Source organism: Mustela nivalis (genome assembly GCF_964662115.1).
Source record: "Mustela nivalis genome assembly, chromosome: X".
In the NCBI taxonomy this organism is placed as follows: Eukaryota; Metazoa; Chordata; class Mammalia; order Carnivora; family Mustelidae; genus Mustela; species Mustela nivalis.
Genome location: NC_139040.1, coordinates 114577960 through 114722138, shown reverse-complemented (window position 1 = coordinate 114722138; position 144179 = coordinate 114577960). Strand labels below are relative to the sequence as shown.

General features: G+C 41.1%; 2 protein-coding genes and 1 pseudogene across 6 annotated transcripts; 1 reads left to right on the top strand and 2 right to left on the bottom strand.

Annotated features, from left to right (window-relative positions):
* Positions 1–4403: 4403 nt before the first annotated feature.
* LOC309856167 (calmodulin-2 pseudogene) lies at positions 4404–4742 on the bottom strand (annotated as a pseudogene). Its single transcript has one exon. The product of its transcript is annotated as a calmodulin-2 pseudogene (transcript).
* Positions 4743–82225: 77483 nt separating this feature from the next.
* Positions 82226–102438, top strand: PRDX4 (peroxiredoxin 4). 3 transcript variants are annotated; one of them, XM_082718271.1, is made up of 8 exons: positions 84810–85236; positions 88813–88930; positions 91917–92033; positions 94070–94192; positions 96412–96542; positions 97539–97573; positions 101444–101490; positions 102326–102438. In XM_082718271.1, exons 1-8 carry the CDS (start codon positions 84993–84995, stop codon positions 102327–102329), a joined length of 819 nt encoding a protein of 272 aa, XP_082574397.1. In that variant the 5' UTR covers positions 84810–84992; the 3' UTR covers positions 102330–102438. The 3 variants fall into 3 exon arrangements, with proteins under 3 accessions (XP_082574398.1, XP_082574396.1, XP_082574397.1); XM_082718272.1 differs by lacking the exons at positions 84810–85236; positions 101444–101490 and adding an exon at positions 82226–82701; XM_082718270.1 differs by lacking the exon at positions 101444–101490 and having other exon boundaries at positions 84759–85236.
* Positions 102439–114938: 12500 nt separating this feature from the next.
* ACOT9 (acyl-CoA thioesterase 9) lies at positions 114939–141120 on the bottom strand. Of its 2 annotated transcripts, XM_082718263.1 has the most exons (16): positions 140491–141120; positions 137286–137383; positions 135521–135547; positions 134847–134892; positions 132267–132437; positions 131967–132004; positions 127857–127940; positions 127343–127446; positions 121170–121243; positions 117595–117662; positions 116980–117091; positions 116721–116811; positions 116464–116549; positions 115967–116054; positions 115667–115817; positions 114939–115245 (listed from the first exon to the last, which is right to left on the bottom strand). In XM_082718263.1, the coding sequence occupies exons 1-16, from the start codon at positions 140508–140510 to the stop codon at positions 115157–115159; spliced, it is 1347 nt and encodes a 448-aa protein (XP_082574389.1). In that variant the 5' UTR covers positions 140511–141120; the 3' UTR covers positions 114939–115156. The 2 variants fall into 2 exon arrangements, with proteins under 2 accessions (XP_082574389.1, XP_082574390.1); XM_082718264.1 differs by lacking the exon at positions 135521–135547.
* Between the last annotated feature and the right edge of the window lie 3059 nt (positions 141121–144179).

Here is a 144179-nt window from a genome sequence, read left to right as displayed (position 1 = left end):
ACCACCCATCTTAGGTCATGAAAACTGGGAATTTAGCCCAGTGTGAAATACTATTGGGACAGAAATACAGTGGCACGGTGGCCTCTGCTTTGCACAGTATATATAACCTATTTGCCATGATGTACCCAGTAAAAGTTAGTCTAAACTGCAGAGTGACAGAGTACTAAAAACAAGAAATATAAATCCTCAAACTTTACATATGAATCACTACAGTACTTGTTAAAGATGTAGATTGTTGAGCTGCAGTTCAGGAAATTCTGATCCAGCTTATCTGGAACTTGTCCTGGATTCTGTAACAAGTTGCCTCAGTAAGTGAGGTCCAGGTGGTCAAAGGGGCACACTTTGAGAAACACTGAATTAGAGTTTTGTGTTTAAAAAAAATTAATATCCAAGTAGCCATTCAGTCTTCTTTACCTGGGCAGGAGAATGTTAACCTCCAGCTAAATTCCGTAATTCCTGCCGGTTGTCTTTTACAGCTACAGGAGAGTTTCCCAAACTGTCATATGCATACAAATAATCTAGAGGGGGGTGAATCTTGTTAATCACAGCCTCATGTAATCACAAGATTCAAGAAGCATTTGCTAAAGACGAATGAAATCAAATTCTGCAACTCTTGAAAATTAAAATGATTACAAGAATATGTAACTGAAACTGGTGTTGATATAAATTGCTAACTGTAACAACATAAGAGAAGCAATTTCTGAACTGCAAATATAGTTATATTGTTAATTGAAACATAGGTAAAATGAAATCTCTTAGCTAATGTTAAGTCATTAACTGACTTAAAATATTTGTTTTGCTCTGTAATTTTCTGTTAATTTGATATTCACCACTCAATTTACATTACACTTAAGCAGAGACATTTAATTCAGCTTGATTATTTTATTATGCTTGTGAGGAAATACAGCATTCAATAAAATACATAAATATTTTAAAATAAATTTTAATTATTTGATAAGTCTTCTTCCATGCATTAACAAATTTTATAGACATTTGTTCTTTATTCATGTTCAAAGATTTCTTAACCTGTAACTGCATAAACTATATTTTTTTAATGGCCTTGATATAACCAGCAAATGAAAGAATTTTGTACTAGATAACAGTGTGCATCAATAAAATTATACTTTCTTTTGAATGTCTGGTTTAAAATAATCAGAATTTTTCATACATTTCCGTTCACATCACATGGTATCTATTCATACACTCAAGCCCTATAATCTGAAATTATGAAGCTGAAATATGAAATTATGGAGCTGATAATTGCAATAGTTACCATTTATACACACTCTAATAAGTGTCAAGCAGCTTACTGAATGCCTTACACATGTGATCTCATTTGAACTCCATGACAAGATCATTGATACTATTATCCAAAATGTTAGGTAATGAAATTGAAGCCCAAAGAAGTGAAATAACTGACACAATTTTTTCACTGCAGAGAAGGGGACAAAGCCAGAATTTTAACTAAATATTCCAAACTGTACCTCTTAATACCCTGCCATGATGCTTTGATGGAATATTAAAATATATTTGTTGAACATTTGTTCTGTATGAGAATCTATACTCAAATTTAAAGAGGATTCAAGAAGAAAGAACACAATTCTTAGCTTCAAATAATTTTCAATCTAATTGAGGTAGACGAGAGGAATTAAAGATGTACATAAGTAGTTTTATTACTAACAAGAATATAGGTAAATTGGTCTTTTTATTAAAGTATCTAGTCCAGAATGGAACAAGCTCATTATAAATTATAATATATTACAGTGGAGCTCAAATAATTGTCTTATTATGTGTTCCTTCACAACCTGAATCTCCGATAAGAAATCTAGTAAAAGAATCTATCTGGTAAAATGAGCTTCATCAAAATTAAAAACTTTTCCTCTGTGAAAAACCTGTTAAGAAAACAAAAAGAAGCTGCAGACTGTGGTAAAGTAATTCGAAGCAACATGTCTGACAAAGGACTGGTATATATAATACACAAAGAGCACTAAAAACTCAACAGTGAAAAAATAAAGAGTTCAATTAGAAAATGGGCAAAAAAAGTATGAACAGACATTTCAGTAAAGAAGATATAGAGATGATAAACAAACACATAAAAATATGTTCAATATCATTATCCATCAGGGAAATGCAAATTAAACCTATAATGAAACCACTTTATACCTATCAGAATGGCTAAATATAAAATAATGGCAAAATATAAAATAATGACAACACTAAATGCTGACAAGCATGTTGAGAAACTTGATCACCAACATGTTGATGGTGGAAATGTAAAAGAGTACAGCCACTACAGAAAAATTAGATGGATTATTTTAAAACTATACATGTAATCATCATATGACTCAGTGATTGAAAACCTGTGTGTTTATCTATCCCAGAGGAATGAAAATGACATTCACGCAAAAACCTATAAATGAGTATTCAGAGCAGCTTTCTTTGTAAAACCCAAAACCTGGAAACACCCCAAATGTCTTCCATGGGTTAATCTTTAAACAAACTACATACATATGTAATACCACTCATTTGTTTGCTTCAATCCTATCCCTCTTTTGAAATGTCTATTTTCAATTAGGTTATCCTTAGTTAAACCATGAACCATTAGCAGACTAGCAATATGAAATTCTGCTTGGCAAAACTAATGAAAAGTTTATAAAATCAAGGTCAAAAGCAGATAAAAGCTTATTATTTTCTTTTTTTGTAATTTTATTTTTTTTTTAGTGTTTCAAGGTTCATTGTTTATGCACCACACCCAGTACTCCATGCGATATGTGCCCTCCTTAATACCCACCACCAGGATCACCCAACCTCCCATCCCTCTTCCCTCTAAAACCCTCAGTTAGTTCCTCAGAGTCCATAGTCTTTCATGGTTCATCTCCCTGTTCAATTTCCCTCAACTCCCTTCTCCTCTCCATCTCCCCATGTCCTCCCATGTTATTCCTTATGCTCCACAAATAAGTGAAACCATATGCGAATTGACTCTCTCTGCTTGACTTATTTCACTCAGCATAATCTCTTCCAGTCCCATCCATGTTGATACAAAAGTTGGGTATTCATCCTTTCTGATGGAGGCATAATACTCCATTGTATATATGGACCACATCTTCTTTATCCATTTATCCGTTGAAGGGCATCTTGGCTCTTTCCACAGTTTGGCGACTGTGGCCATTGCTGCTATGAACATAGGGGTACAGATGGCCCTTCTTTTCACTACATCTGTATCTTTGGGGTAAATACCCAGTAGTGCAATTGCAGGGACATAGGGTAGCTCGTTTTTAATTTCTTAAGAAATCTCCACACTGTTTTCCAAAGTGGCTGCACCAACTTGCATTCCCACCAACAGTGTAAGAGGGTTCTACTTTATACACATCATCTCCAACACAAAGCTTATTTTAAAATGCTTATGCTATTATTCCATTGTCAAATTTAACTCCTTCAAGTGTTCTCTTCATTCATATTTTATTTCAACACAACCAACTTCATGACCCACCATGGGAATCCAAGGAAAATTTATTTTATTTTTTTTTAAGTTAATGGTCTTTTTATTGAAAAAAAAAAAAGACGAGTATCTATAACTTGACATGGACGTAAATTGCAATTTCTTGAACAACTATGTTGATGGTTGTGCTGAGGTCCACAGCCACAGCCTACTCTGCTGGCACCAAATCATAGTTTGGAGGGTTTTAAAAACAGAGAGTCCCAAGATGCTCTCTTGTTAAAGTTTTCTTTTTAAAAATTTTGTGTGAATGGTGACAGCCTGACACACATTTCACTCTGGTAAAAAGACAATGCTAAACCAACACATGCAGGATGCCACCTGAATGTGTGTCACCATCACCAGGTGTCAGGACATACAGAAGTACAAGAGGGCTGGCCTGCTAAGTGGGGCTACATCTAGACAGTTTATCCTTCACCCATCTTTCTGTACAGCATCCTGAGGTAAACCAATTTTAAATGTTTATTTTCAGTAAACCAGCTATGACAATACATACTAACAAACTGAACTAGACCCCTTTTGAATAGGTTTCAAATTTGGTTTTTTCATTTTTCATTTTTGAGACAAATGCCTGACTATGCTCAATTGTCAAGCTGCATGCATGAGAAACTGGCAAGGCCAAATAGTGTATTAATCATTAGCAAACGGAACTGCAAGGAGTACACTAAGTGCTTCCTTATCATTAAGGTAGTATAAATGTTTGTATCATAAACTGATATGTAGCTTGGTCTTTAGGGCACAGGACCACCAACCAATCACTGGAAATTTTGCATGTAGACAGAAGGCACTTTTGACATTCAGTTTTGTTTTGTAGAAAGAGAATGGGTAAATGAACTTTTTTGCAAGATGTTAGTAAAAGATTCCACATGATTCTTCTGGGAGAGGCAAAGGAGTTGAAAGTAGGTCTTCATTTTACAGTCATCATCTGTATAAATTCTTCAGAGCTGACTTGTCCATCTCTATCAATATCTGCTTCTCTGATCATTTCATCTACCTCTTCATCTGTTTGTGTTTCTCCTGTTTGTCATGACATGACAGAGTTCTGCTACACTGATACAACCATTCCCATCCTTGCCAAGACTCAGAATACTTCACGGATTTCCTCTTCACTGTCTGTATCTTTCATTTTTCTAGCCCCCATAGTCAAAAATTCTGAAAATTCAATGGTGCCATTACCATCACCATCCACCTCATTGATCATATCCTGCAATTAGGCTTCTGCTGGCTTCTGACTCAGTGATCTCATAACAGTTCCAAGTTCCTCTGTTGCGCCATTGCCATCTTTGTCAGAGAGGGAAAAGTTGCCTTGAACTCAGCAATGTGTTCTTTGGTCAGCTGATCAGCCACGATGCTAGCAAAGAGAGGAAGAGCAGAGGGAGCAATTGTGGCTACACCAGCACAGAGGCTGTGATGGCCGGGGTGCCTCCCCGGCCACTGCTGCTTGTAAAGCACAGTGTGTGCTCAGCACCATACCACTGCTATTGCCCAGCTCCAGGGAAAGGTCATTTTAAAGACTATACATCGCATAACATTAAAAGAACTACTCAATATAGGATCCATGAATTTCTGCAAAATTTTATCAAATCCAGGTCAAAAGTCATCAGAAACCAGGCCCAGAATTGGTGTTTTCTTGCCATTTGAAGAGACTACTTTATTAGGGGGAAAAGGGGCTTTTTTGTTTGTTTGTTTGTTTTTTAAGATTTTATTTATTTGATAGACAAAGCAAGAGAGGGAACACAAGGCAGGGGGAGTGAGAGAGGGAGAAGCAGACTTACCACTGAGCATGTGCCTGATGCCAGGCTTGACCCCAGAACCCTGGGATCATTACCTGAGCCACCCAGGCACCCTAGGAAAAGAAGTTTTATATGCATTTTCTTTTACAGATTTTGCACTCAACTGTGTTTTACCTTCTCCAAAGGAAGCAGTATTTCAGATATAATTTTCACTTTTCCAGAACTGTTTTTTCTAGTTTTAGAAAAGTGAGCATTTTGCGGTGGCAGGCTGGCTCAGTCAGTACAGCATGCAACTCTTGCTCTCAGGGCTGTGAGCTCTGGCCCCACATTGAGTACAGAGTTTACTTTAAAAAGCAAATAAATAAAATCTTAAAAAGAAAGAAAAGTGAGCATTTTATAAATAATACAGTCACTGTAAAGGTATAAAACATAACCATTTGCTACCATCTAGTGGAACTACTAAGTTCTGCACAGAAACATTTTGGCTTTAATAGAATCATTCTATTTCATTACCTTTATTTGATGCTTCTTGGTTATATGAATTTTGGTTGTAAAAGTAAAATTTCTTAATATCTGATCCAAAATTGTTAAAACAGCAGGATAAAGCGTAAGGGGAAACAGAAAAAGAGGAAAAATCTGAAGACACGTCATTGCACTTTTTCTCATTTAAAACAAAGCAAAAACTGTTTTGATAGTCAACTATAAACTGCTCCGAAGAAAGAGTCATGAGCCATACTTCACCTAAATTCACACTGAGAACACCTGGTTTTCATGCAAACTGGCACTATACCCTCATTCTCAGCTTGCTCCTAGTCTACACACAATGTCATTTTATTGCCAGGCTTTTTCTCTAGTGTTCTTATGTCATGCAAAGTATGTCAAACATGTATGGCCATATTAATTACATTCTTCTTAAATGTGGTAAATAAGTCTTGGTGGAATATGAAAACTGAGAAACCAAATTACAAATGCACCATGCGGTCACTGATGGGAAGATAATGTGTAGGAAACACTATGTCCCACAACACTGATTATGATGCTTTGCCTACATTACAGCATTCCAGAGTAAAAGAGAGCTTTATCAGTATCCCTTCCTATGCTCTCAGTAGTATAATTACACAGATGAGTTTCCTACCTAAAGCACGTATGGTTCTCTGAGATCTTTCTTAGCTAAGGATTCTTTCAGCAAGTCTGCATTCTACAAGAATATTATCTTGGAGAAGTGTACGTGCTGTGAAGTGAGCATGTAGTCATATTTCTGGCACCAGGATTTATTAACCCAATCATCATGGTGCCCTTGAGTCAGGGTACAGACTACTATGTGGCATCTACCATACCATGAAGTCAGGCAAATGTTCATACTGACAAGACAGAATCCCAAGGACATTTACACAAGGATTATTCATATTTAAATCATACAAAAATCATCTGGGGGCTCCTCCTCTATGTCAATCCTCCCATCCCTAGAAAACACACCAAAAAATTGCAAGAGATGTCCGGTGCCATTTTCACCAGAGCTATATCCCCTTTGGTGTTCTATAATGAACACTACCTCCAAACAGCTTTGAACTGATCTCACAATATCCCAAGTAAGATAAGGTTTAAATTTCCACTAAAAGGATATTTAAAGTTATAAGTCAAGGACAAGAGAAAGAAGAAAAAATACAAGGACACCACTACTGTAATGAGACTGACCCTTCACACTACTCTGTCCTTGAGGACTTGATGTCAACTAATAGAGAGGGAACAACTCCAATAATTCTCTAATACACTCCAAATTTGGTTAGAATACTATTGGGGAAGTAGCCTCTGTATGACCAATAGTCCCCCATCCCAGGACTGTCCAAGAATTATCCTGGCTCTGGAACATTCCCCTAAATGGAAGGTGAATGCTGAGCTATCACTTAACCCCAGATTATTCCCAGAAGGAAACCTTTCCCATGAAGGATTCTCCCTTGCCCTGAGTAAATCATAAACTTCTTCGTATTATTTAAGCATGTGTGTCATATGGCATCTGGCCTGCCCTATCAGTATATCTGCTCCTTCCACACCCACCAGAAGAGAGGGAATGGGGTCTTCACCTGCAGCACAAGAGGGATGTGGTACAGTCCATCACCCTGCATTAGTTATCAGGAGGGACCCACTGGCCATCAGAGACTGGCACACATTACAGATGATGATTCTGTGTCTCTTCTCCTTTTCATGAGTAAAGTATTGTTCTAACCAGTGCCTTGTGTGTTAAGTCCTTGGTAACTCACAACCCACTGAAGATGCAGTGGGCCAAGGTCTGTGGGCTCCTTCTCCTGGTTGTTGACACTGTTATGATCTTTGCCATCCTTCACACAATGGCACTTCTTAGCTGGAACTGGTAGTTGGACCTTCCTACTCAACAAATACTAAGCCTCTACATGAGGAAAACTAAAGCTAACTGAGCAAGAGAAGCTTAGTTATTTATCAACACCCATACCTCCCTTCTTATACAGAATTGGAAGTTTTACGTGAGCAAATAGCCAGGGCCCCTGCTACAGACCTCAGCCCCTTCCCCTTATCCCTCCACCTAGGGGCCTAAGATGGTGGTGAGCAATTCCTGCATGCAAAGGAAGGAAATGCTCTTCAGACGGCAAAGTAATGAGACAGCAGCCCAGTAACCAGCCCAAAAACTAACCAAAATTCCCACCCAGAATTCTACATAATACTGAAATGAATAAGAGATGTTAGAGGACAACAGCCAAATTATAGAAAGAGACCACATGTCCACCATCTGATAAACAGATCAGAAAGATATCATATATATACACAATGGAATATTACTCAGCCATAAAAATTAATGAAATCTTGTCATTTACAATGACATGGATGGAGCTAGACAGTATAATGCTAAATGAAATAAATCAGAGAAAGACAAATACCATATAATTTCACTCGTATGTGGAATTTAAGAAACAAAATAAATTAACATGTTGTGGGGGAGAAAGAGAAAAGCCAAGAAACAGACTCTTAACTATAGAGAACTGAGGGTTACTGGAGGGGAGGTGGAGACATGGGTGAAACAGGTGAAGGGGATTAAGGAGGGCACTTGTCCTGATGAGCACCATGTACTGTATGTAAGAGCTGATTCACTAAATTCTACACCTGAAATTTAAATTCTACACTAAATTCTACACTGTATATTAACTAACTGGAATTTAAATAAAAACTTGGAAGAAAAAAGGAGATGTTTGAGCAGAGAGCCAAAAGCAAAGTAAAAGCTCAAGAGAGAAAATATGTGTGGAGATATCATCTACACTCTGGTAAGATTTGACAAAGAAGGAACCAGAGACAAAAAGGAGTTTAAAGACAGGTCCTTGGAAAACATTAAAATTTAGAGAGTGGCAAGAGAAACACAAGTCAAAGAAGGGAAGTCAGAGAAACAGGATGAAAAACTGGAGCCCAAAAATCCTCAACTCAACAAAAACAACAAAACTCAACAACAACAACAACAACAAAAGTTGAAAATGGACAAAGGACTTGAACAGGCATTTATCCCAAGAATATATGCAAATGACAAAAAAAATAAGCACACAAAACATACTCAACATCACTAATCATTTAAGAGATGCAAATCAAAAATACAGTAAGATACCATCTCATACTTATTAAGATGGCTACTATTAAAAAAAAAACAGAAAATAACAAGTGTTGGCAAGGAGGTAGAGAAATTGGAACCCTTGTGCACTATTAGTGGGAATATAAAATGGTACAATTTCTGTGAAAAACAGGATGGCATTTCTTCAAAAAATTTTTAAAAAAGAAATGCCACATGATCCAGCAATTCCACCTGAGTATACACACCCAAAATAACTGAAAGCAGGGTCTCAAAGAGATATTTGTATACCCATGTTCATAGCAGCATTATTCACAATAACTAAGATGTAAAAGCAACCTAAGTATCCACGGACAGATGAATAAATACGCAAAATGTGGTGTGTGTGTGTGTGTGTGTGTGTGTGTGTGTGTGTGTGTAATGGAATATTACTCAGCCTTAACAAGGAAGGAAACTGATTTATGCTTAAGAATGACTCTTGAAGACATGATGTTAAGTGAAATAAGCCAGTCATGAAAAGACAAATATTGTCTGATTCCCATTTATATTAGTTACTTAGACTAGTCAAAATCACAAAAATACAAAGTAGAATGGTGGTTTCCAGGGGCTAGGAGGAACAAGAAATGAGGAGTTCTTGTTTAATGGGTATAGAGTTTCAATTTTAATAAGATTAAAGTATCCTGGAGATGGATGATGGTATTGGTAGCATAAAAATGTGAATATACTGCATAGTATACTTAAAAGCTATTAAGATGGTTAAGTTTTAGGGGCACCTGGGTGGCTCAGTCAGTTAAGCATCTGTCTTTGGCTCAGGTCATGACCCCAGGGTTCTGAGATTGAGCCCCATGTTGAGCTGCCTGCTCAGTAGGGAGCCTGCTTCTCCCTCTCCCTCCACCTGCCGCTTACCCTGCTTGTGTGCTCCTTCCCTCCCTCCTTCTCTCCCTCTCTATAATAAATAAAATCTTTTTTTAAAAAAAGATGGTAATTTTTACATTGTGTGTTTTACCACAATTAAAAAAATGAGGAAAAAAAAAAAACACAGGGTGGAGGGCCCATCAGTTATAATGAAGAAGAGGAGGCACGAGAAAGGACTCACAGATCTGTCCAATTTTGAGATGTTGGTATAACCATTCCCTACAGCACTTGCCTTTTTTCAATGCTCCCATTATCTTACACACACGTTTGCCCAGATTGTTCTTACATGGTACATCAATTCCATCCTTATACCTTGGAACACCCTAGAACATCTGTCCCCAGCCATGTTGGCCACACCAGGAACACATTAGAAGTTATCATTTCAAACTCTTGATCATTATTATTATCATCTTCCCAGACATGGAAAGAATATTATTAACATCTTCCCAGTCAGTTTTCATATATAAAGAGAAAAAAATTACTTTTTCCTTACCCCCATGAAGGCAAGCTAAACAATAACACAACTGTGGACATAGTGAACAGATTGCCATCTCAATATGCTCCAAAGGATTTGGACAGCCAAGTAGGCATAATGAAGATTACAAGAGAACACTCCTCTCTCATTTGAGAGCTCCTGGTGGAGATAATGATACACAGTGACTTCTCAGTATATAAAAGAATGGTCTTGAAGTCCCAAAAAATCACATCCTGTTAAATGACTATCTACATATAAGGCCTGTTCCACAAGTCAAATATCAGCCTGTATCATCTTGATTTTTTCAGTATCAGCAAAGAAAAAAACATGCACTTGGCTAGGAGGACTACAAGATAGAAGCTTCCCAGAAAGGACACTCTCTCTTCCTTTTCCTTCAAAATATAAATTAGGATGAAAACTCTCTTTGAAATTTCTACTTCCCCTATACAATGTTCACTACATGTACAAATGATAAACTACTAAGTTTATTCATATCTCCTTAGGGGCTACATTCAAAGTTCAAATGTCCAAGTACCCAGGCTAGAACAACCCTTTGTGACTTTCCCTTGATAAACCTGAGTTCACACTTCCTTCTGTTGGACTCATACTTTTAATACTCAATCTGACATTTGATTGATATAATAAATGAAAAGTTTACAATATTAAGTATTAGGAGCTGTACTATGGCTTTATTTAATTACCTCATTTCAGCTTCAGTACACAGGGAGGGTCATGAAATACCTACAGTGTACAAGTGAAGAAATCTAGGCTCAAAGAGATTAAACGCCTCTCCCAAGGCTACAGTTTTGAGAAGTCACAGAGCTCAGACTAGAACCTACAGTGCATCACTCCAAAACTCATGCTCTTCTACTCATGCTTCACACCATATTTAACTGCCACCCCCACATCCTTGTGAGTTAGTAAATGTCTGAGGGTAATCCCGAGGCCACAGCATGACCACTATCACTTGATGGGATTATAGAGCCCTCCAAGAGGAGTGTTTGAAATACGTCAAGTGGTTAAAGAAATACACTTGCAGTGCCCACAATTAAAGGTTTGGTGCATGAGGATGCTGGGGGTCAGACACATCTCTGAAAGGCTGCACTGAAAGGACATCAAAAGCAGCATGTCGGGGCGCCTGGGTGGCTCAGCGGGTTAAAGCCTCTGCCTTCGGCTCAGGTCGTGATCCCGGAGTTCTGGGATCGAGCCCCACATCGGGCTCTCTGCTCAGCGGGGAGCCTGCTTCCTGCTCTCTCTCTCTCTCTCTGCCTGCCTCTCCGCCTACTTGTGATTTCTGTCAAATAAATAAATAAAATCTTAAAAAGAAAAAAAAAGCAGCATGTCTTACCAGGTTAAGAGATCTGGGAGACATTATTACACAGAGCAAAACACTATGCCCAGTACAGCCCATCCTATCACAGGAATAGAAAGTAAGTTGGAGGACCGAATTTTTAGCAAGAATTGTCAGTATGCTAGGTACTTTCTACCCCCCACCTTATGAGAGTAGGCCTATGTATTCATTCCAAAAAAGACACAGCTAAACATTCTACTTAAATGGGAGGTAATCTTCTGGGGAACTGTCACATTTAAAGCCCACACTGGCTTTCTTAAACATGCGCTGCATTGGGAGCTAAGCATCAGTTGTCCTTTTCAGTTTCTTTATGGATCAAAGCCATCTTTAAATGGCACCTGTCACAAGACAAAAATATGGGGCATGAATTGTCCACAGAAGATCCCAAATATCTGCCCACTGATGGGTGGTTTTGGTTATGACAGTAGCACCATTATGTCACTGAAGTGCTCAGTGAATCCAAATATAAAACACAGTTCATGGGCGCCTGGGTGGCTCAGGTGGTTGGACGACTGCCTTCGGCTCAGGTCATGATCCTGGAGTCCCGGGATTGAGTCCCACATCAGGCTCCCAGATCCATGGGGAGTCTGCTTCTCCCTCTGACCTTCTCCTCGCTCATGTTCTCTCTCACTGTCTCTCTCTCAAATAAATAAATAAAATCTTTAAAAAAACACACACACACACAGTTCAAATAAGAGTCCTTAACCATTGCTCCTATTGGCTACGTGGAGAAGCTTGGCAAAGCCACACTCAGAAAAAGGATCCACTGTAGTGGGTACCCAGTGGTAACCTTGAGGAGAGGGTAGAGCACCACATCTGGCACTTTAGACTTTGGAAACCAAACATCCCCTCTATATTCAACTGTGCAACTGGCACTCTGCACACATTTCCAAGATCCTTGGCCTGATATGCTGGAGTCAATAGGTCTTGTTTGGGGACCAGGTCCCAAATTACAGATGAATAACCATGCCTTGATGCATAGTCTATCTAGGTGACCATGAAGTATGAACAATTCGTTGGTTTCACTGATTTTCATCTGCAAATGACCCCTATATCCATGGGTATGCCATGGGACACATAAAGAAGCTGTGTCTTTTGCAATCTGCTGATATTTTTGTCTCCACAGAGGCTGAGTCAGAATCATCCAGTCATTCCATTCATTCACCTAATAGAAGCTATCAACCCGAGGGTCCCTGTGTAGGAGTCAATAAAATGTAACAAGGTGCACTTAGGGTTTTTTTTCCCCCAGGAAAAGAAGTACAATCCATTTCTCCACTCATTGAGCAGAATGCCTTGCCCATTCACTAATTTTATTTTTATTGGGGCAGTAACCACAGCCCACTGGAAAACATGTGCCTTTAACTTAGCTGAACCAGTCCCAGGCATCCTCATAAATTTGGGTGTAATAAAGCTACAAGAGATGCCGGCACATTCCATACACATCAGACAACCAAATCCGGAGGGTAACAGGACACAGTTTCCTGTACCTCTGAAACACTATTAATGCTTTATTTTTTTCCCTGGATTTATCATTCCCACTTCAAAATGGATGTTTCTTGGGAAATATCCAGTTTGTTCATGCTTTCATTTGGGAACCATCCCATAATAATAAAAAAAAAAAAAGTAAGTTACAACACCTGTTCTTGTTTTGTTACTCTCATCATGTCCACTAATACCACTAATAAAACAGAAATAGTCTCGGAAATGGGGTATATCAAGTGGTTTTTTTCAGGTTAGCATCAAAACAAGGCTCAAAGGGTGGCACTGGCTAGTGGATACAGTGTTTTAACACTGGTTCCATTTTGCAAAAATGTCAGTTGATAACAATTTCACTCCAAAGATGCTTCATGGGTAATTTGCACAAGAGAATATGTGGTCTACACAGCTTGTTGGAATATTTATAAGTCATGTTCCTGGTCATGTGGATGTCTTTTTAATAATCTTATGTAATAAGATGAATAGGATCCACATGTTACATATAAGAGCATCCAAACTGAGCAAGTGGAAGAGAGGGCTTCTTTCCAGAACAGGTCATAACCAACACTTTGAGGAGCTTCCTTTGAAAAGAGTAAAGAGACCTTCTTCTCTTAACTTTCTTCTCCCTCTTACACTGAAAACTGGCTTGGGAGATCTGTTCTTACCAAGTCTGGCAGGAAATCTCAGAAAGTGGCTGTAACTCTGTGGTTACTCTTTAGTAATCAAACATTCTGTGGTCCCTCACAAAGTCATAAAAGCCAAGTGTAGTATAATAATTAAAATTCTACACTTCTGAATACTGGGAAATTTCTGCCTACTCTAAGCTGGTATCTTTTAAGAGAATCTGAGTACACATGCTTTAATAGGGGTTCTCATGTCAACCATGGAAAATACAGCCCTTTCTTCTGCATGTGGTGGAAGTACAGTTTAATTTCAAGTCAACTTACTCATTGTGTATTCTGGCCAGTCATTTTCAACCTTAGATTCTTGATTTAATTTGCTGAGTCGGACATTACTTCCTGTGTCCCATTAACTGCAGGGGATACCAGTTGAGCTTAAGTCAGTCTTAGAAAGCATACTCCTTGCTTCTGCAAGACAAGTGCCTCCCCAACTTCTCTCTCCATTTGAGTGGATTTTTTCTATAAAGAAAACCCAAAGACTTGACAAAAATGCTTCTAGAACTAACTAGAGATTATAATAAGATTTAAGATTATAACAAAGTTAGAGATCTGACATAACCCTAACTTTAACACTTACTACAAAGCTATAGTAATCAAGACAGTGAGATACTGGCAAAAGAACAGGCAAATAGGTCAGTGGAACCAAACACAGAATTCAGAAATACACTCACAAAATAGACTGAACTAATTTTTGACATTTTTACAAACTTTCTCCAGCTTTCTATCATTGACATGAAGAAAGAAAGAAGTAATCACTCAGCCCCACCCCCATCAAGGTGTAGAAAAATCCCATCCCGAATCATAGGGTCCACATGGAGAATACAAACTTTTCTTCTTCAGGAAGTGGTAGCGCAAGTTGCTTCCCAGTCAGCCTCCTTTTGTGCTTCCTGGAAGGAGTATCTCTAGCCCCAGTTTCTCTTCCTTTCTGGGTAAGATGTTAATCCCTTCACTCATCTAATTCTAAGGTCATGAGTAAAACTTACTGAAGCTGCTGTATTTGCATTGGCCATCCCCTCATCATCTCCCATCCTGGGTCTTCAGTTATTCAAGTCTGAGTTCTAAGGAAAAACATATACTCAGTGATGGACAGTAGCATCTCTCTCAAGAAGGAGGCTATGTTATGACTGGTGCCCCAGGAGTTGTAACCCCTGGTAATATGCATGTGTATGGTGTTGGGACTGTATTTCTTTGCTGGTCACCTTGCACATGTCCATGTAGGCCACAGGGAAAAGCTTGAAGCACAGCTTGTTTGTGGCTGAATATCTTATGGTTTTCCCAGAATGCAAGATGGGAGGCCTGTGATGCTTTGCTCTGAGGCCATGTACCACTTGCTTCCTTTCTTCTATGAAAGGCTATCATAAGGCCATTTCTGCAAGGGGCAGACATGTTCTCTTGCTACATGAGTCAGACACTATGCCTTGCTCCTCTGGAACTCCAGTGAATATCGCTACAGTCTTCTGAAGGTCTTTGTCAGTTGCTTGAAGCAAGAGTCAACTAATCTTTGTTTCTCCCTAAAGGTGGAACAAATCCCATCATGCTCCTGTTCTGTGAGTCAACATGTCCCCATGGAGAACAAGCCCCTTATTTCTCCTGCAGGTGGTACAATTGCATTTCACGCCCAAGTGAGCACCTTTGAACATTCTATACTGGCAGACTCACACCTAATCTCTCTTCCTAAATGAGCCAGACACTAGTACCCTTAACGTTCTTATTCTAGAGGACCTGAAATTCCAGGGGCTGAAATTCAACCAAATCTCCTGCCCTTTTCATTATTAAGTGCTCCTCTGTCAGCTGCAAATGCTCAGGATACTCCAGAGCTTTTAAAATAGTTGCATCGGACAATTCTTGCCAGTTCAGTTGTTGTTTTGGCAGATGGACATATTCATAGTGCCTCCCAGTCCACCATTTTTCATGCCTTCTCCTGATAGGTGTTTTGTAGATATTATCTGATTACCTGATATTTTCTGTTTGACAGATAATGGGTTTATTTCACTGCTGTTTTTAGCTCTCATTTGAGCATCATAGCTCTGAATTGGGCATTACCATTTCTTGTATTACAGATAATGCAAGCTTAGAAGTTATTTATCCATTTTTATATAGCCCTTTTCAAAAACAGTGTCGTTTTTGTGATTTTTTCCCCATATTGTCATCCATAACATTTAAATAGAAGTGTTTGGCCAACTTATAAAGGAAAGGACCCAAATGGATTGTGCCAGCATTAGACTATCATCCACCAGAGAGATATAAAGAAGTTGAGGTGGAGAGAAGAATTTTTAGAGAGGGTTGTCAGTGTGGTGGACACAGGACTAAGTCTGTACCCAGAAGATCCATATTTGCAGCCTGTCTCTGATGCCTTCCAGCAGATCCCTTCTCTATGCTCAATTTACTCGTCTCTATATAAAGGTAGGGGGGAAAAATCACATATATTTCTGGATTTCTCCCATGTCGTGGGTTTCACATTACCCTTCACCATATCAAAGTCCCATACTGTGGTTTCCTGGACCTTTAGGTTACACAATCCTGATTCTTAATATTATTGCCATATGTAGGAGAGTTCTAAGTCTCATTACAAACACCTTATCAATAGGTGCTCACTTACTACTCACTTACTCACTCTGATCCCACTCTGGAATAAATCTTGTTTTCTATATGGTATGAGCTCTCATAACATTCTCTGTGTTTTTTCCCACCAGAATACAGATAGCACTTCTTACATTACAATTTTATAGTCATATGACCAAACCCTAAACTACTTATAAAACCTGGAGTGTCTAAGCATGTTAATGGCAGAAACATGTCCCTTTGGTTAGTGCTGCCTCCGAAGTAAGAGTGCCTGGTAACTAATAGGAATCCTGAAAATTAACAATTCATATAAAATCATGTGTGAATTGATAAACAATTTGTATGATGATGATAAAGCATTAAAATATGAATATTTAACATAAAGAATAGACAGATCAATGAGAGACTATTGCATAATGCAACAGGTTAACAGATGAAGACATTCAGAAATGGACTTACAGGGGCTTATGGACTGACATCCCCTAAGTGATTGTCTACATCTGGACAAGGCCCGCTCCACAAGTGAAATATCAACACCATAACCTTAGTATTTTAAAAATATTGTAGAAAGATACATGCACTTGGCCAGTAAGGAATACCAGAGAGAGAAATTCCATGAGTGGATGTTCTCTGTTTTTCTTTCTCCAAAATAAAAATCATTTCAAAGCCTGCCCTTCTCATATTCTTCCATCATACTTAACTTTGACCACATGTACAAAAGTTAGACAATCAAAATTTGTCCATTCTCAACTAGAGTCTACTTCCAAATATTTAATTCAAATAGATCAACATACAAGTCTAAGATTCTCACCTGATGAGCCTTAACACACTAGCCTTGTTTTGAATTCTTACATTTTAATGGAATATAACATGTGATTGTTATGATTAATAAGAATACCTACAATCCTGACTATAAAGTTTCATACTTACCATCTCATTTAAGCTTTGATACATGGGGAGTATCACTGTATGGTGACTAACATAACATAGTAAAAGAATTCTCAGTACAACCATATTCTAAGTTGAGGAGCTAGGTCATCTTGTAAAAAAATGGACCACAAAACTAGTTCTGCTGGAATTATCTCATGTTCCAAAACAAAGATACAAAATAGTTGAAGAAATACAGAATTTTTTAGTCAGAGTGGGCAATATGGAAGTCACATTCTCTACCATCAAGAGTCTGGCCCACCCAATCCCAAAACACAGAAATAAATGATCTATTCAAATGAAAGATATCCTTCTGGGAAACTGCTACATTAAACCCAAGCTAATTTTCTTTTTTTTAATGAACATATAATGCATTATTTGTTTCAGGGGTATAGGTCTGTGATTCATCAGTCTTACACAATTCACATCATTCACCATAGCATACACCCTGCCCAATGTCCATCAACCAGCCACTCCATTCCCCCCATACCCCTCCACGCCAGCAACCCTCAGTTTGTTTCCTGAGATAAAATCACTTATGGTTTGTCTCCCTTTCTGGTTTTGTCTTGTTTCATTTTTCCCTCCCTTCCTCTATGATCCTCTATCTTGTTTCTCAAATTCCTCATACCAGTGGCACACGATAATTGTTTTTCTCTGATTGACTTATTTCACTTAGCATAATACCCTCTAGTTCCATCCACGTCATTGCAAATGGCAAGATTTCTTTTTCTTGGTGGGTGGATAATATTCCATTTTATATATATACCACATCTTCTTAATCCATTCATCTGTTGATGGACATCTAGGCTCTTTCCATAGTTTGGCTATTATGGACATTACTGCTATAAACTTTGGGGTTCATGTGCCCTTTGGATCACTACATTTGTATCTTTGGGATAAATACCCAGTAGTGCAATTGCTGAATCATTGGGTAGCTCTATTTTCTACTTTTTGAGAAACCTCCATACTGTTTTCCAGAGTGGTTGTACCAGTTTGCATTCCCACCAGCAGTGTAGGAGGGTTCCCTTTTCTTCACATCCTTGCCAACATCTGTCATTTCCTGACTTGTTAATTTTAGCCATTCTGAGTGATGTGAGGTGGTATCTCACTGTGGTTTTAATTTGTATTTCCCTGATGCCGAGTGACGTTGAGCACTTTTTCATGTGTCTATTGGCCATTTGGATGTCTTCTTTGGAGAAATGTCTGTTCATGTCTTCTGCTCATTTCCTGACTGGATTATTTGTTCTTTGGGTATTAAGTTTGATAAGTACTTTATAGATTTGAGATACTAGCCCTTTATCTGATACGTCATTTGCAAATATCTTCTCCCATTCTGTTGGTTGTCTTTTGTTTTTGTTGACTGCTTCCTTTGCTGTGTAAAAGCTTTTTATCTTGATGAAGTCCCAATAGTTCATTTTGCCCTTGCTTCCCTTGCCTTTGGTGATGTTTCTAGGAAGAAGTTGTTGCAGCTGAGGTCAAAGAGGTTGCCACCTGTGTTCTCCTCAAGGATTTTGATGGATTCCTATCTCACATTTAGGCCTTTCATCAATTTTGAGTCTATTTTTGTGCATGGGTAAGGAAATGGTCCAGTTTCATTCTTCTGCATGTGGCTGTCTGATATTCCCAACACCATTTGTTGAATAGACTGTCTTTTTTCCACTGGACATTCTTTCCTATTTTTTCGAAGATTAGTTGACCATAGAGTTGAGAGTCCATTTCTGGGCTCGCTATTCTGTTACATTGATCTATGTGTCTGTTTTTGTGCCAGTACCATACTGTCTTGACGTTTACAGCATTGGAATAGAGCTTGAAGTCCAGAATTGTGATGCCACCAGCTTTGGTTTTCTTTTTCAACATTCCTCTGTCTATGTGGGGTTTTTCTGGTTCCATAAAAATTTTCGGATTACTTGTTCCACTTCTGTGAAAAAAGTTGATTGTATTTTGATAGAGATTGCATTAAATGTGTAGATTGCTCTAGGTAGCATAGCCATTTTCACAATATTTGTTCTTCTAATCCATAAACATGGAACATTTTTCCATTTTTGTCTGTTCCTCAATATCTTTCATGAGTACAGATTCTTTGCCTCTTTGGTTAGATTTATTTCTAGATATCTTATGGTTTTGAGTGCAATCGTAAATGAGATCGTCTCCTTAATTTTTCTTTCTTCTGTCTAGTTGTTGGTGTATAGAAATGCAACTGATTTCTGTGCGTTGATTTTATATCCTAACACATTACTGAATTCCTGTATGAGTTCTAGCAATTTTGGAGTGGAGTCTTTCGGGTTTTCCACATAAAGTATCATACCATCCACAAAGAGTGAGAGTTCAACTTTTTTTGCAGATTCAGATGCCTTTTATTTCTTTTTGTTGTCTTATTGCTAAGGCTAGGACTTCTAGTACTATGTTGAATAGCAGTGATGACAGTGAACATCCCTGCCGAGTTCCTGACCTTAGTGGTTTCCCATTGAGAATGATATTCGCTGTGCATTTTTCACAGAGGACTTTTATGATATCGAGATACGTACCCTCTATCCCTACACTGTGAAGAGTTTTGATCAAGAAAGGATGCTGTACTTTGTCAAACGCTTTTCCTGCATCCATTGAGAGTATCATAGGTTCCAGTTCTTTATTAATCTATTGCATCACATTGATTGATTTGCAAATGGTGAACCAACCTTGCAGCCCAGTAAAAAATCCCACTTAGTCATGGTGAATAATCTTTTTAATGTACTGTTGGATCCTACTGACTAGTATTTTGGTGAGAATTTTTGCATCCATATTCATCAGTAATATTGGTCTGTAATTCTCCTTTTTGTTGGGGTCTTTGTCTGGTTTTGGAATTAAAGTAATGTTGGCCTCATAAAATGAGTTTGGAACTTTTTCTTCTACTTCTATTTTTTTTTAACAGTTTCAGGACAATAGGTATTAATTCTTCTTTAACTATTTGGTAGAATTCCCCTGGGAAGCCATCTGGCTCTGGGCTCTTGGTTTGGGGCAGTTTTTGATGACTCCTTCAATTGCCTTACTGGTTATAGGTCTGTTCAGGTTTTCTATTTCTTCCTTATAGAGTTTTGGTAGTTCGTACATCTCTAGGAATGCATACATTTCTTCCAGATTGTCTTATTTGCTGACATACAGTTGCTCATAATATGTTCTTATAACTGATTGTATTTCTTTGTTGTTGGTTGTGATCTCTCCTTTCTCATTCATGATTTTATTAATTTGGGTCCTTTCTCTTTTCTTTTTGTTAAGTCTGGCCAGTGGTTTATCAATCTTATTAATTCTTTCAAAGATCCAGCTCCTACTTTCGTTGATCAGTTGTATTGGTTTTTTGTTTGTTTGTTTGTTTCTATTTCATTGATTTCTGCTCTGATCTTTATTATTTCTCTTCTGCTGGGTTTGGGCCTTATTTGCTGTTCTTTCTCTATCTCCTTCAGGTGTAGATTTAGGTTGTGTATTTGAGAACTTTCTGCTTTCTTGAGAAAGGGTTGTATTGCTTTAGGACCCCCATTGCTTCATCCTAAAGATTTTGAAGAGTTGTGTTTTCATTTTCATTTCTTTCCATGAAATTTTTTTATTTATTCTTTAACTTCCTAGTTGATTCATTCATTCTTTAGTAGGATGCTTTTTAGAGTCCACGCATTTGAGTTCTTTCCAATTTTCCTTTTGTGATTGAGTTCGAGTTTCAAAGCATTGTGGTCAGAAAATGTGCTGGGAATGATCCCAATCTTTTGGTACTGGTTGAGACCTCATTTGTGACCCAGAATGTGATCCATTCTGCAGAATGTTCCATGTGCACTAGAGAAGAATGTGTATTCTGCTGCTTTGGGATGGACTGTTCTGAATATATCTGTGATGTCCATCTGGTCCAGTGTATCATTTACAGCCTTTATTTCTTTGTTGATCTTTTGTTTTAATGATTTGTCCATTTCAGTGAGGGGGAGTGTTAAAGTCCCCTACTATTATTGTATTGTTGTTGTGTTTCTTTGACTTTCTTATTAATTGGCTTATATAATTGGCTGCTCCCATATTAGTGTTTTGTTTTAATGTGTGAGGAACTTTTCTTCTTTACATTCCTCAGTAAAACTTCCTAACTATCCTGAACTGAAATTGTATTTGCTCAGCTTATCTTTGACCTCTGATTTCCCCAACCATGGACTCTTTACAGCACATGTCAGTTGATCCATCTAGGATCCTTAACCCAACCAGCTCTTTTCTCTGTGGAAATTGCTGCCATTGGCTTCCATGACACCATTATTGGGTCCCTGTCCTGGTCGTTCTGGCTACTTTTTTCCAGTATCCTTTAGTCCTTCTTTTTACTTTACTTATTTCTTAATTACTGGTTTTTCCTAGGGTATCATTCTTGACCCTAGTGTTTCTACATACATTCCCTGTGCAACTTCACTAAGCCATGAATCAAAGTATCACGCGGACACTGAAGAATCCAAAATTTCAAACTCCATCTCTGTCTACCTGCCCTGCCTAATGTTTTGCAAACATTTTAAACTTAAAGTGTCCCAAGTACGACATATTTATTACTTTCTTCCCCTATTGCCCTTAGACCTCTCCCTTCCTGTATTTTCTGTCCTACGACATCACCATTGGTCTTGAAACACACTAAAGTCTTTTTTAAGGGAGGCAGTTTTAAAAGGAGTCTTTTTTAAGTATTTTTTAAGGGAGACTACCTTCCCTCCAGGACCTCACCCATGTTCTTTCTCCTACAACATTCTCAGATGTCCCTTCCCTTAGTTACCTCTTAAGGATCCTACACTTTCCATGCTAATTTCTCATATATGTTCTCTTAGCTTTATTTTTTGCTAGCTGTTTCAAAACTGACTTTTCCTTCTTAGTACTTATTACTTAGAACTTATTAATGCCTTATAACCACACGAGTGGTTATTAAATAAATGACAATGTTTTTCACTTCTCCACTGTTTTGCAAGAACACAGCAGCCATATTTACTTTGGCCCAACATTTTATCAAGCACAATCTCTGGCACATGAAATGCTCTTAATAAATCCTCTTAGATATTGAATGAGTAACTTCTAACACCCCTCAACTTCAATCAGTTGCCATATCCTTTTGCTTCTATTAAATCACTTATCTTTCAAATCTGCTCTTTCATTACCGTCTCAAGTCTAGTTCTTAGAGGACATCCTCAGCATCCCTTGCCCACCATCAGCCTCAACTCCATCTACCAAACTACTAGTATTGTTACTTTTTAAACACAAACATGATACTCTTGCTCTGGAATCTTCAGTAACTCCCAGATTTCTCCAGGAACAAATTTAACTCCTAAACCTGGTCTACAAAATTCTTGACAACCTTACTTGAATCTTTAGGAAGCTTGTCCTATCACCCCTAGAATTAGGAAACACATGAAGCAGCGTCTGACTCAGGCAAGCAAATTCCACACCTGGGGCTGGACTTGCTCTCAGAAAGGTACAATGAGGTATATTGCTGGTGAAGTGAACCACATGAATGCACAGGAGTCAGACTTGGCCTCATTAGAACACATGAAATTGGGCACCTGCCCATCCTGGGTCTGAGCCCAGAGCAGCTGAACCCCAATATGTCACATCAAAAGAAGAAAATTCAACAAAATTTGGAAACTTTTATTTGCCAAAAGGAAGGACTGCCCACACTGGCAAGCAGGTAGTGACTAGATGCATGAACTATGGTGCATTTGAAAGCCAACAAATATCAAATCTATAAATACATAAAACAGGCTCCCTGAGAAAACCCATAGGCCTAAATACCCAGGTGTCACTATTAAGGGACTAATCCACACTTGAGATGATAATGCAATATAAAAATTTCTTTTGAAAATCAGAAGACTTCGAGCCAGGAAACAGAAGGGAGGCAATATATGGCAGTGTTTGCATGAGTCCTGACAACTCATAGAATGATGGGATGAGGGGATACTGGTTTCTCTCCAGTAGGAAATATTTAAAGCAGATAAGGAAATACACCCACAGTTCCTACACTAAAGGGTGCAATGAGGGAAGGCACTGTAGGCCAGACACATGCCTGAAAGTCTGCCTTGAAAAGGACTGGGTATTTATCCCAAAGATACAGATGTTGTGAAAAGAAGGGCCATCTGTACCCCAATGTTTATAGCAGCAATGGCCACGGTCGCCAAACTATGGAAAGAACCAAGATGCCCTTCAATGGACGAATGGATAAGGAAGATGTGGTCCATATACACTATGAAGTATTATGCCTCCATCAGAAAGGATGAATACCCAACTTTTGTAGCAACATGTATGGGACTGGAAGAGATTATGCTGAGTGAAATAAGTCAAGCAAAGAGAGTCAATTATCATATGGTCTCACTTATTTGTGGAGCATAACAAATAGCATGGAGGACAAGGGGTATTAGAGAGGAGAATGGAGTTGGGAGAAATTGGAAGGGGAGGTGAACCATGAGAGGCTATGGACTCTGAAAAACAATCTGAGGGGTTTGAAGTGTGGGGGCGTGGGAGGTTGGGGTACTGGGTGGTGGGTATTATGGAGGGCACGGATTGCATGGAGCACTGGGTGTGGTGAAAAAATAATGAATACTGTTTTTCTGAAAATAAATAAATTAATTTATTTTTTAAAAAAAGAAAAGGACTTTGTAAACAAAACCTTGATATAAGTATTTGCAGATGCTTCAAAGACAAAAATGATAAATTTCAGGACCCCATATTCTAAGGTAAAGTACTCTACTGTCTTGCCAAAATCATGAGCAATATTCTTTCAACTGCCATTAGCCCAAATGTCTACTTTGGGACATGAATTTGAGGAATAAAAGGAGGAAATACATTTAAACTGAGTTGAAAAAGTGGTAGCCATTCACCTCCAAGTTTGGGCTTCTCCTTTTAATTTTACATTCTATTTAAACGGAGGGTATCTGCTGAGGAGATTCCACAGTTAGTGCCAAACCTGTCTTTCTTAATGTGCGCTCCACTGGAAGCCATGCATGGCTTGCTCACTTCTCTGCCTGTTTCTTCTTTAAGGAATAGCACAGAGGATGTTAGAAGGAAGGGAAAAATGGGGGAGGAGGAGTCAAAGGGGGAGATGAACGATGAGAGACTATGGTATCTGAGCAACAAATTGAGTGTTTCAGATGGGAGGGGGCAGGGGATAGGTTTGGCTGGTGGTGGGCATTAAGGAGGTACATACTGCATGGAGCACTGGGTGTTACACACAAACAATGAATCATGGAACAGTATATCAAAACTAATGGTGTACTATATGGTGACTAACATGACATAATTTAAAAATTATTAAAAAAAAAAAAAAAGAATCCAAACCATCCTTCAGTGGCACAAGCCGCCTGGAAATGACGTGGGATAGGAATGCTGCATCAAATATCCCATGGATTTCCCACTCCACCTTTTTCCCATAAAGGTGGCACCATTATTCAGTTAGATGTCTCTGGCAAATCCAAGTTAAAAATGCAGTCGTTCGCAGTCCTTGCATCTGATGTTCACAGGGTTGTCAGGTCCATGCTCAGGAAAAAGTTCTAACAAACCCCATGACCACTGGTAACCTCAACAGGAGGATGGAGTACCTGGTCCAGCACATCTGTTATGAAAACTAGAGATCCCCTCTCTGTCCAGCTATGCAGCTGGCACCCTGAGCACATTTGCCATGCTTCCTTGGCTTCATGTGCTAGAATTACAAGGATCTGTTTTTGAGACTAGGGGCAAACTGCAGATGGATTGCCAAGTCTTATGTATATTTATTCAAACAGTATTAACCTGGGTAATGCAAGTGTAAGTGTTTTGACTCTGCTGATTTTCATCCTCAAAAAGTCCATATCTATGTGCACCACACAAAAGCTGTGTGTCTCGTGCAGTTGGCTGATGATGTTTGACACTAGATCATCTGGGTTTCCCACTCCCAAGTAACAGTCCACACTATCACAACATGGGTATGTGTCAAGGAGTTTGTTTAAAAAAAAAAATAACAAAAAAACAATGTGCATTCAGGAAGGGGGGTGATTTCTACTGCAAACCCAATAGCCCAGACTCCACACATTGTGCAGAATTCCCATTTTTCCATGCACAGAAGCAAGGGGTTTTGTCTGGAGTCCTGTAACTTCTTTAGCCCACTACACCACATCTGCCTTTAACATAGAGGATGTGACCACAAAACGACATGTCCGAGCAGGGAGCCCGATACAGGACTCCATCCTGGGACAACAGGCTCATAACCTGAGCCAAAGGCAGTCACTTAACCAATGGAACCACCCAGGCACCTGGGTAGCTCTATTTTTAACTTCTGGAAGAACCTTTATACTGTTTTCCAGAGTGGCTGTACCAGCTTGCATTCCCACCAGCAGAGTAAGAGGATTCCCCTTTCTCTGCATCCTCACCAACATTTGTTGTTTCCTGACTTAATAATTTTAGCCATTCTGACTGGTATGAGGTGGTATCATTTGCATTTCCCGTATGCACTAGCCATAGTATGGCTAGTGATGTTGAACATTTCTTCAGGTGTCTGTTAGTCTTTCTTTGGAGAAGTATCTGTCCATGTCTTTTGCCCATTTGCTGACTGGATTATTTGTTTTTTGGGTGCTGAGTTTGAGAAATTCTTTATACATCTTGGATACCAGCCCTTTCTCTGTTATGTCATCTGTAAATATCTTCTCCCATTAGTTTCAATGACTGTTTCCTTTACTGTGAAAAAGTATTTTATCTTGATGAAGACCCCAAAATTCATTTTTGCTCTTCTTTCCCTTGCCTTTAGAGACATGTCTTGAAAGAAGTCACTGTGACCAATGTCAAAGAGATTATTGCCTGTGTTCTCCTCTAGGATTTTGATTGATTCCTGTCTCGCATTTAGGTCTTTCATCCATTTTGAGTTTATCTTTGTGTATGGTCTTAGAGAATGGTCCAGTTTCATTCTTCTGCATGTGGCTGTCCAATTTTCCCAATACCATTTATGGAAGAGACAGTCTTTTCCACTGGATGTTCTTTCCTAATTTGTCGAAGATTAGTTGACCATAGAGTTGAGGGTACATTTATGCATTCTCTAGTCTGTTCCATTGATCTATATGTCTGTTTTTCTACCAGCACCATGCTGTCTTGATGCCTATAACCTTGTGATGTAGCTTAAAATCCAGAATCGTGATGCTTCCAATTTTGTTTTTCTTTTCCAAAATTTCTTTGGTGTGATCCCAGGGTCCTGGGCTCGAACCCTGCATTGGGCTCCTTGCTCAGCGGGATGCATGCTTCTCCCTCTCCCATTCCCCCTGCTTGTGTTCCCTCTCTTCCCGTCTCTTTCTGTCAAATAAATTTTTTTTAAATCTTTAAAAAAAAAATTGCTTTGGGTATTTGGTCTCTTTTGTGGTTCCATACACATTTTAGGACTGTTTGTTCTAGCTAGAAGCTGATCTTTCTGTCGTCTGAAAGTCTGCAGTCTGGTCTAATTTTAGATCCAGGGTCTAAAATTACCAGAACAACGCATTTATATGTATCTCCTGTTATGCTTGTATCTCTTACATATTTGGACCATAAAAACCATCATTACTTTAAAAAGAAACCCAGTGAGTAAATCTGTCAAAGAAAAACTGGGGCCTTGACAGGCTGGTCTATGTGGGAATGCAGATGTGGAACACACCTTGAGAAGGGATCCAAGCTGCTACCACAAACACAGGTAAAGATGGGATCTCACTTCCTCCCATGGCACCTGGAGTCCTGGCATGTCATGACCCTAATGACAGAAATAGTATAAATGCATGGTACTAGTGCTTGCTAATTTAAAGGGCTACACACAGGGTTGCCTGAATGGCTCTGCCAGTTTAGTGTCCAACTGTCAATCTCTGTTCAGGTCATGATCTCAGGGTTTTGGGACCAAGGCCCACAAGGGGTTCCATGCTGGATAAGGAGCTTACCTGAGATTCTCTATCTCCCTCTCACTCACCCCCTCCTCTGACACTCACACATTCTCTCACATGTACACACGCACTATCTCACTCATGCGTGCACTCTCTCTCAAAAATAAATAAATTTTAAAAATAAAGGGCTACATACACTAGTTAGATGGATTGATTAGATGCCTAAAGCTACAATGATGTCAACAGGTAACAAATACTAAATCTTCTTAGGAAGAGTATGAAAATCTTAAAAGAGGCTCCTGGAAAATACCCAATGGTCACCTCTTGAAAGTTGGGGAATAATTTTGCACTAAACATAATCTTATATAAAAATCTCCCTGAGGATAATAAGGAAGCACTGACTCCAAAAAGAGCAGAAAGAGGTCATATATGTGGCATGGTCTGCACTCACCCTGACACCTCATAAAAGGAAGAAAAAAAAAGATTCTGTCATTCTCCACTTAGACATTAGTAATATGGATAAAAAAAATATGACCCCTGAGTGACTTCACTATTACAAAGACCCATGATTTAAGGGTGGGAGAGAAATTGATATGGGAGATGATCGTCCAAGAACAAGGAGCCTTATCAGCCCACAGAGAACTGAGACAGTCCCATAGGCAGTGAGGTCTGTATGCCATAGACAACTGAGAGAAGGATGGGAAAGTTACTAGGCTATCCAGAACACATCCTGCCTTAGCTTTTTGCATTTTTTTCCAAGTTCACCCACCCCTGCTCACTTCTTTCCCTGTTTTCTTTTTGTTCCTGTGTCTTCTGTGTTCTCATTCATGATACTGAGTGATATCTTCAAAGAATTCAGTGATTCTCCAAAGAAGAACATGACCCAAGTCATTCAAGGAGATTTGTCATGGAGTAGGTGGGCTGGGAGAATCCCATAGAATCCATTTTTACATATTCATCTTCCATTAACTTGTTTCTAAATTAGGTCTCCCCCAAATGTCCATGGAGCAGGTGCAGATTCTCCTCCCTTCCTGTTCAGATTAAATGTGTCCTATATTAGGCTGCAATGTCGCTTGCATTTCTCCAAAAGAGCACTCTCACCTTAGCAGCCCCAAGGATTAAAAAATTAAATGTCCCTGTGAGCAATTTTGGCAAAATATCAGGGTACCTGAATGTCTACTCCTTATATGTCTGAGATCAAGGAGCAACATGGTGACAGGATGCCTCAAGTGACACCACAAACTTACACATATTATGCGATCCTGGTCCATGATCCAAAAGGCAGAAACAGTAAATGTAGTGAATTGGTAACTGCCATCTAGATGGGCTACACAAATCTGTATGCTTGAACTGACAAGACATAAGAGGCTATAGTTAAAAGCAAAAAGAAGTCTTTGAAAATAAAAGTAGGCATCAAGAAAACACCCACTAACTCTCCTTTTCCTCCATGTTATTTGTTATGATCCACAAATAAGTGAAACCATATGGAGCACTGGGCGTGGTGCAAAAACAAGGAATACTGTTATGCTGAAAATTAAAAAAAAAAAAAAGACTAAGAGTACACTTACCTTGATTAGCACGAGAAGTGTACAGATTATGTTGTATACCTGAAACTAATACAACACTAAATACAACACTGTACATTAATTATACCTCATAAAAAATGACTTTTTAAAAGAGAAATTTAAGAAAAAAAAACACCCACTAGTCCAAATACACTCATTTCAAAGTTGGAGGATAAATTCAGACTGGACATAATCCAATATAAAAATTCCCTCTGAGACTAACCAGAAGGCTTCAATCTTAGTGAGAACAGAAGGAAGTCAATACATGGCAAGTCCTGCATGCGCTCTGACATCTCACAGAATGATGGGATGAAGGGACATTGGCTGGCCTCAATTTTGAAATGCATAAAGTAGATAAGCAAATGTATCAGTAGCACCTACAATTAACATCAAAACTTGAATGTGTTAAACCAGAGTCTACTTTCAAAATTCAAATGGCCTAAACACAATTCTAAGACAATCATTTGATTTTCAACTTTTGTGCCATAGGTTAAAGCTCTTGGTTTGAGCTCCTACCTTTTTTTTTTTTAACCAAATCTACCATCTGGTTTCTAAGATTAATAGTAGGATCTATAATACTGAATATTAGGAGCCATATTATGATTATATATTTATACTGTAGCTTCAGTATAATGGCAAGTACTGAAATATTCCCCACTCAGCTCAAGAAACTAAGGCTCAGAGAAATCAAATGCAAATCCCCAAACCACAAGGTCAATAAGCAGAGATGAGATTGGAACATAAAACACTTGATGCCAAAACATGTGCTTATAAGCAAGAGAAAGAAATTTTACACCAGATAAAGGAGCAACCCCATGTCCTTCTGGGCAACCTATTTCATGGGCAACCTATTTCATGGTTAGATGAAGAAAAAGTAGTACAAAACCACTGCTACTTGATGGGACCACTCAGCTGTGTCTTAAGACACACAATTATTTGAAACATGTAAAACACATAAAGAGTGCTCGCTTCAGCAGCACATATACTAAAACACATAAAGAAACTTCATCAAGATCAAAAGCTTCTGCACAGCAAAGGAAACAGTCAACAAAACAAAGAGGCAACCCACGGAAGGGGAGAAGATATTTGCGAATGACAGTACAGATAAAAGGTTGATATCCAGGATCTAAAGGTTGATATCCAGGATCTATAAAGAACTCCTCAAACTCAACACACACAAAACAGACAATCATATCAAAAAATGGGCAGAAGACATGAACAGACACTTCTCCAATGAAGACATACAAATGGCTATCAGACACATGAAAAAATGTTCATCATCAATAGCCATCAGGGAGATTCAAATTAAAACCACATTGAGATACCACCTTACACCAGTTAGAATGGCCAAAATTAGTAAGACAGGAAACAACATGTGTTGGAGAAGATGTGGAAAAAGGGGAACCCTCTTACACTGTTGGTGGGAATGCAAGTTTGTGCAGCCACTTTGGAAAACAGTATGGAGATTCCTAAAGATATTAAAAATAGAGCTTCCTAATGACCCTGCCATTGCACTCCTGGGTATTTACCCTGAAGATACAGATGTAGTGAAAGGAAGAGCCATCTGTACCCCCAATGTTTATAGCAGCAATGGTCACGGTCGCCAAACTGTGGAAAGAACCAAGATGCCCTTCAACGGACGAATGGATGAGGAAGATGTGGTCCATATACACTATGGAGTATTATGCCTCCATCAGAAAGGATGAATACCCAACTTTTGTAGCAACACAGATGGGACTGGAAGAGATTATGCTGAGTGAAATAAGTCAAGCAAAAAGAGTCAATTATCATATGGTTTCACTTATTTGTGGAGCATAACAAATAGCATGGAGGACAAGGAGAGAAGGAGAGGAGAAGGGAGTTGGGGGAAATTGGAAGGGGAGGTGAACCATGAGAGACTATGGACTCTGAAAACCAATCTGAGGGGTTTGAAGGGGCGGGGGGTGGGAGGTTGGGGGAACCAGGTAGTGGGTATTATAGAGGGCACGGATTGCATGGACCACTGGGTGTGGTGCAAAAACAATGAATACTGTTACACTGAAAAGAAATTTTTAAAAAAAGAAATAATTTAAAAAGAAATAGCCCTCAGGTTTAATTAAAGTAAATTAAACTGTAGGGCTGTATTAAAGTTTAATACAGACTTTTACATACATAGACTATATGTATGTAAAATAAACTGTAGGGCTGTATTAAAGTTTAATACAGACTTTTATAGTATAGTATAGTATAGTATAGTATAGTATAGTATAGACTATATGTATGTAAAAGTCTGTATTAAACTGGATGTTGAAAGCAACATGTCCCTCATATAAGAGTTAAAGCAGAGATTGCACAGAACCAACACTGGCCCAGCTGGCATTAAAAATCAAATTTTTTTAAAAATCACATGTTGAAGTCCTAATATCCAGTACCTCAAAACATAAATTTATTTGGGAATGCAGGATTTACACAGGTATTCGATTTTTTAAAAATTCATTATTATGGGTGGCCCTATGCCAATATGACTAGTGTCCAGAAGAGAAATCTGAGAGGACATGTGGACCATCAGAAAAGTACTATGGTGGATTTTTTTCTGTATTACAAGAGGAAATTTGGACACAGACTCATATATAGGGAGAGTTCCATGAGAACATGAACATGAAGACAGCAATCTATAAGCCAAGAAGAGAAGCCTGGGACACATATTATCTCTCCCCAGATATCAGAAGGAACAGACCTTCTCAACACCTTTATTTACTTCAGACATCTAGTCACCAGAACTATTAAAAAAAATTTTTTTTTCATTGTTTAAACAACAACCCAGTTGGTGGTACTTTGTTTTGACAACCCTACCAAATTAATGCAGGCTTCTGAGGCCAGGGCAATATATGTCAAATACTGACATATACTAAAGTGAGGTGCTAGGCCACCCTGCAAACAAATGGACCAAAACAGAATCTGGTGACTTTGGCCCATCACCCAGCACAGAGATAGACACAGTGAAGTGAGGGATAGAAAAAATAATTCATAAAGAGAGTTGATAGTGTGTTGAGCACTTTCTCCATATTCATGAAGGAGGGACAAAAATTGTTTCCACTCTCTTCAAACCACTGACAAAGGGCTTCAGAAATGTTCACTGATTCCCTTGAAAGTGGGTGGGCACAAGAACTAATGCCTGCCTCACATAGCTAAAATCCAGATGCTGAAGCTAGAGTTGCCCTTGAGAAGGGATATTAAGAGTGCACCTTGTATGAATACCCAACTTTTGTAGCAACATGGACAGGACTGGCAGAGATTATGCTGAGTGAAATAAGTCAAGCAGAGAGAGTCAATTATCATATGGTTTCACTTATTTGTGGAGCATAACAAATAGCATGGAGGACATGGGGAGTTAGAGCGGAGAAGGGAGTTGGGGGAAATTGGAAGGGGAGGTGAATCATGAGAGACTATGGTCTCTGAAAAACAATCTGAGGGGTTTGAAGTAGTGGGGAGTGGGAGGTTGGGGTAGCAGGTGGTGGGTATTAGAGAGGGCACAGATTGCATGGAGCACTGGGTGTGGTGAAAAAATAATGAATACTGTTGGGCGCCTGGGTGGCTCAGTGGGTTAAGCTGCTGCCTTCGGCTCAGGTCATGATCTCAGGGTCCTGGGATCGAGTCCCGCATTGGGCTCTCTGCTCGGCAGGGAGCCTGCTTCCCTCTCTCTCTCTGCCTGCCTCTCAGTCTACTTGTGATTTCTCTCTGTCAAATAAATAAATAAAATCTTTAAAAAAAATAACAATGAATACTGTTATGCTGAAAATAAATAAAAAATAATTTTTTTTAAAAAAAGAGTGCACCTTGGGAAAGAATAACAATTCCTCAATTTGTTAAAAAAAGGGGGGGGGCACCTGGGTGGCTCAGTGGGTTAAGCCTCTGCCTTTGGCTCAAGTCATGATCTTAGGGTTCGGAGATTGGACCCTGCATCGGGCTCTCTGCTCAGCAGGGAGCCTGCTTCCCCCTCTCTCTCTACCTGCCTCTCTGTTTGCTTGTGATCTCGATATCTCTTTCTCTCTCTCTCTCTCTCTCTCTCTCTCTCTCTCTCTCTGCCAAATAAATAAATAAAATCTTTTTTTAAAAAAAGAGCCTCCAGTTTCCAGGTTGGACATATAGGCCCTAGGTAAATAAGTAACCTCAGAATTACTTAAAAGGAATGTCAACTAGAGAATGTCCCCAATAAATGGGGACACTGACAGCCCACAGATAAAAGGAGAGTCTACATGGCTGGTTAAAGAAAAGGCCATGCATTGTGGCAGAGATACGAAGACTAAGGTCCTGAAAGGACCTATGAAAATATCCCTATGACAGCATCTGCCTAGGGTTTCCTCCCTATCTGAGTCCCAGATATACACTATAACTTACTTAACTATGCAAGAATGCACTCTTCTCCCTGAGCCCTTCACTCTCTCTGGGAATAGCATCAGAGAATGAGAATGAACAACTGGTCATTTGGAAACAGATGGAGAAAACAAAATAAAAAACTGATTGTCTATTTCAACTCCCCATCAATATACATCCATCATTTGTAGGATCTCCAATATTTATGCAGACCCCAGTTGGAACTGAAAGATATTTCCTAAGATTCAGAAAATGAGGTTTTAATTATTAAACTAGAATAGGCTTCTTCTAGAGATGCCTGGATGCCTCAGTCAGTTAAGCATCTGCCTTTGGCTTGGGGCATGATTCCGGTCCTGGAATCAAGCCCCGCCTCAGGCTCGTCATGCAGCAGGGACCCTACTTCTCCCTCTGCCTGCCACTTTCCCTGCTTGCGTCCCCTCTTGCTCTCTAACAAGTAAATAAATAAAATATTTTAAAAAGAAAATGTTAGAATAAGCTTCTTCTAAAACAAAACTCATCACAGATATTTGGTTGTGTAAGAGTAAGCAGAAAAGGTAGGAGACTTTCTCAAGATTTTCTCCAAGACAGGGAAAGAAGAGGACCCCAACATAGTTATCTTTGAGAAAAAAAAAAGAATAAAGTTGCTCTATTTCATATCCTATTTGCATCAGGTCAATAGGAACTTGAATGAAGTAAAAGTAATCAAACACCAATCTGACAATGCTTCAAAGTTGGAAGACCACATCAACGACCTCGTGAGGATGGCAGGACAGCAATCTATGGTTGCACTGTCCAGTTCTACATTAGGGAAGGTCATGAAATATTGTGACTTCTAGATTATCCACAAATACATTTTTCTAGCATATTTAAAGGAGCTTTTGAAATAACAACAAAAAAAATCTACCTAGAACCCCAACATGTCATGTTAAAGTAGGAAAACAAGTAAAAATACAAAAACTGGCATTCACCAAAAAGAAGGGATGCAGCACTGGCTGGCAGGGATTGACTAGATGCCTAAAGGGGCAGTAAAATCAACAACCAAAAAATACAAGGTCATTTCATCACACAAAGGACCCTTCAACACACAAAAGAGGCTACCTGAGAGGACCCACAAGTCTAAGCATTCAGGACTGAAAGTCTGTAGTGTGATCAATTTCACAGTGGAGATAATCCAACATAAACCTTGTCTCTGAGAATAGCTAGGATGATTCAGGCACAGAGGGACATGAAAATAGTCACACATGTCATGTGGTGTGCATGTCCCCTGACAGTGCAGAAGGTCAGGGTAAAGGGATATTGGGCTATACCCACACTATATTCCACCTTCTATTCCTCGATTTTGCTCTGTTCACCCCTTGTTTATCCCTTCTCTACTCTTTTACCTTTCTCTCTATTCTTTCCCAGGTGTCCTATATTCTCACTCATTATGCTGACTGATATATGTAAAGAAACTAGTGAATCTCTAACAGAAGACAGGCCTACAATCATTATAAGACACTGTCTTTGGAATGGCTCAACAGGGACAAACTAATGGAACCCATCGGTACATACTCATGTTCCGTATATAGGGATTCCTAATCTTGGTTTGTCCAGGAATGACCAGAGAGCACATCTAAGACTTCTTTCCTCCCTTTTAATTATCTACTTGTCCTTTTTTCACCTGCAAGATGTCACCTGCATTTTTCCAAAGGGCATTAATGACTTGATCGGCTTCTAGAAAACGGGGTTAAAAATCACTAGTGGTGGGGCGCCTGGGTGGCTCAGTGGTTAAAGCCTCTGCCTTCGGCTCAGGTCATGATCCCAGGGTCCTGGATCGAGCCCCGCATCGGGCTCTCTGCTCAGCGGGGAGCCTACTTCCCCCTCCTTCTCTCTGCCTGCCTCTCTGCCTACCTGTGATCTCTGTCTGTCAAATAAATAAACTAAACCTTTAAAAAAAAAAATCACTAGTGGTGAATCTGTCAAAAGAAGTTTGGGCCTTGACCACAGTCCGTTGAGAAGCTTCAGCTGGATCCAACATAGGATCCAGGCTCCAAGAAGTGCTCCTACCACCTCTTCTGAAAAGTGGCAATCGTGCTTCCTACCTTGGACTGTGGAGCCCTGATGTGTGCCAGTTCAAATGGAGGAACAAATACAAATGACGAGAAGTAGGTTTTGCTAAGTTACTGGTTGCTGGGACTGAAACAACACCCGAAACTACAGTAAAGTCAACAGCCAACAAATTCCAGGTGTTTTTAAGGGGAGATGAAAAACAAAGGAGGCTTCCAGAGAATACCCACTAGTCAAAACATCCTCACTTGAAAGATGGGAGATAATTTTGCACTGCAGAAAACAAACAAAAAAAAAATTGTCTCTGAGAACAAGAGGAAGCAATAACTGTAGAGAGAGCTGAAGGCAAACACACATATGGAGGGGCTGCGTGCCCTCTGACAACTCCGAGAAGGATGGGATGAAGGGAAAGTGGATTACTGCCACTTTTGAGGTAGGTTGAGTGGATAGGGAGAGGCATGGTACTCCTACAAGGGTGCAGTAAAAACAAAGGTGCTGAGGGTCAGATACACACCTAGAACATTAGCTTAGGATCGGTACTGCTCATTTCATTGCAAAATGCACCCCACCACCTGCAGAAAAAAACAGGATGTGTTCTCTATGGTCTACATATGGATCCATAGACAGGGAAGGTGATCAGTATTTTTTCCAATCTCGTGAGAAAAACATGAAGACTACTCGAGTTTCGTTCCAGACAAATGGCACACAGTTTCAAGAAGCTTGTCTTAGCTCCCCTCGAGCTGGGAAACACATGAAGCAGCATCTGATTCAGGCAAGTGAACTCCACACCTGGGGCTGGAGCTGTTCTGAGAAAGGCACAGTGTGGTCTGTGGCAGGCAAAGTGAACCACACAACCACATAAAAGCCAGACTGGTCAGATGCGGCCTCATTAGAACACACAAACTTGGGGCACCTGCCCTTCCTGGGGCTGATCCCAGAGCAGCTGAACCCCAACATGCCACACCAAAACAAGAAAACAGAGTAAAAATTTGGAAACTTTTCTTTGCAAATTGAAGGGCTGCCCACACTGGCAAGCTGGTAGTGACTAGATGTATGAGCGTCAGTGCATTCAAATGCCAACAAATACCAAACATTTTTAAGGGGCCTAGAAATACACCAAAGTATACCAGAAGACCCATGGGCCTAATCACCCAGGTGTAAATGTTAAAGGATAAATCCACAATGGAGGGGCGCCTGGGTGGCTCAGTGGGTTAAGCCGCTGCCTTCGGCTCAGGTCATGATCTCAGGGTCCTGGGATTGAGTCCCGCATCGGACTCTCTGCTCAGCAGGGAGCCTGCTTCCCTCCCTCTCTCTGTCTCTCCATCTACTTGTGATTTCTCTCTGTCAAATAAATACATAAAATCTAAAAAAAAAAATCCACAATGAAGATGATAATGCAACATAAAAATTCCTTCTTAGAACCATCAGAAGACTTCGAGCCAGGAGACAGAAAGAAGACAATATACAGAAAGGTTGGGGTGCCTGGCTGGCTCAGTCAGTAAAGTGTGCGACCCCTGATCTCAGGGTTGTAGGTGTGAGGCCCACACTGGGTGCAGAGATTACTTTAAAAATAAAATCCTTAAAAATATATATACAACAGGGTTTACATGAACCCTGACAACTCATAGAATGATGGGATGAAAGGATACTGGCTTTCCTTCAATATGAAATATTTAAAGTAGATAAGGAAATGCACCCACAATGCCTACAATTAAGGGAGAGATGCTCTGGGTCAGGCACATCCCTGAAAGCCTGGCTTGGGAACAATTTTGAGAGCAAAATGATCTTGGTATAAATATATGCAGATGCTCCCAACACCAAAATGATAAATACAAAAGACCCCCAGATTCTAAGGTAAGTACTATAATACCAGATACAACTGGTTCTGCTGACATTAACCCACTCACTACCTAAGGATATGAAAACTGAGGTGGAATAAGGAGGAAAGATACTCCAGACAGAGTATCTGAAAGAGTGATAGGCATTTTCTACCTGCTGTAATCTGTGCTTCCATCCTTTTCTACTCAACCCTATCACTGCACTTCCTATTTAAGTGTGTGTGGGGGGGGAGGGTACCTGCTGAGGAAAGGCCGCATTAAGAGCCCAAACTGACTTTCTTTAGTGTGCGCTCTACTGCGAGCCAAACATAGCTTGCGTACTTCTTTTCATGTTTTTACTTTAAGAATCAAACTCTACACCCAAAAAACAAATACTCCAGCTAAGAAATGGGCAGAAGACATGAGTAGACAAATTTCCAAAGGATACATCCACTTGGCTTACAGACACATGAGAAGACACTCAACATCACTCGGCATCAGGGAAGTACAAAGCAAAATCATGATGAGATATCACCTCACACCTGTCAGAATGGCTAAAATGAATAGCACAAGAAACAACAGGTGTTGGTGAGGATGGAGAGAAAGGGGAACCCTCTTACACTGCTGATGGGAAAGCAAACTGGTGCACCCACTCTGGAGAACAGTATGGAGGTCCCTCAAAAAGTTAAAATTAGAACTACCAACAATTGTACTACTAGATATTTACCCAAAAGATACAAAAATACATATTCAAAGGGGTATGTGCACCCTGATGTTGATAGCAGCATTTTCAACAATAGCCAAACTATGGAAAGAGCCCAAATGTCCACTGACAAATGGATAAAGAAGATGTGGGGTGTATGTGTGTGTGTGTGTAACAATATCATACCATATAATGATAGAGAACAAACTGAGGGCTGACGGGGGGCAGATGGGAGATGGGGATTAAGGAAGGCACTTGTTATGATGGTGGTGTGATGAATCACCAGATTCTACTCCAGAAACAAATAATGCACTGTATGTTAACAAGTAAAATTTAAATTAAAAAAAAAAAAAAGGAATCCAAGCCATCCTTCAATGACACTTGCTTGCTGGAAATGACCCTGTATATGAATGGTCCATCAAATGTCCCAAGGGGTACCTCACTGCTGTATATTTTTCCCTAAAGGTGGCACCATTATTTGATGGGTGTCATTGGCAAATGCAAATTTAAAACAGATTAATATTCCTCTCATCTGATGTTCATGGAGGTTGTCAGGGCAATACTCAGAAAAGGGATCTACCACTCTCCATGCCCAGTGGTAATCTTGAGAGGAGCTCAGAGTGTCTGTTCTGGTACATCTGTTCTAGAAACTGGAGACCCCCTCTCTATTAGACTGTCTAGCTAACATACTAGGCATGTTTGCCAGGCTTCCTTGGTCTGATGTGCTGGAATCACTAGGAAATCTTTTTTTTTTTTTTTTTTTTTGCAAATTCTATCCAGGTGAATATGGTCATAAGCTGGGCAGTACAAGTAGTATGAGCTTGTTGATTCCAATGATTTTTATCTTCAAAAACTCCTTAACCATGTGAACCACACAGAGCATGAAAAAGAGGTGTGTATCTTGTACAATCAGTTGATCGTGTTTGCCACCACAAAGGCTGAGACTCGATAATCTGTGCATCCCCTTGCCGGGCATCAGTGAACACTGTGAAACCCAGTGAACACTGGGTTTGTGTTCAAACCCATGACTCAGTCAAAAATTAACAAGGTACAGGGGCGCCAGTGGGGCTCAGTCGGTTAAGCATCTGACACTTGATTTTGGCTCAGGTTATGATCTCAGGGTTATGAGATCAAGCTCTGCATCAGGCACCATGCTCAGCAGGGAATCTGCCTGAGATTCTCTCTCTCTCTCCCTCCTTTTTTGCCCCTCCCCTTACCATGCTTGCTGACTTCCTCTCTCACGTGGTCTCTCTCTCCCTCTAAAATTAATAAATAAATATTTTTTAAAATTTTAAAAGATTAATGTAGGGATCCCCTTTCACATATTCCACATCCCAGTATCCTGCCATGCTTTAATGAAACCTCTTGGCTGGGCTGGGGAAGCCTTGTGGGCTCCCAGTTGTCCACTTGTCTCCCTAGCACTGCTCTAACCATAGCATTTCCCCCACCAAAACATCCCTTATAATTCAAGAGAAGGTATACAAACTTAACAACACTTGCTACAATACATTCAGCAGCTCCAGTTACAACATCTTGTGTAATTGCCCACCTATAAACTTACATCAGTCCACAGCCCAATCTGAGATTTATTTTCACATCCAAAATAAATTTTTGACTGTGCTCATTGGGTTATTCTAGGAATCACAGTGACTATACCTGTTTATTTTTGAAGGAAAGGTCTAGCTAGAATGGTAGTACTGACCTGAGTCCCATGAACATTGGTCCAAATAGCACTGATTTCAGCCAAAGGGTTAGGTCCTCTTGGTCCTTCTACTGCTATTAGCAGTACGGTCACAGCCAGACTGGCTTACAACATGGGGTCAGTCACAGAAAACTGGGTGCTCTCCACTCCTTGTCCTCCAGAAAAACTGGCAGACTCCCTCATTTGCTAGTCAAAAAGAAAGTCTTAATTGTCCCATTGGGCTTTTACCCAAACCCATGCTTAACATCACTTCTTTCTTCCTCATTGTAGGAGTAGATCTTAAACTGGCTGCCTGTAGTCAAACCCTCTATGAGTGAGGTCTGCTACTGCTCCCCAGGTCCTATTCTATACTTGGGTATGCTGGGTCTCACGTATGCTTTTCCAAAAAAGCATTGTAACCTTATCAGCCTCCTGAAGGAGGAAGTTTAAAATCTGTGGAGTCAGTTTGACACAAGAAGATGGTACAAACCCCCATGTAGTGTGGCTTCTTTTAATGAGAAGCAGGCAAATTTTGCAGCAGTTTTAAGGAAGAAACAACTATTCTATCAGGAACAAATACCAAAGTGTGTGAAGAACAGAAGTTTTTTTCACTACACATATAATTCTGAGTGTGAACTCATTTAAATAATTTCAAGTATTATATCTAGAAAGTATGCCCTCAAAATATATTGGGAATTGTAATTCTCCCAAGGCCATCAAGAATGACATGTATAACTTGCCAATCAACAAGACATCATTATATATTGAAAACCTGACGTTGAAGGAACTCTCCTTGGATGCCATAGGAACATCCACAGTTCAGCATATTACACATTCCAATTACATGTTAGTACATGGTGCATACAATGAATTGGCTTGCAGGCTTCTCAAGGACAGAATCACTTTTAATTTTTCATCTCTTCACTAGAAGTTCTACAGCCGCATTCAGACACTTTTCACAAGAATAAAGACCACAGATATTTTTAGGTATCTAACATACCAGCTTATAGGAGACCATCTACTCTCCTTGGATGGAAGCCCAGAAAGTAGGGGTAAGAGAAGCAGGGGGTGTAATTGGCACCAGTAAACATGGGTTTACACCCACCTTCAGCTGTTCCTTGGCCACGGCCAACGTACTTTTAACAGCTATGCACCAAGTGAACAGTTGATTGCAACCTGACACCTTGTTGCCTAAGCCTAACCTTCTGAAGTTTTTTCAACAGGTAACACTTACTACATAGTACCAGAGAAAACAACCTTAACTCTATCCTGGTCCACACTCTGACAAAGTTTAGACAGTGGAAGGACCCTTAAGATCACATGTCACCTACCATGTAGACAAGAAATATGCTACCAGATCCTAGAAGCCACACCTCTTGTAACTTGGCCTATAATGCTCTACTGATGCAGGAAAGACTTGATGTATCCTAACCTGCCCCTGCTGTGCTATTAGATCAGGAAGTCTCATCTCATCCATAGGTTCAGGGAGGATCATCACAAGTACCATCATCCCAGAGGACTTATCCATTCTTACACTTAACAAAACATCTACTATTGGGGCGCCTGGGTGGCTCAGTGGTTAAGCACCTGCCTTCGGCTCAGGTTGTGATCTGAAGGTCCTAGGATCAAACCCTGCATCAGGCTCCCTGTTCAGCGGGAAGCCTGCTTCTCCCTCTCCTACTCCCCCTGCTCTGTTCCCTCTCTTACTGTGTCTCTCTGTCAAATAAATAAATATATTTTTTTTAAAGTTATTATTAGCTTAGGGATCTACTGTGCCTCTCATTACCACGTAAGTGAGAGAACATGATTCCAGATGCTGGGGAATATATCCTAGCCATTAACCTGACCAGGATGGCCTCTTGTCTAATAAAGGAGCATCATAATTTCATCAACCACATGATCAGTACCATTTGGGATTTCATTCACAAAGAAATACAAAACCAAGGAGAATGTAAATTTACTTTCACACTAAAAATATTTTAAAGGCCTTTTCAGTTTTTGACACTTTAATATTTACTAATAAAGCAAAAAAGAATGAGTTAAAATTCCACTTCCCTGTCATCTTTATGTCATGCACCAGAAAAGACACATGATAAGAAAATGGATAGAAATCCAAGTTGTAGATGACCTGCTTATGGAGGAGCCACCTCTAGGCTGTAGCTGAGTGCTTTTCTACCCTGTAGCTCTATGCTCAAATGAGGGCAGTACAGAAATTCCTGTATCTCAACAAACCCCAAGGGATGAGAAAACTGCCTCATGAGGATAAGGGTTGGAATGACTGACCCAAGTGCAAGAGCTTCAGAAAGCTTCACTTGTGTTCTCTGCATTTAGGGTGACACAGGCATGGTGTGTGATTAATGTAGAACGAAAAACTAAGGCTGGAGTTACCTCTGCTAGGAGGGACAAAAGGGAGCTGGCAGGAATGAACTGGAGATGATAACATCCCACTGCACAACTATGAGGTTTGAATGACAGCATTTCACCTAGGCCTAAGAGACTCACCAATATTTTCAATAGAGCATTGTAGCCTTAACAGTCTCCAGGAGAAAAAGATCAAAAATCTCATGGAGTCCTTTAGGCCCCACATGAAGACAGGCCACTCAAGGGGCAGCCACTCAAAACTTCACCAGTGGCCTCAAGTCTCCCAGCTTAGTAGTACATGGGGGCACTGACAAGTCACAACAGAAGGCAGGAGGAGCATAAATGGGAGGAACTGGTATGACTGCTACCCCACACTGGTTTGACAAGATGGGTTCTATCAAGTCCTTTAATACTTTAACCAGTGCATGAACTCTTCAGTTCTTTTTAGTGGTGAAGGGACCTCAACTTCTACCACAGGCTTCTTCCTTCCTGTATGAAGTAAGATTTGGCTTTTTTGAAAATTTTGATCTACAAAAGTCCAAGTAGCCAGGATCTCAGGAGATTTTCATCGGCCACTTTCTGCCTAATGTGATAAACATTTTTCAATAGGCTGCATACACTGTCATATCTGGAAAATCTATCTTCAGGGAATGATGAGGTGATGGCATACTGGATTACATCCACACTGTATGTGCCTTGTCTTCCTGGACATCTTCCAATTCACTCCCTCTTCTCCCTTCCTTTTCTGTTTTTGTCAAAGGTTCCCAAGGTCTCCCTGTCCTCACTTTTTATGTTGACTGAGATCTTTAAAGAATGCAGTGGTTCTAAAACTGAATATTGGACCCCAATCATTTAAGGAGACTCTTAGGTAAGCTGGACAGGGAGAATCCTTTTTAACATACTCATCTGTAGATGTACAGACAGAGAGATTCACAAATTACTTCTGCCAGCAAATGACCATGGAGCAATTCTAGAAGCTCAGCCTTCCCTTTCCAATATCACCTGGTCCCACTATGAAAGGCAAGGTCTCACAAGCATTTTTTTTCCAGAAAGACATCGTAATTTAGCTGATCTCAGAAGAAGGAAGCTAAAATATCATGAAGATAATTTTATAAGCAGGTAGAGCTAGACTGCTCTGTCTAGTGGGGAGGTGAACTCAAGGCCAACAGGGAGATAGGATTCCTGAAGTGCCACCATCACCTTACATGCAAGCTTAGGACGGGGATTCTAGCCTGGTGCTGGGAGCCTCAATATGTCACCACCTAAATGGCAGAAAGAGTACAAGAATAGGAAACGTATTTGCCACACAGAAAGACTACCAAAAAAAAAAAAATGATTATACACACTTGTCACCCCAGTGTGTGACCAGACACCAGAACCTGCAACCAACAACCAACAAACATCAAGTCTTTTTAGGTGACATTGGACAAGACAAAGGAGGCTCTCAGAAAATACCCACTGTAGTCTAAACACCTCCATTTGACGGGATGAGGATAAATTTGGACTGGAGATAAGTCAACATAAAATTCTAAGCACAACCAGAAGACTTCAAGCCAGAAGAGAGCACAAGGGAGTCAATATGAGGAAGGGTCTGCACGCGCCTGACAACTCACAAAATGATGTGGCGAGGAGGTACTGACTTCCCAACATCTGAAAGCAGTAAGGAAATGCATGTGTAGTGGCTACTATTAAGGGTGCCTTGAGGAAAGGTCCTCACAGATGTGACCATAAAGCCTGTCTTGGATAAAATGTTGAAAGCAACACATCCTTGGATACAAGCATTTTTGGCAGAGGCTCCAAAGACCAAAACAATTAATGTCTAGAACCCCATATTCTAAAGTGAAGTAATATATTGCCTTGCCAAAATCCTGAGCAAAACTGGGTCAGTTGGCGTTGGTCCATTTCCCAGCACAGAGATATGAAAAGTTGAGGTAAAAGAAAGAAAGAAAGAAACTCTGGGGGAGTTATCAGGGTCGTAGGCATTTTCTTCCCTGACCAGAATCTGGACCTCCTCCTGACATCTCAAAAATCATGAAATATCCAATTTAAACGGGAGGTACCTGCTGGGGGGAATGCCACATTTAGACCCAAACTGACTTTCTTACACATGGGCTCCACTAGGAGATGAGTGTCAGCTATCCATTTCTCTTTATTCTTCAAGAATTCAAGCCATCTTTCAGTGGTGTCTGCAGCCTGAAGATGACACAGGAAATAAATGGGCCATTGAATGTCACATAAAGTAGCCCACTGCTAAGTACATTTTACTATAAAAGTCACCCCAGTATTTGATTACATGAGGTCAATGAATCCAAATGAAATCACAGGGGTTTGGGGTTTTTTTTAATTATTTATTTATTTGATAGACAGAGATCACAAGTAGGCAGAGAGGCAGGCAGAGAGAGAGGAGGAAGCAGGCTCCCTGCTGAGCAGAGAGCCCAATGTAGGGATGTGGGGCTTGATCCCAGGACCTTGAGATCATGACCTGAGCCGAAGTTAGGCGCCCCTAAATTTAAAAAAGAAGAAGAAGAAGAAGAAGAAGAAGAGAAAGAAAGAAAGAAAGAAAGAAAGAAAGAAAGAAAGAAAGAAAGAAAGAAAGAAAATAAATAAATAAATAAATAAATGCTGTGCAGGCACCATCTCTGCATCTCAATCACTCATGTTTGGAGACTGACTAGACACTTTTGCCTGAACCTCTGAGATACTATTAATGCCTGGTTTACTTCTTCTCTGGATGTGCCACTCTCACTTAAAAATGGGTATTTTGGGGGTAAAACCCACTTTGTTGGAATTCTCATTTGGTGCTCATTTTCTAATAGAAAATTAGGGCATATCAATGCCTGCTTAATATGCTTTCTTACTCTCTCAATATCCATCAGCACCTACTAACAAGCCAGCAATATTGCTTCAAACAGGGTATATCAGGTGATGATGTCAGGCAAGCAACATAAACAAATCACAAAGGGAGTCACTGCCTAGAGGTCACATCTTTTGCCACAGGTTCTGGTCCACATAAATATCCGTCTCTGGTACTTTTTCTCAAAACACACTGCATGAGTGATGTGTGTGAGTAGAAAAGTGGTCTGTATAGCTTGTTTGAGAGTTTCCATAGCACACTCATCAAAAAGGCTACCTTTTGAGTCATCTTTTATAATGGGCTGAACAGGATCCCTGTATATGGGGTATGAAGTTCACCCAATACCGATCAGCATATCACATACTTTGCCAAATTTCATTTTCTGGAGGTTTTTAGGCCATCGGTTTTTCTTGAACAAGGTCAGGGAATGTCATCTGGGGATTAATCTACATGGCTCACCAGAACTATATCTAGGTGGCTAGCTGCTGATTCTTCTCATGGTTAAACTCTCAACATGGGCTCCACAGGTAATGTACTGTCTGCATAACAAACACAGTACAACTGCCCTTAGCCCTTCTTTCACAATAATGTCATCATTTAATGATACCAGGACTCTTCTGGTAAGAATTCAGCCTTTTGTGAGTCTCAACCAATCAACCAGTGAGAAATCATGGAATGCCTCAGGATGCTCTGCAGTAGACAGGAGAACATACATTACAGTATGTGCTCCACAGAAACACATAGCCTCTGATCGTCCAATTGTAATGTGATCTGAAAAAACAAAGCATTAAAATAACCAGTGCCTAACACCATGCTTTTCAGTCAACAAAATGACTCTATGACCATCATAATAACTAGAATTACAGGGGTAAGGAGGGTTACCAGACTGAGTTTGTGGTCATCCACAATTTGATGTGAGGTACCAATGGCTTTTCTCACTGATAACACAGTTATTGTAGGGCGGTGTAGTCTCTTTAAGCACCTCTTTCTCTTTGTTTCTTGATCAGTATAGGAACCTCCTTTTACCTCCTTCCTCCTAAGGCTTTATTGATACCTCATGGCTAAGCTGAGGAAGACAGGAAGACTGATAGGCTCCCAACTGTCCATTCATCCCACTACCAATGCTCTAATTGTGATATTTCCCCATTGGGAACATCCCTTACAACCAAGAGACTAATTATATATATTTGATCTTCCCACAATACATTCAGCAGTAACAGCTATAATATCTTGCACGTGAATTGGTCTGTAAGGGCCCACACATAAACTCGCATCAGTCCATAGTCCAATCTGAGAGTTATTTCCTCAAAGTAAATTTTGACAGTGCTCATGAGAATTTCAGGGCATCACAGTCACTTGTGTCCCTGTGCGCAAAGGACTGGAAAAGTGTGAAAAACATGAGTACAGTTGAGTCTCCCCAATACATTTTCACCAGTGGACAAAGCCTTTTGTCCCATTTAGAGACTGTCTAGGGTCTAGATCTGTTTGTTCTTAAAAGAATAGAGGCCTGAAGTAGAAGTCAGTATTGAATATGTTAAAGAAACATCTATGTGAACAAGAAAAATCTAGCAAATTTTTCTGTCTTCTTGGTACTCTTCCTGTCAATACCCAATATTCATGGTTAGATTGGCTTGGAACATGCCAATTTATGTGATGCTTTTTGGGTAATCTCCACTCCTTTCCTGCCAGCACAACTGAGGGCTTCCTGATCTACTACGTAAAAGAAGCCTCTAAAGTCTCATTAGGTTTTAGCCCAGACCTATTCATACTGCTCTTTCCTTTCTGCTTTCTGTGGGAGCAAAGCTCAGTATAGCTCTACATAACTAACTACACTTGAACAGGAGGGAATATTTTATCTGTAATCATAGCCGTCAGTCATACAGAAGAAGTTTCCATTTCCTGGTGACAGAGATGAGAAACTAAGAAGAAAAGAATGTTTTTCTTAGATTTATGGGGTTCTCTACCCTTTATGTCTTTCTTATCATGTTGTGTTCTACCCTTTATGTCTAACTCCAACTACCTATACAATTCAGCAGGGGTCTCAGGGACAGAGTTGAAGGATCATGTGCCTCCCTGTCACCAAAGCATTTATAATCTGCAACCATATACCAATGTTGTGGACACTGTAGTCTTATCTATTCTGCAAATCCATTTTGAGGGGTAAAGGGTAGGCTGAAAATCCCATATCCCAGAAGACTATGGAGCAAATGAGAATTTGCTTCATGACAACCTTGAAAGGGGGAGAGGAAGGCAAGTACGACATGGCAAGGTGATCTGCCACATTCTGATGGGATGTGTTTCAAGCTTTTCCCTGTGTAACCTATAAGGATAGGTGCAAAGTCACCAAGGCAAAAACATAAAATGAATACCCTATACCTGGATAACACCAGGGAGCTTCTCCATTTGCGACATCTGTAAGTCATAAAATCACCACAATCTTGAGGGAAGATTACACTATCCTTCACCCCTCACATGTTTCTCTGTAATACTCAGGCTTGCATGACTGGAGACCCATGACTGATTTTGAGATGAGATAATTCATAATGTTATGAATTAAATGTTTGTGTCCTACTCTCACCCACCGCCACCAAATTTATATGAAGCCCTAACCCCACTGTGATGGTATCTGGAGATGGAGCCTTCAGGAGGTAATTGGGTTTAGATGAGGTCATGAGGGCAGGGCCATCATGATGGGATTTATGCCCTTATAAGAAAAGGAAGAGACATCAGAGCTCGCTCTCCATAGCACATGTGGACACAGCAAGAAGGCAGCCATCTGCAAGCCAAGAAGAGGGCCTTTACCCAAAACCAAATCTGCTAGGACCTTGATTTTGGACTTCTCAGCCCCCAGAACTAGGAGAAACAAATGTCTTTTGTTTAAGTCAACCATGCTATGGTGTTTTGTTATAGTTGCTAAGCTGAGTAAGACAGATGGGATGAATGACATAAGTGCAACAGCTTTAGGAAGCTTCACCCATGACTCTGGAGTTAGAAGTGCAAAGGGACTAATGTCTGACTCACACAGGAAAAAGCTGGAGCTAGTACTGCCCTTACTAGAAGGTACAATAAGGTCGTTGACTTGGGAGCCCCTGTACCTCCACCACCTGAAGAAGAGAGGTCTTTGTTCTCCGTGGTCAGCATGTGGGCTCTGAGAAAAGAAATGTGGTAGGGATTTTCTCCACCCTGTAAGGAAAGGACAGCATATAACCAAGAGCTTCAGAAAACTCTTCTTATGTCCTGTGGAGTTTTTGAAACACAAGGTACAGTATCTGAGATACACAAATAAAGTCAAGAACCTGGGACTGGAGCAGCCACTGCCAAAGATATCATAAAAGGGTAGTTTGGGAATGAGCTGTGCTTCTGCCATGTGCAAGAGAAAGGACTGCATTTCCAACGTCCACATGCGGATGTTACAATGGTGAGTGGCATAAGATTGTGTTAGAAGGAAAGCATCCAGAGGAGTATGTGGAAAGAACAGAAGGAGCCAAACTGAAGGGTCAGTCACAAAAGGCTGAGGAATTGAGTATGGGTCAAGTGGACAGGCAAGGAAAGGCGTATTTCTGAAAACCTGCACTGAAGAGGATTTTGAATATATATGCTCCAAAGGCCAAGACAACAAGTGCCAAATACTCCCATAATGTAATGTGAGGTACTAGTATGCCTGTTATGGACTGAATTGTGTCCTCCAAAATTCTTGTGTTGAAGTCCTAACCCCCAGTGTGATTTACTTGGATATAGGGCTTTAAGGAGATAATTAAAATTGAATGAGGTCATCACAGTAGGGTCCTAATTCAATAGGACTGGTGCCCATTTAAGAATAGGAAAAGTCAGGACACCTGGGTGGCTCAGTTGGAAGGGCATCTGCCTTTGGCTCAGGTCATGATCTTGAGACTCTAGGACTGAGCCAGAGAAGATTGAGAGTGAGACTCTGGGATTGAGCCAGAGAGAGCCTCCTTCCCCCTCTCCCTCTGCCTCTCCCCTCTACTCATATGCTCTCTCTAATAAATAAATAAAATGTTTTTAAAAAAGAATAGGAAAAATCACCAAATTGCACACTCTCTCTGTACGCATGAATAGAAGAAGCTATGTGAGGACAAACAAGAAGATCGCCATCTGCAAGCCAGGAAGATGGCTCTCATTAGAGATCAATCCTGACACTTAGATCTTGGACACCTACCTTCCAGAACTATGAAAAAATAAATTTCTGTTGCTTAAGCCCCCCAGTCTGTGGTATCTTATTATAGGAACCTGAGCAAACTAACAGAACACGCCACAAAAAAATAGACCTATATGGGTTCTCTTGACATTAGCCCACCACCCACCATAGAGATATAAAAGAACTGAGAAGAAAGGAGAAAAGAATTCAAAGGTATCAGTGTGAAAGGCATTTTGTCCACAGTCATGAAGTACAGAAAAGGACTATTTACCCCTTGCCACAAAATCACTGACAAAGAGCTTTACAACTGACTAAGGTCCCTAAAGATTAAGGAAGATGGGAACTAGTGTCCGACCTACCCAAGTAAAATACAAGAGGCTGAGACTAGTGGTACCCCAAGATAAGGAACAGTAAAAGTGCATCTTGGGAGAGGGCAGCAAACCCACAATTTATAGAGAAGATATCTCTGATTTCCAGGGTTCACATATGGATTCTAGGGGCAAAAGTACCTGAAAATTACTTAAATGCCAAAAGCAGCACATGAAGAGGCAAAATGACCCCCGAAAGAGTTTAAAAACCACAAAAGGCCTATGGACTGAGGGACAGTCTCATAACCAATCAGAGGAAAAAGGCATTGCATTTAACAAGAGCATAAAGTCTTAAGTCCCTAAAAGATGAAATGAAAATGTCTCTAAGAGAGCATCCACTCATGGGGCACCTGGGTGGCTCAGTGGGTTAAAGCCTCTGCCTTCAGCTCAGGTCATGATCCCAGAGTCCTAGGATCGAGTCCCACATCAGGCTCTCTGCTCAGTAGGGAGACTGCTTCCTTCTTTCTCTCTCTCTCTCTCTCTCTCTCTCTCTCTGCCTGCTTCTCTGCCTACTTGCGATTGCTGTCTGTCAAATAAATAAATAAAATATTTTAAAAAAGAGAGAGAGAGAGAGAGAGAGAGAGCATCCACTCAGAATTTCCTCCATATCTCAGATATGAGACCCACGCTACAATTTAGTCAACTAGTCAAGGATGGGCTCTTCTCTCTAAGCCTTTTTCTCTCTGGTAACCACACCAAGAGGGATAAGAATGAGCAACTGTACAACTAGGGAGAAGTTATACAATTTCTCACTGATCAATAAAATCAAGGCAAAACATGACTGCCTATTTTGAACTCCATTTCTATATACACACCATTTGCAAGACTCCAATCTTTAAAGAGTACTTAGCTGGAAGTAGAAGATAATTCTCAATGTTCAAAAGTGGAAGGGTTTTTTTTTTAAGATTTTTAAAAATTTACTTGACAGAGAGAAAGAAAGCACAAGCACAGGGAACAACAGAGGCGGAGGGAGAAACAGGCTCCCAGTTGAGCAGGGAGTCTGATGGAGGACTTGATCCCAAGACCCCGGGATCATGACCCGAGCCGAAATCAGATGCCCAACCAACTGAGCCACCCAGGCACCCCCAGAAATTGAAGTTTTTATTACTTTTCTATAATAAGCTTCTTAGAGATTGGAAGTAACAACAGAATATTTGGCTATCTAAGGGTAACCAGAAAAACTATGAGACCCTCCTGGGCTTTCCTCCCAGACATGGGGGAAACAGATCCCCAACATAGCTTTCTTAAGAAAGAGAAAAAGAATAAATGTGTTGTCTTTTTTACCTCACTCACATAAGCTCCATAGGATCTCAAGTGAAGACACTGATCGAATTCCAATATGACTATACTCCAAAGTTCTTTGAAAACACAAAAGCAGGGATCCAGTCACGTTTCCACTATTTGATACTACAAGGTGGGAGACAATGACACACTGTGACTGGTCAGCTCTCCGTAAATATATTTTTCTAGTGTTTTTAAAAGGCCTATAAAATAATGAAAGCAAAGACCTTAAATCCCAACAGGTCACATCATGACACGTGAAAGCAGAATAAATATGCAGAAACTGGTATTAGACAAAATGAAGGGCTTCCCACATGAGCAGGCCCAAATTGACTAGATCCCTGAAGCTGTGATAAAATCAGCAACCAATAAAGACCAAGTCTCTATAAGGGGCCTTTATATGTCACAGACGTGAGGCATTTGGATGCAACCTGAAAACTCACAGAACAATGGGATGAAAGGGTACTGCCTTACCCAGTGTTTGAAATATGAAAAGTGCATAAAGAATTTACCCATAGAACCTACAATAAAGAACAGAGTGAGGGAATATGCTATGCATCAGACAGATCCCTGGAAGTCTGTCTAGAACAGGATGTTGAACCTTGGATAGGCGTTTGGCAGAGGCTTCAAAAGTCAAAACAACAAATGCCAAGGACCCCATATTCTAAGGTAAAGTACCATATTAACTTGCTAAACATCAAACCAAAACTGGGCAACAACAATAACCCACTGCCCCCTGCTGATAGATGAAAAATTGAGGTGGACGAAGAAAACATTGGAGGAAGTTATCAGCATGGTAGCTGCTGTTGGGTCACATCCCTTTTACTTAACCTTGTAATTAAGGAATCTACTTAAATGGGAGGCACCTGCTGTAGAAATGTCACAATTAAAGTCCAGACTGACTTTCATAAAGTATATGCTCCAGTGAGAGTTGAGCACTGGTTGACTGATTGGTTGTCCTTGTTCTTCATCATCATCATCATCTTTTTTTTTAATTAATTAATTATTTTTAGGATCTAAGCAATCTTCCAATAGCATTTGCCTTCCTGGGATGAAACAAGAATGAGTGGTCCACTGAATGCCTCTTGAAGTTCCCCACTGCTGCATACTTTTTGCTGTAAAGTTGGCACTATTGTCTGATTAGATGTGGTCACCAAATACAAATAGAAAACTTAATCTGACTAAACAATCCTTACAACAATCCTAACAGTCCTTAAAAACAATTTTCCATCTGCTGTGCTCACAGGATTGCTAGTGCCAACGTCAGAAAAGGAATCAACTGCAATTCATACCCATCATAACCTTAACAGGATAATATAGCACCAGGTCTGGCACATCAGTTTATAGAACCAAGAATCCCTTCCATAGCTAACTGTAGAGCTAGCATTCTAATAAGCACTTTTCTTAGGCTTCCTTGGCCCCATGTGTTAAATCTTGTTTTCAGGCCAGATCTTGAATAGAATACAGATCATCATGTCCTATGCAATAGTCAATCCACTTGACCATGGTCCTTTCCTGGGCAGTTCAGATTGATGAGCTTCTTGATTCAACCGATTTTCATCCTAAGAGTCCCTATTCATGAGCAAGCACATGGAACACAAATAGGAATTGTGTTTCTTGTGCAGTTGGCTCATCATATTCAGCTAAACAGAGATTGGGCCAAGCACCAGTTCACAATGTCAGCCTAAAGGCAACTACCAAGGAGTCAGTCAAAATATAACAAGATGCATTTGCAGAAGGGGAGGGTGGTTTCCAGTGAAAACACCACAGACTGAATCTTCACCCACTGAGAATTCCTTTTCCATGCAGAATTGGTTTTATTTGGGTTTTCACAGTCTTTCAATTTTCTGCATCTCGATATACTCCTTCTACATTTGTTAACAGATTTATCCACTAAGATCCAATCAGATCCAGGCATCTTCAATAATTTAGGTATATATAAACCTTTTTTCTTGTATCTTTGAGTCTTTAACACTTGGTTTATTTCTTGTATGTGTACACTACTCTGCCTTAAAAACAGATGTTTCTTGGGGAATAACCACATTTTGGGGATTCTCATTTTTAACCCATCTCATGATAGGGAAAACAAGGTTTAACAACCCTTGATCTTGCTTTGTCACTCTGCTAATGTCCATCAGCACCCACCAATAAGCCAGCAAGAGCTTTTTAAATGGGGTACATTGGGTAGTAGTTTCAGGCAAGCACCATGAACAAACCCCAGGGGTGCTATTGCCTAATGGCCATACCTTTTTGCCACAAGTCCCACGCTGCATAAATGTCAGTCATTGACACTTTGGTCAAAACACAATGAAAAGGTAATTGTCCCTAAAAGAAAGGTAATCTGTACAACTTTTGTATATTTTCTAAGGCAGGTTGTTGGTGAACGCTATGCCTTTAAAATAATTTTATGTAATGGTCTGGGTAGGATACCTATATGATGCACAAAGTCTGTCCAGTACTGAATGAGTCTATCATATGCTCTGCCAAATTTAGTTTTCTGGAGGGTTAAGGACACCAATACTATTGAATAAGCTTGGGGTTTTTATCTGGGCATCAGCCTCCATGGTTCAACAGAATTTATCTGGGTTGTTGAATACTAATTCTTGGCAGAGTTAATCTTCTGGCTTGATTCCTTAGGTAATACGCAGTTTGTCTAACAAGGACAATCCACTGTCCTTAGCTCTTCCAATCAGAATAATGTCATTACCTAATAGTACCATAAATTGTCTGGTGAGAATTTCCATTTTGTGGATCTCAGCCTATCAACTGGTGAGGTGTCATGGAAAAGTTTAGGTTGCCTTGTATTACAAGGTAAGCTCCATGAAGGCAAATTGGTTCCCATGACGTGGATGCAGATAAGGGAAGAAAACACAAACAGGTCCACCAATGCCACTTCATTAGGTGCCATGACCTCCATAATCTGGAAGTGGAGGGCTGAGTAATATAGCTGCACTGAGCTTGCATTCCAGCATAGAGACACTTGGAGTACCAGAGGGTTTTTTCACTACCCACACAAAGCTATTGTGCAGCACAGTATAGTGTTCTTTGCTTTTTTAAAAAAATAAAGATTTTATTTATTTGACAGAAAAACAGCAAGAGAGGGAACACAGGAGGGGGAGTGGGAGAGGGAGAAGCAGGCTTCCCGCTGAGCAGGGAGCCTGAGGTGGGGCTTGATCCCAGGACCCTGGGATCATGACCTGAGCCAAAGGCAGATGCTTAACAACTGAACCACCCAAGTGCCCCACGGTACAGTGTTCTTAAACATCTCTGCAACTATCAATTTCTTGATCGGTGTAGGGACCTCCTTTCACTCCCCTGCCCCATATTCCCGTATCCAACACTATCTACTGATAACTCGTGACTGTGCTGAGGAAACCTGGTGGGCTTCCATTTGCCCCCTCCCCCCACTATCATCATTCTATTGTGGCATCTCCCCATTGGGAAGAGCCCTTACAATCAAAAGAAGTACACCTAAAACTCCTCTTCCCACAATATAATCAGCAGTGTAAGTGATAACATCTTCTATGTGTATTAGCTCAAAAGTACCGACACTTCAGAACACATCAGTCCACAGTCCAATCTGAGAGTTACAGTCACATGTAAGGTGAATTTTTTTACCACAGCTATGGAAGTTTCTACGAACCATGGTGACCCTTGCCCATAACAGCTGAAAGGCTAGACAACTTTGAGTGCCATGAATTCTCCAATACACCTCGACCAGTGGATATGGCCTCTTGTTCCAGTAAAAGAGGGTTGGCTCTCAATCTCTACCCTAGACCTCTTTGTTCTTAAAAGAAGAAAGCTCTGGGTAGAAAGGTGGCATAGAATAAATTAGATAAACAACAGTCTAATTAGCACAAATCTGAGCAAAGGGTCTAGGTCTCTTGCTCTCTTCCTATCATTAGAAATTCTCCCTCCTGGGCACCTAGGTGGCTCAGTGGATGACCTGCCTTCAGCTCAGGTCATGATCCCAGGGTCCTGGGATTGAGTCCTACATCAGACTCTCTACTCAGCGAGGAGCCTGCTTCCCACCCCACCCCTCCACCTGCCTCTCTGCATACTTGTGATCTCTCCCTGTCAAATAAATAAATAAAATCTTTTAAAAAGAAGGAAAAAAAGAAATTCTTCCTCCTACAGAAGGAGGGTGTGTGTTCTTCATGGAGGACATGTGATCCTGAGAGACTGTGGTGAGCTTTTGCTCCATCTTAAGCAAATAAAACCCACCACATTTTCAGGTGTTCGAACATCACATCCTCAGGAAAACCTTTCCTGACCACTCACTCACCCACCCCAACATTGCACTGGGCAAAGTACTGTGTGCAGTGATAGAAAATATTGACCACGTGTCATTTCACAGTTGCATATTTATATGAGCATTCCCTCAACTCCTGATAATACAACTAAAATTTTAGCTCTTAAAAGGCAAAAATACGTCTTTTTGGTTAATGAAGTCTCCCAAATAACAGTGCCTCAGACACAACAGGCACTCAAAAGTATTCCAGAAATTAAGTAGTTGATATAATATGCACTTCCAAGGTCTTAATTTCTATTGTTATGAATAAGATACAGCATGGAAACATAAAAATATAATAAATAAATGTGATAGTGACAAAGTTCTGAACCATGGCCAGGAGATAGCAGAAGACACTCAGGGATGTACAGACCTTCCTGGGGCTCAAGGAATTACATCCCCCTAAGTGACTGTCTACATAGGGATGAGCTCTATTCCATCAGTCAAAAACCAATCCACTCCACCCCGAAGAAGGTTTCGCACCAAATGGAGGTGGAAGCCCCATGAATACCTGCTGATTTTCAGCAGTACACAGGCTCCACTACTAGGAAAGACAATCAAGTATTTGATTTCAGATCAGGGGGACTGTTTCAAATATGTAAAGAACATATGGATATGCACCCACAGTGCAAAAATTAAGGTTGCAATGAATGCAGGTGCTGTGGACACATTTCTGAAAGCCTGCATTGAATGAGAAGTTGAACAAACACCCTCCAAGGTAAGACAATGGCAGAGGCTCCAAAGGCCAAGACAAAATAAATAAAGGTAACACTGTGTGTCAACTCTACTCAAATTTTAAAATTTGATAAACAAATAAATAATAAAGTGATAGGCCACCCTGCAAAGAAATGGATCCAAATGAATTAGCCCATCACTCAACCCAGGTATAGAAAAATCTTTAGCGGGAAGGAGAAAAGAGTTTTCAGAGGGAGCTGTTACCATGCTCGGAATTTTCTCCACCCTCATGAGGGAGGGATGGGGATTGTCTCCCAGTTGCTACAAAATCACTGATAAAGCACTTCAGAAATACTGACTCATATCCATGAAGGTTGAAAGAGAAAGGAAGAACTGGTAGGAACAAAGGATCTGGCTCTGATATTTTCTAGCACAGTACCCTTCCCTAAACTGAATTTCCAGATCTCTAAATTAAGGAGGGCAATTCATATTACACATTTCCTGGGTCTCTCTGGGTCCTGGGGTTTACATTACCCTTCCAGTATCAAGGTCTTCCATAATGTTGTTTTGTGGACCACTACGATGTTCATTCATGATCCTTAACTTTGTCTTATACTCAGGGGATTTCTTCAGCTAATGACAACCACATAATCAGTGCCTCAAAATTACACTCTTAGGAACGTATTCCCTGATGACTCAATCAGCCACTCTGACCCCACTATAGAGTATACCCTGTGTCCTTGCTATAGACCCTCATTACAGTCTGAATTTTTCTTTCAGAAAAAGCATCTTACAGTTTTATAAGTATACAATATTTATTAGTAAATTACGGATAGTGCCCTTAAAATTGCTCTTTAAAAGCAGAAACACATCCCTGTGCTTAGTGCTTCCTCCCAAATAATAGTGTCTGGTACTGAGTGCATAATAAGTACTCAAAAGTATTCTGGAAATGACATTCTTAATATAAGATCAAATACTAACTGATCAATTTCTATGAGTGTGACCAGGATGGAGCATTAGAAGGTGAAACACATCCAAAGAATAAATGGGTCTATGACAGAACTGCCCATCATGGAACGGGTAATGGAGAAAGACATTTGGAGAAGGATGAATTTCAGGGCTTTGAAGAATCACATATGGAACACCTGGGTGGCTCAGTGGGTGGAGCCTCTGCCTATGGCTCAGGTCATGATCTCGGGGACCTGGGACCGAGCACCTCGGCTGTTTCTCTGCACAGTGGGGAGTCTGCTTCCCGGTCACTCTCTCTGCCTGCCTCTCTACCTACTTGTCATCTCTGTCTGTCAAATAAAATCTTAAAAAAAAAAATCACATCCCCTGAGTGTCTCTTCATATTGATAAGGCGTGTTCCACAAGCCATAAACCAACTCGCACAACCTTGAATTTTTAAGACAATCATAACATATGCCTGGTCAATGAGGAACACTAGAGAGAAAATACATATACGTTGGAATTGTCACTCAAGCTCTTTCCCCCAAATATAAATAACAATGTTTAGCATCTTCCCTCCTCTCATTCTTGACTCATTCTCTCATCCTCATTCCCTTCTCTCATTCACCCAACCTTGACCACATGGACAAGTGACAGACCATCAAAACTTGTCCATATTCAACCAGAGGCTACTTTCAGAGTACAAATGGCTCCAAAACACACGGGTGTGGGAGACATATTTGTGAATTCCAGCTGGATAAGCCTTACCACACATCTTTTACCTTGAACTCTTACATTTTTTACTGAATCTAACATTTTATTTCTATGGTTAATTAGATGTAAATTTTAAGTCTCGGAACTTGTATTAAGATTTTATATTCATCATTTGTTTCAGCTTCAATCCATAGGGAAGGTATTGACATATATCTCAGATAAAGGTGAAGCAACTTAGGTCTTTCCCAAAGCCACCAGGACAATAAGCAGAACCTAAAACACTGGTCCCAAAATATATGCTCTTCAGCAAGAGGAAGAGGAGGTTTCACACCTTATGAAAGCATTATTTCATGTCCTAAGCAGATAAACCTCCCCTTTCAGGGTTACTCTGAGAATACAGCAGTACCTAGGCATGATCACTTCACTTAAAATAAGCACAGTACAAAAGAAAATGCACCCACAGTGCCTACAATTAAGGATGCAGTGAGTGAAGCTTCTGTGAGACAGACTTGACCCTAAAAGTATGTACCGAACAAGACGTTGAAAGCAGCCACTCTTCTCTTGTAAGAGATATGGCAGAGACTCAAAAAATAAAGAAACAAATACCTAGTACAACCATATTCTAAAGGGAGGTGCTGGGCTATGTTGAAAAAAGAACCAAAACTTGTTCTGCTGACATTATCTTATGGCCCCTCCTAAGTTCAGTTAGAAGGAATATAGATGTGGTATATATACACAATGGAATACTATGCAGCCATCAAAAGAAATGAAATCTTGCCATTTGCGACAACATGGATGGAACTAGAGCGTATCATGCTTAGCGAAATAAGTCAAGCAGAGAAAGACAACTATCATATGATCTCCCTGATATGAGGAAGTGGTGATGCAACATGGGGGCTTAAGTGGGTAGGAGAAGAATCAATGAAACAAGATGGGATTGGGAGGGAGACAAACCATAAGTGACTCTTAATCTCACAAAACAAACTGAGGGTTGCTGGGGGGAGGGGGTTTGGGAGAAGGGGGTGGGATTATGGACATTGGGGAGGGTATGTGCTTTGGTGAGTGCTGTGAAGTGTGTAAACCTGGTGATTCACAGACCTGTACCCCTGGGGATAAAAATATATGTTTATAAAAAATAAATTTTTTTTTAAAAAATTAAAATTAAAAAAAAAGAAGGAATATAGAATTTCTGTTGAGAGTTGTTGTGGTAGGTATATATTCAATCGTCATGACTCTGGGTCTCTTCCTCCCATTCCCAAAGACATAATTAAACACTCTATGTAAATGAGAACCTCCCTTCTGGGGAACTGTTACATTTAGAACAGAAAGTGACATGTGTTCTACTGAGAACTGAGCAGCAGTCACCCCTTTCTCTTTTTCAGTTTCTTCTATGAGAATCCAAGCCATTCTCCAGTGAGCAGTACATGCTACCTGGCTATTCTACAGAGCATGAATAGCCCAGAAAACATCCAGGGAGCTCAAAATGCTGGGCACGTCTTTCTACATACCAGGCAATGTGGCCTGACTGGAAGCAGTCAATCAACGCAAATATAAAGCAAAGTCCAATTCTGTTGCAAAAATTCCCCTGACTCCTCCAAAATGGATATGGCAATACCATAGTCAGAAAAGGTATCTACTATAGTCCATGACCAATGGTACACTTGAAACAAAAACAGAATACCAGCTCTAGTGTTTCTGGCTATAGGACACAGGGATTCACTTTACTTGACTGCAGCCAGCGCTCTGCACATTTCCAAAATTCCATGGCCTCGGGCAATGGAATCTCCAATGGGTCTTGTTTTGAGTCAAGTCCCAAATTATAAATTAACATGCCTTGTTGCACAGAGTCTCTGTTTAGCACTGGTCCTAATCTGGGCATGACACAGTTGGTGAGCTTCTTGGTTCTACAGAATTTCCCTCAAAGGGTTCTCATCTATGGTCATATAACACATGAATAGATGGTATGCATTTTTAGTGTTCTGCTGATAATGTTCTTTCCAACAAAGGCTAAAAATTGATCATCTAGCCTTTCAGCTGCCAGCCACCAGCCCACACTACCAGAACATTACCAGCTGCACCTAAGTCAGTAAAAATGTAGCAAGATTCCTTTGGGTGCTTATTCTCCAAGACAAGTCTCCTATCCTAAACTCCACTAACTGAGCAGAATTCCCATTCCAGGCACAATTGTAAATAGTTTTCGTTGGTGTTATGCAGCTACACTGGCCCACATCCCTCACTGGATTTTAATTTAATTGATAAATCCACAAACCAGGCCTAGGCATCCACAAGAAACTTGGTGTACCAAAGACACCAAGAAGCCTGACCTGATGTCCCAGCCCCTGCATCTAAGACAACCATATCTGGAGAGTGACTGGGTACATTTTCCTGGGCTGTGAGACACAATTAATGCCTAGTTAACTTCTTTCCTTGATATAGTGCTTCCATGTAAACATGGAGACTGACTGGGCCATAACCACTTCATGGGATTCTCATTTTACCAATTATTTGATAGAGATGTGAGGGTGTAAAAACTGCTGCTCTTGGGGCACCTGGGGGGTTCAATCATCAAGCGTCTGCCTTTGGCTCAGGTCATGATCCTGGAGTCCTGGGATCAAGTCCTGCATCCAGCTTCCTGCTCAGCAGGAAGCCTGTTTCTCCCTCTCCCACTCCCCCTGAATACTGTCAGAACTGATAAATGAGTGCTTCAGCAGCACATATACTAAAATTGGAACAATACAGAGAATATTAGCATGGACCTTGGACAAGAATGACATGCAAATTCATGAAAAATTCCGTACTTTTGAGGCTTGACACCTCTAGACAGACTTAGGTACTCTCTGGTGATAAACTCTTAAATGCTTTGTATATTTTCTCAATTAGATCTCTTTTCAGAAGTGTCTGTAGAACAATAAAAATATTTGGCTTGTGAAAAAAAAGAACTGATAAATGAATTCAGTAAAATAACAGGATACAAAGTAAATGTACAGAAATCTGTTGCATTTCTATGTGCCAATAATGAAGCAGCAGAAATCGGCTGTAGCAAATTCAGGATACAGACCTGGCTGTATCCCAAGATACAGACCTGGCTGTATCCCAAGATATATTATATATATATATATATATATATATATATATATATATATATATATGAGAATGATACATATACATAAATATATAATCAGCCCTTAACCTGTGTTAAATTGGCTGTAGCAACTTCTTTGAAATTATATATATTTTACATATATAATATATGTGTACATAAATATATATACATATATAATCAGTCCTTAACTCTTTATCATAACAGCTGTATGAAATGTGTAAAAGGGCAGCACTCTAGACCAGTCTGGACTTTCGCCACCTATAGACAGTCACAGATGGGTTTTGGGAAGTCACTTGCTTCATCAGCAAAATGTGGGTAACAATGATAGTGATTTCAGAAGGTGGACGTAGGGACTGAATGAGAAACTACACTTGAATGTCATTAGCACTGTGCCTAACCCACAGTAAGACTCCAATGTTAGCCATTTATAAAAACTCTTATTTTCTGATGATTACATCTTGTCACCAATTTTTTGCAGCACTTTGCCAACATACAAGTTGCCATGGATAGGAAACAACAAATGTTGGAGAAGATGTGGAAAAAGGGGAACACTTTTACACTGCTAATGGGAATGCAAGTTGGTGCAGCCACTCTGGAAAACAGTGTGGAGGTTCCTCAAGATGTTAACAATAGTACCCTACCACCCAGCAATTGCAAAGTGGGTATTTACCCCAAAGATACAGATGTAGTGAAAACAAGGGGCACATGCACCCCAGTGTTCACAGCAGCAATGTCCACAATAGCCAAACTGTGGAAAGAGCCAAGATGCCCTTCGACAGATGAATAGATAAAGATGTGGTATGTATACACAATGCAATATTGTTTAGCCATCAGAAGCAATGAATACCCACCATTCGCATTAAGATGGATGGAACTGGAGGTGATTATGTTGAATGAAGTAAGTCAAACATGTGGAACATAAGGAATAGCACAGAGGACCATAGGGGAAGGGCAGGAAATCCAAAGGGGGAGAAATCAGAGGGAGATTAACCATGAGAGACTATGGACCCTGAGAAATAATCTGGGGGTTTCAGAAGGGAGGAGGATGCGGAGAGGAGGTAACAGGGTGATGGGTATTGAGGACGGCATATGCTATGATGAGCACTGAGTATTATAGTTAACTAATGAATCACTGAACACTGCATCAAGGACTAATTATGTACTGTATAGTGGCTAACTGAACATAATCTTTAAAAAAATAGGGGTTCCTGGGTGGCTCAGTGGGTTGATCCTCTGCCTCCAGCTCAGGTCGTGATCTCAGGATCCTGGGATTGAGCCCGCATTGGGCTCTCTGCTCAGCGGGGAGCCTGCTTCCCCCTCTCTCTCTGCCTGCCTCTCTGCCTACTTGTGATCTCTCTGTCAAATAAATAAATAAAAATAAAATCTTTTTTAAAATATTAAGAGAAGGTGATATGGTAGATTTGTAACTACTTCCCTGACAATATTTTAAACATGAATTACTATAAACACAAAAAAATAAATAAACAAAACAACACAAGAAACAACAGGTGTTGGTGAGGATGTGGAGAAAGGGGAACCCTCTTACACTGTGATGAGTGCAGAACAAACTGTGAAGTCACTCTGGAAAACTGTATGGAGTTTTCTCAAGAAATTAAAAATAGAATCATCCTATAGCCCAGCAACTGCACTACTGGGTATTTACCCAAAGGATACAAAAATACTAATTCAAAGGGATACACATACCCCAATGTTTATAGCAGCATGACCTATAATAGTTAAATTATGGAAACACCCCAAGTGTCCATTGACTAATAAATGGATAAAGAAGATACGGTAGACAGATACGATGGAATATTACTCAGCCATAAAAAGAAATGAAATCTTTCCATTTGCTACGACATGGATGGAGCTGGAGAATATTATGCTAGGCAAAATAAGTCATTCAGAGAAATACAAGTACCATATGATTTCACCCAAAAGTGGAATTTTTTTAATTAAATTGATTTATTTTCAGAAAAACAGTATTCATTATTTTTTTCACCACACCCAGTGCTCCATGCAATTCGTGCCCTCTATAATACCCACCACCTGGTACCCCAACCTCCCAACCCCTGCCACTTCAAACCTCTCAGATTGTTTTTCAGAGTCCATAGTCTCTCATGATTCAACTCCCCTTGCAATTTACCCCAACTCCCTTCTCCTCTCTAACTCTCCATGTCCTCCATGCTATTTGTCATGCTCCACAAATAAGTGAGACCATATGATAATTGACTCTCTCTGCTTGACTTATTTCACTCAGCATAATCTCTTCCAGTCTCGTCCTTGTTGCTACAAAAGTTGGGTATTCATCCTTTCTGATGGAGGCATAATACTCCATAGTGTATATGGACCACATCTTCCTTATCCATTCATCCATTGAAGGGCATCTTGGTTCTTTCCATAGTTTGGCGACCGTGGCCATTGCTGCTATAAACATTGGGGTACAGATGGAATTTAAGAAATAAAACAAATAAGCAGAGGGGGGAAACTAAGAGACAGACAAATCAAGAAACAAGATTCTTAATTACAGAGAATAAACTGATGGTTATCAGAGGAAAGGTGGGTGGATGGCGAGTGTGTGGAATAGATGATAAGGATTAAGGAGTACACATGCTGCGATGAGCACAGGGTGATGAACAGAAGTGTTAAATTACTATATTGTATTCCTGAAACTAATGTAATGTTATATGTTAACTATCTGAAAATAAAATAAAAACTTTTAAAAATTTTTAAATAAAAAACAAAGTGAAATAGAGGTGCCTGGGTGGCTCAGTTGATTAAGCATCCAACTCTTGATTTCAGCTCAGGTCATGATCTCAGAGTCATGAGATCAAGCCCTGCATTGGGCTCCACACTGGGTGTGGAGCCTGCTTAAGAGTCTCTTTCCCCCAATGATGTACTATATGCTGGCTGACTGAACGTAATAATAAATAAAAAATAGGGGCACCTGGGTGGCTCAGTGGTTAAGCCTCTGCCTTCAGCTCAGGTCATGATCCCAGGGTCCTGGGATCGAGCCCCGCATCAGGCTCTCTGCTCAGCAGGGAGCCTGTTTCCCCCTTTCTCTCTGCCTGCCTCTCTGCCTACTTGTGATCTCCCTGTCAAATAAAGAAAATCTTTAAAAAATAATAAAATAAATAAAAGTGAAATAAAGTTAAAAATAAAAATAATTTTAAAAGAAGATTCTCTCTCTCCTTCTCATTGCCCCCCCACACGAGCATGCTCTCTCATAAATAAATAAATCTAGGTATGCCAGAGTTACCAGAAAAGCTATGACTATCTGGGATTTCCTCCCAGACCTGGGAAGAAGAGGTGCCCAACATAGTATATATAGGACAAAGTAAAGAATAAAGTTGCTTTCTTTTAGACCCCATTTATATCAGATCAGTAGAAACTAGAATGAAGAAAACTGATCAAATTCCAATTCAATAATGCTCCAAACTTACATGGCATGCCAGAAGTCACAGTGAGGACTACAGGGGAGCCATAAAGCCATCCACGCTATAATATTTGTCACAATGTGAGAGATAATGACACATTGTGACTTAGCTCTCTAAAAATATATTTTTTCTAGTGCTTTCTCGGGGTTTTTTGAAATGACAAAAAAAAAAAAAAAACACAACACTTGGAACCCCAACGTGTCTCTTTAACATTAGGAAAACAGAATACAAATGTGGAAAACCGGTATATGACAGAATAAAGGCCTCCTTACAATGGTGGGTCTGGTTTGACTAGGTAGCTGAAGCCATGGTGAAATTAACAGCCCGCAAATACCAACTTTTTTTAAAGATTTTATTTATTTGACAGAGAAAGAGTGAGCAGGCAGAGGGAGAGGGAGAAGCAGGGTCCCCACTGAGGAGAGAACAGATGTGGGCCTCAATCCCAGGACCCTGGGATCATGACCCAAGCTGAAGCAGACACTTAACCAACTGAGCCACCCAGGCGCCCCATACCAAGTCTTTTTTAAAGGGTTTTAAATAGGGTGCCTGGGGGCACCTGGGTGGTTCAGTCATTAAGCGTCTGCCTTTAGCCCAAGTCATAATCCTGGGATCCTGGGAGCAAGCCCCAAATTAAGCTCTCTGCCAGTGGGGAGCCTGCTTCTCCCTCTCCATGTACCTGTGATATTTAGTATCAGGAGTTGTACTAAGGCTTTATATTTATCACCCCATTTCAGTTTCACACATAGTGAGGGTCATGAAATACCTCTCGTCTATGCTAGAGAAAACTGAGAGTCAGAGAGATTAAATATCTCTTCCACTGGCACAGAATCAATAAACAGTAGGTTTCAACTGGGAGTAAGAAGTTTTTCAATATTCAGGAGTTGGGGGTTATGATTATTATTCTAGATTGGGTTTCTAACCACTTGGAAATGACCATAAATAGGTCATTTAAAAGTAAGCAGAAAGATAGGTAATTTAAAAGTAAGCAAATAACTGCTGGAACTTCCTGAGATTTCTTCCCATACGTAAGAACAGATCCCCAAGCCAGCTTTCACACGTAAAGAGAAGTTACTTTCCCTTTATGCCCATTAAGGTAACCTCAGCAATAATACAATTACAGTCACAGCGAACAAATTCCCATCAGAATACACTCCCAATCAACTGGACAGGCAGGCCATCATAGTGATGACTGTGGGAAGGGACTCCATTCCGGACTATTTGAAAGCCCAAGGCAGGAGGTTACATTATATGGTGACTTCTCATCTATGAACAAACCTACCATTCTAGTATCTTTTAATTAGACATGGAAAATATGAAAAATAAAAAGGCCTCCTGAGAAAATCCATTAGTACAACAAATTCCCTGGCTTGACACTGGGAGGAGAATTTCACACTGGAGATGATCCTTCAAGAATAAACAGAGGGCTTCTATCCCAGAGAAGAGCTGAATGCAGCCACCTATGTCACCGGCTATGCATGCAGCCTGGTGACCCAGAAACGGACAGAGTGTGGGACACTGCGTTACATCCATAGTACACCCACTGTGTCTTCCTGGATTTCTCCCAGTTCAACCCACTTTTCTCCTGCCCTTCCCCTTTTTGCTTGTTGTCTCTTTTTCCCTATGCCTCTTGGATACTCATTCATTATGTTGAGTAATAGCTACCAAAAAATTCAGTGGTTCTCACACTGACAGCTGGATTCCAATCACAAGGACACTTTTCTAACAATGGCTGGGCTGGGAAAATCCTAGTGGAATCTATTTCCACATACTCATCTTATTCTGTACATGTCATTTCCTAGATTAGATCTGCCCTCAAATGACCATGGAATACATCCAGCTTCTCCTCCCATCCTTTTCACTATCAACTTGTCCCATTTTAGCCTGCAGAATCAACTGTATTTTTCCAAGAATCCACTGCAGCCTTAGAAGCTTCTGGAACTAAGAGGTTAAAAGTTTCATCAAGTTGAATTTGGCAAAAGTAACTGACATCTTGAATGCCCACTCCACGCGGGAGCTGACACCAGAGCCCAATCAAGAGGTATCGGACAGGGACGCCTGGGTGGCTCAGTTGGTTGAGCAGCTGCCTTCAGCTCAGGTCATGATCCCAGAATCCTGGGATCGAGTCCCACATCGGGCTCCTTGCTTGGCAGGGAGCCTGCTTCTCCCTCTGCCTCTGCCTGCCACTCTGCCTGTGTTCACTCTCGCTCCTCTCTCTCTCTCTGACAAATAAATAAATAAAATCTTAAAAAAAAAAAAAGAGGTATCGGACATGCCACCACCATTTCATTGAGAATTTGGGATCATACTTCCTACCCGGCCACTGGACACCTAGCTTGTCATGACCCAGAAGGTGGTACAAGTACAAATAGGGGGAAATGGTTTTCACAAAATTCTAAGACCACATGTGGATTGACTAGATGCTGGAAGCTACAGTGAATTCAAAAGCCAACAAATATCAATCTTTTCATAAGATTTCAGGGGGCCTTAAAAATATAAAAGATGCTCTCAGAGAATATTCACTAGTCTAAATACCTAACTTGAACATTAATGGAAAGGAGATAATCCAATATAAAATTCTGACAACAACCAGAATACTTCTAGTCCAGGGAGAACAGAAGAAACTCAGTATGTGGCAGGGCCTGTGTACACGCTGACATCTCACAGAATTATGGGGTGAACGAACACTGGCTTGCCTCCACTTTTGAAATATGTAAAGTAGGTAAGGAAATATACCCATGATACCTACAATTAAGGGTACAATGAAAGAAAGAGCTACGGGTCAGACACATCTCTGAAAGTCTGTCTTGAACTGGATATTGAAAGTAACTCATTCTGTGATAATAAACATTGACCGAGGCTCCCAAACCTGAACAATAAATGCCTAGAACTCTATATTATAAGGTGAGGTACTATGTTAACTACATAAAACCTGACCAAAATTAGGTCTGCTAGCATTAACCTACTAAGTGGAAGTGGAAGAAAAAAAAGAAAGATTTGATGTGATAAGCATTATCTTCATCGTCCTGAATCTGGGCCTCCTCACACTTTCCCCAACCTCATAATCAAACATCCGGGAGATACCTGCTGGGGAAATGCTACATTTAGAGGCCAAACTGATTGAAAAGAGAAAGGGCTGGGTAGAACGGTGATGCTGGATGAAGTAGAAAAACAGTCTGAAGAGCACAGATTTCAGCAAGGGGGTCTCAGTCTCTTGATCCTCCTCTCGTCATTAGCAATACAGATGTGACCAGACAGGCTTGAAACATGGGGCTGGTCATAGATAACCAGGTGATCTTCATGCCTTGCCCTCCAGCACAGCTGGCAGGGCGAAGGAGCTGAGCGCATATCCTCCCATTGGGCATTTTCCCAAATGCAACTGTCATATCCTTTCTTCCTGTTCACTGTACTTACGGACCTCAGTACATTCTATATAATGTACTGCCCCTCGTCACCAAATACTTTATTGGTGAGGTACGCTACTGTCCCTACGTCCTGTTCCATACTTGATTAGCCAACCTGCAGGTTCCTGACTAGTTTTCTGAAAGGGCACTGTGACCTTACCAGCCTCCCGGAAAAAGGAGTTTAAAATCCCATGGAGTCAGTCTGCCAAAACCAGGTGGGACAAAGCCTGATGTAATTTTTCCTCTTTTATAGTAAGACGCACTGATGAACTGCTGCAGCCCTGCTGTAGCAGCAACAACTGCTCTCTCAGGAACACGGAACACTTAGTTCGGGAAAGCCATTAGCTGTCCTTTGGCTACATGGGATACAGTGTGTAAAACCACCTACCTGCTTCAAGCATCATAACTGGCAGGTAAGCCGTGAATTTTGCTGCAGATTGTAAGTCTCCGAAATGGGATGGGGCGGGGGGGAAAGGGGGATCCAAGGCCATAGAGAACAACACCTTCAACTTGCCAATCAACAAGATATCATAATACCATGAAAGTGTTGAACATCGGGGAATTTCCCTGACACCATGTGAATATTCACAATTCAACACAGAACACATTGTAATACCGGTTACATATTAGTACACAGAGCAGATGTTGAATGGGCTGGGCTCACAGGCCTCTCGAGACAAAATCACTTTTAACTTTTTCTCTTTTCACAACAAGTTCTCCCAGATGTTTTCAGACACTTTCTGCAGAAAAAGAGACAGGAGATACTTTTACGCAGATAGAAATCCCCACATCTCAAAAGACCCGAATATGATTTAAAAAAAAAAAAAAAAAACGGCCTCAAGAAGATGAGGGCTGGAACAGTTGACTCAAGTGCAACCTTTTAGAAAGCTCCACTTGTGTTTCCTGGATTCATGTAGGAGTAGGAGGAGCTAGAATTGTCCCTGGCTATAAAGACAGAAGGAGGCTGACATGGGAGAGAACTGCATGTCCCCCAGCTGTGGAAAGAAAGAAATATATTTTCCAGAATTCACATGTAGACCCTGAAAAAAGAACAACAGTAGGCATTTTCTCAACCCTCATTAAGGGGAAACAAAGATCCCCCCTCCCGCCTCAAACAAATAACAGTTTCAGAAAGCTTGATGTATGTCCCTGGAGTTAGGGGGACAGTGGGACTAGTGTGTCACTCACAGAAATGAAGTTGAGAACCTGAGACAGGAACCAACTGGCTGTGAAGATACAAGAGAGGACTGGCTTGGAGCAAACAGCACTTCTAACAGCTGTGTTTTCTGTGGTCCACGCATGCACTCTGCACAAGTGAAGGGACTAAGATTGTCTTAAAAGTAAAGCACCCAAGAGGGACACTTGAAGAGAAAGAAAACCCCAACCCAAGGGAGGCCTACAAAAGCCGGAGTGTTTAGGGAAGTTTAATGTCCAGAGAGAAGCTGCACCCATGGTACCTTTAGATAAAGGGGCACAGGCAAAAGTCTCTGACAATGGATGAGAAGATACGAGTAGAGCTGGCCTGCAGAGGAAAAGTCTGTGTTTTCCAAAAGTCAGTATGTGGCACCCTGAGAAAATGATAATAGTGGGCATTTTCTCCACCTTCATGAGGACAGGACGAAGATTATTTCCTCTTACCTTAATCAAATATAAACTAGCTTGAGAAAGCTCGACTCGTGTCTTCCTTAGTTAGCCGGACACCAGAACTAATGCCTGACTCATGCAAAGAAGTCAAGAGTCGAGGGCTGGAAATGTCCAGCTGGAAGCTGCAGTAAGAGGGCTGGACTGAAGGAGAACTACACTATGACCGCATGCACAGAAGGATGGTGGTTTCCATGGCTGACATGAGAACCCTGTACAAGCACGTATAACCGGCTGTCTTAAAAGGAAGGAACCAAGGTAGAGCACCTAGAGAAGTAACAACCCCAACACAAATGTGGGCCACAAGAGACTAGGGGCTAAGATGAATCTAGGGGCCAGTTAAAGCAAAGGCACCTGATGAGGCAGGAGCCAGCAGTTTGAGGTCCCTTTAAGAAGCTCTGAATGTGTAAAAAAAAAAAAAAGAAAGAAAGAAAGAAAGAAAGAAAGAAAAGAAAAGAAAAGAAAAGAAAAGAAAAGAAAAGAAAAGAAAAAGAAAAAGAAAAAGAAAAAGAAAAAGAAAAAGAAGCAGCAGCAGCTCCAAATGTGCCCAGGAAAATGTCAGCTCAGGATTTCACTGTTCACAGCCCCAAAACCACATTACAACTTTACAGACCATGCCAGGGTGTGCTCTTCTCCACACACCTCTCCCAATGGAGATCACATCTAGAGTGGTGATCAAGGAGTGGAGGGAGGAGTGAAGAGAGGAAAGGCAAAAAGAAATACTAAATCCATCCTATGAATGCATATACACACATCACTAACAAGATGACAAAGCCCACGAAGGAGCTAGTTGTTTCAGAGAGAAACTCCCAGTATTCAGGAGCATAGTGTTTCATGTTACAGTACACTTCTAGCTGCTTGGAAGTGATCACAAGATGGTTGGTTATTTAAGAGTTAATAGCTGGCTGTTGGACCTTCTGGAAATTTCCACCCAGACTAGGGATAAACAGATCCCCAAGGAAGTTTTCTTGCATAAGTAGAAAGAGAAAAAGGTTATTTTCTCTTTATACCTGTCAAAGGATATTCAACAGACTGTTGATGAAGACCTATTCCAGAAGAAAGCCTAGTTTTTGGAAAAGTTTATGCTTTCCCTCCAACAACTGTAGGACAACAATATCAAAAAAGTATCTCCAAATAGAGACACTCTTGGAAAGGGCTGTGCAAATAATGAATAGATAACTCTAGAAAAGGTCACCTCATCTGTGAAACAGGAAATGATGAGGTCCCACTTCACAGCTATGATGCTCAAATGAGAGCATGCCATTTCAGCCTGCAGGGTATCACCTATATTTTCCCAATAGGATATCATGGTCGTAGCCTCTAAGTGGAAGGAGTCAAAACTTCTGTGGGATCAATTTGTCAAAATTTCTGAAAGCTCAAGAGCTTGGGCCAGGGACCCACATGAAGATAGGTCACTTCAAGGCACCTTCACTGCCATGCACCCAAACTTGGGCTCAGGCTTCCTGGACTCGTGAGGAGCCCATAGAGCCTGGAGGACTGATATGGTGCTATTCAAACTGCAGAAGGAACATAAAGGCGAGAAACTGGTGTTCACTAAAACAAAGTACTACCTACACTGGCCAGCCAGACCGACTAGACCCATGAAGCTGCAGTGAATTCAACAACGAACACTTTTTTTTTTAAGATTTTATTTAATTTATTTGACAGACAGAGATCACAAGTAGGCAGAGAGGCAGGCAGAGAGAGAGAGAGGAGGAAGCAGGCTCCCCGCTGAGCAGAGAGCCCGATGCGGGGCTTGATCCCAGAACCCTGAGATCATGACCTGAGCCAAAGGCAGAGGTTTTAACCCACTGAGCCACCCAGGCGCCCCAACAACGAACACTTTTTAAGGGGCCTTTAAATTTACAAAACAGGCTTCCTTAGAGACCCTAAAAGGCTAAACACTGAGGCTTGAAAGTGCATAGATGACATTACAATGGGGATGTTCCTATATGGAAATTTTCTCTGAGAACAATCAGGAGAATTTTGGTCCAGAGATAGATGAAGGCAGTCACATATGTGAGGGGTCTCCATGCACCCTGAAAACTCCTACAAGGATGGGATAAAGGGAGATGGCCTTCCCTCAATTTACCCCAGTGTGACTTCCCAGTACCCTCCTAGGCTCCTGCTTTTCTCTCCTTTTTTGCCATATTTCAACCTTGTGTTTCATATCAGTTTCTTTAGTATAATGCTGATAGCACTAGCAGCCAAATTAAAAGTAACTAAACAGTAAATTATCAAAATTTTTGAAATTTTATGTCAAAGAACAGTATCAAAAAGTGAGAAGATGATCCACAAAGTGAGAAAATATATTTGCAAATTATATCTGATAAGGTTGTAATACCCCGAGCACACAAAGAACTCTTAAAACTCTACAAACAAAAGACAACCCAGTTAACCAATGGGCAAATATATGAATGGACTTCTCTGAAGACAATATACAAATGGACAAAATGCACATGAAAAGACAGTTGACCTTGTTAGTCATTAGGCAAATGCAAATCAAAACCACAACAATTATCACTTCACACACACCAGAGTAGCTATCGAACACATGGACAATAACAAGTATTTGCAACCATCTGGAGAAATCAATGCTTGAACATTACTAGCCTGCAATGGTGTCACTGCTGTGGAAAACACTTGAAAGGGACCTTAAAAAGTCAAACAGAATTACTATATGGTCTAGCAATTCCAGTATATATATATATACCCAAGACAACTAAAATATATGTTCACACAAAAACTTATCCCCAAATGATCAAGGCAGCATTATTCACAATAGCCAAAAAGTGGAAACAATGCAAATGTCCGTCAGCTGAAGAACAGTCAAACAAAATGAGCTTTACAATGGAACATTCTCACCCACAAAAAGAGTGAAGGCAGAGCACAGAGGATTTTTAGAGCAGCAAAAATAGTCTGTATGATATTATAATGATGGATATATGTCATTATTCATCTGTCCAAACCCATGGAATGTACTACACCGAGCATAAATCCTAAGGTGAACTAAGAACTTAGGGTGATCATACTCAGTAAAGGTTCAGACTCAGTAAAAAATGTACCCTTCTGATGAGTCATTTTGATAATGGGGAGGCTATGCACATGTGGGGGTGGGCAGTATATGGGCAATCTTTGTACTGTCCTCTCAATTTTGTTATAAACCTAGAACTTCTCTAAAAACAAAATCTTTTAAAAAGAGAAATGAATGATTGACTCACGCTGCAACATGGAGGAACCTTGAAACTGTTACAATATATATGTGAAAGAAGTCATTCCCAAAAGACTACATATTGTATGATCCCATTTATAGCAAATGTCCACAACAGGCAAACCATTAGAGTCAGATAGTAGATTCATGGTTGTCAGGTGACACAAAGTAGAGTGAACTAAGAGTTGCTAAAAGGTATGGGGTATCATTTTAAGGTAATAGAAACGTTCTGGAATAAGATAGCAGAACCAATTGTATAACAATAAAAAAAATCATTGGATGTATGTAAATTATATTTCAAAAACTGCAAAATTAAACAGTCATGAACATTTATCAAACTCACTGTTTGTGTGGGTCACAAATTCGGGAACTGCTGAGCTGGGTGGTTCTGCCCAAGGGTATAGCACGAAGCTGCAGTCGAAAGGTCGCGTGGGGCTGCTGTCATCAGAATCTTTTGGAGCTGCAAGATCTGATTCCAAGAAGGTGCAGTCACAAGGGTTGCAAGGTGGTACTGGTATTTCACAAGCTATTTGAGCGTCCTCATGACTTCGTGGATTACTTCTAGATTAAGAGAGAGACAAATGCTGCTACCTCAAGCAAATGATAAAAGGTTTCAGAACGACTGTGTCTCCTGTAGGTTGAAGATCACAGGAACTAGAGTCTAACTCATACAAGTAAAGTCTAGAGGCTGAGGCTGGAACTGTCCTTACCAGATGGCACAATAAAATGGCAGCATTAGATGTAAACTGAACTACCAGAAAATGCAGAAAAACCTATGTTTCTAGAAAACAAATGTGGACCCCACAAAAGACAGTGGCCTTTTTGTTATAAAAGGAAAAGCAGGGGCGCCTGGCAGGGGTGGGGCTAGGTTGGTTGTCTACCTTCAGCTCAGGTCATGATCCCAGGGTCCTGGGATGGAGTCCTGAGAAGGGCTCTCCACTCAGCAGGAAGTCTGCTTCTCTCTCTCCCTCTGCCCCCCCCCATTCATTCTCTCTCTCTCATTCACCCTCTCAAATAAATAATACTTTTAAAAAATGAGTAAATGGTGGGGGTGGTGCCTGGGTGGTTTAGTGAGTTAAAGCCTCTGCCTTCAGCTCAGGTCATGATCCCAGGGTCCTGGGATCGAGCCCTGCATCGGGCTCTCTGCTTGGCGGGGATCCTGCCTCCTCCTCTCTCTCTGCCTACTTGTGATTTCTCTCTGTCAAATAAATAAAAAATAATAAAATAAAAAATGAGTAAATGGGGCAAGATGGCAGAGGAGTAGGAGACCTAAATTTCTTCTGGTCCCAGGAATTCAGCTAGATAGTTATCAACCCATTCTGAACACCTACAAACTCAACAGGAGATTAAAAAGAAGAATAGCAGCAATTCTAGGAACAGAAAAGTGACCACTTTCTAGAAGATAGGACATTCAGAGTAGTGAATCAGAGGCAATATGTGGGAAGATAGATCACAGAGGGAGGGATCCTTCATCAGTTAGCTCCTCGCAAATGACAGAGCAGCAGGGCACAAAATCAGAACTTTTAGAAGTTTGCTCTGCGGAGGGACATCCCTCCAGTGGCTACGCTGGGGGAGGGGGGGGGGACACTCATTTAGACAGGGTGGTCTCAGGACCCTCAGGAAAGTCTGGAGGTGCTTGAGTGTGGCAGAGCTCCCAGGTATTGGAGTGGGGAAGCCAACTGCAAAGATGAAGTCGAGAAGGGGCTCTCAGCTTGGGGTTACCTTGAACCGTGATCCAAGGCACATTTGGGCCACTGTTCTTTGAGCAGGGACCACACAAGTAGCAGATGCAGAGAGACCCCCTCCTTCCTCCTTTGAGGGGAGCAGCGCATGAGTGCACTGCAGGAATCTGCTGGGTTTGGAGACTCCAAACGGGGCCATATGCCAGAGACAGAAACTCTCGGTCACCAGCCGAGTAGGCACAGAGTAAAATCAGAGACCAGGGAGAAGGGAGGGATTGACTGCTTTTCTCTGAGGGTACACTGAGGAGTGGGGTCCCGAGTTCTCAGCTCCTACAGGCTGGAGATTGAGAGGCCGCCATTTTCATTCCCGTCCTCCAGAGCTCTACAGAAAGCATTCAGGGACCAAAAGCGGCGAGAGAGAGAGAACGAGAGAGAGAGAACCCAAGCAGATTACTGAGCCCAGCCCCCGGCAAGGGCAGTGCAGTTCTGCCTCAGGCAAAGACATTTGAGAATCACTGCAACAGGCCCCTCCCCCAGAAGATCAGCAAGAACATCCAGCCAAGACCAAGTCCACCGATCAATGAGAATTGCAGAACTCCAGAGCTAGGGGAAAGCAACACATAGAATTCACGGCTTTTTCCCCATGACTCATTAGTCTTTCAAAGTTAAATTTTTTAAATTTGGGGTTTTTTTTATATTACTAGGTTATTTTCTTTAATTTCCTAATAATGTCCATCTCAAAAATTTCAGAAGTGGTAAAATTGCTTTTTTCCTACTTACAAAACAGTTGTTAATTACATAGTTATTAGTGCTATTTTAGAATATCTTTTTTTTTTTAAGATTTTATTTATTTGTCAGAGACAGAGGGAGAGAGAGCGAACGAGCACAGGCAGACAGAGAGGCAGGCAGAGGCAGAGGGAGAAGCAGGCTCTCTGCCGAGCAAGGAGCCTGATGTGGGACTCGATCCCAGGACCCTGGGATCATGACCTGAGCCGAAGGCAGCTGCTTAACCAACTGAGCCACCCAGGCGTCCCTAGAATATCTTTTTTTATCTTATTTTATATCTTTCCAGTGTCCCAAAATTCATTGTTTATGCACCACACCCAGTGCTCCATGCAATACATGCCCTCCACTAGACTCACCCATCCCCCCACCCGCATCCCCTTCAAAGCCCTCAGTTTGTTTCTCAGAGTCCATAGTCTGTCATGGTTTGTCTCCCCCTCTGATTCCCCCCACCTCACTCTTTCTGTTTTTTTTAAGTTTTCCTCTTTCTTACTTTAATCTATTTTAACTATTTTATCTTAACAATACCTTTTTAAAAATAGTTTTTTAATTTTCATTTTATACTCATATTCTACCCCTTCATTGTATTTAAGCTTGTTTTTTTATACATATAATTTTCTCTTTCTTTAAAATTTTGGGATACGATTTCCTCTAACACACCAAAATATACCCTAAATAAAGCATATGGCTTTGTTCTAGTCTCCAGCCTTGCACTTCCTCCTTTTCTTTTTCTTTTTTCAACCAGCTGCTCATCTTATCAATTCCTTTTTTAAAATTATTTTTAATTCTCATCTTTGCAGTCATACTCTATCCCTTCATCATGTTTATCCTTATTGTGTGTGTGTGTGTGTGCATGCATGTGCGTGTGTGTGTGTGTATGTATGCATATATATATATATATATATATATATATAGATGTCTTCCTTTCTTTAAAATTTTGGGAGGCAGTTTCTTCTAACAGACCAAAATACACCCAAAATCAAGTGTGTGACTCTGTTCTATTCACCAGCCAAATCATAAATTTTTTCCCTTTTTTCTCCCCGTGCTTTCAGGTCTTTTCCAGTTTGGTTAGTGTATATTTTTCTGGGGTCGTTTTTACCCTTTTAGCACTTTGTCCTCTCATTCATCTATTCTTCTCTGGACAAAATGACAAAACAAAAACTAACCTCAAATAAAAAACAAGAGGCAGTACTGACTGCTAGGGACCTAATCAGTAGGGACATTAGTAAGATGTCAGAACAAGAGTTAGAATGACAATTGTAAAGATGTTCACTGGACTTGAAAAAAGCAAAGAAGATACTATAGAATCCCTTTCTGGAGAAATAAAGGAACTAAAATCTAACCAAATCAAATTCAAGAAAGCTATTAATGAGGTGCAATCAAAAATGGAGGTTCCTACTGCTAGAATAAATGAGGCAGAATAGAAAATTAGTGATATAGAAGACCAAACGATGGAGAATAAAGCAGCTGACAAAAGAGAGATCAACAACTACTGGATAATGAGGGGAGAATTTAAGAGATAAGTGATACCATAAGATGAAACAATATTAGAATAATAATTCTAATTAGAACAATTAGAAGAAGAAGAAAGAGAGAAAGGGGCAGAAGGTATATTGGAGCAAATTAGAGCAGAGAACTCCCCTAATTTGGGGAATGGAACAAGCATCAAAATCCAGGAGACACAGAGAACCCCGCTCAAAATCAATAAAAATAGGGCAACACCCCATCATCTAATAGTAAAACTTACAAGTCTCAGAGACAAAGACAAAATCCTGAAAGCAGCTTGGGACAAGAAGTCTGTAAACTACAACAGTAGAAATATTAGATTGGCAGCAGACCTATCCACAGAGACCTGGCAGAAAGGGACTGGCATAATATATTCAGAGCACTAAATGAGAAAAACATGTAGCCAAGAATACTACATCCAGCTATGCTGTCACTGAAAATAGAAGGAGAAATAAAAGCTTCCAGGACAAACAAAAAAGAAAACAATTTGCAAACACCAAATCAGCCCTAGGGGAAATACTAAAAGGGGTCCTCTAAGCAAAGAGAGAACCTAAAAGTAACAGACCAGAAAGGAACAGAGACAATGTAGAGTAAAAGTCACCACAGAAGCAATACAATGGCACTAATTTCATATCATTTAATAGTTACTCTGGTTATAAATGGATACATGCCCCCAATCAAAAGACATAGGTTATCAGAATGGATAAAAAAAAAACAAGACCCATAGATATACTGTCTGCAAGAGACTCATTTTAGACCCAAAGACACCTCCAGATTGAAAGTGAAGGGACAGAAAACAATTTACCATGCTAATGGACATCAGAAGAAAGCTAGGTAGCAATCCTTATATCAGATCAATTAGATTTTAAGCCAAAGACTATAATAAGAGATGAAGAAGGACACTATATCATACTTAAAGGGTCTGTCCAACAAGAAGAGCTAACAATTTTAAATGTCTATGCACCTAACATGGGAGCAGCCAGTTATATAAACCAATTAATAAGATAATCAAAGAAACACATCAACCATAATAAAATAATAGTAGGGGACTTTAACATTCCCCTCACTGAAATGGACAGATCATCTAAGCAAAATATCAAGAAGGAAATAAAGGCTGTAAATGACACACTGGACCAGATGGACATCACAGATATATTCAGAACAGTCTGTCCCAAAGCAACCAACTATACATTCTTCTCTAGTGCACATGGAACATTCTGCAGAATAGATCATGTCCCGGGTCACAAATGAGGTCTCAACCAGTACCAAAAGATTGGGATCATTCCCAGCATATTTTCTGACCACAATGCTTTGAAACTCTAACTCAAGCACAAAAGAAAAGTTGGAAAAAACTCAAATACATGGACTCTAAAAAGCATCCTACTAAAGAATGAATGGGTCAACCAGAAAATTAAAGAATAATTTAAAAATTCATGGACACATGAGGGACGCCTGGGTGGCTCAGTTGGTTGGGCATCTGCCTTCAGCTCAGGTCACTATCCCAGCGTCCTGGGATCGAGTCCCACATCGGGCTCCTTGTTCAGTGGGGAGCCTGCTTCTCCCTCTGCCTCTGCTGTCACTCGGCCTGCCTGTGCTCGCTCTCTCTCTCTCTCTCTCTCTGGAAAATAAATAAATAAATTCATGGACACATGAAAATGAAAATGAAAATACAACTGTTCAAAATCTTTAGGATGCAGCAATGGGGGTCCTAAGAGGAAAGTATATAGCAATATAAGCCTTTCTCAAGAAAAAAGGTCTCAAATACCAATCTAACCCTACACCTGAAGGAGTCAGAGAAAGAACAGCAAACAAGGCCCAAACCCAGCAGGAGAAGAGAAATGATAAAGATCAGAGCAGAAATCAATGAAATAGAAACCAAAAGAAGAGTAGAACAGATCAATGAAAGCAGGAGCTAGTTCTCTGAAAGACTTAATAAGATTGATAAACACCTAGCCAGACTTATCAAAAAGAATAGAGAAAGGACCCAAATTAATAAAATCATGAATGAAAGAGGAGAAATCACAACCAACACCAAAGAAATACAAACAATTATAAGAACATATTATAAGCAACTATTTGTCAGCAAATTAGACACCCTGGAAGAAATGGATGCATTCCTGGAGAGGATAAACTACCAAAACTCTACCAGGAAGAAATAGAAAACCTGAACAGACCCATAACCAGTAAGAAAATTAAAGCAGTAATCAAACATCTTCCAAAAAACAAGAGCCCAGGGCCAGATGGCTTTCCAGGGTAATTCTACCAAACGTTTAAAGAAGAATTAATACCTATTCTCCTGAAACTGTTCCAAAAAATAGAAATGGAGGAAAACTTCCAAACTCATTTTATGAGGCCAGCATTACCTTGATCCCAAAACCAGACAAATACCCCATCAAAAAAGAGAATTACAGGCCAATATCCTTGATGAACACAGATGCAAAAATTCTCACCATAATACTAGCCAATAGGATCCAACAGTACATTAAGAAAATTATTCACCACGACCAACTGGGATTTATTCCTGGGCTGCAAGGTTGGTTCAACATCCACAAATCAATCAATGGGATACAATACATTAAAAAAAGAAAGAACAAGAACCATATGATACTCTCAATAGATGCTGATAAAGCAATTGACAAAGTACAGCATCCTTTCTTGATCAAAACTCTTCAAAGTATAGTGGTACATAACTCAATATCATCAAAGCCATCTATGAAAAACCCACAGCGAATGTCATTCTCAATGGGGAAAAACTGAGAGCTTTCCCCCTAAGGTCAGGAACATGGCAAGGATGTCCACTATCACCACTGCTATTCAACATAGTATTAGAAGTCCTAGTCTCAGCAATCAGACAACAAAAAGAAATAAAAGACATCCAAATCAGCAAAGAAGAAGTCAAGCTCTCACTCTTTGCAGATGATATGATACTTTATATGGAAAACCCAAAATATTTCACTCCAAAACTGCTAGAACTCATACAGGAATTCAGTAATGTGTCAAGATATAAAATTAATGCACAGAAATCAGTTACATTTCTATACACCAACAGCAAGACAGAAGAAAGGGAAATTAAGGATTTGATCCTATTTACAAGTGCACTCAAAACCATAAGATACCTAGAAATAACCAAAGAGGCAAAGAACCTATGCTCAGAAAACTACAAAGTACTCATGAAAGAAATTGAGGAAGACACAAAGAAATGGAAAAATGTTCCATGCTCATGGATTGGAAGAACAAATATTGTGAAAGTGTCTATGCTACCTAAAGCAATCTACACGTTTCCCTACCAAAATACCATCAATTTTTTTCAAAGAAATGGAACAAATAATACTAAAATTTATATGGAACTAGAAAAGACCCCGAATAGCCACAGTAATGTTGAAAAAGAAAACCAAAGTTGGTGGCATCACAATTCTGGACTTCAAGCTCTATTACAAAGCTGTAATCATCAAGACAATATGGTACTGGCACAAAAACAGACACATAGGGGCGCCTGGGTGGCTCAGTAGGTTAAGCCGCTGCCTTCAGCTCAGGTCATGATCTCAAAGTCCTGGGATCGAGTCCCACATCGGGCTCTCTGCTCAGCAGGGAGCCTGCTTCCCTTCATCTCTCTCTGCCTGCCTCTCTGCCAACTTGTGATCTCTCTCTGTCAAATAAATAAATAAAATCTTAAAAAAAAAAAAAGACACATAGATCAATGGAACAGAATAGAGAGCCCAGAAATGGACCCTCAATTCTATGGTCAACTAATCTTCAATAAAGTAGAAAAGAATGTCCAATGGAAAAAAGACAGTCTCTTCAACAAATGGTGTTGAGATAACTGGACATCCACATGCAGAAGAATGAAACTGGACCATTTCCTTACACCACACACAAAAATAGACTCAAAATGGATGAAAGACCTCAATGTGAGATAGAAACCCATCAAAATCCTTGAGGAGTACAAAGGCAGCAAGAAATTGTCATAGACTTTCTCCAAAGACAATAAACAAACCACCAATAAGCACAAGAAAAGTTGTTCGACATCATTAGTCATTAGGTAAGAGCCAATCAAAACCAACATGAGATACTTCTCACATCCACTAGGATGACTGTAACTCAAATAATGTAAACTACCAGCTGTTGAATACGATGTAGAGAAACCAGACCTATCACATATTGCTGCTATGAATGTAAAATCATACAGCTGCTTTGGAAAACACTGTGGCAGTGTTTTTAAAAGTTTATCATAGAGTTACCATATAGCCCAGCAATTTCAGTCTTAGATATATACCCAAGAGTGCTGAAAGCACATGTCCCCATAAAAACTTGCATGAGTGACACCTAGCTGGCTCATCTTGAGCACTGACTCTTGATTTCGACTCAGGTCATGATCTAAGGGTTGTGGGATCGAGCCCTAAGTTGGGATCCATGCTTCGTGCAAAGTGTGCTTGAGATTCTCTCTCTTCCTCTCCCTATGTCTCTCCCCTCACTTGCATTCTAAATAAATAAACAATATCTTATATTTTTTAAAAACCTTCAAAAAAAACAAAAAACTTCACACTAGAATGTTCATAGCACCATTATATCATAATAATCTCAAAGTACAAACAACCAGGACACCTGGCTGGCTCAGTCAGTAGAGCACACAACCCTTGATCTTGGAGTCATGGGTTCATGCCCCCACATTGGGTATGGAGATTAAAATACATAAAGCAATTAATTAATTAAGTAATTAATAACAGGATAAGCAACCTAAAAGCCCATCAATTTATGAATGGGTAAAAAAAATTAGTACATCCATACAATGGAATAGTATTCAGTCATAGAAAGGAATGAAGTATCAATGCATGCTACAACATGGAAACCATTATGCATAAATGAAAGAAGCCACACACAAAAAGACAAATATGTGATTCTACTTTATAAGGTACCAGCAATAGTCAGATTCTGAGATGAAAAGTAGAATGGTGGTTTCCAGGGGCTGAGGGAAAGAGAGAAGGGAGAGTTATAGTTTAATGGGTTTGGTTTCAATTTGGGAAGATGAAAAAATCGTGGTAATGACTGCATAACAATGTGAATGAGCTTAATGTCATTAAACTATACACTTAAAAATGGTTAAAATGGGATTATAGTATGTTACCACAATAAATGGGATTATGGTATTTTACCACAATAAAAAAGGAATTTAGTACCAGTACATGTTACAACACAGATGAGCCTTGAAAGCACTATACTTAAGTGAGAGAAACCAGACACAAAGGGTCACACATTGTAAGATTCCATTTATATGAAGATGAAATGTCCAAAATAGGCAAATCTATGGAGAGAGGAAGCAGATTAGCCACAGCCAGGGGCTACAGGGAAAGGAGGAATCAACCACGAAGAGCATACAATTTCTTCTGGAGGGTGATGGAAACGATCTGGAATTAAATACTGGTAAGCACAAAGCACAGCATGATAACTATGCTAAAAACCACTGAATTACACATTTAAAAGTTTTAAATTACATTTTTTATGAATTTTCCTTGGAAAAAAGTTTGGACAGAAAGTCTTCCCCCAGCATGAATAGTCTTTTTTTTTTTTTAAGATTTTTTTCTTTATTTATCTGACAGAGATCACAAGTAGGCAGAGAGGCAGGCAGAGAGAGAGGAGGAAGCAGGCTCCCTGCAGAGCAGAGAGCCTGATGTGGGGCTCGATCCCAGGACCCTGGGATCATGACCTGAGCCGAAGGCAGAGGCCCAACCCACTGAGCCACCCAGGTGCCCCCGAATAGTCTTAACGCAAGACAGAAACTATCTTTTTTATGAGCAAACCTCTGAAGTCACAAAGCATTTCTCCTGTCATATGCTTCACAAGTGAGTCCTAAGTCTGGCCCACAATCCAACTCAAGTTTTACATTTATATCATGAAACTTGTATAATATCAGTTTTACAACAGAGGGAAGATATTAATGCCTCCCATCTACAGATGGAACTCAGGCTCAGAGAGGTTAAATATGGTTTCCCAAGACCACAAGGCCAATAGGTGACTGAGCTCAGACTGGAACCTAGACACGGCTGACTCCACAATCTGTGCTCTTACCCTCCATCAACAGTGGTTCTTAACCAGACACACCATTTGTGAAGGCATAGCTTCCTGGGACCCCCCCTCCAAAGGACTCTTAAATAATCATTTCTAGGGTGCCTGGGTGGCTCAGTTGGTTAAGCAACTGCCCTCAGCTCAGGTCATGATCCCAGGGTCCTGGGATCAAGCCCCACATCGGGCATTCTGCTCGGTGGGGAGCCTGCTTCTCCCTCTCCTGCTGCTGCTTTGCCTGCCTGTGCTTTCTCACTCTCTGTCAAATAAATAAATAAAATGTTTTTTAAATAATCATTTCTAGGGCTTGGTCAGTACACCTGAATGTGTTTAAGCTCCTCAGGTATTTCTGAGAGTCATCCTATATATAGAACCACCCCCGTGCCTGATAATTTTGTATTATTAATATGGACAGCCGACTCCAGCAGGATGATCAGTGCCCTGGGGGCAGGGCCCCCTCCTCTAGCTCCTTTGTGACTGCCACTGTGACAACACAATGTCTGCCTACCCAAGGCAGGAGCTCAGGAGAGATCATTGGCCAGAAGGATTCAGAGCAACTGCCAACCAGAATGTCAGCTGCCAAGGAGTTCCAGGGGAGCTAAGGGGAGTTTGTGCGTGAGAGCTGGCCGACCTGGCCACTCTCTCCAGTGGGCAGGAGGGTCACTGGGCCCACTTGGTGGGCAGCCCCAGCTGCCAACTGGGGCACCTCAGCTCAGCCTAGAACAGAGGTGTCAGGAAATAACATTCTCCCCAAGCTTCCTCTCCCAGTTCTCAAACTTAGAGGCCCAGACTAGGGCCTAGAATTCACTGAGGCTTCGTGACTATCTAGCAGTCAGGATGGAACACAGAAGCCGACCTCGGGGCATAGGCCTGAGCCGAATCCCGGGGGCTCAGTCCCGAACCTCTCGGATCCCACTCCCCTTCCATGTGGAACAGGAGGCCAGGGAAGGAGAAGAATGGGAACAACGAGAGCAACCTCGTCAGAGGACTCCTACCTACGGGCCACCCGAAAGTGAAGAGCTGACAGACAATGTTATGGGTAAGGACAAGCTTCCCCCCACCTCAGGAAAGGGAGGTAGTGTCATATTTTCCTCCTCTGCCCACAGGAAAGAGATGTCAAGAAACAAAAACCAGAGCCTAAAATGGGCAGGGCTGGGGTGAGAGAGGAGTCCGAAAGGGAGGTTTCCTATTGTCTCAAAGAGCTGTCACAAGAAGCAAGGATATAATTTGTGAAAGCAACTGGAAGCTAAGACAGGCTGTTGGGAACATTAGGTGTCATTTAGGGAATCAAGAGCTTACGACAGCAAACACAGAGTGCAGGTGCCTTGGGAAACAAAGATGAATTACACATCAATTCCAACCCCAAAGAGCTGTCTAGTAGAAGAAAAACAAACTGTTAGGTTGGCTTCTGCAGAATTCAGAAAAATGACAGGAGTTCGGGGAAAATGGAAAGGATGGGGGTGGGGCATAAGGGCTGCCAGTGGCCGCTGTCTTTCCGGTGTGTGTGCTATCTCTCCCCCCACTTCTCACCTGCCATCCTAGCAAATGGGCAAATGATGGGGTTAATTATCAGAACATGAACAACACTGTGCTGGGAGAAAGGGTTCTCCGGGAACTTACCAAGTCTTAATTTTTAAAACTTAAACACACCTTGAGACAGTCTTAAGTCACGGAACTGACTTTCCAGCTGGGAGAGTCCTTTCTCACTGGAAGTGAATAAATGGTCTCCAGATACTGCTTTTCAGGTTAGACCTTTCCTCAAGTTTTCCCAGGACTTAAAAGGGATGCAACGGGAGAGGAGACTCGTCTCTATTCACCCGCCCACTGCAAGGAAAAGGAGAGTAAATGTTAAAGGTATAAAATGCAAGCCGTTCTCGGGCAGGATGGTTTGTTGTGGGGGCAGGATGGCACGCGGTAGCCAGGCTTCCGTAGAGAGCTGGGCACCCAAGGGTGAGAGGATCTAAAACAGTGAGGAGTGCTGAATACCAGTCACCAGCAAGGGCCGGAGGCCATCTCCAGCGAAGCTTTGTAGAAGAGATGGGCCTTCGAGGACCCGCAGCGTCAAAAACAACGCTGAGGGCGGGCGGGACACGGTGGACGCCACTAACTGGACTTCCTGGAGTTAGCAACCCCACGGTAGCCAGGGTCTGGCCTTAGAGCGCAGGCGCAAGCATCCGTGGGGCGGGGTGGGGGGGGAGGTCCTGGGGGTCTGAAGGGAAAAAAAGGGGCGGGGGGGCGGGTAGGGGGCCAGGGACCTTCAGCCCTATTCCCACCAAACCCTTCCAAGGTATACAAAGGGCTGGACTGGGGTTAAGGGTTGAGTTTGGCAAAGCTCAAGTTTCCTATATGCTTCAAAGAGTTGTCACAGGAGCAAGGATATAATACGCAAAAGCCACTAGAAGCTAAGACAGGCTGTTGAGAACACTGGGTGCCATTTATAAAAATCAACTTCTTAGTATAGCAAATGCTCAGAGTGCCAGGCGCCGCGGGGGAAAAAAGATGAATTACACAGCGATTTCAATCCCAGGGAGCTGACAGTCTAATGGAGGAAACAGGATGAATTTTGCGGGGGTTCAGAAAGAAATGCTCACGGGAAGCTAGAAGGAATCCTGGGGAGCGTAAGGGCTACTGAAGGCTCCCATAATGTGAAGGGGTAATTATCAGAAGATGGAGAAACGCTGTGTTGGGAAAAAAGTCGGGTTTTCTGGCAACTTCTCAAGCTTTAAGTTAGAGGGAAAAAAAAAAAAAAAACCTTTGAGACAGGCTTAAGTCACCAAGCCGTCTGTTTGCTCTTGGCCTTTCTTCTCCCAAGTTTTCCGGGGACTTAAAAGGGCTACAGCTTGAGCAAGTAGTCCTGGCACTTTTCACACATGCCGCTTTGAGGAAAAACCGAGAGAAGTACAAAAATTCAAGCCACTCAGAGGCAGCTAGGTCAGTTTCACTTCGGGGATGACGTGCGGTGGTGAGGCTTTGTGGAAGAGATAGGCGTGGAAGGATACCTCAAACTACGGCGGGTGGGGGCGCTTCCGCAAAGCCACTGAGCAGCTTTCGCTCCCAGAGTTGGGCTAAACTCCGCGGCCCTGGTCCGCCCAGGGCGCAGGCGCAAAGTCCGGCTGCGGGCGAGCAGGCGGGGCTGGAGCCCACGTGGCGGGGAAAGGGGGAGGAGGGTGGAGCAGGGAACAAGGCGGGGGCCGGGGCGGGGTGGGGGCGGAGTAGGTCTCGCGAGGCCGCGCCCAGGCTCACGCGGGCAGCGGGCGCGCGGTTGTAGCTCCCTGACGGCGGGAGAAGTCGCGCTCGCGACAAGGGCCGTGTGTTTGCAGTCGCGTGGTCATGGAGGCGCCGCTGCAGCCGCTAGCCACGACGACTCCGGCCTGTGGCCGGAGCCGAAGGCTGCTGCTGCTGCCCCTGCTGCTCTTCTTGCTGCCCGCCGGAGCTCAGCGAGGCTGGGAGGCAGAAGAGAGGCCCCGAACCCGCGAAGAGGAGTGCCACTTCTACGCGGGTGGACAAGTGTACCCAGGGGAGGCGTCCCGGGTTTCAGTCGGCGACCACTCCCTGCACCTCAGCAAAGCCAAGAGTAGGTGGTGCCCCGCCAAGAGGGAGGGTGGGGGCTGGCAAAGGGAGGCGGGAGGTGGAGAGGGCGGGAGACACGTGTACCCTGGTAGTACCTGGGGGCCTGGCTTGGGCGGCACCCTGTGGGTGGCCTTAGGCCCTTGGCCCGGCCTGCCTGGGGGTGGGGGTAGGGAGATAGAGAGGGGTTCCAGCTGTGAAGAAAAGGATGGGTTCCACGAATCCGATTTTGGAAGAAGTAGTGGTTACCGCAAAACCGCAGATGAGGGTAAGAGGGTGGCCCCGGCCCCGAATTTGTAAGCATCAGGATGTTGTGCAAACTGAAACACTTCCTCAGATATCAAAAAGTACCTGCAGCACATCGCCTCTATTTTCAAGTACTATTACAGGGAAGAATACATTGAAAAAGTTGAATAATGTTTCACAGAAAGTTGAATTAAACAGGAAAGTGGCTAACCAAAATGCTCCGGAGGGCAAACCATTCATTTTTCTTTCTTTTGTTGTTGCTTCTGATAAAGACTATTGGAAGCCACCTTCCCCAAAATCTGTATAGTTAATGGGTATTCTTTGTTTTTCTCAAAAATGAAGAACTTCTTACAGGGTGTACTTGCGAGGTTCTTTGTAAGAAAGTGGGGGGGAGGGGGCGAGGTTGGAAGTAATGCATTTGGGTTGATGATAAACCTTGTGGCAAATTTGATTCCTGCCAAATTGGCCTTTGGTTATTTGCATTTCTGTCCAGTGTACACAGCTAATGGCCACTTTCAGGAAGGACACGTCGGACTAGATACTGAGAAAGTTGTGGCCTCCTGCATCTGGATGTTAAGATTGGCCAAAAAGAAGTGGCCAGGGGCCAAAGGATAACCATTACCACTTTGCTTACTTTTAAATAATCAGCTTTTCCTATGGATCATTTGGCATTCTGTAGATACATATTTGGTTCAATTACAGCATGTTCCCTGTGTGTATTCAGTAACAAAAGTAATACCTCACAATTACGAATCCCCAGTGTTAAACAGGATGTTGTTATAACTTAGGATGGAATGGGAGTGATAAATGAGAAAAACTGTTTTGCCTCCTTACACATTGGCAGTTCTTTCCTACTGAAAGTTAACTGGAAGTTACTCTTGGATTTTTGTTTTTAAAGATCCAGTCTTGCACTTTTAAAATCATAGTATTTCCAAGTCCTGTTGCTTTTCTTTGGCTTGGGATTAAGTATTTACTGGCATGACATAAATATCCCATAAGAAACAAATTCCATCCAAGTCTGCTCATGGAAGCAAAAAAATAGTAATAACAGATTTCCCTTTACCAGCAAACCTTTTCAAAGTTTAGATATCTGTTGCATTTCTGTGTCACATGTAGGCTTATCTAGAATTAAAGATATGAGGACTTTTATTCATAAAATGGAATATTACAGAGCCATTAAATTTTAAACAAATTTTAGTAACATGAATAACTGTTCATGATTTACTCTCCCCCCCCACCCCGCCTTTTTTTTCAGTTTTAATTCCAGTGTAGTTAACAAACAGTGTTGCATTAGTTTCAGGCATACAATACAGCGATTTAACAGTTCCATATATTACTCAGTTCTCATTAGTGTTCCCTTTTTAAAAATGGGTGCAACATGATCCAAATTTGTGTGTTTAAGAAAGAATGAAAGGAAAAGACATGAAAATGTTAACAGTAGTTAAATTGATGGGAGGGGCAGATATGGGAAGAAGGGATTTAAACATTCTTCTTTATTGATCTTCATTTGCCAGAATCTTTGTTAACTCTGCTATTTATATTTGGGACAGTTGTTATTTTTTAACAGATGCAAGGGGTTGCTTTGGGAATTCCATTTATAGATCTTAGTAAAGTAATTGCAGTCTTTTTACCATATAATTGATGAGGTTTTTTTCGTTGAATAACACTTCCAGTATTTGCAGGTAACATAAATCTATATATAGAAAACCCTAAAGACGCCATCAAAAAAACTATTAGAACACTGCAGTTCTTAAGTCAAAAACCCCAAATTTCCAAAATCACAATTTTCAGAAAAAAATTATTTTTCAGAGTTGGTATTTCCTATATGCTAAAATCACTAAGGAGTGCCATTTTAACAGATCATTACAATTATAACCTCACACTTGAGTAGCATTTTCAGTAATGTATATAAAGCATATATTGTTCAGTTCCCCTCTGTCCAATTCTCCCTCATGGCCTTTACCTAATTAGATCAGAATATTTATAAGAGGCAGGCTGCTGGCTCAAGATACATAATCATGTGTTATATATTAGCTTCATAGAAAAATTCATCTTAACTTTGTCTTTATTCTCACAGTGGTCAAAAATGCTAGCTGTTGTAAACCTTACTTTCTAGGAACCTTAAATTTGGAATTGGGTGTTGGCTTCAGTATATGTAGACTCTGAAAGTTAAGTGCTGAACGTGTTAACAGAAGATCAAGCTACATTATGATGAAAGCATGTTGGCTAGAATTACAGCATGCCCATACAAGAGAGCAGCATGAACCATTCAGTTTCCATCAGGTCACTTGAAACCTGTTCAAGGGGGTCTCCTCTTTCAGAGCCCTCGGGAAAATAATCCCATGGTCTGGGATTTTAAACTTCTCACCTGACATTTGCAGATTTCCTACTCCTTGAGCAGGTCTTCTGTGTGAATGTGGGAAACTGGACAAACATTTAAATGAGCACATCTAAAAGACTGTCATTAGAAAGAGGAAAATCTTAATTATTTGAACTGTAGGAAGTTCATTAACTTGGAGGGGCTATAGTGAAGTATCCAGTAGGATTTAGTGCAGGGATAGAATGTAGAGGGGTCTGTGAGCATGCATAGAAAAGCAAAATCTTTATTTTCACTAACCTACAACTGAAATTTAGAATTTCCTTCCATTATGAACATCAGCAACAAACCACACTAGCTTCAGCAGTACTTGCTTATACATATTGCCAAGAGAATCGCAGATATTTTTATGCCATGTAATTGCAGGTATCCTGCAATAAAATTTACACTCACCACTGTCATAGACAGTTACTAGACCACTGCTAGATCTTGCAGTTTTAAAGATTTTATTTATTTGAGAAAGACGGAGAGAGCACGCACGCACTCCTGTGCTTGCCTGGAGGGTCAGAGGGAGAGGGACAAGCAGACTCTGCACTCAGGAAGAAGCATGAGAGAAGTGAGTGGGGCTTCACCCAGGGCTCCGTCTCACACCCTCAAACCCAGAGATCATGACCTCAGCCAAAAATAAACAATCAGCTGCTCAACTTAGTAATCCAGGCACTTCATAGATCTTGAAGTCTGAAAGTGTTAATAAAAGGGCAAAGGTATTACTATTATCACCGGGTTTTTTTCTATTACTTTGATAATTACATTTTAATATACTTGGCTCCCTTTGTATTTCTATATATTTTGTTTTATGCATTCAGTAACACTATCCATAGAAAAAGTCCATAAGCTTCACCAGATTGCTGAAGCGATGCAAAGGTGTAGAATCCTTAATTTTTAGTGATTTCCTGAAGATGTCTTTCTGCCATCCAATTTTCTCAGTGTTGTAGAACATCATATATTTCTCTTTCTTAGTTTCCAAGCCAGCACCTTATTGGGAAGGAACAGCTGTGATAAATGGAGAATTCAAGGAGCTCAAGTTGACTGATTATCGTGGGAAATACCTGGTTTTTTTCTTCTACCCACTTGATTTGTGAGTAATACATGTACAGGTCCTAAAATGTCAGCAGTCATTATCAATCATTATTCAAGAACATCAAGTACAAATTATTTTATTTAGTTCTTGGTTCCTAAAAGACAAGCTGATACAAATTTTTTCAAGAAGGTAACATCTACCATATATTTCAGAACCAAAAGGCATTGTCCCCAATGCCTTATACTTAAATCTACATAATTGTTTTGTAATGTCATCATCAAAGAAAGGAAGGCTACAATTATATTAAGCTATAAAGCTATACCTGCTAAGGCAAGAAAATGGATATTTTAGAAAGCACTTAATAGCAAGACTTAGGCCACAAATCTATTTCTCTCTCTTAACTAGAAAATTAGCTCTTTACACTTTTATTATTTGCTGCATCTATTGCTTTTCTGTGGTTTGAACATTTCCCTGAAAACACTGCATATGCTTAAGAAATAATGCCTATTTATATAAATTATGCTTGTTGGGGGGAATTTTCTCTTTAACTCAGATAGCATTTCAGATAAAAAGTTGACTCAAATACTCTTGCAGCTTTAGTTTTATCGAGGATTTAGTTTTATCTGGAGTGATCTTCAAATTCCATGGAATTTGAAAAGATAACAAAAAGAGACTTATCCTGACTTTTTCTTTTTTCTATTTGAATATATTTTTTGGCTATAAAAAAGAGAACTTTCTTCTATTTTGCCACTGTATATTAAGGTCTTTTTTCCATTAGGACTGTCCTAGAACTGTGTAAATAAAACCTTAAACTTACAGAAGAGTATACTTAAGCTTATCTCTATAGATTGTCTCTGGGCCAGAGGTGAGCAAACTTTTTCTATACGGGGCCACATAGTAAATATTTTTTTGCCTTGTGATCTCTTGCAACTATTCAGCTTTGCCACTGTAGCACAAAAACAGCTAGAGACTATACACAAATGAATGAGTATTGTTTTCTATTGAAAGTTTACTTACAAAAAATAAGATAGGCTGGATTTGGCCTGTGGACTGAAGTTTGCTAACCCCTACTCTAATCCAAATAGGAAAGATTCTCAGAAAAATTAGTTCATTGAGAGTAAACCAATTCATAAATGTGGATAATACATAATCTTTTAAACTAGCAAGAGCTTCCTTCTTTCTAATCCACTTGTACTGTGGCCTGACAAGCTGAAATGTATGATATAACTTAATTTCTAATAGAAACAAGAAGTGAAAATTTTAATATTAAAAAATGATAGGCATTCTAAATTCATGTTGTTATAAAAGCAAAACTTTAACATCTTTTAAATATACAGGATGCTAAACATGAGTTTTGAGATTGGTCTAATATAGCAGACAAATATCCTGTTTCTCCCACTATTACTTTAAACTCCATAATGAATAAGACATATCTAAAGAATGATGTCACCAATGGCCTCCTGGGGCAAGAAGCTAAGATCACTTCTTTCTGTTTCTCTGAGATGCCAGTTTGGGCCTGGTTAGAAAGGAAGAGTTCTGAGGCATTTGCCACCATCTGCATGTGTGAAAGTCAAAAATGTAACCCTTTAGTTTTCTTTTTTTTTTTTTTTAACAGATTTAATTTATTTATTTGACAGACAGAGATCACAAGTAGGCAGAGAGGCAGGCAGAGAGAGAGGAGGAAGCAGACGCCCTGCAGAGCAGAGAGCCTGAATCCAGGCTCGATCCCAGGACCCTGGGACTATGACCTGAGCCGAAGGCAGAGGCTTTAACCCACTGAGCCACCTAGGCGCCCACCCTTTAGTGTTCTACTAGAACTTTTTTTCTGTCTTCACTAAGAAGTTAGATAAATATGTCTCTAACTAGCATTTGTTGGAAGGCACGCAGGGGCCAACCATTCCTACCTTTGGAAAAATATTGAAAATACATACTGTAGCCCAGGTTTCCAGGGATATAATCTAAGATTAGAACTGTCTGCGTGCATGTGGCAGTCCTACATTTGAACAACTGAAACCTTCAAAAAGCCTGTATTGGGCTGCAAGAGGAATTTGTCCCTTAAGTCTGTGTTCTTCTGACTTTCTTGACCATGACCTGTACACAGTACAAAACCATTTTTTATTGCCACTCAATACACTGACGTATACATACAGGGTATCATTCAGTCTGTAAACACCAGTACAGCCATGATCATTAAAATCCTGAAACACTTCCATACGAAATAGTAAATAGCCAATTTCCCAACCTCCTCCCCAAGTTGCCCCTCCCACCTGGTCCTTTTCAGAAACCTCCAGAGGTAAAGCCAACTTCGAGTTAAGGTTGTTCAATATTTTTAGTATCACTCCTGAACACAAACACACATAGATATGCATGTGTATGTACACGTATGTTTCATGTCTTAACCTTCCTGTATATAAAGTATTCTTGTATTTTTTACTCCACTTGTTTAAAACGTTTGTTAGAATTCCATAAAGCGGCTTAAGGAGTCCCTGTGATGGTTCAGAAAATACCACCCTAAGGTAATATTCTCTAAACACGCCCTTCTGACAATAGGACTGGGAGACAAGGTAGAAGAGGACCTTATCAAGAAAGGGAAGGAGGATGGAAGAGCATTTTCTTATCTCTGAAATAAAGATCAGTGCATCTAGCTCATAGGGGTGGTATAGGAATATAAAAAAGGAGTGGTATGATGGAAAATTTGTGTAGATCCTTTGGAAGCTGTAAAGCACTATATAAATATAAAGCATTGTTATATAACGGAGAAGGGAACATGGGTTGACCACGGATCCATTAAATTATAAAAATAAACATTTATTGAGATGTAATTGTGAACTCTGTAATACACATTTTTAATTAAATGATATTTGATCAAATCGTCTAGACAGCTACATCATGACAATGCTCATATATATAATTGTTCTTAATATGCATTTTTATATATGCATATTATATAGGTGTTATAAAGGTGTTTGTAAAAACTAAGTCATTTGAAACTTCAAGCATATGCATATTTTGAGAATACTAAAAATTTTTTTTTAACTTTCAGCACTTTCGTGTGTCCAACTGAAATCATCGCCTTTGGTGACAGGATTGAAGAATTCAGATCTATAAATGCTGAAGTGGTAGCATGCTCTGTGGATTCACAGTTTACCCACTTGGCCTGGTCTGTATCTTTACACTTAAGCATTTATAGGAAAAAGAATGGATTCACTTTTCGATTATAAGCAAACAACTCTCATTGTGATAGGAATATAGGGGTTTTTTAAGTTTTATTTTAAGTAGGCTTCACACCCAATGTGGGGCTTGAACTCTTGACCCTGAGATCAAGACTTGTGTGCTCTACCAACTGAGCCAATCTGGTGCTTTAGAATGTAGTTATCAGACAGTTGGGAATAGATATATCTGAGAGCTACCAGTTCAATGAAGTTATGGCAAAAATGCTTAAGGATTTTTATAGGACATTTCTAACTTGGGAAAAAAGCTCACTGCAAAAGACATAATAGCCATAACAAACACCACTGAGTTGTATGATTTCTTCATTATGATAAATTGGGTAGCCTTAATCTGAAGGGAAAAAATTCTTTACAATTCCATTTCTCTGTTACATAGTTGTCTAGTATTAAAAGTCAAACTCAAAATAGCTTTTATAATTATTTTTCAAGACACACTGATTTTCTTAATTTCTGAATGTTTTTTAAACTCATTAAACATGAAAAGATGTTTCACCTGAATAATTGCCAAGAATTGCAAATTAAAATGACAAGAAAAAAATAAAATAAAATGACAAGAGATGCCATCTTTTCCCTATCTGATTGGCGAAGGTTTCAAATATTGAAAAATTTCATCCAGTGATGACAAAGGTCTGAAGAAATGGTCTTCTCACACATACAGTTGGTTAATCATTCTGAAGAGCAGTATGTTTCAAAATCTGAAATGTGTGTGTTGATGTGAATTTTTCATCTCCACAATTCTGTGCATAAGATTTTATGCACAATAAAGATGGTTTAGAATTATCTTAGTTTTAAGTTAATATTCATTTCATTAAAATAACAAATTCAAAACTACTTAATCCATTTACAATTATATATAGATATATATATAACAACAATTTTAACTGGTAAGGATCTACAATTTAATTTATGTTCTCTTAAGTAATTAATTTTCTCAAGTATTTTTAAATGTAGTTATATATTTATTTGATTTCCTTTAACTATCTCAATTTTCAGATAAAACTTCCAAGAACTTAAGTAATTCTTGCAAATCTATTAGACAAATATGGCATGCCTTAAGTCCTTTAAAAATGTTTCCTTATTATTTATAAACTAAATAAAATTTCACATTATACATTTTAAATTAGAATCACAAAGTGAAAACAATGAGTTTAATTTGCTTCGTCGCTTCTATAAGTAATTCTAAATCTTTGTAGGATTACAACATAAATCCACTAGGGAAAAAGTTATATCCTCCCAAATAATTTGGGATTGGCTTCTCAAGAATTTTGGGGAGATACATTCTGAGCTGGATAGGTTACATATCAACCAGAGATTTCTACTTGGATATCAGAACTGGGGCTACAGACATCTAGAGCAGTATTTCCTTGTTTGCTAGCTGCTCTGTCCCACTAGGACACCCACATTCCCTGGTTTCAAGTAAAAATGCTTCAATCTGAAGACCGATGTGTCTGAGATTATACCTAACTTCCTTCCCTGCTTCAAGTGGACTTTGCATTCCTTTGTCTCAGAATATTAAAGTATCATCCAGTTGTATTCTATCTCTCAAGCTTTGTCTTGTGATCACAACTCTAAGGTTATGACAGTGCATATCCTTTGATCCATCAGTTCTTCTTCTAGGAATTAATCAAATAAGTATGCAAAGTTGAGAATACATCGATGTTTCCAGTGGTGTTGATAAAAGCAAAAGAAAAATGGAAATAGTTTAAATGTCTAGCAATAGAGGTTGGCAAAATACAGCATGTAAATACTTTAAAAATGTGATAAGTATCTCCATATTTATTTAAAGGAAATGAATATACAACGTCTGGAGTAAAGGGGAAAAATAAAATATGTATTAGCTTGTTTTTTGTTAGAGAAAGAATGTGTGTGTTTTGTGTTCATTCATATGTGTGTGACGGAGACTAATAGTGCTGTTTGGATCCATACGTTTACTTCTTTCTGAGTGGTAATGTTTTGTTTGTTACAGGATTAATACCCCTCGCAGACAAGGAGGACTCGGGCCAATAAGGATTCCACTTCTTTCAGATCTGGCCCATCAAATCTCAAAGGACTATGGTGTTTATCTGGAGGACTCAGGCCATACCCTTAGGTACCTTCCACTGGTTTTATATTATGACAAATCCAAATATTATTTGTAATCTTCCCTGAAATGGAGTTAAAAGATACAAGGTTTGATCAAGAATTATTTGTTCTATTTGCAAAAATGTAGATACTGTTTAAAATAATTGGTGAGTGCTCTACTAAAATTAAGTGAGTATTGGAATCTGTTAAAGCTGGAAGATTATTTAGAGGTCTTTGACCAACCCTGTCATTTTACAGATAAACAGATTCATAGAATTCCATGAATTTAGCCAAAGTTATGTAACCAGTTAATGGCAGAGCCCACACTTGAATCCAGTACCCAAATTCCTTGCCTGTTTCTTTTTCCTCTTTTCTAAAATGACTCCAGTAATGGTTTTTCTAAATACAGATATCCTAGTATTTAGCAAACTTGTGCCTTGGGGATTGGGACAAATTAAGGAAGTGCCATTAGAAGTCTTTGATAAAAGGAAAACTTTAACTGAAAACAATTGTAATTTTGTTATAATTATATTGTCAATTTGCTTTACACTGCTAATTGTTTCTTTTTTAGAATGTTTTATGTGAAGGTGCCAGTATTTTATAATCCTATGTTTTTTAATAAAAGCTTTATTGAGATATAATTCACATACAACTTATTCATTTAAACCATACAATTCAGTGGGTTCTAGTATAGCCTGAGAATTGTGCAACCATCACCACAATCAGTTTTAGAGTATTTTCATTACTCTAAAAAGAAACCCCATACCCATAGCAGTTACTCTTCCTTTCCTACAATCGCCATACCCTTGCCCTGGGCAACCAACTTATCTACTTCATGTCTCTCTGGTTGCCTATTCTGGACATTTCATTTAAATGGAATCCTACAATATATGCTTTTTTATGATGAACCTTTTCACTTAGCATAATGTTTTCAAGGTTCATTCATATTGTATCAGGTGTCACTACCAATATTTTCTTTTTTTTTGTACTTGCTAACTCTTTCATCTTTTCTCCTTTCATAGAGTTTATGACTTAAGTTAATTCCCAAAGAGTAAATATGCCACTATAAAGACTGAAGCTATTTTACACTTTTTAATTATTTGAGCATTAACCAAGTAAAACCAAGTAACCCCGAGGTCATGACCTGAGCTGAAATCAAAGGTCAGCTGTTTAACCAGCTGAGCCACCCAGGCACCCAAGGCATATTTGTTTTTGTTTGGTATGTGATGGTATGATGTGTGTTACCAAAGTAAGTTAAAATTGTCACAACAGACTCACTTACTTGAGAACAGACTTCATCACCATTAACAACCATTTTCTACTGTAAAAGTAGCTACATGAAAGAACACCCATAGGAATAATAGTTAACAGTTTTGCCTGAGTTTTGGCCAAGTTGACCTAGTCCATGGAGAGGGAGCGCTACTTAGTTCAGACATCATTAAAAATGATATTAAAATAATATATTGAAAATAAAAAAAAATATATTAAAAAATATGTTGTAAGATAAGCAGGAATATTTTAGTAATGTTTAATATGACTATAAAACAAAATTTCATGTAATAAGTAATTGCATGTATTTCTATTAAAAATAGATCTCATTATTATGTATAATACTTGTACTCAAGCAATTAGCCCAAGTCCCTGAAATCTTTTTCTAAACCAAGTATTGGGTTGAAATCCAAACCAAGTATTGGGTTGAAATAAAGATGGTAAAGTCCTTAGGAAATTTTCATTTTTCTCTGGTCTGCTTTAACTCTTGCAATGCCATTCCATCTCAATAGCAGGTCTTTTCGATTAAACTATTCCATTATTCCCTAGGCCAAAAAAGTGAATCACACATACACATATTTAGAGGGAAAGGTAACTTTGCTTGTATTAAGAATTTTGCCTTTTCTACCTCTGGAAAAGGAAATACAAAGAGTTCTAAACAACCAGTGAGAAGACAGATCACTCCTTCACCCAGAGGAAGACTTTACTATGTAGATTAATAATTTCAATAATAGTGAATAGTAAAATCCCAAACCTAGTGCTCATAAAGATTTAAATAGAAATATAACAGTACATTGCTTACACAAAAACAAATTTTAAAGCTACCATTTGACAATGATATTCCCAAATTATACAGCGGATAAGCGTGGGTATGGGGAGGGTGTGTTTGCATATGTGTACACCAGTCAAGCAGGTTAACTAATGTTTGTCTTAATTGAGGTGAAATGACTTCATCTGTACCACTCTTGTGTTTTACAGGGGTCTCTTCATTATTGATGACAAAGGAATCCTAAGGCAGATTACTCTGAATGACCTTCCTGTCGGTAGATCAGTGGATGAGACACTGCGTTTGGTTCAAGCATTCCAGTATACTGACAAACATGGAGAAGGTACCCTTTCCTTCTAAGCATCTTAGCCTTTTGATTTTTTTCATTTGAGAGATGATTGCATGATTAATTTGGGTTCTTAGTCAAAAAGTAATCTGGGTGATTCTAAAGTCCTCTAATTATTTTCAGATTATTACCTGATCTTCTTAGCAGATCCAGTTATTACTTAAAGTGCTTTTAACAAAGTATCACTAATATATTCTACTTACAGAATAAGAAGCAAAAATAGTCATTATTTGCACAGTCCACAGAGAAAAGTTTCTGCTACTCTGGTTTTTGAAATTATGTTTCTGTAAACTTAAAATGTGCCAATCTGGCAATATTTAGTCATGGAGGTTTTATTTGCATATGTACATTATTTGACTTAGCTTTTTCCCTCAAAGGTGTTCCTTATCACACTAGTAATCTATCAGTTCATCCTTTCACTCCAACTTTTTTCAGTAGCTAAATGGAAAAGGTCAGATTTTGCTAAAACAGAACATATATTTTCCTTTCAAAAGTATAACTCAGTGCCTGAGTAAGGGTTCATTCTAAATAAAAGGGAAACGCCACTCTCCTAGCAATTTTAAACTCTTACTTGACAGACAGCAAACTGTGGCATCAGTACACAGTACTGCAGAAAACAGAAGATAAGCTTATACTGGAAGTTTACATAAACTCGGAGAAGTTTTTGCCATGCCCTGACCTGTCAATTCACCAAATTCCCAAACCTTCCAACTTTATTAGGCGGACATTCAACTTGGTTTCTTCTATTGTAAATGTAACTAAATGTAATTGGCAACCATTGACATAGGTTAGCTGCCTGCTGATGAACTCCATGACTGGAATTCTTGGTGCAAGCAGGCAACTGAACAGTAGTCAAGTGTTCAGTGGCCTAGAAATGTTCTCATTGTTATAGGCTCTTTTCAGTTTCATTTTGGAAAAAGAAAAACCAAGAGTTGCTAAAGAGAACTGAAATCTGTTTTTAAACTGTCTTTTTGCCAATTTTGTTCCTTTCAGTCTGTCCTGCTGGTTGGAAACCTGGTAGTGAAACCGTAAGTCAAACTGATTTTTCTGTCAATGGGATAGCTGGGGCCAAAAATTGCCAACCTTAGAATAATCTTTCTTTGTAATAGAACCTTGATTTTGTAAAGGAAGTGAACATACTACAGAAATCATAAGAGTACAGGCATTCTTTGCACCGTAGAGAAGGTAGCTGAAACTGGAGAAAGCAGAGTAAATGTAATTGGCAGACAATGCTGTGAATTTTAAAACCAAGTATGAAGAGAGAGATACCATTAACAAAAAAAAAAAAAGAGAGAGAGAGAGAAACAGTGGAGACCTGATAGAATTAAGTCAGAAGTCTTAGGGATCATGTATGGAGTTCCTTCCTATATATATGTGGGCCAAAAAAAAACTCAAAAGCAAACCTTTCTGTATGTAGTAAACTTTTGAGAAAATCTGGCTTAATTAACATTGAGGCTAAATGATTCTCTCCTTTATTGTTTGAAGGAAGATTGAAACAGGTATATCCTTTCATTTAGGGAAGCTGTATAATTTATAGCCAATCCCTGAAGTAGTCTCTGGCCAAAATACAATTCAGAAACTTGCTTGAACCTTTTTTAAATAACGTGTTTATCTTCTAAAAATCAACAGTTCTATACAAACTGTAGTTAGGAAACTGACAAATATTAGAGCATTGGAGGAAGAAATCATTATCTTACGATAAAAGAAAAATACAGATTCCTAAGACTTTCTTCTTTAGCAAATCAACAAAAAAATACCATTAATCATAGACAATGAGAGGTAGAAATTCACTCTGTAACCTAACTCAGATTGGGGATTGGGTAAAGTAACATTTCACTGGTTCTGAACCAGTTTTTGAAGAGTTTGCAAAACAGCTTTGCCTTTGTGGATCAGAGTTAAGGTTACAGTACAAATTAATTTACTTCTACATAGATCTGATAGATCTCAAAGATAGATATGAAGATAGACATTAAAGGTGCTTTAAGCACTAAGTACTTTAAATTTACACATGAATCATTAGGTTAGCCTATAGCTATTGACTGTGAGGCTTCCATATAGAAATAGGAATCAGAAGCTGCAGGCATCGCCTGAGAAGCCTTAGAAGGCATTTCTGGATGGGTCTTCAAAGTCGGGGGATATTCCCCCAGAGCTGTAGCAAAACCAACAAGGAGTGGTGAATATCCTCACATCAATCACATGCTTGTACTGAAAGAAGAGCCAGAGCTTCCAAGAGGTACAAAGTGACTACAAAGGTACTAGAGGATGAATATTTTACATTTCAGAAAACATATTGACTATCCATTTGATTGACTTTTAGAGGGGCCACAAACCCCTTTGAGAATCTGATTTTAAAAACCATGAATTCTCCCACCAAAAAAAATTCACATATGTAATTACATACTGTGTTTGGGCATTCCTTTTCTTGTTGTCAGCTTTATTGAGGTATAAATAGATAAACAGAATTAAAGATACTTAAACTAAACAGCAAGATGATTTGATCTGTTGTGAAATAATTATCACAGTCAGATTAATTAACAAATCCATCACCTCACACAGTTACATTCTTTTGTGTGTGGTGAGAACACTTAAGATCTACTCTTTTAGCAAATTTCAAGTACACAAAACTGTATTATTAACTATAGTCACTGTGCTGTACATGATATGCTCAGAACTTACTCATCTTAAAACTGAAGGCTTGTACCCTTCGACTGGCATCTCCCCATTTCCCCCACCCCCAGCCCACAATTCTGCTGTTGCTGTGGGCATACTTTCAACAAACATTTCTTGACCACCTGCTGTATGGCAACTATTCAAACTCTTACAATAGGAAGATGGTATTTATTAGTGAATACCACAGCCAAGGTCCCTACCATCAGAGTTACATTCTAATTCTAATCTTAGATTGTGGCAAATGGTTTTAGAAACAGGTTGATGAGAATTGGTGGGATAGTGCCTGGGGTGAAGGATTAAGTGGTCAGAAAAGACTTTTAAGATGACATTTAAGTTGAAACATGAGTGAAGAGGGAACAAGTCAAGCATAGAGCAGTGCAGAAAGAAAAGCAAGGGCAGGGTCCTAAGGCCAGGAACCAACTTAGTATGTTCAAGAAACATCAAGAGGGCCCATGTGGCAGGAATAGAGCGAGCTATGAGGAAGGGGATAGGGACACCAGTGTCACGTTGCATGGAGAATGGGAATACAGTGAAGTAACAGAAATGCGAAGTCTTTGGTGACTATGGTGAGGGCAGCAGCTAGTTTGGAGGAGTTTGAAAATAGATCTGCCTCACTTCTCTCCTGTATATTGCACAGGCCTCCTGATTTGTTGCCCTGACCTCAGCTTCTCTCCACTGCATGCCACTCTCCAAGACAGGACCTTTTAGCAGCCCTCCAGTAGTCACGTGACAAAAGCCAGATCCCTGGCATCGCTTTCAACCCTTTGCACTGTTTGTATCTACCAATCTCTCCCAGGTCATCTTCCCTACAATTGACACACACACACACACTGTGTTCCCTCCGCGTCCCTTGACTCACTTCTTCCCAAAGTAAGTCCTGCTTTTTCACACATTTGTGCCTTTACTTGGGTTTTTAGCCTGGAATATCTTACCCTTTCTCTAAATTCTACTCATCTTTCAAGACTAACTTCAATGTCACCTCCACTCCGAGGCCTTCCTTGATGCCATCTCAGCCTCCGTTTAGGCCTAGCCTGTGTCATACAGGATCATATTGTGCATTGCGTCGGAAACTTGTGTACACACACGGCTTCCCCTCAGGGTTGGACAAGTCTCAAAGACACGGACTTGAGTGTGGTTATTCTTGTATCCCCCACTGCCCAGCACACTACTGGCACACAGTGCCGTATTAGTCCATACGTATTTGCAAATTGAATTTCAGTGCAGAGAGATTATAAACTGGCAAAGACAGAATACTCCTGGAAGTGACCCCTGAAAAATTATGTAATATTTACTATATGCTGAAGACAAATTCTGAAGAAGATGCATAGAGAACTATCATAAACAATACTGTTTATGTATAGGGCAGATGTACTTTATCTGTAACTGTCAAATAATGTAGTTAATGTGAGCTCAAATCATATTGGAAATTTTTTTTTAATTTAATAGGGTTCTAAGGCTGTGATCCTGTTAAGGAAGGAGCATTTTTTTTCCCAGAGTGTTGATTCACTAGTGATTGAACGTACTACTCCATATATGTTAGTATTTTTTTTACTTTGTAGTTTGAGATGAAAAGGTTGCATTCTGGACCTCAAAAAAATCCATTTACTGGATAAAGAAGATATATATATAGTGGACTACTACTCAGCCATAAAAAGAATTAAATCTTAGCATCTGCAGCAACCTGGATAGACCCAGAGGGTATCATCCTAAGTGAGATCAGTTAGAGAAAGACAAATACTCGTATGATTTCACTTATATATGTATCCTAAAAAAAAAAAAAAAAACAGAAATAGACTCATAGATACAGAGAGGTATAAATAGATGAACAATATTGCCAAATATTGTTTGCCAAAGGGGATGGGACCAGGGGGATAGACAAAATACATGAAGAGATTTAAGAGGTATAATTTTCCAGTTATAAAACAAGTAAGTTATGGGGATGAGAAGTACAGTGCAGGGAATATAGTTGATAATATTGTATGGTGACAGATGGTGACTGGACTTATTGTGGTGATATTTCATAATGTATATAAATACTGAATCACTATGATATACACCTGAAACTAACACAGTATTGTAAGTCAATTATTTTTAAATAAATAAAAATCGATTTGAACACACTGCTGCCTTTCGGGTTATTGTGGCATACCAACATTTCATCAGCAGATAACTTTAAAAATACATTAACATCTGTATCCATGCTCTCTTAATGTGTTTGACTTAATTAGATCAAACCTGAAGATGTCATGAAAGCCTGGTGGCCAAGAGAAGAGCTGTAAGTAAATTTTGGGATGCTTGAATACAGATGTTAATTTATTAACAAAATTTGCCTTTGGGATAGGTGAGATTAGTAGGTAGGACAAATCCAGTTTTTCCTGTATATATGATGTAATTTGGCACACAAAAATCATCTTTATCTTATTTAGTCAAGAGATGGGCAACCAACATCAGACTACTACCGATGTACTTTGGCTTTTAAATAATTTGCAAACATCAATTTGAAGAGATCTGTGCACCCCTGTGTTCAGTGCAGCGTTATTTACAACAGCCAAGATATGAAAGCAACCCAAGTGTCCACCAAGAGATGAACGAGTAAAGAAAATGTGTATAAACATGATGGAATATTACTCGGCCATAAAAATGAATGAAATCTTTTCATTTGCAACAACATGGATGATCTAGTGGGTACCATGCTAAGTGAAATAAGTCAGAGAAGGACAAATACTATATGATTTCACTTAAGTGTGGTCTCTAAAAAACAAAACAAATGAACTAACAAAATCAAACAATATTAAATATAAACACTGGTGGTTGCCAGAGAGGAGGTGGGTTGAGAAAGTACAAAATAGATGAAGGGGATTAAGAGGTACAAACTTCCAGTTATAAATCAATCACAGAGATGGAAAGTATAGCATAAGGAATATAGTCAATATTGTAATAACTTTGAGGACAGATGAGAACTAGACCTATTATGGGGATCATAATGTATAAAAATATTGAATCACTATGATATATGCCTGAAACTAGTAAGATATTATATGTCAATTTTACTTTTAAAAAAACTAACAATTTCTAAAAATGAATAATTTGCTTTTTTTTTTTTTTAACAGATAATTCCAGATCCAGCTGGGAAACTGAAGTATTTCGATAAACTCAACTGAAAAATACTTCCTCAGGTTTCAATGCTTGAAAGTCCTCAATAAAGTTCACCGTTTTAGTACCATACTGTGTTATAATAGTAATTTCTTTTTTCTTTTTTTTTAAATAGTAATTTCTTAAAGAATATAAAACTCCCTAAGGTATTTAGTGTTCAAGTTAAACACTGATGCCAAAAGATAGGAAGTTTCTCTCTTCCCAAAGTAAGAAATGTCAGATTGAATCAAACTAGTAACAAGAGTAACCAATATTTATGTAATACATCTCAGGTGCCAAACATTGTGTTAGGTGATTAGCTGCATTATTAGATTTAATGCTCAAAGGAACTCTTGGAGTTCTTTATTTTTTTAAAAAAGATTTATCTAATTATTAGAGAGCTTGGAGTTGGGGGGTGGATAGCAGGCTCCGTGCTGAGCATGGAGTGTGATGTAGGGCTCCTTCCCATGACCCCAAGATCATGACCAGACCCGAAACCAAGAGTCAGACATTTTGCCAACTGAGTCACCCAGGCTCCCCAAGCTATATCTTCTTGATTAATAATTTCCATTCCATTCCATTAATAATGTTCTAGTCTCCAGTTCAATTTAGGTATGTTATGCTCAGGTTCATTCCAAAAAGCCAGTTGTTAATGTTTCATTCAGTATTCAGCAACTTTTGATCATCCCCTCTAAATACCTGGCATTTATCAAGTAGCCAAAGACAAATTTTTGCCCTCAAGGAGCTTAGTATTTGATTATTGAGACAGGTGCTGATAGTGTAGTAACTGGGGGTGGGGGGGAAACCTAAAAATAAAAATACATCCCGAGTCACCACTTTCTTATTAACTGGATAATGTAAGTAGCCTATGAATAAAATGGCATTAAATACACTCCTTCTCAGTGCCTTTTATAAATTATCCCTTTAAATAACTTACCTCTGAAAGTCCACAGGTCCAAAATTATATCCTAAAGATGATCTCAGGTGGCCAATTACAGAAGACAGGAAAAGTAGTGTTTAGAAAGGAGAGTCCCGTATCCTCCTGGAGAGGGTGGGCCCTGGGCCTAACTGCAATGGAGCTACAGGAGACCTATTCCCAGACCTATTCCCAGAACACCATGACCTACCGTAATCTAGAGCAGGAGCTCTCAGCTGGCAACAGTTTGCCCCCAGGGGACATGGTAATGTCTAGAGATATTTTGGGTTGTCACAACTGCGGGGGTGCCACTGGTGTCTGGTGCCCAGGAGTGGTGTTACACGTATTACATTGCATGGGGCAGTCCCCACAACAAAGAAGTTGTCAATAGTCGTTAAGGTTAAGAGACCGTTCTGTAGAGACAGCTGCCAGGTACTTAAGGAAAGGTGGCCAGTGCGGTTTAGTAGCTGCCGGCCAGCAGAACAGACCATGCCCCCGTGACTGCATCTTCACAATAATACGTCAAGAGGGAACTTCGAGCTTCTACAAAGTACACTAGGCACTGCCTTTCAGGACACTGGCACATAGATGACATCTATAATTCCCTGAGTCTCCCTCACATGTGTGCTCTTCTGTTCACTTTCCCAGCTAAGCCTTCCTCGTGTTCTGAACTTTACAATGACAGTGGCAGACTGCTCTGTCAGGGACTGTGGTCTCCAGAAACTCATGCAAGGACTCCTTCCCTACTCCCATCATTTTTTCTATGTCCAAGGACATCTCTAATCCTACATCCTAAACTTTCCACCTCTCAGTAAACCTCCAGGTTGTATATTTTATTTTCAAACACATTAACCACTATTTTATTATTTAATGATTTTATACCCGAAACCCCTATCTGATAACATGAAACGCATCCTTGTATTTTGTTACGCATGAACTTGCTAACAACACTATTTCAATGAAATGTCTTTGAATAGAGTTACTAATATTTGACTGTGATGAAATGTGTATTTGAGGTAACTTGCTCTACAAAGGTCTCCGTGTCAGGGGAGATGTGTGTATGTATACATACCTATGTAGATATACATATACATATATACATACACACACACTCTTGTAATTAAATCTGTACCTGGCTCTTAAAAGGAAAGAAAATGTTTATCATAGTTACTATGTATTTAGCCTTATATAGCAAAGCAACTTTTACCAATTCCATTATTAACATAACACAATTTGGGCATAATGTCATAGACTTAAATAAAATCCTAAGAATATATTTTTAAAGATCCATCTTCCTAAGGCTTAAGCTTACAGATTTAACAAAATCTAAAGCCAAGTCATAGCCCAAATTCACCTAATTCATGCATTTTTTCATAGAGAAAATATGACCTACACATGTGGCGAAGTGGCTAAGAACACAAGAAACAACCCCATCAAGAAGCCCACAGTCTCCTGAATGAAATATACAAAAAGAGTGACACCGGGCACCTGGGGGCCTCAGTCAGTTAAGCGTGTGCCCTCAGCTCAGGTCATGATCCTAGAGTCCTGGGATTGGGCCCCACATCAGGCTCCCTGCTCAGTGGGGAGCCTGCTTCTCCCTCGGCTCTTTACCCTGCTTTTGTTTTCTCTCAAATAAATTAAAAAAATCTTAAAAAAAGAGAAGACCAACACAATGTAATAAACGCTAAAATAACCAACACTCGTGGTGGTAGTTCTAAGGGGAGAGTAAGTAACTACGAGAATAGACAGGGATGCAGGAAAGTGTCCCATCAGCAGGGAGCTCACAAGGGAGTCTGCTTCTTGCTCTGCCTGCTGCTCATTCTCTCTCTCTAACAAGTAAATAAAATCTTTAAAAAAATTTTTAAATAAAACAAAACACACACACACAGTATTTGTGACCCAACCTGAAGAAAGGAAGCAATAATTGGTTTTCCTCTCTCATGCTAATCTACTGGGAGATAGCATGTACTTTAAAAGTTGATATGTTGGGGTTAGAAGTTTGTGGCCAAGGTTACATGGAAGTAAAAATTGAATCTCGTGAACTTCAAGCTCTGGCCATTTGTACAGCTCAGTCAGGACATCAGAAACTGGATTTACAAATTTTCCATCAAAGGTAGTACACTGTACTGTAACCCAAAGGCCACAAGATGGCGCCAGGCACCCCAATGTGGCGTAGGCACTTGTTGCAACCTTGAACCCTGTCAGGCTAAACCAAAGGAGGTTCTTTGTTACTGTTGTTTGGGGTTTTTTATAACTCTAATTTAAAAATAAAACTTGAGCATTGGGTGTTATATACAACTGATAAATCACTGAACACTACATCTGGAACTAATGATGTTGGAACTAAATATGTTGGCTAACTGACCAGTTCAGGGGTGCCTGGGTGGCTCAGTGGGTCCTTCGGCTCAGGTCATGATCCCAGGGTCCTGAGTTCAGGCTGTCTGCTCAGCGGGGAGCCTGCTTCTTCCTCTCTCTCTCTCTCTCTCTCTCTCTGCCTACTTGTGATCTCTGTCAAATAAATAAATAAAATATTTTTTTAATTTTTAAAATTAAACATAAGTACAGCTCAAGTAGGCTTCTTAATGTGTGCTAAATGTACTCCCTCCATCAGTCACCATGGCCCAATAAGTACATTTTACACTGTGACCTAGTACATCTATAAAAGTATGCACCATGAACACGCAGAACAAGTTTCACATGAGACCTACCATTAGTGGGCATGATGCATTCTGATCTTTTAGTTTTGCATGTTGGTCACTAAATGTCATGACCTAGAGCTTACAAAATAAATAAATAAATAAATAAATGCACCGTTTTCTTATGTATGACAGAGATACAGATACATATAAAATCAGGATGGGGCACCTGGGTGGCTCAGTGGGTTAAAGCCTCTGCCTTTGGCTCAGGTCATGATCCCAGGATCCTGGGATCGAGCCCCGCATCGGGCTCTCTGCTTGGCGGAGAGCCTGCTTCCCCCTTTCTCTCTGCCTATTTGTGATCTCTGTCTGTCAAATAAATTTTTTAAAAAATCAGGATAAAATAATTGCCTCGTATAGCAATACCTTGCCACATGTAACTTCCATTTTACTTCCGTTAGGGTTTTATTCATTTGTTTTAGTCTTACTATTCCCTCTATTAAAGGTGCACAATTTCTGTGACACAAACCAAAATATCTTACCCTTTTTTTTGGTTACTCTAAACCCTTCTCTGAGGTATTAATTTCTCAATACCTCTGGATTACTGAATGGTTTTCAGAAGAGCCTGTCTTATTCGAAAGGCTCTATTTTTTTTTTAGCATATACATATTAAATAGAACTTGATTGTTAAAATGATATGCAATATATTCATCAAAATATATAAAAATATATAAAAAGGAGCACCTGGGTGGCTCATTTGTTAAGCATCTGCCTTCGGCTCAGGTCATGATCCCAGGGTCCTGGCATCAAGTCCCACATCAGCTCCCTGCTTGGCGGGAAGCCTGCTTCTCCCTCTCCCACTCCTCATGCTTGTGTTCCCTCTCTCGCTGTGTCTCTGTCTAATAAATAAATAATCTTTTTTTAAAAAATAGTCCACTGGGGCGCCTGGGTGGCTCAGTGGGTTAAGCCTCTGCCTTCAGTTCAGGTCATGATTTCAGAGTCCTGGGATCGAGCTCTGCATTGGGGTCTCTGCTCGGCGGGGAGCCTGCTTCCCCCCCTCTCTCTGCCTGCCTCTCTGCCTACTTGTGATCTCTCTCTCTCTCTCTCTCTCTGTCTCTCTCCTACTCTGTCAAATAAATAAATAAAATCTTTTAAAAAAAATAGTCCACTAACCGAAAAGCTGAATCAAGTGAAAAAATAGAGCCTAAATCAGGGGACTGTGAAATAAGGAGAGTGTCCCTCCTTTTAGGAGTAGGAGACAGAACTCAAAGACATGAATCCCCCAGCGCACTCCCAGAAAAAGCCACTTGCAGACCTGTAGGCAAGAGCTCACAAGCATACACATTCTGGCCAACACCTGTGTTGTGGTGAACCACATCACATCACACTGTCTTCTGAAACCCACACGATGGATATAGTGTGGCTATATCAAACCTCAAATATATGGATATATCAAACCGCAGATTGATCTTCTTGGATCAAAACAATTCTATGACAACAGTTTTGTCTAGAAGCAATATGATGAGTCAATGACCCTTAAATCCATTTTTGAACTTCCTAAATCCTTATTTGCAGTTCCTCACCTCTCATGGTTGAAGACCTGACTGTATCCTGAGATATATTTTATATATTTAATACATATACATAAATATATATACATATATAATCAGTCCTTAACTCTTTATCATAACAGCTGTATGAAATGTGTAAAAGGGCAGCACTCTAGACCAGTCTGGACTTTCGCCACCTATAGACAGTCACAGATGGGTTTTGGGAAGTCACTTGCTTCATCAGCAAAATGTGGGTAACAATGATAGTGATTTCAGAAGGTGGATGTAGGGACTGAATGAGAAACTACACTTGAATGTCATTAGCACTGTGCCTAACCCACAGTAAGACTCCAATGTTAGCCATTTATAAAAACTCTTATTTTCTGATGATTACATCTTGTCACCAATTTTTTGCAGCACTTTGCCAACATACAACTTGCCATGGATAGGAGACAAAAAATGTTGGAGAGGTTGTGGAAAAAGGGAAACCCTTTTACAACTGCTGGTGGGAATGCAAGTTGGTGCAGCCACTTTGGAGAACAGCGTGGAGGTTCCTCAAGATGTTAGAAACAGAGCAATTGCAATACTGGGTATTTACCCCAAAGATATAGATGTAGTGAAAAGAAAGGCCACATGCATCCCAAAGTTCATAGCAGCAATGTCCACAATGGCCCAACTGTGGAAGGAGCCAATATACCCTCCAACAGACGAATGGATAAAGATGTGGTCCATATACACAATGCAATATTACTCAGCCATGAGAGAGGATGAATACCCAGCTTTTACATCAGCATAGACGGGACTGGAGGAGATTATGCTGAGTGAAGTAAGTCAAGTAGAGAGAGTCAACTATCATATGGTTTCACTTATTTATGGAACATAAGGAATAGCATGGAGGACATTTTAAGAAGGAAAGGAAAAGTGAAGGGGGTAAAATCGGAGGGGGAGACGAACCATGAGAGACTGTGGACTCTGGGAAACAAACTGAGGGTTTCAGAGGAGGGGGGATGGGAGGATGGGTGCGCCTGGTGATGGGTATTAAGGAGGACATGTACTGCATGGAGCACTGGGTGTTATATGTCAACAATGAATCTTGGAACACTACATCAAAAACTAAAGATGTTTTATATGGTGACTAACATAACACAATAACAAATTTTTTAAGAAGTTAAAAAAAAAAAAACAAGTTGCCATGGGGTTCTGTAAATAAATAAAGAATCCCTAATTGCTCCCAAATGTTTTTGTGTTAAAGCATAAAACCTTGAATTTGAGCTTGAGGCTCTGGCCCAGAAACAGAAATTGGTACCAAACTTGCATTGTTGGTATCAAAAATGGAAGAAAATGTAAACTAACCTTCACCGTCCCCCTCTTTTTGTCTCCCTCTTCCCATCTGTAAGGAGGTACAATGCTACAAGGTTATTGTTCAGAATTTGTTGTAAATTTAAGTACATGTTCCTAAAAGTTAATATTTTCTACGACATCAGCAGTGACAACAAGCAATTACACTCCCATTAAAAGCAAGACTGTCAACCCCTGAAAGCTGGAAATGTCAGGCAGATCTAACATGAGATCCTACATCTGGTTTTAAGAAACATAACACTACTATTTGATTCTTCCTAAGAAAAGAGTGCATAAAGATTTACTCTTTGGACAACATACTACACTGCTTTACACAGCACAAAATAGAGTATGACCCCACATTTGTACGTTATAAAAAAACTTTTTTTAAGATTTTATTTATTTATTTGACAGAGAGAAAGCCAGCACAAGCAGGGGGAATGGCAGAGGGAGAAACAGGGTCTCTAGCCTGGAACCATGACCCACGCCGAAGGCAGACACGTAACTGACTGAGCCACCCAGGAACCCTTGTTAAAAGGTATTAATAAGAAAAAAGACCATGGAAGGGACACCTGGGTGGCTCAGCCAGTTAAGCCACTGCCTTCGGCTCAGGTCATGATCCCAGGGTCCTGGAATTGAGTCCCACATTGGGCTCTTGGCTCAGCCAGAAGCCTGCTTCTCTCTCTGCCTCTGCTGCCACTCTGCCTGCTTCTGCACTGGCGATCTCTCTCTCTCTGTCTGTCTCTCTGACAAATAAATAAATAAATAAATAAAATCTTTAAAAAGGAAAAGAAAAAAAAGAAGAAGAAAAAAGACCGTGGTCAAATAAGGTTCTTGAAAGCTGATTAAACAAAGTTAAACAGGTGTTCTTATGGGCCTACTTTTCAAAGAGTCTTTTGTAACCCAATAGGCATTAAAAACAAGCACAGGACGGGTATCTGATGTAGTGTTTCCCAATGGAACTTGTTGATAAATGTCTTTAGGAGAGTATCTCATTAGCACAGGGTCTGAGCAATTCACCCGGGGGAGGGTGGGGAGAGCAGGACTCTGGGGATGACTCCGCCCATCCCGACCCAGCTCCAGACGCCATCACATTTTGAAACTTTTTTCTTACCAGTGACCTCTCGATCATCCCACTGGTGGCCTTTACCCAGGGCTCATCCTTGTCGGCCCATGCCACACCTGATCACTCCCTCCACAGAGACAGCTCTGAGAGGCAGAGGGATGGCACAGTTAGGATTTGGAAATCTGGCTGGCCCTCTGTGGAACCCTCAGGCCACCTATTGACAGGCCTGGTCAGCCCCCACCAATTCCAGCCACCCCAGCTGAGGTGAAAGATGTTCCAGGCCCGGCCAGGCTCCCAGCTCAGCTCCCAGCTGCACACAGCTGCCTAAGTGACATGGAACAGCCAACACCACATGGAAAAGAACCTTTCAGATTCTTCTAGCCATCCCACAGAATCAAATATGTCTTCGATGGGCACCCGGGAGGCTCAGTCAGGGAAGCATCCAACTCTTGATTTCCGCCCAGGTCATGATCTCAGGGTCATAGATCGAGCACCGCACAGGGCTCCACCCTGAGCACAGAGCCTGCTTAAGACTTTCTCTCTCCCTCTGCCCCCCAACCCCGCTCTTGTGCATGTGCACTCGCTCTTTCTCTCTCTCTCTCTCTCTCTCTCAAAAAAGAAAATGCTTTTAGAAAGATAAAATTTCTTTCTCTGCACAAACTTTAAATTAAATGTTGAACTCCCTGGGGTGACAGTGTGGGGAAGACTTCAGTTCTTCAGCAGTCAAGCTCCTGGCCCTATTCTAAGAGATGAGAGAAAGCAGATCACCTCCCAGAGAACACGGGGAGCAAAGGGAGCACGCGATGTTCAGATTCACAAGGAATGGACGCACAGCAGCACACGGGTACACACAGCACAGCGCAAAGCACACTACCATGAACTCTTCCCAAAAAGCAGCGTTAAAGACGCCATCATCAGAGACGGCCTGCTGAAGGAATGCCTGAGCAAGAAGAAAGAACATGGTGATAAATAAGTAAATTGGGGGTATCTCAGCATGGACAACCCCGTACAAACCATGCTGACTTCCTTGCTAGACACATTAACAATGCTGGGCTTAGTTAAAAACTCACTATTCTTTTTTTTTTAAAGATTTTCTTTATTTATTTGAGAGAGAGAGAATGAGAGCAAGAGAGATGGAGCATGAGGGGGGGGGGTCAGAGGGAGCAGCAGACCCCCCGCTGAGCAGGAAGCCTCATTAGAGACTAGATCCTGCGACTCCAGGATCATGACCTGAGCCAAAGGCACTCATCCAACTAAGCCACCCAGGTGCCCAAAGCTCCCAATTCTTTAAAGAGGGACAGAACATTAAATACCTAGAGCCTCCTGTATGTCCTATTTGCTTGCTTCATCTTATCTTCTTAAAGTCCTGTATTAAAAATGAAAATCTCAGGGCACCTGGGTGGCTCAGTGGTTAAAGCCTCTGCCTTCAGCTCAGGTCATGATCTCAGGGTCCTGAGATCGAGCCCCACATTGGGCTCTCTGCTTGGCAGGGAGCCTGCTTCCCCCCACTCTCTGCCTGCCTCTCTGCCTACTTGTGATCTCTGTCTGCCAAATAAATTAATTTAATTAAAAAAAAAAAAGAAAGTGGTCTGCACTTTCATTCTTCTGCATATGGCTGTCCAGTTTTCCCACCATTTGTTGAAAAGACCATCTTTTTCCCATTTGGATATTCTTTACTGTTTTGTCAAATATTAATTGACCATATAGTTGTGGGTTCATTTCTGGGTTTTCCATTCTGTTCCATTGATCGATGGGTCTGTTTTTGTGCCAGTACCATGCTGTCTTGGTGACTACAGCTTTATAATATAACTTAAAGTCTGGGAATTCTAATGCCTCCAGCTTTGCTTTTTTTTTTCCAGATTGCTTTGGGTATTTGGGGTCTTCTGTGGTTCCACACACATTTTAGAATTGTTTCTTCTAGCACTGAAAATTGTTCTTATCCAATGAAAACCCATATTGGGAGGCAACAGATTTTGAGTTAAGATTCTGATATCTAAAATTACTTGAACTAGTAATTTAACTAAAAAGATAAAAAGTAATTTTTTAAAGTTCAATCTCAGTAAAATTCAAAGAAAGGCCATTTGTGAATGTCCTTTTTCACCCATCAAAATGGCAAAGCTGTTTAAAAAGGACAAGATTTGGCAAATTTTAAGGAAATTTAGGCATAAATTAAGGTATCCAACTGTTCTGGAAGGTTATGTCAAATGCATATTCAAAGCTTTCAAAGTCTGCATACTATTTGGACCTAGACAACACTTCTCTACAAATTTCCTAAGGAAGTCATTACAAGGTTAAGTATTTCAGCTATTGAGGATATTTTGTGCAACCCTGCTTAGAACAGCAAAAGTTCTAGAAAGACCTTCAGTGAACAGAGCAATAAATACTTAAATGTAAAATCTATGCAACAGCATACAGTAGGTCTCTTAACTAAACTGCACTTACTGCACTCACACAACTCTCAGAGTCACCGAGTCACAGGTGAACAGGCACAATGCTGTGCCACAGGCAGCGTGGGCAAACTAAAAGCTAATGCCCCGCAGCCCTGACTGTTCTCCAGTAGTCAACCGGCACGCCTCCTGGGGGGCTGACTCTGTTCCCCTGACCATGCCACAAGTGCCTGCTCATATTAACCGTGATTCCAGGAAATACTAACGTAACATTGGACAGCTATATACAGAAGAGTGAAATGAAACTCGACCATTCTCTTACACCATCCACAAAGATAAACTCGACATGGACAAAAGACCTCAATGTGAGACAGGAATCCATCAGAATCCAAGAGAACACAGGGAGGAATTTCTTTGACATCAGCTGCAACAACTTCTTTCAAGACATGTCTCCAAAGGCAAGGGAAAAAGCGAAAATGAACTTCTGGAACTTCATCAAGATCTTCTGCACAGCAAAGAAAACAGTCAACAAAACAAAGAGGCAACCCACTAAATGGGAGAAGATACTTCCAAGTGACATTTATAGATAAAAGGCTGATATCGAAGATCTATGAAGAACTTCTCAAATTCAATACCCAAAAGACAAATAATCAAGTTAAAAATGGGCAGAAAACATGAACAGCACTCCTCAAAAGAGGACAGACCAATGGCCAAAGACACATGAAAAAATGTTCATCATCATTAGCCATCATGAAAATTCAAATCAAAACCACATTGAGATACGACCTTACACCAATAAGAATGGCAAAAACTGACAAGTCAGGAAGCAACAAGTGTTGGAGAGGATGTGGAGAAAGGGGAATCCTCTTACACTGTTGTCAAGAATACAAGTTGGTGCAGCCACCTTGGAAAACGGTGTGGAGGTTCCTCAAATTAAAAATGAGCTACCCTATGACCCTGCAATTGCATTACTGGGTATTTATCCCAAAGATACAGATGTAGTGAAAAGAAGGGCCATCTGTACCCCAATGTTCATAGCAGCAATGTCCACAATAGCCAAACTATGGAAATAGCCAAGATGCCCTTCAACAAATGGATCAAGATGTGGTCCATATACACAATGCAATGTTACTCAGCCATCAGAATGGATGAATACCCAACTTTTACATCAACATGGATGGGACTGGAGGAGATTATGCTGAGTGAAATAAGTCAAGTAGAGAGAGTCAATTATCATATGGTTTCACTTATTTGTGGAGCATAAGGAATAGCATGGAGGACATTAGGAGAAGGAAGGGAAAAAGGAAGGAGGTGAAATCAGAGGGGGAGACAAACCATGAGAGACTGTGGGAAACAAACTGAGGGTTTAGAGGGGGAGGTGGGAAATGGGTGAGCCTGGTGACGGGTATTAAGGAGGACACAGATCGCATGGAGCACTGGGGGGTATACACGAACAGTACATCATGGAACAGTAAATCAAAAACTAATGATGTACTGTATGGTGACTAACAATAAAAAAAATGTGAACCTTTTTAAAGATTTATTTTTTTAGAGAGAGAGAGAGAGAGAGAGCAGAAGCAGAGGGAGAGAGAGAATCTCCAGCAGACTCCCCACTGAGCACAGAGCTCTGCACAGGGCTTAATCTTATGAATCGGAGATCATAACCTGAGTTGAAATGAAGAATTGAGATCCTCAACCGAGCCCTCCATGCACCCCAATATTAATTTTTTTAAAAGAAAGCACTTGAGCTAATTCTGTGACAGAACCAAGTTCGTGATCGCTGATCCCCAACCCACACTGAGGACTGCTTCCTTCTTAGGAGCACTTGCTCAGGGAGGACTCTTCTGTGCGGCCTGGGTTTTGTCTCTTCCGGACTCAGCTAACCTCCTGTTCCATCCAGGAAGACACTATCTTGGCTAGACTCATGGGAATACCTCCCTTTGGGTTCCTAGGTGACACTGTGATACTGGACACGGACTTCCTTGCTAGATTCCCAGGAAGCAGTAGATTGTTCTGGTTAAGAATGCTCACCACCTGGCTCTTACTAGCTGTGGGGCCGTGAGCAATTTACTTAACGTCTCTGTGCTTCAGTTTCCCAAGTGGACTGAACTGATGGGGTTCCAGAACCTACCTCTAGCATTGGTGGGAAAATAAATGAGCAAATACATGTCAAGTGCTTCAGACAGTGCCGTAGCACAGGGGCAAGCGTTCGGTAAGCATCTGCAGCTGTTATTATTACTGTTCTGTTTTTGAATCAGATACATCCTGGCCAGCCCCTGGCCGAGTGTGCTGAAGAGCTGCCTGGCAAACAGAAGAATGAACGTGTGGGTTCTGTGTGTCGTCATGTGCGTCCTCTCTGAACACCTCTTCTTGGTACGGCTTTAGATCTAAAGCTTCCCACAGATCCTTCCAAATGCCTTACCTTTTGTTGGATCCCTTCACCAACTTTTCTTCTGCCCTCTGCTAACAACAAAAGTTGGGAAGCAGAGGGAGGCAAAACACAGAGGAATCCTGTCGGGTTGACAGGATTTAGACAACACAGGGCAACTGCAAGGCCAGGCTTAAGGAATGCCCTCCAAATACCTTGGCAGGAAAGAGCACATACGGATATTTTGTGATACGTGTAAGAAAGGAATTTTTCCAACCGCGTATAAAGGCATTCTGCCCTAATTTCTTTACCACACAGGAGGCAACATGGTAGGGTCATGATTTAAACTGTCTGGAGAGTATTTATTGTTTAATAACTCCTCCTCCCTCTGCCCCACCCAGCTACCCTCTCGTGTACTTTCTGATCATCCTAAAGGCTGAATCCATTCTTCTCTCTGGAGGAGGAGAATAAACGCAGAAACACGTCATCAGGCCTCCGTCGGGCACTATGTCCGTGTGGAGAGTCGCTCTTCAACAAGTACAGTTTTCCTAGGGCTCCACAAGGTAGTTCTTCCTCAAGTTCACCGGTATGCTCATGGAATCAAAATGCCGCTTCCCATCTAAATACAACATGGACTCTGAAACATAGAAGAGAGAATCGTGAAGAAACCCGTAGAACCTTACAGAATTATTGAACAAACACGAGACTACTTGAGAACACGAGGCCAGCAACGAGCGTGCAAACGTGACACTGGGCACACCCTGTGGGGCCAGGGCCAGGGCCGTGCAAGGCTCCTGAGGGAGCGGGCCTCCACTCGCGCCCCTCTCCTTGGGCTCCACCAGTCTCTGACCACCACCAGCGCCGACCCCTCAGACAACGGCCAGCCCGGGCAGAGCAGTGACAGCCACCGGCAGGCAGCAGCCCCTCAAAAGCACGATCTTCTAAAAATATGTTCCTGAGCTAACAGGCAAAGGTACACGTCCCACACAATTTAAAAGAAGGAAAATGTCTTTGAAAGTTCTTCCATTCATTAGGGACAAGCAGACACCGCCACTCACCTCCGTATGTTCTGGGGAAAACCAAGGGCACTTCTTTTTCGGACATGAACGTGAAATGAAAGACATTGGTGGTCATATGCTCTTTACTCTCAAGAGAGGCCACTTCACTGTGTACTCGGACTTGAATGTACTTGTCCTGAGTAAAGCAAACCTAGGAGATGTAGACATGACAGTCACTCAAGTGCATTCGCGTGGCGGGGAAAGGCAGTCATAAGATAAACGGTGGCTTTAGAAAAACAAACTTTCTCTTCTAGGCCTAAACGATAAAAAATTGTTTTTTGCCTGTCATCGCACACCTACCTGCGAAGACAGAAACAGCAACGATCCAACATCCACGGGTTTTTGAAACATGATATCGTCCACTGCTACTACAAACGGTCGGGAGCCACTAACGGAAAAAGGCAGAACTGGGGTCAACCACAAAATCCACGTGATCTCTATTTCTCCCCTAACAAGGAGCTGAAGCAAAATTTCAATGATCAAAGAATAAACCTAGGGAAGGCGGAGATAATCCTACCAGTAAGCAATGGTAAGCGAGGGTCCTGAGACCAGACCACCCCTCTACCTCTTCCCTTCTGACTGCCATCACCTCTTCTCGGGTCTTGAATGTACTAAGTGACAAAGGCAGAGCAACAGCCTTTGAAAAAGTAACACCAAAGGTAGGTGGGATCACTGTAATGTGTATCTAATAACAGAGCACGTGCCCCAACACATCCAGACTGGGCCAAAATGTTTCAATTCAAGGGGGCAGTACACATTGCTTCTCAAAGGTTACAACCACCTTCCCCCCAACTCACCCAAAGTTACAGGCAGTAGCCCATCCAAGTTCATATGCTTTCCTCATAAGGAAACCACCAAAGATCCGATTGAAAATGTTGCGCTCCTATGAGACATAAAAAAAGGCTGAACATACACAAGCTCACAGCCACCCTCAAAGACAGAAGAAAGAACAATGCTGCGGAACGGAGGTCAGTTTAAAGGTGTGTCAGATTTTACGTGAGAACCACGAATGCGAGTTATCCTATTTAAAGGATTTTTCATTAACTTACAATACCTGCGGGTGGCAAACTTCCAAGCTCTTCAGTTTTGAATTCTCCATCCACACTGCGTTGGGGGGCAAAACTCGACTTTGAAAACTTACAGTCCTGTACAAACAAACGGAGATTTGGTAAACCCTCTTGAAAGGCCAGGGTTTTACTGATGAAAAGTACAATATATGCAAACAACTCCCAGCACGCCGAGGCAGGCCTAACTGTGGAGAGGGCCAAAGTTTAAATGCTTTCACAACCTGCAATCTCACCATGCTAACTTACTTTGGATCCAGCGTGTTAAGAAACATCTCGTGGATGGTAGTCCTCTCCTCAGCACTGGGAGCCATTTTCAGTAATGACTTGGCACTGAAGGCGACCCTTCTCCCCTTGTTCACTGGAACACAGGACAATAAGGAGCTACGATCAGGGTGGGGGTCACACTACAGCACTGGGGTTCCTGACCTGCGCTGCGCTGGACCCTACAAAGGGAACATTTCCAGATTTTGTAAAGCCCACGGGCAATTATACACATATCCCAGAGTAGGCTGCTGAGGCTACGTAAGCTTCCGGGAGGAAGCTGCACCGGCTCAGGTGGGGCCAATTAAAGACCAAATGGAAAGACCATCCTGGCCTAGACCCCTGCCCAGCAGTTATCTCACTGATCCATTTATTACAAAATGAGAAAGCAAATTCTTTCACTTAGTGAATATGGTCTAATTGATAAAACTGTTCTAACTGAGGACTCCAGTGGGGGAAAAAAATAAGGTATTTTTAATTTCAATAAATTCCTGGCATGAGAGAGACACGTGACCGCCATGAGGAGTCCATAACCTCCTCTGCAGTATAGTTAATGGGCTTTTTAAACTGTATCTTTACATTATAAACAAATTAATATACATTCTCCTTGTCTAAAGAGCTCTTCTTCCTCTGGGCTTTCAGGGATGAGTGGATTTACAAATGCCGGCCTAAAGAGAAGAAAAGAAAAGATTACAGTTTAAGAGGTGTCATAACCCAGTAAATATGGAAGGTGACCAATTACCCATTCATTTCAAGAAGTCTTTGCTGCTGGTCTTGGGTAATGCTGCCTGACTGCTTCCCTAATAACTCTGGAACAACTGAGGAGCTTTCCGGTCATGAACTAGTCTGTACACTAGAAAGTTCACATTTATAAAAAGGATACCACCTCTCCCTGAAAAATTTCACCTGATCGCAATAACAAGGAAACAGCCAAAAATAGGCTGTAGAACATTCTACAGGACACCTGGCCTGGACTCTTCAAAGAATGCCAGTGTCCTGGGGTGCCTGGGTGGCTCAGTGGGTTAAAGCCTCTGCCTTCAGCTCAGTTCATGATCCCAGGGTCCTGGGATCGGGCCCCACATTGGGCTCTCTGCTTGGCCGGAAGCCTGCTTCCCTTCCTCTCGCTCTGCCTGTCTCTCTGCCTACTTGTGATCTCTGTCTGTCAAATAAATAAAATTTTTAAAAAAAGAATGCCAATGTCCTTAATATCCGGTGGTGGGTATTAAGGAGGGCACGGATCACACAGAGCACTGCGCATTATACGCAAACAGTGAATCATGGAACACTACAGCAAAAACTAATGATGTGCTGTACGGTGACCAACATAATAAAAACCAAATAAAATTTAAAATGTCAACATCTTAAAAGACAGAAAATGGCAAGGGGGCTCTTTAAAAAAAAAACAAACAAACATGTTAACCACATGCAGTACATGATCCTTGATCAGATCCTGACTCAGGGGGAAGGGCTATAAAACTAGGGACAAGTGGCAAAGTCTGAATGTGGGTCGTACATTAGATAGCGCCACTATACTATTTCAATTTCTGGCTATAATAAAGGCATCGAGGTTATGTAGCAGAATGACCTTATTATCAGGAGGTACGGGCTAAAGCATCTACAGAAGTAGTCTCAAAACTTACTTTCAAGTGATTCAGGGAGAGAGTGTCCATGTGTGTACTCAGAGTGAGAGGGCCATAGAATAAGGCTGGTGGCAAAACGTTAATCGGTGACTTTAGCTGAAGCCCCATCGGTGCTCACTGCATTATCCTAGCTCTCTATAGGTGGCAAATTTCTCAAAATGGAAACAAAGATACTGAAATGGCAGCTCAGAAAATTCAAAAGCATCATCTGCAAGAGAGTTTAAATCCAGCCCTTTCCAGGGTTGGCAAGGAGGCCCAGGCCAGCGAGCAGCAGCAGGTCAGCCGGGCTGCTGGGAGGCGTGAAGAGCCGCGGGCTGCATTCTACGCTCACACCAGTCACCAGAGGACGGTTTGATCCTAACTGACGCTTCAAGTCAGCTCTCCATGCAGCAGGAAAGGTTTCTCGCTGCAGACTCCTTCAAGTTTCTAACACAAATCAGACTCCCCACAGGCCCCTAGACTGTCCTGTACCCACAGCAACCCCATTCCATTCCCTCCCACCCCAGCACCAGTGTTTCTCTGTTTCAACGTCTTGGGTATGACTCCTGTTAGGAACCAAAAATACACCTTAAGAGGAAGAAAGTATAAAGCCAAAGAAGTTAAAATCTGTAAAGTTCAATCTGACTTGGAATTGATGGTATAAACTCACAACATTGGGCATGTGTTTGTTGCTATTTAACACGCATCCTAGCTCTGTCCACTAAAAACGTGTAGAGACAATGACAAACAAGAAACAACATACAGTTCTTATGCCTGGATTCTGGTCTCTGAATACCAGTGCTCGCTGAGAGGAAACCCTGGCCTCCATGGAGAAATGGCTGATTCCAGGCCCGAGGCAGGAAATGTGTTAGATGAGCCCAAATATCCCACTGTACCAGAGAACAGGAAGACTAGAGGGGAAATATGAAAAGGGCTTTTCACAGAAGCAAGCTTAAAGGGGGTCCTACTGCACAAAGATGGTACACTCTGAGCCCCAGGAAGAACAAGGGCTGCAACTTACTGACGTCCATACCATTAAAATCCATGAATTCACAATGACGCTTTTTTAAAAAAGCCAAAAAGTAGACAAGCCATGTCATCACTAGCTAGTCAAGCAACCCATTACTTGGAAAATGTGTAAATAAAGGGCAAGAATGAAACATTAATCCTGACTTTCCTTTACAAATCAAACTGCCCTAGTTAACAAAGGAAGGTTCTTCTTTCCAGAACTCCAGGTAGTAAATATAGGAGGAAAGACAGGATTTACCTTAATGATTAAAGCAATGATCAGCAATGGACATTCAAAGCACTGAAAGAAGGGGCACCTGGATGGCTCAGTGGATTAAAGCATCTGCCTTTGGCTCAGGTCATGATCCCAGAGTCCTGGGATCGAGCCCCAAGTCAGGCTCTCTGCTTGGCAGGGAGCCTGCTTCCCCCCCTTCTCTCTGCCTGCCTCTCTGCCTACTTGTGATCTCTGTCTGTCAAATAAATAATAAATAAAATCTTTATTTTAAAAAGGCACTGAAAGAAGACAGGGAGCTAGCTATTCACACGGTGACAAAGTACACTCTGGGAATACCCTGTATCCCACTAGGACCTGCAGATTATTGCTGATCACAAGAGGATCAAGTGAGCCCTCCAATGAAAAGGTCAGTTCGGTCACCACTGATCCACCACACGCCAATCTCGGCATCGCTACGTGCAGGACAACCTGTACCTGACTTGATACGTGAGATTCATTACAATTTTGAGATACACAGATCTCATCACCTACAAGATGCTCTCATTAAATAAGCTGAACCTGAAACCGATCAAAACTTTAGATCTAACTTCAGTTTACAGAAAATACTAGTGATACAGAAATAAGTGGGGAAAAAAAAAACCACCATGAGGGAGCCACGAGACAAATCCAGAAAGCTGGACACTGTACAGAAGAACCCATCTGGCCTTTCAACAAGTTGATATGAAACACTCAGCGGGCAACGAGGACACATAACTGTTCTGGATTAAAAAGCCTTAAAAGATCGTACAATTCTGTGAATACACTAAGAGTCATTAAATGGTACCCTTTCAATAGGTGAATTGTATGGTATGTGAATTATATCTCGATAAAGCTATAATAAAAATAAAAGGCTTAATAGACATAAAAATCAAATATAGTGCCTGAACTTTGTTTGGATCCTGAGTCGAACAGATCATTAAAAAGATATCTGGGGAAAACTGAATATGCATTGACCATGAGAATATATTACAAACTTACTATTATTTTTGTTAGGCACTCTAATGGTAATATATTTTTCTTAGGAAAATACCCTCATCTCTAAAGTGATCCCTACACAAAAGTATTCAGAGTGAAAGGTCATTATGTCTAAGATTTGCTTTAAAATATAACCAAATAATATAATTTGGAAAAACAGATGAAGCAAATATGGCAAAAAATGTTTAAAAATTCTAAGTCTAGTTGATGGGTATATGGAAATTCATTATAGTCTTCTCTCTAGTTTTAGGTCTCCTTGAAATTTTCAAAACAAAGAATTAGGAAAAAAGAGAAATTACCCTTTATTTTCAGAATCACGAGCCACCATTACAAATGTTGCATCCAGAACAGGACAAAAGTCATTGCCATGTAACTAAAGAACAATGGAAAGAAAATACAGATGTAAGAAATGCATTTACTGGGAAGACCTGCTGCAATTCTAACAGCTAGCTCGCATGCTTTGAAAAGGCTGCAATTAGAAAAAAGCACGTTCATTAACCACCATTTGCTGAGCTGCCAGGCACAGAACTAAGCTCTGGGTGAAAGGCAGCAAGACCAAGGAGCCTGTGGTTGTGAGAGAGGAGAAAGACTTCCTAACATTCAAACGGGATCCATGCAAGAAGGGCTGGGATGACCATGACCCACAGGCTCTGGAACCACACGTGACTGAGACTCAAGGGCAAGGGTCACAGAGGGACCAGCCCCATCAGCATCATGGGACTGTCCGGCAGCACGCAGGATTCTGCGTTCTTCGCGCCCGCCCGTCCTCACGAAGGCACACAGAGCCACGTGAAGGGCCCTCTGCTCCCACAGATGTCAGTGTTTTCAGTTGCCAATTACCAGCCCGTTTGGTTTTCCTTAGCTGAGCCCAGGGGCTCCCAAGAAAGGGTGAGGATCAGTGACAATTCTGTGGATGAAGTGAGACATGTACAATGCACAAGGCTTTGAGGCTTTAAGGCATTTCTTAGCCTCTAGGGGTCTGTACTTGCAGGAAGGTTATGCCGTGAAGTCCCATCATCAGCTGGGGGTGTGCCAGGCTCGCTCGTCAATACACCTCACCCCTCATCCTCCTCCCTGTGCCCGTTCAGGCCCCATCACCCTCCCCCTCGACCTTCTTCCCGCATCTGCTCTAAGCCTGCGGGCACTACATATAAAGCCTTCCACAACACAGCCCAGATTCCTTTCTGGCTGTCCACCAAACACCCCCCTCACACCTGCACCTTTTGCCCTAGCCACCGCTGACAACTTGGGAGGTCCTGGAACGTACTGTGCTAGTGAACCTGTCCTGTCCATGCCCGTGCCTGATGCCTTCGTCACAGCCGCCCTCCTCAGGACACTCCTCCCCAGCCCTGCCCCATCCCTCCTCCCCAGGCAGAGGTCACCATTCCCTCCTTGGTTTGCTAGGAGAATGGAAACGAAATCCTCCCCTGAAAGTGGTTCTCAACACAACAGATGGGTACCACCCCTGCTGGGAGCGTCTGGATATGTGTCGGGAGTGGTTTTTGGTTGTCACATGACTTGAGGGACATCACTAATGGGGCAGGGGTAACCAAGGAGCTAAACACCTCACAACGCAGGGGACTGTCCTGCATAACTTCCTACGTGCAATCCCAAGAGCGTCCCTGTGGAGAAACACTGTACGACGCTTCAGTACTACAGAGCCTCCCCGATTCACAGTGAGATTATAAGCCAACAAACCCACCCTAAGGCGCAAATGTCATTAAGTCGAATACACATGACCTACAGAACGTCACAGCCTAGCCTAGCCTACTCGAAGAGTGCTCAAGAACACTGACATTCGCCTACATCTGCGCAGAATCATCCAACACAAAGCTATTTTATAACAAAGCACTGACTACCTCAGGTCATTTATTGTATACTGTCCTGAAAGGAAACACGGAATGGCTGCCCAGGGACAGTCGCGTTGCAAGTGTACGAGTCATCTCTTCTCACCATCACGTGGCTGCGGAGGAGCAGCAGCTCCCAGTGGCTGCCACGTTGCCTATCACTCGCCCAGGAGGAGATCAAAATTCAAACTTCAAAGTACAGTTTCTACTGAACACTGTTTCACGCCATCATAAAGCTGAAAAATCAGACCATCCTAAGTTGGGGGCCGTGTATCACGGTCATTTACATATGTGGCGGAGTCCCTCGCAGCAGGCACACCCTGAGGACCAAGACCATTTTCGCTCACGTCTGCATCTCTAGCACCGAGCACAAGCACCGGCAGAGAGCAGATAATTGCTGATGTATGCATCAGGGCAGAAAATGATTGAGTATTACTACACTGTAAACTCTCACCGCCGCATGCCTAGCACAGAAGAGGCCCTCCAGAAGCCATGGCTAAGGGAACAACACATGAATGGATGTCAGGAGGTGAGCTAGCCAACTCACGCCCAGATGCTGTTCTGAAGACATGTATAGCCTAGCAGAGGAGAAACAGATGTGTTCATATGCAGCTCGGTGGAGAAGAGGCGCCAGGAGAAAGGCTCAGAGCAGGGGTGGTGAGGAAGGAGGCATGAGGACGGGACAGGGGCTGCGAGCTGGAAGGATGAGGGAAGCATCCGGGCATGAGGGGGTCTGGGAGCACAGGCGGAATGCGGATCTGTGGAGCCAGAGCACGAGGACGTCAGGCCAAGAAGAAAACATAAGCAATGATACTCATCCAACCCACAGTTCAAAGTACGTGTTACCAGAAGGAACACCTGCTAGGGCCAAACATCGAGAATGCAAAAACGAACAACGCTCTACTCTTAGGAGGTTCAAAATGTCCCGCAGCAAGCTCTAGGAAGGTATATAAATGCGAAGTTGCTGCAAGTACGGTTGTGGAGCTAGTTGATGGAGCGCCTTGGATCCTAACTAGTCCGAAGAGTTTAGATTGTAATGCACAGAGAACGGTCACAGAAGGTTTTTGAGAAGGAAAGCGAGGTGATTTGAGGTCGGCTCTGGAAGGTCTAACTGGTCCCTCAACAGAGGGACCACAGACTGCAGCAGGGAGGCTCACTGACCAGGCCCCTCCCTGGGCTTCATTCAAGGCCTCGCTGCCTCTTGTGGGACAAGAACGAAGTCTGGTGAGCTGTTCTGGGTGATGAATTTGTAAGACTTGCCACAAGGCTGTGGAGGCGAAGGCGAGAATCGAGGAGGACCAGGGCTGCAGAAGAAACTGAGGTGCTCAGTTTCTAACACGCTGGATTTGAGGCAGCAGGAGCACACGCAGGGGCAGAGATGTAACAGGCGCTCGGAAGATAGGTCTGAAGGTCAATCCCAGAAAAGACTTGGGACCACCTCCACAGGAGCGATAACAAATTAACATTACTGCCAACATGGCATTAGTGCTCACTGTGTGACAGGCAATTCTACCAAGTAATTAAGACAGTTGGGTTGTTTTTTTATTCATACTTACCAAACAATATAACACGGTACTGTTTCCATGCTACACTTGAGAAAACAGAAGCTCAGAGAAGGTACGTAATCTACCCACAGTCTCATGGCTAATAAGCAGCAGAGCTGGGATTTGAACCTACAGGTACCCAAACCAAAGGCAAAGCACCTACCACCAAGTTTCCTCTCTGGAACGGAAGGATCACTCAGCTCTTGAGTTATTAGCCAAAATGGCCAATGAGAAACACAAACTTAAAACAGAAGTTTGTACTTGTCTGGGGCGCCTGGGTGGCTCAGTTGGTTAAGCAGCTGCCTTCGGCTCAGGTCATGATCCCAGCGTCCTGGGATCGAGTCCCACATCGGGCTCCTTGCTCAGCAGGGAGCCTGCTTCTCCTTCTGCCTCTGCCTGCCGTTCTGTCTGCCTGTGCTCGCTCTCTTCCCCTCTCTCTCTCTGATAAATAAAATTAAAAAACAAAAACAGAAGTTTGTACTTGTCTGGGGCGCCTGGGTGGCTCAGTGGGTTAAGCCGCTGCCTTCGGCTCAGGTCATGATCTCAGGGTCCTGGGATCAAGCCCCACAGTCCTGGGATCAAGCCCCACATCGGGCTCTCTCCTCAGCAGAGAGCCTGCTTCCCTTCCTCTCTCTCTGCCTGCCTTTCTGCCTACTTGTGATCTCTGTCTCTCAAATAAATTTTTAAAAAAGTTTGTACTTGTCTGACATTAATTTTCACTGGCTCTGTCCTCGCAATAACTCCTGCTTCTCTTTTCAACCTATTTGGCCAAGATTCAAATTACCAAGAATCCTCCAAAAAGCAGATTGGACAGCAGGAATCGGAGCAGGAATCAACCATGAAAGTGGCTCAGTCATATAAGTGTCCAACTCTTGGTTTCAGCTCAGGTCATGATCTCAGGGTCCTGGGATCAAGCCCCATGTCGGGCTCTGTGCTCAGTGTGGAGTCTGTTAAGATTCTCTGCCCCATAAATAAATAAATCTTTAAAAAAATAAACCACACTCTCTGCTCACCAGGGAGCCTGCTTCCCCTTCTCTTTCTGCCTGCCTCTGCCTGTCTGTGATCTCTCTCTGTCAAATAAATAAATAAAATCTTAAAAAAAACCAGTGTGGACAAATCATAGCTATATCCCCTATGATCTGCATTTTGTTCTAAAAAATGTTACTGTCAGTTATAGCAACATAGGAGTTAAAGAATCCAACTGCTTATATATAGCATCAAATAAAAAACTAAACTATTCTGATAAAACTTTAATTACTGCAGAGCAAGTTTCAGACTTTTCTGAAAGGTGAAATGCTTTGTCATTCCAGAATAGAAAAAATGTATCTGAATAATGGGCCTACTGAATACCTTGGCATAACTGAAGAAGCCATTCTTTTTGCCCCTTATTATTTCTTTTTGAGTAAAGTTGACACACACATTACATTAGCTTCAGGTGTACAACACAGTGATTGAACAAGTTTATCCATTATGCTATGCTCACCATTCGTACTCTGAATTATCTGCTTTCTGTGCTACTATCCTCTTTGAGGAACCTTTTCTGGTCAAATGACTTTACTTCTTTATAATAGCTACTCTGAATTCTGCTCATTAGAGGAGCTGTTCCTAACTGCTGTATTGGTCTAAGTGACTGTTACGGGTTGAACAGTGTTCTGGAAAAAGATATGAAGCCCTACACCTCAGTACCTGTGAACATGACTTTACTTGGATGTAGGATGAGGTCATACTAGAGTAGAGTGGGGTCTTACTCCAACATTACTGATGTTCTCGTAAGAAGAGGGGCACCTGGCTGGCTCATTCGGTAGAGCATGTGACTCTCAATCTCGGGGTTGTAAGTTCGAGCCCCACGCTGGGCACAGAGATTACTTAATTAAAAAAAAAAAGAAGAGACATAGAGACACAAGAGGGAAAGAGTATATGGCAATGGAGGCAGAGATTGAAGTGTCAGAGCTGCAAGCCAAGGAACGCCAAGCACTGCCAGCAAACCACCAGAAGCAAGGAAGGATTCTCCCCCTACAAATGTAGAAGGGATCATGGTCCTGCTGAGGCCTTGATTTTGGACTTCTAGCTGCCAAGTGGTGAGACAATTTGTTTGAAGCCACCTACTTCGTGGTACTTTGTTACCGCAGCCCTAGGAAACTAACAGAGTGACCACTACCATTCATGCTTAATGGAACTCAGACTCGTGTGATTTCTCTGGGGTAAATAGCTATATGTGAGTACCTGGGTGGCGCAGTCCGTTGAGCATCGAACTCTTGGTTTTGGCTTGACTCAAGACCTCGGGGTCATGGGATCGAGCCCCATGTGGGGCTCAGCACTCAGTGTGGAGGCTCTTTGGGATTCTCGCTGCCTCTCCCTCTGCCCCTCCAGCTTGTGCCCACGCGCGCTCTCTCTCCCATGAATAAATAAATCTTTGGGGCGCCTGGGTGGCTCAGTGGGTTAAGCCGCTGCCTTCGGCTCAGGTCATGATCTCAGGGTCCTGGGATCGAGTCCCGCATCGGGCTCTCTGCTTGGCAGGGAGCCTGCTTCCTCCTCTTTCTCTCTGCCTGCCTCTCTGACTACTTGTAATCTCTCTCTGTCAAATAAATAAATAAAATCTTTAAAAAAAATAGCTATATGTGACTTAAAAGTAATACACACTGAACATAAACACTAAATAATATGTCAGTCTTTACACAGGAGGAGGACGGTTAATAACCCACCATTTACTGGGTGCCTGGGTGGCTCAGTCAGTTGACCGTCCGACTCTAGATTTCGGCTCAGGTCATGATCTCAGGGTCCTGGGATGGAGCCCCCGGTCGGGCTCCGGACTCAGCAGGGAGCCTGCTTGAGAGTCTCTCTCCCCCTCTGCCCCTCCCCACATTCGCTTTCTCTTTCTCTCTCACTCTCTCTAAAAATAAATAAGTAAATCTAAAAAAAAAAAATAACCCACCATCTGCATGACATGAACTTTCAATTATTTTTTTCTAGAAGTGGTGAGCTGTATACCTGTCCATTCACAGAGAGGTAAATACGCTTTTCTTTCACTAGGCCTGGCCGGTGGTGTTGGAACAAGCAGGCAAACTTTAGATGAATACACACCTGGAACATCTGCATCTTCACTTCCATGGATGTCTTCCCAACCCAGCTAACATGGCCACTGAACTTAATGTCCTGCTCTGGGCTTAAGCTCATCTTACACATATCTACAAAACAGAAAATCAATCTGAGTTCAAACCATACCCCAAATTTTCTCTATTACAACTGGAAAATTTCACTTGGAATTCTGGCAAATTCTACCACATTTCCTTTTTCCTTTTTTTTTTTTAGTCTTCAAAACCAAAATAACTTTTTTGACATACAAAAGAAATTCATGTATCTTTTGGAATACTGCAGACAATGCAAAAAATATAAAAAATAAAATGGAATCATGCAAAACCCTTCCACTCAAAGAATATTATAATAAATATGTATCTTGGAATACAGCATTCTAGACATTTTCCTTTATATATATACATAAAAATGCACCCATAAAAGGAAAATATTTCCCTTAATTTCAATAACCTCTTGTAATTACTGAGAATTCAAATTATGCTCAGAAAATAATATCGCTTACCAATCTTATCCACCAGGGCTGTAACTATTGACAAAGGAGACATCTTAGCTTCATGAATTCTGGTGTGCATGTAGCAAATAAGAACTATTAGAGAAGAGAACAAAATAAAGGAAAAATAAAATTATTTCTCAACATTTACAACTGATGCCCTGAAATTATCTTGTTTTGAAGACCCAACCCCCTATATCCCACTAGTGGTCTTATCGGAGGACCAAAGACTTTTCATACATTGAAGAGATTTGGGGATTTTCTATCTAACTGCCCACTCAATTTTAGATTTGGTGAAGAAACCAAAGCCCAAAGCCCAAGCCTACCAGGTGTCCTGTTACCGCTGCACAGACGCGGTGCCTCAAGAGAAAGACCCCAGCACATGAGTCTGACAGCGTCAAACTCTTCAGAAAAGAGAAACAAATCACAAGGACTCAGCTATCTATTTTCCCTCTGATTCTTTCCAATTACTTCACTTAAGTTTTCCCTCCTTCCCCATAACACCCTTGACTCCTACACTGCCCTGTGGCTGTGTACTTTCCATGTTTCAATAAGCTTAGCGTGACTCTATGCGTCTTATAAATGACAACTCACTTAAAGTTGCATTATACTTCTGTGTTTGGTGGCCTCATTGCTTCCCCATGATTCATTCAAACTTGGATCAGTTACCCTCAGGGCCCAGGGTCTGCATCCTATAAATATTAGTTAAGTGAGAATAAATCCTTCCATCCATGCGCCTGCTAAAGGATGCACTGGGGGAACGAGAGGATAAGGCAGGAAAGGCCATTTAAAAGCCTCTGTGGTGCTCATAAAATAAATCGTGTGTGGCTGACCTATGGCAGTACCAATGGAAATGAAAAGATCCTAGAGTTAAGAAGAAGGTACACTTGGCAAGATTGTAATAACCCCAGGTCTTTAGCTCGCCTGAGTGAATATGGTACACCATGCACTGAAAAAGAGAATACAAGAAGAGTAGAATGGACTATTTTCAACATGTTAAATTTGAGAAGCCTATGGCATATCCACATGGAGATGTCCAGGAGGACAAATGGGTCTAGAACTCAGAAAAGCAAGGCAAGAAACGCAGCTTCCTAAGGATTCCACATACTGAGAACAAGTAAAGCACTGGCAGTAAATGCGATCATTTATAGTGAGCGTACAGATAAGCAAGAAAGCGCAGAAGACAAAACCCTGGGCATAACCAACATTGAAAAGGTTACTAGTGAAAGAGGAACCCACAAAAGAGACTGGGAGAGAACAGCCAGAGAGGCAGGACGAAATGTCCCCAAAGCCCAAGGATGAGTTTGGCAATATTAGGAACCACAAAGGGATCAGGTAAGCCTTGGGCACCCATTAGATCATGAAATAAGGGGGCCAGTGGAGGGCTTGGCAAGAGCAGTTCAATGGCAAGGACGAGCAGAAGCCAAAACATGTGAGACTGCGAAGTAAACAGAAGTCAAAACATAAAGGAAATAAGAGCAAATGACTTTTTCTAACACGTTCCAGAAAGTTAGCTCTGAAGTGGGGGAGAAAGTTCGACAGTGTTGTAAGGGAAGGTGGCTTTACATAGTCTTCCTTGTAGGATGGAAGAACCTTGAACATGTTTATGAGCTGAAGGAAATGTGAACTTGAGAAAAGGCTTGAGATACGATAAAGCATAGGTGATAAGGCAAATTGCTGGAAGAACTAGAAAGAACAGAATCAAGTCAACAGGTGAAAGGAAGGAACATCAACAGGAGCCAGGGAGCCCGATGTGGAGCTCGATCCCAGGACCCCAGGATCATGACCTGAGCCAAACGCAGACACTTAACTGACTGAGCCACCCAGGTGCCCCTGACCAGGTTTATTTAATCTGAAGGGACAAGCAGCTGGGTGTTAAGCCTAACAATGGACTTAATGTCTATATTGTAGAAGTCATTAGAGTCTTTCTTTAAATCCTTTCCCAACAGTTCAGTCCAAAAGTCATTATTAAGAGCAAGTAAGGTAGCCCAGAGTAGGATGCTGAAGCCCAAATGGGGTCAGGAGGACATAAAGAAGGAGGCAACAAGAGCAGTGGCCCGGCATGTTGCAGGCTGCGCACAATGAGGACGGTGACCCTGCAGAAGGGGACCTAGGACGAATCCCAGTGAGATGAAGGGAGCATCCATGATGGGTCCGTGAGGGGATGGGGTGGCAGAGGGATGAAATTAGATTCATGCAGCTGACACTGATCAAATAAGTAAATGGATTTAGAAAAATGGAGCCAGCTGGAAATGGAATTACAAATACAAAAAGGGAAGAAATCAATGAACCTGTGGTGCTGAACCAGAATTGGAACTGTCAGCATGAGCCCATCATTTTCATAGATGGATAAACAGACAGAGAGAAAAGCATAGATGTAAATGTATGTGCATGTGCATAGATTCCCCACCTCATCGACTGAAAGGGCATAGGAGCAGTGACACCCCAGCAGCGAGGACCACTCCCAGCACTGTTATCTTGGTTTCTAATTACCATTCTCCATCAAGAAGAACCAGAGCTCCTTGGAGCTTTGGCTGATTCTGGGACGAAGTCAGGGAAAATACAAATAAGCCTAGAATGTCTTCCTATGCCAGAAAGTGAGGACATGCTCAAAGAATGACAGGGACACATCAAAAAAAAAAAAAAGAAGAAGAAGAAGAAAAAAAGAAAGAAAGAAAGGAAAACACAAAAACACAGGCCAGTGTGAAAGGACTGGGACAGTCCCAGCCCAATCTGAGCACCACAAGAGATGAAAGTGACCTATCATAATCCACTCAATAAAATAGGAATCCTTGAGTCCATATAGAGTTTAAAATAATAAATTGGAGGTCTGATGAGAAATGGACTGTTTATAAGGTCTTAACTTACCTGCCTACCAGGTATGTATTCATTACAAAGGAGTAAAGAGTAACTTTACAGTGAAGAAGTCTGGCTGAATAAAATTCCATCAGAAATGATGAGTACCCACCCTTTGCATCAGTGTGGACGGGACTGGAGGAGATTATGCTAAGTGAAGTAAGTCAAGCAGAGAAAGAGAATTATCCTATGGTTTCATTCGGAGGACCATAGGGGAAGGGAGGGAAATCCAAAGGGGGAGAAATCAGAGAGAGATGAACCATGAGAGCCTATGGACACCGAGAAACAATGTGGGGGTTTCATGGGGGAGGGGTAACCAGGTGATGAGTATTCAGGAGGGCATGTGCTGTGATGAGCACTGGGTGTTATACTTAACTAACGAATCACTGAACACTGCCTCAAGGACTAACTATGTACTATACGGTGGCTAGCTGAACATAATTAAAAAAAGAAGAAGAAGAAGAAGCCTGGCAGACACCACCTTCAACAAGGAATCAGAGTTAACATCCCAGTGATGGGACAAATGAGAATATTGCACCAGTTGATGAGCTGCAGTAAGAACACACCATCGTTTCTGTGATGTTCCTGCCAAAGATGCAGGTCTCAAATCTAATCTTGGAAAGCACCAAATAAACTGAAATTGAGAGAAATTCCACAAAAGAATTTTTGCCTATCGCCTTCAAAAGTATCAAGGTTTTTGAGATCAGAGAAACACTGAGGAGCTGTTCTTGACACAACAACTAAATGCAACATGTGATTCAGAACGAGATCCTTTCTACTACAAAGGACCACTAGGTGAAAGGTGAATGGGGTCCGAGGATTACAGAATCTCAAGGAGCAGGGTTAATTTCCAGATTTTGATGGCTGTATTGTGGTTATGAAGGAGAACATCCTTGTTTGTAAGAAAGACTAATGAAAACCACGGGGGGTGATGGGTGAAGTCATTATCTTACATGACTCAGAAAAGAACAATTCTTTGTACTGTGCTAGCAACTTTCCCATAAATTTCCCATTACTTTTTGAAAAGTAATTAGAAAGAAGAATTAATGAGATTACAACTGTTAAACAGGAATCTACATTTTCAGGAAAAAAGTTATGACAATTCAGAGGTAACAGAGACTCTTCTTTTACTCCCCTTTTAGAATATCCTCATCTGTGCAAGTTAAAGAATTAAAAAGTCCCCTTCAGCCAAAGGATTCAATGTGTATCTATAGAATTACTGAAATAGTAAATATCTATTTAGAAATACTAAAATAATACCAGTACCTCCTAAGCTGTCAAGGTCCTCAAGAATCCTGCCAAATCTGTGAAATAAAGACAACTGCGATTAAAGGAAAATCGTGATGATCATCCCTTAAAAAGGAAGAACAGTTTGGAGAGATGAAAGGTTCTCAAATTGATTGTGGTGATGGCTGCCTGACTCTCCGAATACCCTAAAAACCACAAAACTGCTCACTTTACATAACTGAATAGTATGATATGGGAATTACATCTCAAAGTCACAGTGATTAAAGGAAATAAAATAAAAACAAATAAATGACAGCAATAAAAAGAGCACTGTGTTACCTTATGGTGTTTTGAACAGTCAAATATTTCTCTCGTAATTCAGGCTGACTACCCAAAGGCAAGAGAACCTCAATATAACTGTCTCTCATTCTCCTGGGCGGCAGTCCTTTCTGTGACTCGGCCAAAAAACTCTGAAGTAATTTTCTTTCCTCCATTGCTTTCACATGGTCTCTGAGAAGAAAGGATGCAAACTTCATGAAACACAGAGGCAGGGCTAGCCCACATGCCAGTGACATGCAAGCACACCAGACACTATCAAAGGAGGAAAACAAAGGTCTGGACCTACCTCGTCTGCTCTTCCTTCCCTCCCTCCCCACCTGACACGTGGTGGAATTAAAAATTTTCTGTTAAAATACCTTGGGCTTGTAGATTAAAAAAAAAACCACTTATAAGTGATAGAGATACACCCAAACCAACCATATATTCTCTTCATCAAAAAGGGTATTCAAAAAACAGAACATCTCACACTGAATTTAAAATGCAGCGATGGGGGACGCCAGGGTGGCTCAGTTGGTTGAGCCACTGACTTCGGCTCGGGTCATGATCCCAGGGTCCTGGGATCGAGTCCCGCATCGGGCTCCTTGCTCAGTGGGGAGCCTGCTTCTCTCTCTGCCTCTGCCTGCTTGAGTTCTCTCTCTCTCTCTGACAAATAAATAAATAAAATCTTTTATTTAAAAAAAATGCAGCGATGGACACAAACATGTGTATGGGCTAAAGAACACAGTGGCCATTGAACACCATATTCCCATTCCTCATCTTGACGATTCTTACATTCTCTGTGCCCCAGTTCGCTCGCTCGCTCGCTCGCTCTCTCTCTCTCTGCCTTCAATTTCAGAAGAGACAGAGGAAGAAAAATGGAGCATATCCAAAAGAAGTACAGAAGGCAGAGCAAAAGGTAAAGAGGAAGAGAACGTGAAAAGGAGACGGAAAGGGAAGAAAAAGAAGAGATAATTGAAGTGGGACAGGAGAGAGAGACAAGGGGATAGGAACCGAAAATGTTGACAATATCATTAGTTCAGATGTCTTTCTAAGTTTCACTTACAAGATATTATTGCCAGAAACTGTTAGCTTACCAAAAATAGAGGGGGTAAAGGAACAAGTTAAACAGCATCAGGTAAATCCTAAATACGGAACATTCTACAGGACAAATGGCTTGACCTCTTTAAAGTGAAGCTCACAGAAAAAAAAAAAAAGGAGGGAGGGTAATTGTCTACTATTTCAGATTAGGGGAGACCAAAGAGCCATAACCACTAAAGGCAATATACAATCCTTTATTGGATCTTGGTATTTTTTTAAAAGCTTTAAAAGATATTTGAGGAATTACTATACATTACTATAAATTTACATCTGTAAGAGAATATCCTGTTTGTTCAAGTTACATAATTGCTGATTTTGTTACACAAGAGTATTTATTTATTGGAGATACACGCTGAAGTGTCATACTATCATGATACCTATAATTTACTTAGAAATAGTTCAGCCAGGGGTGCCTACGTGGCTCAGCGGTTAAGCATCTCCCTTTGGCTCAGGTCATGATCCTGGGGTCTTGGTATCGAGCCCCACATCAGGCTCCCCGCTCGGTAGGAAGCCAGCTTCTCCCTCTCCCACTCCCCCCACTTGTGTTCCCTTTCTCTGCATATCTGCATCTCTCTCTGTCAAAGAAATAAATAAAATCTTTAAAAAAAAAGAAATAGTGGAAAACCCTAAGTATCCAATCAAGATGGTAGGGACATAGGTATTCATTTTTTCTACTTTTCAGTAATTTGAAAATTTTCATATAAACAGTTAAAAAGAAGTCCTTAGGGCGCCTGGGTGGCTCAGTGGGTTAAAGCCTCTGCCTTCAGCTGAGGTCATGATCTCAGGATGCTGGGATCGGGTCCCACATCGGGCTCTCTGCTCAGCGGGAGCCTGCTTCCTCCTCTCTCTCTCTCTGCCTGCCTCTCCGCCTACTTGTGATCTCTGCCTGTCAAATAAAGAAATAAAATATTAAAAAAAAAGAAGTCCTTAGATAATTTCTACACCAACAATAGATTATTTTATGTCTAGTGACTGCTTTTTCTTTTTGTCTCATTTAGTCTCAAAATTTGGTACGCCAAAAAGGATATTATCTTATTTCACGGTGGGGAAGTACTCAGAGACCGGGTTAACTATGAACTGCAATAAAAAGTCAGGATGCGTGAAAGAGAAAAACCAAGAAACTTGGGTTTAAGTCCCAAACCCTAATACTTAATCCTTCAGTCTCTCTGAGTTTCAGTTTCATCATCGGTAAAAAGGATAGGAATATATGCCATAAGCATGTCACAGGTTTTGCTGAGAACCAGTGAGGTAAAATACCGGAAAACACTGTGAAAAAGGCAGAGTGAGTATAAATCACGATATTTTATGACAACAGTACATCAAATGATGAGTATGTTGGAATGTTGGTCTTCTCCCCCCAAGTAAAAAAAAAAAAAAAACCTCTCAACCCATTTCCAAACACGGGACCCCTTCCATCCCTACAATGAGACCACCAGCTGGGCCTAAATACAGCCTTGCCTTGCCTATAGGGATAGAGAATGAATGACCACAAAGCGTGCTTACCTCCAGTTTGTGGATGCTCCTACGATCTCCCGCAACTTATCACGAACTAAAATAAAAATAAAGAGGTCACTCCAAGAAACAAAGAAAAATTGCAACTGGATTATGGCAATGAGTTCAAGAACTATGAAAAGCAGTTAATTAAAAAAAAAAAGAAAAGAAAAGCAGTTCATGTGCTCAAAAGCTTTAAAGAATGATTAATTTCCATTTAATGCCACAACAAACAGCTCAGGAAAGGGATCAAGCCTCTGCTTTCTAAAAACCTGAAACAACTATTGTCTCCTTAGAGCAAAAAAGAATGCTCTGGTGCCAATCACTGGGATTTATTTACACAAACAAAAAAAGGTAACTCTAATCGTTCATCAGGTGGGGCAGTATCACAGTCAGTAGGAGCCCCTTTATGATGGAGATATTATGACCAAAATTGTCACCTCCTTTTAGGCAGTAATAGATCAGACTGCTTAGTGCAGGGACTAACACTGATAGCCAAGTCTCATTCTGATTTTTTATACTATCCTAAGTGTTAGAGAAGTTTAAGCCACAAAAATGAAGCAAAGACATAGATCAAGGAAAAGCAAAGAAAGCAATTTAATTTTAGTTAATGCTCAAAAGAGTGAATTAATGCCAAAAAGAATTAAGCACTTAAAAAAAAAGTTGATACGAATTACCACACACACCGTGATTCACATGTATAGGTGAACATGCTATATGGATAAAGGGAAAATAAATTAGATAAGCAGTGGAAATTAAAGACTAAAAAATAAATCTATTTACATGCATTTATATAGGATTCATAAAATATATATTTTAGTTACAGGAAATTAACTATAGCAATCCTTGGTCCTTCAATAACTAACTGATCAAAACAAAATAAGGTTAGATAAACATGTACTTTAATGAAAAATAGTTGATTTTTCTGTCAAACAGTTGTTATATGCCATAAATTTGGTAAAACTCTAATTACAACTAAATCATCAGGGTGCCTGGGTGCCTCAGTCGGTTAAGTGTCTGACTCTTGGTTTTGGCTCAGGTCATGATCTCAAGAGTTGTGAGATCGAACCCCACACAGGGCTCTGAGCTCAACCTGGAGTCTGCTTGGGACTTTCTCTCCCTCTCACTCAGTCCCTCCCCCTATGTTCTTGCGCTTTCGCTCTAAAATAAAAGAAATAAATAAAACCTTTAAAAAAACAACTAAATCATAGAGAACTGCAAAATATACAGGCATACCCCCATGTTATCGCATTTCACTTTATTGTCCCTTACAAATAGGATGTTTTTGACAAACTGAAATGTTGTGGCAACCCTGCATCAGTGCCATTTTTCCAACGGCATTTGGTCACTTCATGTCTCTGTGTCACATTTGGCAATTCTTGCAATATTTCAAACTTTTTCATAATGATTATATTTGTTATGCGGATCTGTGACCAGTGAGCTTTGATGGTACTATTTTAATTGCTTTGATATGTACACTGTTTTTTAGACATAGCACTATCGCTAACAGACTACAGTGTAGTCTCTACAGTATCGTTAACAGACTACAGTATAGGGTAAGCGTAACTTCTAAATGCACTGGGAAACCAACAAATTGATTTGACTCACTTTGTTGTGATCTTCACTTTATTGTGCTGGTCTGGAACTGAGCCTGCAATATCTCTGAGGTATGCCTGTAACCACTAGGAGACTGGAGGGGAGTGGAGGGTCAGAGGGAGAAGCAGACTCCCCACCAAGCAGGAAGCCCGATGCGGGACTCCATCGCGGGACTCCATCCCAGGACTCCAGGATCATGACCAGAGCCAAAGGCAGTTGCCCAACCAACTGAGCCACCCAGGCGCCCCAACCAAGCAAGGATTAATAGCCTCTCTAACAAAACTATAGATTAGGAGCATTTAGTTGCTACAAATGAAGAGCCCATGACTTACTTATACAACAGGTGTCTTTTGTCCATGTTTTCCCCTTTAGTACTGATACAAGGAAGGTGGAAATCATTTACTGAAAGAGCTCCATCTCCCAGGCTCCCAGGAACAAAAGCTCCAAAATTCTGAATGTGGTTTCTACTGAAAACTATACTGATCATTTTATAAATGAGAAGTTTATGAAAGGTCTATCTTTAAGGTGGCACCTGGTGGCTCAGTTGGTTAAGCCACTGCCTTCATGACTCAGGTCATGATCCCAGATATCCTGGGATCGAGTCCCATATCAGGTTTCCCCTGCTCTGCAGGGAGCCTGCTTCTCCTTCTCCTTCTGCCTGCCACTCCCCCTGTTTGTGCTCACTCTCTCTCTCTCTCCGTGTGTGTCAAATAAATAAATAAAATCTTTTTTAAAAAATCTACTTTTAGTATGTCTCATTTGTCCTAAACTACCTATCTATATGGCTCCCAAGTAAGACAGATTTGTTGTTTTTTTTTAACCACGTGGGCCTAAAAGGTAAACACCCATGCTTACCTTCATGCATATGGATAACTCCTTTTTTCTCTGGATTCTGGGATCCTTGAGTCAATCTTCTGCCAGGAATAAGCAGCCCCTTGTTCAAGGAACAGAACCTACAAAACAAGATAAAACACACTGGACTAGGTTCCCCAGCTTCTAGGCAACCCCAAAAACCAGCCCCTCCTCCCAGAACACTTGACCATCCCATATCCTTAGTATATACTTTCCTGTAAGGGTCTGTACTTATTTCTCCAGTGTATGTATATTTCCATATGATGCTATTCTATAAATCATCTCTCCAACTGGAGTAAACATTTCATGAGAACAGAGAACAATTAGCTAACAATCTATAAAATAAATAAAAGATACCAGCCAGGTTTAATGGATCTACTCTTGCTTTTTTATTAACTTCAGAAGCCCAGAATCAATTTGGTAAACAGTTAAGTAAATTAATTATGAACGTTTATTATTAAACATGAACGTTTATTTTGTTCTTTATTCTCACACCATAAGCTAAAGCCAAATGTAAGTTAATCAATTTGAAAACAGAATTAGGGGCACCTGGGTGGCTCAGTGGGTTAAGGCCTCTCTCTGCCTTCAGCTCCGGTCATGATCCCAGGGTCCTGGGATCGAGCCCCCCATCAGGCTCTGTGCTCAGCAGGGAGCCTGCTTCCCCCTTTCTCTGTCTGCCTCTCTGCCTACTTGTGATCTCTGTCAAATAAATAAATAAAATCTTTAAAAAAAGAGAGAAGAAAACAGAATTAGCCCTCTCCAGACTCAAAGAGAATATTTATTGGACTGGGGCAGAAATCTCCTAGTCTCCAAACAAAATAAAAACTATTGCCCAAATGTGCCTAGCCTAGTCTGCCAAAATAAGTTAAGTTGGTTTCAGTTCACTGTTTACGTGTTGACTCCTAATCGCTCACTATCACATCAGGGATAACACACATATAATATCAGAGATTAACAAAACAATCTCCTGAATGCACAGTTGAAGAAAGCAAGGCAGTGGAGAGGTCCAGAACCCCCAATACTGTTACTCATTCTAGTTCAAATTATTAGTAAATTCTTACTACCACATGCCAGGACAAGCAAGGACTAACACCCCACCACCCCCAAAAAAGTTTTTTCATCTGTAAAATGGGGTGGTTACAGTGCTTTATCCTATAGGACTGTCATAAGGAAAAAGAAGTTCACATACACACATGCGCGCATGAATGCATCTGCAGGAAGCTATATTTTTCACAATCTCGGGCTACTTCTCTTTTACATATGCAGCACTGAGGTGGAGGGAGCGTAAGAATAGTTTCATCACTACCCAACACCTCAGTATCTCAGGGATATTGGTTTATCCCCTAATTAGCTCTCTGGAGTTTTACAGTGACATTCCTAAGTAGGCCTTTAGAAGAAACTGTCAAGAGCCTTTGAGACATTCAGGCCTGAGGACTCTGTGATTGAACTTTTCCAATGAAAGAAGATCAAGGAGGCCAATCTCTTCACGTCTTGCCTAGGAAGTCACCGAAGTCACCTACGGTGTGAGCAGAAGTGTCTTAGCTCTGTTCTGGGTCCCAAGCTTAGGGTAGGTGTCCAGGAAGTTTTCAGTACATTAACAGGCAATGCCACCACATACCCTGCACTCTGCGGAAATGCCTCAATTTAGAACCTGAACAAAGGTGACTCTTTGTTGAGTCTGGGGGGAGAAAAGAAGCTACAAAGACTGCCCACTTGTCAAATAACCTAATCATCTCAAACAGTCAGTACTCGTTGATGAACTCTTGCACTCACTGAACACTAACAGAGTACCTGCTTAAGCTTCAACAGAACTCACAAGAAAGGAACGCAGGTTTATGGGAGTTCAGGGCAAAGAAAGAGACCTCCAAGGCGGAGAGAAGATCAAACAAGGATTCCTTGGGGAAAGGCACATGGCAAGACCATGTAGCTTTTTTTTTTTTAATGAACACTGATTGATTGATTGATTGATTGATTGACAGAGAGAGCACCGCATGCAAAAGCAGGAGGAGCGGGAAAAGAAGAACCAGACCCCCCACTAAAAAGGGAGCTGGATGTGGGGCTTGATCCCAGGACCTCGAGATCACACCTGAGCCGAAGGCAGGCAGTTAAGTGAGCCACCCAGATGCCCCAAAACTATGTAGCTTTGTGGAAGGCCCCTCCCATCATGTCCAATGTAACCTGAAGTTAACTGTGGCCCTTCCTGTAATGTAACACTGTCTAAACAATGTTAACAAAGCTTTTATTTTTTAAGTTCTATGAAAGAGAGGGAGAGAACCTTTTTCAACCAATAGCAAGATCCATCAGGACAGTGAGTGAGTGAGTGAGAGAGAGAGAGAGAGAGAGAGAAATATCCACAATCCCTAAGAGAAATGATGGAGTTCAGGGTCAGCGCAAGTGTGGGCCACACTGAGTTGGTGGCACCTGTAGTGGGATGATTTCAAATGCTGTAACAGGGTAAGGCCCCTGGGGACCTTGCTAGGCACAAAGAATCTGGGGACAGCTGGAGTGCTCGGGTGCAAGGAGCTGGGGGAGAGCCAGACTTGTGCGAGAGTCTAAGCCCCTAGGCATTAAGTGGTCAAGCTGGCATGTGACACATACAAAAAGGCATCCTCCTTGTCCAAGTAGCCTAATCAAGTCCCCCACCTCGCGTCCTTGCTGCTCATTAGGTAAAATTTAGATGAGCACCAAAGGACCTAGGCACACAGTCCTAGTGAGCTCTAGAGGTACCCCGCAATCTCTGCACATATTAATCTCTGCGCACTTTACCCAGAGTCCAAGTGGTCAAGCACTTAACCCGAAAATGCTCTCCAAAGGAGGGCAAGGAGTTGGAAAGTTAATGTGGAAACCTAAATGCGAGCTTTCCGGCAAGGGGCTAACTCCAAACCACACCCCTGATGAACACAGAGAAAGGAATTTCAAGGAACACCCAACTTCCTCCCTTAAAGTGCCGCTTCGCTTTTAATACCAAACTGCTCCAGAAGCCTTTAAGGTGGGGGTCGCAGCGCCCCACCGTAAGCCAGACGGCAGCGGTCCGGGCGCGGTGGTGGAAGCCAGGGGCCCCTTCCCACCCAGGGCCCCCTTTCTGCCCCCAAACCAGCGCCTGAGTCCCTGCAGCTGGCAGCCGGTTCCCTCCGCCCAGGCCCGCTAGCAGCCCGGAGCGCGAGCGTGAGCGACCCCAGGACGGCGACACGCCGGCCCCGTTACTTACCGCAGCGCCGCCCGCCTCATCGCGCTCTGCGACCGCGTGCACCACCGGAGACCCGGGCCACGCGAGCCGGTCGGCGGGGGAAAGTTGAGGGACTAGAGAGCGCGAGCGCGGGCCCCGCCGTCGCTCCCCACGACCGCACCCTCACGGAGCAGCCGCCCGGGGGCGGAGCCTCGCTGCTCCGGGGTGGGGGCTCGCGGCGGCCCGGGGGTGGTGCGCGGCGCCTGCAGCCTCTGTCATTGGCGGGAAGCCGGAGTCGGTCGCGGGGGAGCTTCCCACTCAGTCGGCGGCGCCGGGCGTGTGGCCGCCCGGAGGACAGACCGATCCCCGCCATTATCGATGAAAGGCACCGCGCAGCACGGACAGTGTGACGTGGAGGCCAGGGGTCGTCGGAGCTTGTCTCCGTTGTGGCACCGCGCCCTACGCCGCGCCATCTTGACCCCCACGCCTCGACTCCCGAGCTGTGGTTCTTGCCCTTAGCGGCGCGCCGGAATCTTCTGGGCAGCTTTCCAGAACCCTGCTGCCTGAGCCCCACCCTCTGGGGATTCCTCTACAGCTAGGAGTCGGCTCTGGTCTTCAGGACGCCTAAAGGCACCCCGAGGTGATGCTTACGTAAGCGAAGTTAGAAACCACTGACCTAAAGGGAAACGATCGTTTCTACGCTAATCTCGGCCTGCCCCCTAGTGTTTGAAAGTTGGAGATTTTGGCTGGCCCAGAGATTTCAAGGCCAGAACGAGTATGATTTTACCCTAAGACCTGATTCTCCATTTCATTCAGCGAATGCTTATTAAGCCGTGTGCAGTGCGCCAGACGCTGTTGAAGATGCTGGGGATGCAACAAAATAGACAAAAATCCCTGCCCTTAGGGGGCTTACTTTAGAAGGAAAACAAGTCAGCAAGTTAGCAAAGAAGATAATTTCAAACGTCATAAAGCAGTCTAAGGAAGAAACAAAACAAGATGATGAGACAGGATCCTTCCAGAATATACACAAATCTTGATTTTCCCCTGAAGATGTTTATTTCCTAGGAGGCAGGGACTATACTGTTACGCTTTTTATGATACCTCGTGCTTAGTAAAAATGTGTCCATTTTAACTAATCTGAGTTTTTTTCTAATCACTTCATAAATTACAAATGGAACATGGTCTTTGCTTTTGTTTTTCCTCTCTACCTACCTTTCCCTTTTATCAGATCCACATCCAGAAGGCTCTCAGCCTGCAGGGATACATAATCTTCCTTTTTTGTTCACTCTGTACCTTTTCACCCATGGTTTTGATACATTTTGTGTCTCATATACTTTTTACTACTCTACCACATCCGGGCTCCTGGCTGGCTCAGTCGTTAAGGGCCTGTCTTTGGCTCAGGTCATGATCCCAGAGTAACTGGGATGGAGCCCAGTGTTGAGCCCCATGTCGGGGTCCCTGCTTGGCTGGAAGCCTTCTCCCTCTCCCACTTCCCCTACTTGTGTTCCCTCCCTCGCTGTCAAATAAATAAATAAAATCTTTTTTAAAAATAACAATACTCTACCACACCTAACACAGTACAATAAATACTTAATTGAATTACACTATTTTTCTTCTTTTTACTTTTGGTTAAAGCAATGCTGTAAGTAGAGAGAAAAATTTAAAGAGAATTTTTCAGCTTACAAAGATAGTATAATAATGGATAGGGACAGCTCATAATTTTTTGTGCAACCAAGTCACCTCCCAACGAGACACATTCTCAGCATATAAATGGTGTGGATTTGGACAGAACAGCTGAAACCTGGGACTCAAGGCCATGATGATGCCTTCTTTCCATCACTTATCTTCGCTTCCCTTTGCACACTGGCCTCATTCTTTTTTCTCTGTATATTATCTTTCTCCACATAGCAAAAGAAGCTCCTGAACTTTACATCTTATAGCCGTAGCTATATACATAGAGACTGACTCAAATTTCTGTGTCCCAAGTACAAAAATTCCTGAAAAGAAAGGGGATTGGGAAGTATAAATTTTCCATTATAAATTAAATAAGCCAAGAAGATGAAAAGTACAACATAAGAAATAAAGTCAGTAATATTTTAATAACTTTGCATGGTGACAGATGGTGACCACACTTACACTGAGCACTGAATAATGTACAGAATTGCTGAATCAATATGTTGTATGTCTGAAACTAATATAACATGTCAATCAGACTTCAATGAAAAAAAAAAAAAAGTCCGGCAAAGGGATTCACTGGCCCAAATGGGATCAGGTACACACCTCTGGACAGGTCAACTGTGGCAGCAATGCAAGGTTATAGGACTGGTCCATGTGACTTACCAGGAATCCCATCAGCCAGAACCATGGTCAAGTACTAGGTCACAGTCAACTAACATGGCGATTTCCAACAGTCACCACACAGATAGGGAAATGGAGCACTTCCTAGAAAAGGTGAGCTGAGCAACCAGCCACAGAGATGTCCACTACATATGTAATTTAAATGGGAAAAAAAAGATCCCATCACTTAACCCACCTATCTAAATTCTAACCTCACAGAACCCCTGTTAAACCCAGCCAGCCCAGCACTCACCCATGTGTCTACAATTTTTTCAAATGGTAGATGCATAAAATTCTTAAAACAGGGGCATCTGGGTGGCTCAGACGGCTAAGCATCTGCCTTTGGCTCAGGTCACGATCCTGGGGTCCTGGGATGGAGCCCCACGTTGTTGTCCAGCTCCCCACTCAGTGGGGAGCCTGCTTCTCTCTCTCTCCCTCTGCCCTTACACACCCCCCGAGTCGTGCGCACTCTCTCTACTGGTCTCTCAAATAAATAAATAACATCTTAAAAAATAAACAAAAATTCTTAAAATGGTTTAGCAACCCTGATTTCTGGGTGTGTGTAATGTGTGTAAAGTATATATGTTATACCAAATTCTGGGTAGCAGGGATAGAAGGCAAAGTGGCCAAAAATCAGACCAGGAAACATTCAGCAGTTGTATAGTGCTGAGAACACTGTCCTTAAATAACAGATTCTCCACCCCACCTTTTTGTTTCCTGTTCTGTTTCATTAGTCCTATTTTGATTTGTTGTCAGGGTGACAGAGATAGTACCAAGAAAAATCATGCATTGATAGATACATAAGATATTATCAAGGTCACTATTACAAGTAGAAGAATAAAATAAAATACCAAAACTTAAAATGTTGTCTGCTCGTTCATGTAATATGAGTGAAAAGTATCTAGTAACCATCTTTCCTAGCTTGGGCTGTTGAACCATATAACTTCTGGATATCTAATTTAGGTAGAATATGTTTTTGGAAAACTATATCATCAACTTTCAAACAAACTGGTTCTTGCTACGATTTCAATTAAGATCCAGAAATTACTTTTTTTAAAAATTAGTTTATTTCATGGATTATAGAGATTACACAGAGGGATCCAGAATTGGGAGGTAGAGGATAAAACAATGGAAAAGTATTCTCCCCCAAACCGTAAAGAAAAAACGGGAAAGACTACTGAGCTGTTACATGAAATCACTTAATACATACCCGCTTGCACCAAGAGAAGCAAAACTCAGGGTAGGCAATTTTACTTTTTTTTTTTAAGATTTTATTTATTCATTTGACAGACAGAGATCACAAGCAGACAGAGAGGCAGGCAGAGAGAGAGAGAGAAGGAGGAAGCAGGTCCCTGCTGAGCAGAGACTCTGGGATCATGACCTGAGCTGAAGGC

Coding starts and splice junctions, on each gene's coding strand:
- PRDX4 (XM_082718270.1), top strand. CDS start 84,993: ATGGAGGCGCCGCTGCAGCCGCTAGCCACGACGACTCCGGCCTGTGGC. Junction 94,193..96,411: donor GACTCAGGCCATACCCTTAG/GTACCTTCCACT, acceptor TGTGTTTTACAG/GGGTCTCTTCATTATTGATG. Junction 97,574..102,325: donor GGAAACCTGGTAGTGAAACC/GTAAGTCAAACT, acceptor TTTTTTTAACAG/ATAATTCCAGATCCAGCTGG.
- ACOT9 (XM_082718263.1), bottom strand. CDS start 140,510: ATGAGGCGGGCGGCGCTGCG. Junction 121,244..127,342: donor TGAAGATGCAGATGTTCCAG/GTGTGTATTCAT, acceptor ATTGTTCTTTAG/TTACATGGCAATGACTTTTG. Junction 115,246..115,666: donor TTTCCCCAGAACATACGGAG/GTGAGTGGCGGT, acceptor TCTATGTTTCAG/AGTCCATGTTGTATTTAGAT.